Source organism: Eptesicus fuscus, chromosome 10 (genome assembly GCF_027574615.1).
Source record: "Eptesicus fuscus isolate TK198812 chromosome 10, DD_ASM_mEF_20220401, whole genome shotgun sequence".
In the NCBI taxonomy this organism is placed as follows: domain Eukaryota; kingdom Metazoa; phylum Chordata; class Mammalia; order Chiroptera; family Vespertilionidae; genus Eptesicus; species Eptesicus fuscus.
The window spans coordinates 16,251,474-16,392,754 of record NC_072482.1 but is presented as its reverse complement, the minus strand read 5'-3'; the positions used below and the strand labels follow the sequence as shown (position 1 = coordinate 16,392,754).

General features: G+C 42.8%; 1 protein-coding gene across 1 annotated transcript; it reads left to right on the top strand.

The window, feature by feature from the left end:
• The first annotated feature begins 59,973 nt into the window (after nucleotides 1-59,973).
• On the top strand, nucleotides 59,974-130,625 carry ADGRF5 (adhesion G protein-coupled receptor F5). Its single transcript, XM_054722436.1, has 21 exons — nucleotides 59,974-59,982; nucleotides 75,477-75,602; nucleotides 82,309-82,363; nucleotides 94,085-94,255; nucleotides 97,498-97,674; nucleotides 97,804-97,910; nucleotides 100,030-100,088; nucleotides 100,878-101,020; nucleotides 104,415-104,636; nucleotides 105,193-105,396; nucleotides 113,745-113,915; nucleotides 115,900-116,109; nucleotides 118,084-118,296; nucleotides 119,964-120,122; nucleotides 120,955-121,163; nucleotides 123,136-123,315; nucleotides 124,685-126,076; nucleotides 127,366-127,407; nucleotides 127,512-127,571; nucleotides 128,193-128,277; nucleotides 130,095-130,625. Exons 2-21 carry the CDS (start codon nucleotides 75,501-75,503, stop codon nucleotides 130,172-130,174), a joined length of 4,041 nt encoding a protein of 1,346 aa, XP_054578411.1. The 5' UTR covers nucleotides 59,974-59,982; nucleotides 75,477-75,500; the 3' UTR covers nucleotides 130,175-130,625.
• Nucleotides 130,626-141,281: the final 10,656 nt, after the last annotated feature.

Genomic DNA, 141,281 nt, shown 5'->3' with positions numbered 1-141,281 from the left:
GCGCTGGCGATATGTGATTTTGTTTCCCTGAAGTCAGCTGGGCGGGGAAGCCAGCCCCACCTGTCCTCTCTTTCACCTGATTGTGGAAAATATTATACAGCCCCCTCCTTTCTGTGAATTAAACAATAAATAAATAAGTTGCATTTATGGAATCACTCCTAGAATTTATGTTGACAATTTTTTGTACAGTAAAGTTTGCACCACACGATGTGCTCATGTCCTGCTTTCTTTTAAATTAATGACTCTCTAATGTATTCCCCTACCCCCCACCACTCTGCAGTATCAGCCTGACCTGGAACTTGTTAGAAATGCCAATTCTTGGACCCACCCCAGACCTCCTAAATCAGAAACTCAGGAATGAGGTTCAGGGTCACCTGTTTTTTTGTTTTGTTTGTTTTTTTTATCCTCACCTGAGGATATGTTTTTATTGATTTTAGATAGAGGAAGGGATTGAAAGAGAGAAACATCAGTGTGAGAAAGAAACAAAGCCCATATGCCATGACTGGGGATGGAACCCTCAACCTAGGTGTGTGCCCTGACTGGGAATTGAACAAACCCTCCAGATGATTCTAACACAGCAATTTTCAACTGGTGTGCCACAAGAATTTTTGAAATATGTGGTACCTGACTATTTAGTTAAGGGCATGGACCTCTTTTTCCTTAGATTGTCAAATTAAAAAAAAAAAAATGATGACAGCCAACACAACAATAGCCATCTGGTGTGAATTAAATCAAAATTATACCTTTTCTTTGGTGATATTGGCAAAAAGCATCTTACCTAATAATAGGCAAACATGTAAATTGACCGTACCTCTGCTATGCCATCAGCCAATCAGGAGTGATATTCAAATTAACCCAACAAAGATGGCGGTTAATTTGCATACACAGGCGCCAAGTGACAGGGGTGGGACCCAGGCATTCTGCCCCACCCCCGGTCTCTCAGGGCCTCTGGGCAGCATGGGAAGGCGGGGCCGGAGCGGAAAGGGGCTGGGCCGGAGTGGAAAGGCGGTGCTGGCAGCCAGAGAAAGGAAAGCCCATTCTAGCATGAATCTTCGTGCATCGGGCTTATAGTATATATATATATATATTTAAATATATTTTTATTGATTTCAGAGAGGGAGGGAGAGGGAGAGGGAGAGAGAGAGAAAGAGAAACATCAATAATGAGAGAGAATCATCGACTGGCTGCCTCCTATACACCCCCCACTGGGGATCAAGCCCGCAATCTGGGCATGTGTCTTGACCGGGAATCAAACCAGGACCTCCTGGTTCATAGGTCAACGTTCAACCACTGAGCCATGCCAGCTGGGCGCATAATATATTTTTTGGTGTCCGGCAGAATTTTAGTAATTAGGTTATGTGTACCATGAGATAAAAAAGTTTGAAAATCGCTGCTCTAATGCCTGCTCAAATTTGGGAACCACTGACTTAGAGAACTCAGAGAGGGAACTTTGAGACAGACTCCTAGCCTCCCCTTACACAGGAGGGCGAGGAGGGGTGGGAGTGAGGAGCTCCTGCAGTTTCATTTTCTGTTGCCAACACTTCGGTGAGCCTCAGGAATGAAGCAAGTCTATGTAATGGTGTGAACAGAGACGTGTTTAGAGCTGGATGGCAGTGCTCTGGGCGCTGTACTACAACTGTTAGGAAGGAAAGGGTTTGAGGCCTGGCTCCAACACTTACTAAGTGCATCAACTTGGTTACATTACCAAACCTTAGTCACTCCATCTGTCAGCGAAGTCATTGTTGGGAGAACATGAGAGAAGCCTGAACATTCCTAGCATACTGCCTGGTATTTGGGAAGCATCTAACAAATGGTGGCCAATAATAATATTCAGAATGTTAATAATGAAGCATGAAGTCTCTAGGACATTGTTACTGTTTCAAAGCAGTGAGCTTAGAGGAAAGATCCAGTCTTCAGGGATCATAAGCAAAGGTTCAAATCGCAGTTCTGCTACTGACACTTAGATGGGCTACCTGATCTCCCTCACTTGGTACAACGGGACAGCTGACAGTTACCTTGCAGGTTTCACTGGGAGGCTTCGGTGGAGAAGGAAGTAAAGCAGCCTGAATACTAGAGGCGTTGGATACTTTTTCTTTTCTCTTCCTCTTTTTCTGTGGGAAAATACACCCAAATGTTTAGGAGTATGAAGGTCAGCATGCCAGGGATTTACTCAAGCAAAACACATTGGAGCATTCTATCCAGATGGCTTAGAAAATACCCGTTAAAAGGCGAGGGGAAAGACTGTAGGGGGCTGTGAAAGAGGCAGGAACCCCTTTGTATATGGCTCTTTCTTGTTCATTATCCTATAGAAAATTCAATGACCCTTGACAAGTAGAAAGAAAATTAGCCCAGGCAAAGAAGTTTGTACGAGGAAGAATACTGAAGTCCGACTAACCAAAAGACATTTCTAATTATTTTTTCCTTATAAACATACCATAGAACTTAAAGTATATCCAGGTGCATTGCTGTAGCTTCTAAAAAGGGCATTTCCAACTATGCAGTGCTCCCAGGTTCCTAAACGCCAACCCTTTTCTGGCCCCTCTCTTCCTCTGCCCTTTGTTTTTTACTTGAAGGAAGACCAGCCACCAGCCACCAGCCTGAGATGTCCTTTTCCGGCCTCTCTTCCTTCCGCCCCGCCCGCCACCAGTGTGTGTACACGTTGCCTCATCCGGGCCCTGCAGCTGTTGGGAGGGGCTGTGGAGTACAGCAATATTCCTTTGATTGAGCGTTTAAATGAACCAAAGTTTATATGCAAGTATAGGCACAAGATGTATAGGAGGTGTGACTGTGAGGTGGTGAGATTGATTCTTTGTTTCCGCAAAAGGAATCTTAAGTTTTATTTTTTTATTCATTGAGGAAGTGTGGTACAGTGGCCAGGAGTATAGAATCTGGACTCCACATTTGCGTTATAGCCTTCCACTTAGCCTAATGTCCTCTGGCCCTCCAAGGCCTCGATTTCCTCAAAGGTAAAATTGAGACTGGTGGAACCTACCCTTGGGGTTGTTATGAAAATTAAATGCAATAGTGCATGGAGCAAACTTCCTAGAACATAGTATGTGCTCAATAAATATTAACTATTACTACTTTTCACATTTATTTTATTATAAATATAGAAGTATTTAAGAAAGAAAGAAAATAAAAATTATTTTCCTGTCCTAGCTGGTTTGGCTCAGTGGATAGAGAGTCGGACTTTGGACTAAAAGGTCCTGGGTTTGATTCTGGTCAAGGGCACATGCCCGTGTTGTGGACTCAATCCCAGTAGGGGGTGTGCAGGACACAGTTGGTCACTGATTCTCTCTCATCATTGATGTTTCTATCTCCCTCTCTCTTCCTCTCTGAAATCAATAAAAAATATTAATAAAAATAAAAATTCTTTTCCTTATTATATTTTTGCCTCCCTTGTTTTCCCCCCACCATCAAATAATCATCATTAAACATTAGAAATACATCTTTCAAGAGTTTATCCTTCCACATAAATGGGACCCACTTTATACAAGTACATATTCTGCCTTGTAAACTTATATTTGCTGTTTATTTCAAAAATTCACAAAAGAAATTTGGAAATTTTCTTTGAGACTGAACTGTGTATGAAATACAAAGGGAACAGATCTCAGAACTTTAGAGCATTTATACCTAATTTTCAAAATAAAATCTGCCGTATTCCATATGGTCACTTCGATTTATACACACACAAGAAGTGGGTCTGGATGGATTTTATTTTGTCAAAAACTTCACAACCCTCCCAAAGCTGCTGATAGTGTGATCATAGCCAATATGCAGAAGACTATGATGCTGGCCCTGAAGGTAACTGGAAGGGAAGTGTTAAGTCTGCACACACCATGCTCTTCCCCATGTCCCTGCCAGCTCAGAAGTGCTATAATGCCCCATATATCGTGTTAACTCTGGGGTTCTCCCCACAGTGCAGCCAATCACCCACCCTCATGTGCAAAGATACACAGCAGACACAATACGGGCAATGAGCAACTTTGTTCAGAATCTGGCATTATCTGCCCCTTGGTAGGGACCAGCAACTTCTATTGCTGAGAGGTGAAACTTCACCATTGAATTCCAGCTTTGCCTTTGCAAATGCCTCTTCCTGCTAAACAAAAATATAACATATGGTTCCTACACAGGCTCAGTTACCATAAAACTTTCCCAGGAGGAGGAATGGTCGCGAGGAGTCCGGGAGTTAGCATCCGTCCACATATATCACTCTAAGACACAGCCTTGGTTCCTGGTTGAGCACTGGCGTAGGTACAGGTACCTTTTCCTGGTGCCACACTGACTAAATGCTCATGCAGATCATCTCCACCTTGTTCAGAGTCCACTCAAAGCACATCTTACTGAAGATCAGTGCCTTTTAGGCTGAACAAGCCTGTACAGATCTCTGTGTCCCAGCTACCGTCTCAACACTAGATTCTTTACACAGAGAATGTCACTCAATCTTCTTTATAATTCCCCTCTCAGGTCTACTGAGATGGAAACAGAGGCCAAGTTCACCTAGAAAGTGACAAAAGTGAGTAAACCCAGGTATCTCTCACTCCAAAGCCCGTATTATTTCTGCTCCAAAAACTCCTCAAGACCCCAGAATGACTGAAGTGATGGTCAGGGAGTGGAAGTTATGATATCTATCACATTATTTTACTTTAATTTCTTCTTATCCCCCTGTAAATTTAGTCCTACCAGGAAATGTCATCACTTAGCCTCTAAAATACAGGTTATGGAGTTCATGATTGACAGGTCTTTTTTTTTTTAATATGTTTTTATTGATTTTTATATAGAGAGAGGGAGACAGAGAGGGAGAGATAGAAACATCAATATAATTCATTGATTGGCTGCCTCCTGTATGTCCCCCACTGGGGATCATGCCTGCAACCCAGGCATGTGCCCTGACCGGGAATCGAACTGGTGACCTCTTGATTTCTGGGAAGAGGTCTACTGCTGGGTCTACCTATGTCCTTTGCAGGTGGTGTAGCTATTTCAGGAGACAGAGGCTGTAATCTTTGCTTCCCCAGCCATAACTTCCACAATCTATGGACAATGAGAATGTCAGGAATGTCAAAGAGCCTCCCAGGAGACTTCCTAGGAGGGTCAGTGAGAACACTCTCAGGAAGCCCAGCTTCCAGGCTGAATTTCTTGAATGGGAAGATAACTGTTCTTTCTCCCACAGTGCAGAAGTCAAAAGTCACGTCACATGAAAAGCCCCTCAGAAATTCTCCATGTTCATTCTCAGCCCATCTTCAGGGGAACAGGGGGCAGGGAAGACCTGTCCAATAAACAAGCAAGAGAACAAACAAATAAGTAAACAAACAAACAAACAAACAACTTTATTGGACGTTAGAAAGCATGAAGGCATGAGGGACAAAAAAAAAAAGTAAAAAGGAAGAGAAAAAGAAATATGTTATATTTCTACTGCTACTGAAAGCATGTTGTGGAGAAATTACAAAGGGTTTTATATTCCTAGAAGGCAAACAAAGTGCAGACAGAAAAGGTTACTGTCTGAGGGACATTGACCTTCTTATTTTCCTGAAGGGCTTATGAGACCACGCAAGGAAAAAAGAGATGCCTACTGAGTTGGATCTCTTTAATTTATTCTATTTGTCTGAAGTAAAGGTCAAGGTGGAAGAGGTGGAAAGCATGAGAGGAAAGGGCCATTTTCAGACAAAAGTGACTTATCACAGTTACCCCCAATTTAAAGGATAAAGAATAAAATGTATTCTGCTTTCTATTTTCATAATATGAAATGACATCTTAACTCATTCCTTTTTTCTTAGTTGGAGCATGTTCTTTCTTTGTATGTAGTTGAAACTAAATCAGGGGAGTTGACTAGATTTGAAGCCATTATGCACAAGAAACTACTCTACCACACCTAGTCACTCTTCAGCCTGCACAGATGAGACAAGAAAAATAAATATCTGGCTTGTTTGTAAAGGGCTGAACACGGTGACCTTTAACCTTGGTAGTCAGGCAAACTTTGAAATGAGCAAGCACACTTCAGGCTTCTAGGCAGGGAACAGTTGGGCTTTGAAAGAACCTGACCCTCACACACTTCTGAGGCGAAGAGAGCATTCCTGGAGTTCTTTCACCTTTACTCGAATGGGGAAACGGACTTGTATTTATAGCAAACACCATTAAATTCAGCTCTGCACGTCTCTGAAATGGTTCTGCTGGGAAGTGTGTGAGCCTGGGTCTCACTCACTTGGAGCCTTTCCAAGATTCATTCATCCACTCAACAAAAGTCCAGGCACATTTTAGGTATTGGGGACACAGTGGTGAGCAGGAGGAACAAGCCAGATGAGGTTCCTGCCCATATGGAACCTATGTGTCTCTCACCCATCATGTGTGTGGTTACAAACCCATCACAAGTCTACAATTTTCAGCTTGCCTGGTCGGTTTCTTCTTCCTCTCTCCTAACCTCTGCTATCTTGCAAGGTGGAATTTTTACTTCTTTGGAGGACTTAGGTCCTGTCAATAAATAACTTGGTATTCATCGACTTTTATGCTCCAGTTCCAGTTCCAAAAAAAAAAAAAAAAAAAAAAAAGAAAGAAAGAAAAGAAACCACTCACCATGTTGTTTCACTCACCTTGAAAGCCCACCACACTCTTTTCCACCTTTGCAAATCTCCCTGGTTATTCAAGGTTCCATGGGCATCTTATGTCCTGCATTGAAGACATTCTTGCCTGCTCCTTCCCCCATCAACCCCCCTCTCCTCTGAACCTTGTGGTGCTTAAGTAGCCACCAAGATGTTACAGGAGGGTATTTACTGCCTACTTTTTCTATCATTTTCATCTCCATCTATCTTGTTTCACCTGCTAGATTATGCATTCCTTGCTAGTGAGGGCTGTACTTTAATCTTGGATGGTAGAGCTAGCTTATTGGCATTCAATTTGAATATGAATTGTGTACATTTGATACACATTTTCACATATTACTTTAAATGCTTTTAATCATTGAGATGTTCTGAGTCATATATATAAATACAAGGGGGGTGCCTTGTATTAAAAAAAAATTATATATATATATTTATTCAACACATTCTGAGTTCCTATTATGTCCAAAACAATGTGGTGCTGTGGTGGATAGGAAGGAAGTTGAAAACACAATATATGCCCTTGAGGTGTGCATGTTCTCCTAAATGAAACAAGAAAGGCCAAGAAATAATTCAACGATTTTGAAATTAAAAATAACACCATGCTGTAATTCTTGGCTTCAGTAAATATAAATTGCTCGTGTGTATGAATGTGTGTAAGTGCATCCAGGAGTGTGTGTGGTGTATATCACATTTGGTTTGTAAGAGGAAAGGTCGGCTTTGCAATATTTCAGAGAACTTTTATATTATGCTAAAATTGTCCACAGGGAGCCAGATGATTGAGAGAAAGCTAGAAAAGATTCAGTTGACCATCGGAAGTTGAAATGTAGAGAAGAAACCACCAGAAGATTAACCTGCATTTTCTCAACAATTACCGATTAATTTGTGAACTAGTTCTAATTCACCTGTTACTAACAGACATTTCCTCTTCGTGCAATTTGAAACACGGGCATGGCTCTGCTCCAAACAATTTTGCCTTCTCTGTTATTCATTTGTAAATCTGGTGTAAGAAAAAAGTAGCTGTGGATGTGATAGAGAAAATGTGGTTGGAGGAGATGAGGACAGGAAGGCCCATTCATTTAATATGACTGTATATCGACCTCAACACACCATGATCCAGAGCCACTTGCATCTCCCTGTTTTTCTTTTAAACAGACAAATAAGCACATCAATTAGCTTTTTGGTATTTCCCCATCTCAGTTCTTTCCATTGTTTGCCAAGCCTTTCAGGACAAGCCACAACAACATGCATTTCCTTCTTGGTGGTTGTTTGGTCTATGGATCTGTGTGCATGTGCTTGCGTGTGTACTGCCCGGCTGGCAGGTGGACAGATTTCCCCACGCCCTGGGTTTGAAAGGAGCAGAAAGTGAGCATGTTTTTTGACTTGGTAATAACAATGCTGACTAATGAAGTGCTTGAGAAAATACCAAAAGCTGCATTGAAAACAGCTGACGTAGATGTTATACATAGCAGCTGTGAGTGTCATTTGGGGGCAAAGTCAATTTTTATGGGTCCTAGGACCAAATAACATTGGGGGGTTTGAGGCAGATTCAGTGTGCGAGGGGATGGGAAGTGACATTTTTTTTCTTAAGCGAGATGTGCTGATTTTGTTCCTGTATTTCTATAGTCTTTTTCCTGATGCACGGTCTTTTCCACTTTGTGTGTATGTATGTACACCTGTATATAGAGGGTGTCCCAAAAATGTATGCACACACTTTGAATAATTATAAAGACAGTGTTTGTTAAAATACATTTCATTTTCAAAATTGAGTTATCAGCTATTAAAGTGTGTATACATTTTGGGGAGGAGCGCCTTGTATTTAAAAATATTTATAATTTATTCTTTCACTCTATCAATCCTTTATTTTGATGGAAAATAGCTCATGTTTTATTTTGTCCTTATTCATTTTGTTTATTTTGCTCTACAATAAATGACAAAGCCAGAAATGGTTCCAGGTAAATTACTGTAAAATCACTAAAGATTAAGTGTGGAAACCTTGGAATCATTTGAGGCGTTTCCTGTAGGTGTCTGTCCTGCTATTCTAATGTCTTGAATAGCAATGCAATGTGCCTTTATGTATGAGAGTTGAAAGGGGAGCAAGAGGTCAAATTCCAAAGTAAATAGAAGAAAAGATAATTGGATTCTGAGTCCATGAGGTGGCAGGTACCTGAGTCCCCAACCTAATACTACACCCCAGGATCTGTCTGTGACCTGGAAGGAGAGAGGGTCTGTGGTAAGTGCCCCACCTCTATGGCTCCAGCTAGAGTAGAACTCTCTATTGCTTTTCTGAGTTTCTAGATGGGAACATGCTGAAGCACTTGGGTTTTCATGGGGTTAGAGGACACCTTTACCATATATGGTAGCTTACCCTTTATATGTTTCTTTCTGTGACCAGATTCCCAGCACTTTGAGTATAAGACCATATGGCTCATTCATCTATATGGCCCCATTGCTAGCATTTCTAGCACAAATTATATCAGGTTTGTTCAATGAATGAAAGAATGGAAGAATAAATTTAATAGGCAGAGAAATCAGAGAATTCTTAGGGAGAAACTCTATTCTCTCAACAACTTACTTTCCAAGGTAAATTTTTCTTCTTTGATGTTAAACTTTATTACCCCAGGCCTGTTTGGGAATAAAGATGATAGGAAGGTAGGAGGAGCCTCTCTTATTCTGTAAGAAAACGCAGAACCTGAATGGGGAATAAAAAATGCATTTCATGGAAACTACATGTGGACAACTGAAAATAATCATTAAAGCAGAATAATGTAATTCTATTATTGGTTAGCTAAAAGACATCACACACACACACACAGGTAACACACACACAATGTAAAAGATATGCATAAGACTATGCTCTGCACAATTCTCCAGGGCATAAGTAAGTTTCAAAACAATTGTAATGAGCTGCATGCTCTTCCATCATGCTGTTGTAGTTTCAATCGGGGAGCTCTGTAGTAAAAAATTAATCTTACTCAAAGAAAGGTTTGGCTTCTGACTTTGGCTCCTGGGAGGTTTTTCTCTTGGCTTTTGGGATGTCATTTACTTTAGGATCTCATGCCACACTGGACAATTGAACAATGAGATTTATGACAGGGGCTGGGCCATGCAGCATCTACTCTACTTCCGGAGGGGTGATAACTAGGTAGGATGTGACAGTCACACAGGAGTCAACCATGTCTATGTGATTGAACCCCAATAACACTCTGAACACCCAAGAACTAGGTGGTCTTCTCAGGTTGACTGTACTCTGTGCGTATTGTCACATATCATTGCCAGAGGACCTCATGCTATCTGTGATTCTATTGGGCGAGGACAAATGGAAGCTCCACATTTGAAATTTTCTGGGCTCTGCCCTATGCACATCCTCCCTTGGCTGATTTTACCTGTGTTCTTTCACTTAATAAACTATAACTGAAAATATAATAGTTTTCAGTGAGTTCTGCAAGTCCTTCTAGTGAATTATCAAACCAAGGGGGACCTTGAGAATCCCCAAACTCTGCAGCTGGTGGTAGAAGTCAGGTTGGTTTCGTGAACTGTGCTCCTTAATTTCACAGGAGCGTTAATAAGTTCCCTTTATTCTAAGTTGTAAATGATTTTTTAAAAAGAAGGTGAAAGGATCAGCCAAAGAACATATATGCGTAACCCATAGACACAGACAACAGTGTGGTGATGGCCAGAGGGAAGCGGGGCAGGGGCTGGGTGGAGGGGAGCAAAGAGGAGAAATGGGAATACCTATAATAAAAATACAGCATGGAGGGACCTGGAGAGTATTATGCTAAGCGAAATATGGTAAGCCAGTCAGAGAAAGACAAGTATCACATAATCTTACTCATATGTGGAACCTAATGAACAAAATAAAGTGATGAACAAAATAGATCTAGAGACATAGAAGCATGGAACAGACTGTGGAATCTCAGAGGGAAGGCAGGGGTGGGTGGGTGGGTAAGGAGAGATTAACCAAAGAATTTATATGCACATACCCATAACCCATGGTCACAGACAATAGTGTGGTAAAGGCCTGGGGGGTGGGCGTGGAGGCAGGTGCAGGATGGATGGGATCAGTGGGGGAAAAGGGAGACATCTGTGATACTTGCAACAATAAAGATCAATCTATATATATATATATAAAAGCCTAAGCGACCATCGCAACTGAAACAACCAATCGGATGACTGAACAGGCTGCGTGGGGTGACCAGGCTGGCCGGGGGGTTAGTGAGAGGCAACCAAATGACCGAACAGCAGGCTGCGTGGGGCAACCAGGCCCGCAGGGGGGGCAGTTGGGGTGACCAGGCTGGCAGTCAGGGGCAGTGAGGGGCGACCAAACAACTGAGCAGCAGGCTGCATGGGGAGACCAGGCCCACAAGGGTGGCAGTTGGGAGCGACTAGACTGGAAGGGAGGGCAGTGAAGGGGTGACCAGGCTGGTGATGTGGGGGGCAGTTGGGGGCGACCATGCCAGTAGGGGATGCAGTAAGGGGCAATCAGGCTGGTGGGGGGGGCAGCTGGGGTCCACTACGCTGGCAGGGGGGGCAGTTGGGGGTGACCAGGCCAGCAGGGGAGCAGTTAGGGGTGATCAGGCAGGCAGGCAGGTGAGCAGTTAGGAGCCAGTGGTCCCAGATTATGAGAGGGATGTCCGACTGCCACAGGATCGGGCCTAAACTGGCAGTCGGACATCCCTCGAGGGGTCCCGGATTGGGGAAGGTGCAGGCTGGGTTGAGGGGAACCCCCGTGCACGAATTTCGTGCACCAGGCCTCTAGTTAAAAAATAAAACAATAAAGATAAAAATAACATTTTCTAAATAAAGAAAATGTTACATTCAGTGTTCATTATTTGTAATATGCATTAGAAAGATTAAATGTGTTAAAGCATGGCTCTTAGTATTAAATAAGGCAAAGTATTTCAATTTTTATAATGTAAATCATATAGTAATATGTAGTATACACATGTATATGTAACTTTGATCATTTCTTTTTATTAAATTAATAAAAGTAGGGCTAATGAGTTAAAAGGCCTGGACATCAGGCTTGAAGGATGTGCAGCCTTTGTGTGTATTGAATGAGATAAGGCAGTGGTCGGCAAACTGCGGCTCGCGAGCCACAAGCAGCTCACGAGCCGTGGTTTGCCGCTCTGTTGACTAATGAGTTTGCCGACCACTGAGATAAGGGAAGAGAGGGAAGAGCCTTAATGGGGGGCCACAGAGAAGAGACAAATGCCTGGAGACAGGGAGGCATACATTTTTCTGGAGGTCAGTGAGAATGATCTGTGCTAAACAGAGTGAAATCTTGGACAGGTGAGTATTTGAGGAAATGGATCATTTAGGTACATTTCATTACCAAAAGTGAAATCATCCAAGATACTTAAAGGCCTGCAAGGTAGGGGATAGTGAGACTCGCGGACCTTCTATAAAGCTAGATGTCATCGAACCTCAGTCCACAAAGGATACAAAGGAGCTGATACTTAAAAATGTAAGAATAAAGAAAGGGAAGACAGACCTAGATAAGCACAGAGTGAAAATCATTCAGATATTACGACATGGCAGGACTAGAACCGGTTCAGAGAGGGACCCCAGAGAGGAGCATATAAAGACCTGCCGTGAGCCAGAGATTCTCAAAGCATGGTCCAGCTATCAGAGTCCCGGAGTAGCCCAGGAGGGCAAAACCATTTTCAAAACAATATTAAAATATAATTTGCCCCTTTTACTCTTGTGTACAAGGCGGCGTTCCAAAGGCTGCATGGCGTGTGATAGAGCACAGATGGATACAGAAGCGACTATGAGGATGCAAGTCTCTTCTATTGTAGTAGATGATAAAGAGGTTTGCACCTTGAACAGGTGGCTCAGTTGATTGGAAGTCGTCCTGTACACCGAAAGGTTGTGGATTTGGTCCCGGGTCAGGGCACATGCCCAGGTTGTGGGTTGAATCTCCAATTGGGGTAAGTGTGGAAGGCAACTGATCTCTCTCTCTCTGTCTCTGTCTCTGTCTCTGTCTCTCCCTCCCTTCCTCTCTTTAAAATCAATAAAAACATAACCTCTGATGAGGATTAAAAAAAATAAAACAGGTTATATTGCAAAAACATAAAACAATGCCATCCTTGTAACTCTATTTTTGTTTTGGAAAGCATGATTATTTTTTACAAAAATGTTATTTTTATTAACACGTAATAGGTTTATTGTTGCCATTTAAAGTAAATTACTAAATGTAGTTTTTAAATTTTCTAACTTAATTCCTAATATGGCTAATATTTATAATGTTCACAGTATATTAACATAACATAAACACAAAGGGTAAAGAGATCCTGAGGCTAACAAGTGTGAGAAACACTAGTTTCAACAACAGAAATGTTTTGAGCAAAACTTACTAGGACAAAATGTATTTTATCTCATTGGATTATTTGGAGAGATAGACTCCCTCCCCCCACCCCACTGTTAGCATTATGGGGGAAAAAGCTCATTCAACTGAGTTTCTCAGAATAGTGACTTAGTAAATACTTCCCCACCTGACGAGACAGAGAATAAAAATGGCATTAGCAGACTGCACTATTCCTGGACATTGCAACCTTGAGAACCAGGAAGAGACAGCCGGAAGCACATTTGGAACCTTGGTCAAGTTGAAAGTGCTTCTAGTCTGTGCTCCTACGTAGCCAGGGGAGAAACACATCTTCTCAAGCATGTGCGACCCTTAACCAAGATCTTAGTCTCAAAGGAAGACCGTGTCTCCTCTGTCATTTTCATGATCATCTCTCTGTCACTTGAATGTATTTAAAAGGATTTGAGAAGTGATAGCTACATGAGGGCTGTGTGCGGAACACAACTGCCTTGTATAGGAAGGTGACATAACCTCGTGGTTCCCAGTTTCCATAAGAGCAACAGCATGATTCAAATACCAGTTCCATCACTAACTGTATGACTGACTTCAGGCAAGTATTTAATTTCTCTAAGTCTCAATTAAAAATGCACATATTCACTTCCATCTTGAAAAGTCATTATTAACTCGAAATAAGAACATGTACTAGTATCTGAAGTACTTATCACAGTGCTTGGTACACAATATATTGTAACCATTTTAATTGTAATAATATTAAAAGAATACATGGAGCATGATTTTTCAATTTTTGTTAAAAAATATGCTATTCCACCCTGCAGGAAACCTATTCCTAGTATGTTTCACAAAAACTAAGTATTATGTCTCTAAGTCTATTTAAAAAGTAAATAATAAGTATAATTACGATATTAAAAATATATAGAGCACTTACTATGTGCTAAAAACTGATTTAAGTACTTTACATATATTAACTCATTTAACCCTCACACTAGCTCCATAGAGAGGTATACAGTGTTAATCTCCATTTTATAGATGAGGAAACTGAGGCACAGAGAGGTTGAGAAACTTGCCCAATATATCACATGCAGAGGTGGGGTTCCCCTGATAGGCTCCTTCTTTATTTCTGTCTGTACAACTCAGTCCACAGTCTGGGTTTACATTCTTTCCAGGTGGAAAAAACTTTCTGAAGTCAAGGCCTGTGCCTTACACATATCTTACCTCTTACACAGTCGAAGGTGCAGTGGAAGGTTCTTGAATAATTGACCTTTTCTTGATGCTATGTTTATATTTTAGTTTAGGAGAAAGTTTTGATTTTTTAAAAAATATATGTTGTATTCCAAATAAATAATTATCTAGCCTAAGTTTGAAAATCTTTAAGTTCTCCCCCCTTTGTCCATGTATTTCCCATGACCTCACTCTGTTATGATTCTAGTTTATTCCATCTTTGAACATTGCTCACTATTATGATACACATTCCTCTCTTTTTCATTGATTTTTTTTTTCATGGTCTCATTTCTGGTTAACTTTGGCTTTTCTACATCAGTTGAGCTAGATCATCAGCAGCACCCAAACAACAGCTGACATTTCTTCAGAAATAAAAGCATCTGAATGCATCCTTCCAACAGAAAAGACAGTCCGTATGTTTTCGATTGCATGTGACTAGTCTTAGAATGAAGACCTAGTTCTCTTTGAGTGTTTGCTGCCCTATTTTTCAAATCTCTTCCAGAAAATCTCAATTACTGGCAGTGTCCTCATTCTTAGAGCAACTCCGCTTTTCCTAGTCCTTGAAAATTAGCTCGTGTAGGTCCTGCAACACTATCCTCCTCCCTAACAGTTAGGTGCCGGGATACTGGCTATGGAACACCAGAATAATCCAGTTTCATCGGAAGTGGCATGGCCTCCTATTGAAGCTTCGATTCAGGGCGCAGGGGCTATATTGCTGGGATTAAGGCTGCGTATGAAGGTTCCTTTGTGACTTTTTAACCAAACAGCAGAGGACCCAGTTTTTATAATGGGATTTTAAGACTTGACTTTTTGTCGTATTTTCTTCACCTTCTCTATAAATATATTTATGTTATGCTCAAAGCACTTGCTTGTCTGCTCTAATCAATCAATTTGAAATTAGGTAAATAAGAGGGTTGGTAATGGATGCCCTTGTCATTCTCAAATACCTGGCAAAGAAAGAAAATGTCTACTTTATCCCATGCCTCTGATTTTCCTTCCAATTGAGATCAGACCCAAATAACCTCACACTTTTCCCCTTCACAGTTCAATGACCAGCATAAGGGCTGCAGTCACCAGAAGGCCTGGCAGTCTTTTTTTTTTTTTTTTTTATCAGCATGTACATGTGAATAGAGTGAAAATAAAATATAGTCAAAATTAACCTTGAAAAATCCCTTCATAAGGTGTAGATAGCTATGTAAATGCCCATACTGACAGGTCAGACTGGAGACAGACATGGCATATGTCACTTAATGAGTCCAGTGATTTCTCAGGGTTGGAAGTGACCTACTTGGTATCAGATGACAAAGCTGACTTGCATTTAGGGACAATGCGATACGAGTAATGGGCATCCCAATCCTAAAAACATACCCAGTGTGGCAAGAGTCACTCTCAGGGTGAGTGCAGCATGGGCACTAAGCCCACCTGAGGAAATAACTGACTCAAATCTCCCTTCTCCAGACTCTAGCCTGAGTATTTGTGGAACTTGGAACAAAAACGCAGATAAAGGCTCATAGAGTCTACATATTTTGAAGTTATAAACCAAGAAAACAAACTGTTAAATAAAATGTATTTCATCTTTTTCTCCTTGACCAATAGACGTTCATAGTGGCCTAGAAGGGCAGTTTCAAATTATGAATTTTTCAGACTCCTGTAACTTTGTACCAGATTATGGCAGTGCTCAGGGAGTTCACCCTCCAGCTATACTTCTCCCAGGGCCAAAGGGACAAGCCCATTCAGAGCACATGCTCCCCTAGCAACTAACTCCTTGCCGAAGATCCCAATCTAGTTTTCTGAGACTGTGTAGGCTTCTTCCCCTTCCATGGGTATGTTGGGGACTCTGTAAAAATTTGAAAGAAAAGATATTTTTTCTTACATAGCATTCTTAGTTTGAAGGAAGGGGGTTTTCAAACAGTATGGTGTAAAATTTTAAATAAAAAAATGAAAAATGTAAATTCCACTGTCATTTATTATCTTGCATGATTTATACTTGACTCCATCATGCACAGTTCTGACATAATACAAAATATTTTTGTGGAATGGACTGTACCACTGGTGTGCACATCTCTAACCCCAAAGAATGACCCAAGGGTGGTTGTTTGTAAGCCTTATGGTTAGAGTTTAGATGTGCTGACCCTACCCAGAGGGATGTCCACACCCCTATGGATGAAACCCCTTGTGGTGCAGGAGGGGCCAGGAGTGGATACATCTCATGTGTGAAGTTGGGCAAGTCTCTTCCTGCTCATATCTAGATATGGTCATCTCTGACTTAGTAGGAGGCCTATTTTGATTGAGTAAGATGGCAGGCAGGATCCCCTCAACTGTTTAAATGATTTCTCCCTCTTTATTCTTTTGATGGTTGGTGTATAGCTGAATCAGTTTAACTTCAGCAGTTAAATGACCCATCTGGCTAGGCTGAGGGCACAGGAAGTGATGCAGGCGGAACATGAGGTATTGGGAGGGGTGGAGAGCTCACCTTATTTCCAGATTCTGTGCGAATGTCTTTCACCCTCCCCCTATGGAGGAAGCCTTTGGTAGTGAGTGGAAGCATCTGTGATTCTTTTCTGATCTTAAACACCAAACAGGATCCTCTTTTTATTTTTCCTGTGTGAGGAAATGTCCCCATCATTGATCTTCTCAGCCCCTCTAAACAACTAAATCACAGTCTTTAACTCCTTCCTCTTCTACATTATACTTTCTCCCAACAAGTCTACCAGCAAATCCTCTTTACCTCCTAAATATTTCTCACATCTGTCCCCTCCTCCTTACCCCCAGTTCAGAGAAGGATACTGGAGATTAGTGGTCTAAAGCCTGACATAGTTTAAGCTCAAGCTTCTCAAACTGAGGGCTAGTGATTACTAAGGTGGTCAAGAATTGAACAACAGTTCAAGGTTATACTGTTCTTGCTTTGTTCCATTGCTTTTTACAGGTGTGTTATACTGTTGTTTCTGCAAATATTTTGTATTATGTCAGAACTGTGCATGATGGAGTCAAGAATAAATCATGCAAGATAATAAATGACCGTGGATATTTACATTTTTCATTTTTTTATTTAAAATTTTACACCATACTGTTTGAAAACCCCCTTCCTTCAAACTAAGAATGCTATGTAAGAAAAAATACCTTTTCTTTCAAATTTTTACAGAGTCCCCAACATACCCATGAATTTTCTCTTTTATAACTTTCCTTTCTAAGACTGATATGTATGTGAAAAATCAATTTTTTGTTGGTCACAATTGTATTTCCTGATGGCTTGGGTAAATATTTGCCTTAATGTTTCAGAAGGATAGGAGCAAAGTGTTGAAATAAATGTATCATTTACCTTCAATGTGAATTGCCCTAGTAAATCTCAAAATGTTTGCTTTCTTGAGGCAGGGACTTCTCAGTTATGTCAGGTGATCCACACTTTATCAGGAGGTGTCTATACTTTTGGGGCAAATAAGAGGATTGGAGAAAATACCTACATTGGTGAAATAAGAATTGTATTATGAGGAATGAATTAATTATCTTCCATTAACAACATGTCACATTTATGGCATGACAAGAAGATTAGCTTTAGGGAAAAAGATACTTCCATTTTTCCCAGGCTCAAGCATTGTTCTTTCCTTTCTCCTTCCAGAGGACAGAATGTCCCGCAGCATGGAAACAAGCAGACCAGGTAGCCAAAATATCTTAGAACATTCTCATTTAAACAAACAGGAACAAACATGTTTAGAGAGAGTTTCTCCTGTTTGGTGCTGTGGTTCCTGTTAAGATTTTTCAAACAAAAGTTTTGAAAACAGATGTATTTCTCAATCTCCCACCCCTGAAAAGCAAGGCCATTCCTTTTCTACAGGCGTTTTTCACCCATGGAAACTGAAGGATCATTTCCTGAATCAGCAGATTGTTAGCCCTGAGTGTGTGTTCTTTAGGAGTCATTGTCTCTCCAAACTGGACAGTCTAATTGTCAGTGGCATCAGGTATGACTATATATATCAATCCGAGCTCTCTGAAGTAGACATGGAACTTCTCTGTACATCCAAAATGCTGGATTCTTGTCCAGTTTACATCCTCAGTGAGCTATGCATCTTAAAAACAGTCATTCCCATTTTCTGAGGTCCCCTGCCCTCATCTATGAAACAAGAAGGGTTGAGCTGGATTTAGTTCACCAAGTGTACTGTGCACATGCCTCTCCTCCTCCTCCTCCTCCTCCTCCTCCTCCTCCTCCTCCTCCTCCTCCTCCTCCTCCTCCTCCTCCTCCTCCTCTCTCCTTCTCCTTCTTCTTCTTCTTCTTCTATGTCCTTGGCAGATACAGCTAATCCATCACTGATCTCACTCTCTCTTACTATTGAATTTTTACCTCAGTATTTCTCTATTAAATGGTTTAGGCAGCTTTTACCAACTGAGTAATTGAGTAGTCTTGGAATGCTTAAGATGTAACCCACTTATCACTTCAAGGCTAGATATTAATTATCAAAGGGACTTAACAGTCTGGGATTCTTTATTATTATTATTATTGATTTTTATATTTTATTGAAAGAAAGAGACATTTGTTGTTTTACTTATTTATGCATTCAGTGGTTGATTATTGTATGTACCCTGACTGGAGATCGAACCTACAGTCTTGGTGTATTGGGACAATACTTTAACCAACTGAACCCCTACCAGGGCCTCCAGTCCAGGATTCTTTTTTTCATCATTGTTGTTGTTAATAGGATAAATCTTTGGAAAAAGTTCAGTGTATTCTATGGAGTTTTTAGTGTATTCCTTAAATTTAAGGAATTGTACACAACCGGTAGGCAATCAAAACTCTTATAACTACTTTATTACATTAGACTAAAAAGAGTTTGTCAACAGATCTAGAATTTGAGTCATTATATACAATGGAGAGATGTAAAGAAAGATTGCCTTTAATTCCGCAGAGGAAGTTCTATTAGAGTCATCTATTTCTGGGTATTCAAGACAAAGAAATACTTTTAATGAAAAATTCAATCTGATTAGATATCAAAGTTAACTCATTTAGAGAGGAGGCGTCCATATATCCTTGTTTAATATAGTTCAGCAAATTTCGGTGATACTGTCTATGTGTATGGTATCATGTTAGGGATACAGGGGAGATAAAGACCAGCGAGACCAAAACTTGGCCTACAAGAAGCACACCGTTTAGTAAGGAGAATGAGAGAAGTAATCCGACAACAACAAAGTAAGAAGAATATTCTTCCCAGAGAGGATTAGGAGATCCAAAGAGGAAGGTTTCTTCTGATTGGGAGGGTTGGGTGAAGCACCATGGAAGAGGAAGCAACTGAGCTTGACTTTAAAGAATGTGTAGGATGACCACAAATGAAAATCAGACTGAGACTTTGGAGAATGAATGTGGTACCAGTTGGTGGTTTGACTTGAGCAGGAGAGAGCCTAAGAAGATGGTGCTTACTTTGGAAGCCTATTTAAACGTCTAGGCATGACAGTGTTAATAGAGACTAAAAAGCAGAGAACACACAAGAGAGACATTGATGAACTAAGACTACCAGGAATTGGAAGCTGACATCCATCTTGAAGTGAAGGAGAATGAGTCAAAGAACTAAGTATGCAGCCCAAGAACTGGAGGAATGGCCCATGTTATTAGCAAAAGGGCTTCATGATCACATTTGAAATAGGCTGGAATTCCAGCATCGCAGGCAAAATCATTGCTGAAAAGGACCTCTCATCTTTGTAAATAAACAGCACTACCACTGCAAAAACATAACTTTTACCTTAGTCCTTGATAATTTCAATGGTATAATAAAATGGCTTTTGTCTTCCAAATATACTTATTTGCATATCCAAACCATGGGCTGGATTTTAATGCATCCAATTAGAAATGTCCTTTAAACTTTTATTTACAGCCAACTTTGCAGGACAGTTTCTGGGTATTTAAAAAACAAGCAAAACCTTTGCCTTCTAACCATCCAATTGGTTTTTATATCATAAGTTAAAAGAGCAAGTGTTTTGATACTTCTGGTGCATGTTTTACAATCCATTTTCAAGATCAGCTTTAGTCAATGAAGATATTTGTGACTGGAAACACTTAGGCTTTCAATAAAAGAGCATAAATGATGCACCAAAAAAACTAAATCATAAAGAGCAGTTATTAGAACTGGAAAAAAAAAAAGACGGAGTAAATGGAAAATAATTGATAGTATTTAATTACTGAAATAGAACACTAGGCATTGGGTGATATTATTAAAAGAACAATATTATGTCCAATAGTTATCTGAGCATAATGTTGTTGTTAGTGGCAATAACATAACAATATTTACAGAAAACAATGGAACATTTCTAGGTTAATAAGAAAGAATTTTAAAAGTTGATGCTAAAATGGCCAAACACAGATAAAAAATAATGAAACAAATGATTGCTCGCTATCTAGAATGGAAAAATTTAAAGGGGATTTTTAATCATGAGTAACAAAATAAAAATATTTAATACATAAAAATTTTAAGTATGCATATCTCAGGTCAACTGGATTATACTAGTGACAACAGTCTTGTAAGCATGCATTTATCATACAAATTATTGAAAACTACTAAATGAAGAAACAAGTAAAAATGTATAAATGTTTTGTTATTTTTAACAGCTTTTGCAAAGAGTATGAGATTTGACATTTATGAAAAGCTGAAGAACAACTTTCAGTTTTAGGCACTGATTTAAAATTTTGTTGATAATTGTGCTCAGGTAAAGGAAAAACAAGTGAACAAAAACAGTCAACATAGTTGAATTTGTTCCCAGGAGACAAAGTGTCAATTTGTGGATAACGATGGCATTCTCTGGAACAATTTAAAGATTATATATGTTATTGTCTGTATTTATCAAAAGATATAAAATTGAAGAAACCAGAATTGGCCATGTGACCATTCTGAGACATATCATAGCAATGGTGACTGAATGTTGTTTAGAGCAATAATATTTAACTTAGGCAAGATACCAGCTGTATAGGAAAATTAAGTGAAACCCCCAAAGAGCTTCAAATAAACAGCAAACTGTGATGTTCAGCAGAGAAATTAATTTTGAACATGAGCTGCCCACTTATTTTGTTATTTGAAATGCACATTGTTTATTTGGTATAAAAAGAAAAGATCAGAGTTTGACCATTTCACTTATTTTTTTTAATTTAATAAATCTTTATTGTTCAGATTATTACAATTGTTCCTCTCTTTCCCCCCGCCCCCCCATAGCTCCCCTACACCCGGTTCCCATCCCACCCTCTGCCCTTACCTCTCCCCAACTGTCCTCATCCATAGGTATACGATTTTTGTCCAGTCTTTTCCTGCACCCCCCACACCCCTTTCTCCCCGAGATTGTCAGTCCACTCTCTTTCTATACCCCTGATTCTATTATATTCACCAGTTTATTCTGTTCCTCAGATTTTTAATTCACTTGATTTTTAGATTCACTTGTTGATAGACATGTATTTGTTGTTCATAATTTTTATCTTTACCTTTTTCTTCTTCTTCCTCTTCTTAAAGAATACCTTTCAGCATTTCATATAATACTAGTTTGGTGGTGATGAACTCCTTTAGCTTTTTCTTATCTGTGAAGCTCTTTATCTGACCTTCAATTCTGAATGATAGCTTTTCTGGGTAGAGTAATCTTGGTTGTAGTTTCTTGCTATTCATCACTTTGAATATTTCTTGCCACTCCCATCTGGCCTGCATAGTTTCTGTTGAGAAATCAGATGACAATTGTATGGGTGCTTCCTTGTAGGTAATTAACTGTTTTTCTCTTGCTGCTTTTAATATTCTCTCTTTGTCTTTTGCTCTTGGCATTTTAATTATGATGTGTCTTGGTGTGGTCCTCTTTGGATTCCTTTTGTTTGGGGTTCTGTGTGCTTCCTGGACTTGTAAGTCTATTTCTTTCACCAGGTGGGGGAAGTTTTCAGTCATTATTTCTTCAAATAGGTTTTCAGTATCTTGCTCTTTCTCTTCTCTGGCACCCCCATAATTCGGGGGTGGTATACTTGAGGTTGGTACGCTTGAGGTTGTCCCAGAGGCTCCTCACACTATCTTCAAATTTTTGGATTCTTTTTTCTTTTTGTTTTTCTGGTTGAGTGTTTTTTGCATCTTTGTATTTCAAATCTTTGACTTGATTCTTGCAGTCCTCTAGTCTGCTGTTAGGTCTCTGTATAATATTTTTTATTTCAGACAGTATATATTTAATTTTTAGTTGGTCCTTTTTCATATCCTTGAGGGTCTCGCTAAATTTATCGGCCTTTTCTAGGAAATTCTTGAAAAACCTTATAACCGTGGGTTTGAACTCTATATCCAGTCGTGTGCTTTCCTCCATTTCTTTCATTTGTGATCTGTTTCTTTGTCTCCACATTTTCGCTGCTTCCCTGAGTTGGTAGAGTAGCTTTGTGTGGTAGGTGTTCTATAGGGCCCAGTGGCTCAGCCTCCCCCAGTTACCTGAGGTGGACACTTTTGGTGCACCCCTTTGTGGACTGTGTGCACAGCCTTGTTGTAGTTAAGTCTTGATTGTTGTTGGTATCACTGGGAGGAATTGTCCTCCAGGCCAATTGGCTGTGAGGATCAGCTGTGTCTATGCTGGGAGAACTTCTGTGCTGGAGACACTCTTATGAGACAAGACTTGCAAAATTGCAAAAGCCTCTGTGCTCAGCTTGGATGGGGCGGAGTCTCAGGGTGGAGCAGACAGCCTTGGCTTCCTGTCAGCCCTGCCCTATGAAGCCCCTGGGTCTCAGTGTCCCTCGGTAATCACTGTAAGCACCTCTGAGAGAAAGCTGCCCTTGAGTTTCGCCCTCTGCCAGACAGTCCAGTTTCTCCCCGAATGAGTCTGGGTTCCCAAAAACTCACCCAGAACTGGAGTTCAGCACAGTCAGGAACTTCTGTCTCCCTTTTGCTTTAGAAAGCCAGCCACGCACTCAGCTGCCTGTGCACTCAGCAGTCGCACGTGCCTCCTGACCTCTGCTTCCACAGCTCCCCTGAGTCTCAGTATGCTTTCTCTTTTCCTGACAGTCCAGTTTCTCCCCGAATGAATCTGGGTTCCCAGAAACTCACCCAGAACTGGAGTTCAGCGCAGTCAGGAGCTTCCATCTCCCTCCCGCTTTAGAAAGCCGGCCGCACGCTCAGCCGCCCGTGCACTCAGCTGCCAGTCCACGCTTGCGACTCCGTACCTTGGCCTTTTGTGTCTCCTCTGATTCTCAATGTGCTTTCCTCTTTCCTTCTAGTTGTAGAATTTCCACTCAGCCAGCTTTCCTGTGGTTCTGGATGGTGTCCGTTTTGTCTTTTAGTTGTAGTTTTGATATTGTTGTGCGAGGCAGCAGTTTAAGTGTTTATCTATGCCGCCATCTTGGTTTCTCAACCATTTCACTTATAAAGGAGTACAAAGGTTTTTAAAAATTTTAAAGAAAAAGTATTTTTATAAATCAAAAGAAACTGCAGGTACCTGTACAGCACAATTACATTCTAATAAAGTACAAATTAATTAGAACAAGGAAACAAAAATGTATGCATGAATATAAAGAAGATAAATTCCAAAAGATATTTCTGTAAGGATGATTTTCTGGTCATTATGAGTCACCGTATGTTCTCTATTAAAGAGCGATTTGAATAAATACAGGAACACAGTGCTATTTTCAGTTTTTTTTAAATACTATTTTTAGTTTGGAAAATTTAAAATAACAGATTTAAAAATATCATATGGCCTGACTGGAATGGTTCAGTGGTTGAGTGTCAGACCAGGCAGTCACGGTTGGGTTCCTGGTCAGGGCATATGTCCAGGTTGTGGGCTCAATCCCTAGTGTGGTGTGTGCAGGAGGCAGCTGATCAATGATTCTTTCTCATTATTGATGTTTCTATCTCTCTCTCCTTCTCACTTCCTCTCTGAAATCAATAAAAATATATTAAAAAAAACACCATATGGACCTAAATTTGCTTTAAGTGATAGTTAAAATCGTAATATAAGATAATTTATAAATAAGATTAAAATATCTTTTAGTATTTTCTATGATAAATCTAATTTATCAATTGTGATTGTATTATAATATTTGAACAAGATATGTAAATTCATGCTAATTTCTTATCTAAATATTTCTTTAAGATACTTATTGATAAATCTAGTTGACACTTCCACTACAGAGCAAAATGTCTTCTAATTCAAATCACTTTATAAAACTACCTAGAAAATCTAATGACTCAAGAAAGGGTGTCTAAATTGACATTACATCAACAGAATAAATTTGGATTATAACAACATAATTAGTAAGTTTGTTGAAATTAAGGCAAGAAAAATAAATTTTATGAAATAAACATAAAATTTATAAATTTCATATTTATTTATTTTATTAATCATCCCAACTTCACTGACTGGTCAAGAGAACACCCAGAAATGGGCAATAAAAATTACTTTAAGCCATTTTGTTTCATATGACAGATGAAATTTGTCATGATGGTAAAAGTAATGAAGAGAAATACTAGTATCAAGGAACAGTGAAGCCAAAGTTTTTGAGTAAAATTCCAAAGTGATTAGAATTATCTCCCCCAAATGTTCATATCCTCCCTCTATTTAAACCAGTGCCCCTCAAACATTGGACTTCAAAGTAAAAAATATTTTTTATCCAAAATTACTGATTTTTTGCGTAATATTATCACTAAGGTAACTATTTTTGTGTGCTTATTTTTCTTTGCATATGAAGAATTACATTGTTCCCAGAAGCGACCGGTTCATATAGTTAATCACTGTTTCTCTCATTCATTTATTCAGTATTTACTAGGAAAGCCAAAAAGTCACTTTATATTTTTATAGCCCAGCTAAGTGACCATGACAAAGGTACGTAACCACTCTGAGCTTCCATTTCCTATGAAAAATGGAAGTCCTCATACCCACCTTTCAGAGTTGTTATCAGTATGATAGAAGGAGACTTGACTAGGGATTGTGAACACACAATGCAATATACAGATGATGTATTATAGAATTGTACACCTGAAACCTATACAACTTTATTAATCAATGTTGCCCCAATAAATTCAATAAAAACTGTAAGAAAAGAATTGAATGAGATATCATTCAACCTATTGTATTGTATCTAGTACATAAGCACTCAATAAATGACAACCATTGTTGTTATTATTTTAGAAATTTTGTTTTTCTTAAAAATACTGCATTCCCAAATAAATGACTATGTTTTGGAATAGAGCCTTTCTGTGGTTTCTAAATCATCGGATCCACATTTCTATCCTATTTCTATCAGATATGGGGTTATGGGGAGGACAGTAGAGATAATAGGTCAACATTCTGAGTGTTTCTAAATTTAAGTAGTTATGAAGCTCAACATTCTGAGTGTTTCTAAATTTAAATAGTTATGAAATTATGGAGTGCTTGAACTGTGAGCTGCTTGGGTCTCTAGTACTGGGAACAAAGCCTAAGATACAGACTGGAACAGGACAGTCAATCCTTGCTGGTGTTGGCAGATTTTCTCCCTAAAGTAGCTGGGGGAGATTGGGAACAAAGCCTGTTAAATGAAGAGTCTTTGTGATTGTCAGAGAGGAAGAAAAAACATGATTTTGTAAATTCCAGTTGACCTGAAGAATTAATAGCTGGGAAAATGACTGTTTCTGTGAGAACAAATGACAGCTCATTGAGACAGAGAGAATGGTAGTCATCCCTTGGGAATGAGCAATGATAAACCAGAGGAAGTGGTTCAACTGAGCACTGCCCACGCCCTGGCCCAAAGGTTCAGTCCAGGGAGACCTCCTGGCAGCTTATTTTTCCTACATTTCTCATTGTAGAAAAAAGGAGTTGGGGGAGCATGCTTCACGTCATTTCCTAAGATGTCAATATTTACAGAATACATTTTGTAATCTAGGTCCAAGTAAAGAGGCAGTGCACTCTGGAAAGACAAGTACAGAGCTTTCAAGACCTTGCTGAATTCCCCTTCTGTGCACTTTTCTATCTCCCAGCTTTGGGTCATCGGCAACTATGGGAACAAGGTCTGCTAAGTTTTCCCAATCATTGATAGAAATCAGTCTTTCCTTCTCTTTATCCATCCTAAAAGTCCTTGTCTTCATGCTTTCTATCATTTTCTTATTAATGTATTTATTCAACAAGTATGCAGCACAGAGATACAAAGCTGAAATATAAAAGGTACAGTCAAGATGCTTAGGATGTAGTATACAAATAAAACATGCATATATCAGAAAGATAAGATATACACAGATGAGGAAGAAAAATAAAATATTGCTATTTAAACGGACAAAAGTACTGCAGCCTTTGAAGGGGATGGCATAAAGATGGATGATTATTTCAAAGATACCTCACTTGGGTCATTTTGGAGGTGAAAGCTGAAACCTCCTGGCTATTTGGATGAGCAGGTACAAAACCAGAAGAGAGATGAATTTCTCTGCAGCATGCAGTGAGAATTAAGAATTTACACCGCAACAAGAAGGTGGGACCCAGGAGAGAGGGAGGAGGGAGACATCAGGCTTTGGGAAGGACGCAGAGCCCAAGTATCTGATGTAGGTGGAGGCTTCAAGGGAACACTGGCTGGAAAAATTCCCTGGGGTGGTGGCAGAGGGACTTTAGGGCAATGATTTCAGTGATCAACATAAATTGTTTTCTGAGCTTTGATGCATTACCCTCTCCCTTTTCTCAGACCTCATAAAAACAACTATTCCACCCAACAAAATGATGCTAATATAGTTTGGGAAATTGAAGGATGTGGGGTTCAAAGGCAGAAACCAAGAGTAAGAACTTGGCAGAAGCCATTTGATGCTGGTTCAAGTGCAGCACCCAGTGAGGATGGCTCAGAAGATGACAACTCTTTCCCACCTCACCTTCTCTGGGATCCCAGAGGAATGAAGGATGGGAGGGTTGGGCTTTGATGAATTTCCCATAATATATGGGGTGCAAACCCCAGCCATTCCTTTTGCTTGGCTCCACCACATTAGACGTGGACATATAGAAAAGGCTAAAGTCATCCCATAGAATTGTGTGTTGGGATAATGCAACAGGTTAATATGTCAAGGGCTTGGCATGCAGTCAACACTCAATGAGTTTTTGGTATTATTTGTATTAGTGTCTGCTGAGCTATGAAATTATAAAGATAGATAATACATAAGACATGAAAGAGCTGCTGAAATGATACAGACAATATGTGTCCTAGGATTTTAGAACTCCAGAGAGATTCATTCTGGCATCATTTACCAGAGAAAAGTTTGGGTGGAGATAGACTCCATGCTGGACATGGGAACCCATTTGAGACTCTGGTAGGTGACTCCAGCCCAAAGCCCAGCTCTTTGCAAAAAGGAAAAAGACAAGGCTTGTTGGAAGGACAGAAGGAGACTCATTTGGATCTGGAGCCAGAGCTAAGAACAGAAGAGCAGAAGTTAAATTGGAAAGGTAGATGGAGTATAGACTGGGAGGGCTTTGAGCAACAATCTAAAGAGAGAGTAAGGCCTCCTGATAGGCAGTGTGTGCCTACAGTGCAGGTGTCAGGGAAGGATTTTTGAGAAGGGAGCATCACCATCATAGCAGTGCTTTAAGGAAATTAACCTGACAGCGAATTAACCTGGGTGATGAACAAGTACGGGAGGAATGGAGGGGTAACAGGGACAGGGGTGAATTAAGAAATGCTCACATTAAGTAAGACCACTATCATGTGCTATCTTGGAAAATGAAGGTGTCAGAAAAATTAAAAAAGCAGGAAAGAGGAGAGAGAGAGAGAGAGAGAGGAAGAGAGAGAGAGAGAGAGAGGAAGAAGGGAGGGAGAGTGGGAGGGAGGGAGAGAGAGAGGCATAAGTCCACCTCTAATGTGGTGGAGCCAAGCCGGTATGACTGACTCTCCTCTCCTGAGGCACTGGGCTCCCTCAGAGGCGCCCCACGTTTGTGGTAAGTACTGCATGTGTGTGGGAGGTGATCTCTGAGCATCTAACAGGTCATTGTCCTGTCTCTTGTCATGATCCTTTATACGTCTCACAATTCCTCCAAAAGCAGAAATCGTTCTTCTCGGGAAAGCATCCAAATCCCACATTGAACTGTTAGGTGTGTTACTTTGCTGCCTCCAAATGGAATTTGTTACAAATTTCATTTCAAAAGCAAAAACAACAACAACAAAAGACTTTTGTTTTCCTGCTTGTCTGGTTCTAAGAGCTATAGGGAACAGATTGGACTGTTGACCCGACCATTCCTTAAAGGTAAATCATTTTATGTACTCGATATTAAAAATATATGCTGCAAGCCACATCAGGTAACAATAGAAAAATATTGACATTAAAGAGAAACCAAACCACCCAAGTATGTTTGTAGGAGCAGACTGTGCTATTTTCAACAGTGCGATACGTGTGAGGTTAGTGTTAGTAGAACCCAGAGGGTTCTTCCTGACAAAGTGCCACTGTCCCAGTTGTTGAAGGGTTTGCTATTGCTGGTTGTTAGAAAGGTATTCCCAGTTGGCTGTATGTGCAGCTAGGATCCCCGAAAATGCTGTTTTAGAGAACTATTGAACACCTGAAATACCTGCCTTTTGCTTATCAAGCTCTTCTCCCTCCAAGGTACTAGTTTCAATGAGTTTGGGCCTCAGCACTTTTGCCCACCTGGTAACTCTGTGTTCAGTTACGGTTTTGCACACTTTGGGTTTTTTGCCTGTACTTCTGCCTAATTGAAACCTGTACCCTACACAGCAGAGGCAGTTTTGTCATTTGCTTTGATGATCATCATGCTTCATTCATTTCCTGTTTTTAGTCTATATACTCAGGGAATTTAGAACACTAAGCAAAATAGTGAAGAAAGCAGTCTGCTCCTACAAATTGCCACTACAATGTCCTATAGTCACTGTTTTCTCACCTGACTTCTGTTTAGAAATCATTTTCAAAAAGGTGAAATCATCACTCTCATCCAAATATCAATGAACAGGAGATGGATATTTTATTTAACTCACTCATTAATGAAGGGATGGTAAGATGTTAAAAACAAGTTCAAAGGGAAATGTCAAGAGTAGACATTTATATAAGCAATCAGGAATTCTGAATTGAATTTGTTAAAATGCAGGTTGTCCCAAATACAGGTTGTCCCAAAAATGTACACTTTGAATAATTATTAATTCCAATGGTTTAAATCTGAAAAGAAAGAAACATCAATTGAGCTATCAGCTGTAAAGTGTATATTCATTTTTTGGGGGGCCCTATATAGAGAGCCTAATATCATGTGGGGCCTGAAATGTCATGTTTGAAATAATCATTTCTACAGGGTGGAAATCAATGATGTATCCCCACCTGGGGGAAATTAATTTGTGTTTCTATGGATAAGAATTGTTTGCAATATTGCCTGTGTAATTGCTTCACTCTGTCGGCCAGAGTTTAAACTGTGATAAAACCATAACAACAATCTTGTTTTCCTGAGTCATATGATTCCCCTTGATCGAAAAGGGGATAACTGTAAGGAATGCTCCTGCTACTAACACTAACCTCACACGTATCGCACCCTCCTGGTCCTCGACCTAGAGATGTCCTGTTGAACCAGACACGGTCCTTGCCTTTTCAGTCTACAGCCCTGCAGGCGACAAGGGCAAGTGGACTGGTTTCCACTGCTTTGAGTTAATGAGTGTTGAGAGAGAGATAGCAGGGTTTGCTAAGGAGATACACCAAAGGGGCTCAGGAATCTGACAATTATTTTCTGGAGGATGTGAGATTTGAAGGACAAGGGGTTGAGGGAGAGCATGGTTCACAGAGCGATCCCCTGGAGTGAGAAAGGTGAGGAAGGAGGGAAGGAGCAGGGGTTGAGGAGAGAGCAGGTGGAGGTGGGCTGTGAAGTAACGTGGGAGAGGCAAGCCAGTGCCAGGTCCTGAGGGGCTGGAAGCCATGTTAAAGTGTTCAGCCTTTATGCTGATGTTACTGGAAGGTTTTAATCAGGCGAATCATGTCATGATGGTTGCAGTTGATAGCGATTGCTCTGACTGTGGAGAGGAGACTGAAATGGAGGTGAGTGGGAAATCAGCAAGGAGACTACTGATCCTTTAAGTCAGTGATACAGCTGTGGTCTTTGCCCACTCACACGCCCAAGCCAGCATTCCTCCCTTGCCCTGGCTCCAGCGGCACTGCTTCTCAGGCCTGACTGTCAGCCAGCAGAACACAATGCAACAGTCCAGGCCTCTTGATAACACAGCTGCTTAAAACCAACACATAGTTCTACCTTAAAACCAACACATAGTTCTACCTTTCTTCCCCTGCCAGGACTGGCTCCATGGATGCACAAATCAAACAGTTGCAAATAGTCCCATACTCAAGGCAGAAGGGGCCCCACTATTGGTTTCATGATCTGCTGTCACCATCTTGAAATCCTTAATTTTTGAATGGCCTCATATTTTTCATCTCACCCTGAGTCCCACTGATAACAGCAATCGATAGATGGTAGCCTTGACAGTAATTCTTTAAACCCTGGGGTAAAATGGCCTGAGGATTTTAGGAGCTGTTCCAAGATAAGACAGAATGTCATTAGCAGTTCCAAAGACAGAACCCAGCAGGTCTTGCTCCATGCTGCGAATAGACTCTTCTCAGACCTGTGACTGGCTCTCACTAGCACCTCTGGGGCAGGACTTCTGGACAGCAGCCAGGCAATGTTTCAATTCCAAGTAAGAAGATGAGGGTGTTCTTGACTTTTGCAGAGTTAAACACTTGGGGAAACTTCAGGAAGCAAACACTTGGTAAAAGGTGAAGCTAGCTGGCCCGTCAGCTCCCTGCCTGCTGCCCCGCTCATTCTCATTTTCATGGTTCTTAGCATGTTTATTCTCTTCTTTCCAGTGGCCAAAGGACAAGTTTGAATTTCTTATTTCCTCTAGGGAGCCTGGAGAGAGGCAACAGGCACCAAATACAGGAAGTCATGTGGAGAGGATCTCTTATTTATTACGGCTCCCATATTACTTCCCTTCCCCCAGCCTCCGCCCCCACCCCCAGCCACACTGAGTCTCCCAGCTCTTTCCTGCAGCAGAGAACAGAAGGCAGTCCACCTCTGCTCCCTCAGGTCTGTGGGCGCCCTGAGGATCTGGAGGCTGCCTCTGGGAATCCCACCCTGTGTGGCTGTGTGATTGAATGGGAGGCCCTTACATTGCATCTCACCAAGGAGGGCCTTAGGAAGATCTCTGGGACAGGGATCAGTTTCAGGAGCCTGAACACCACAGAGGAGAAAGGTAGGTCCCTGTGTTACTGTGTTTTGTCTTGCTGCCTGTGATTTGAGCTGTTCTGAAGTAGATGTGACTGTCCACCTGGCTTTTTGATTGGGCTGCATGCCTTCCACTTGACGTGGACTGATTTACAGGACTGTGAGCAAAAGGGTGAGAGGGGAGGTGGCATTTGAATTTGTACATCTTTGGATAAAGAATGCCAACCAGCATAGTACATAGAGCATGATGCTGATTATTATTCTTTTTGGAGGGCCAATCTCATTAGAAGTTGCTTTTTTTTTTTTTTGGCTTCTGCTGAAGGGAAAAAGGTTTACCACTTGCCCCCCCCCATTCCCCCCAATAATGTAGACCCCTCCATTTATTTATTTATTTATTTATTTATTTATTTATTTATTTTACTCTTTTCTGAGTTTTTCCTTTTGGTTAGAGGTATACTCGAGCTGACAGGATTTTCTAACAGGGATAGAAACAGGTGTTTCTAATGTCGGGGACCTATGGGTTGTGAATAAATGAACAAGAACTTTGCTCAGGATCCGGTGGACTTCCATGTTACTTTCCAGAATTTTCTGTGAAACAATTGCTCTTCCTGAAGTTTCCTGAAATCGAATGCAAGTAGTGACCACATATGTCAAAGGGTATCTGTGAAGAATGGCTTATTTACTCTGCTGTGATCATTCACTGCAGGGATGGTGCTCACCCCATAGTGGGCTGCTTTTTGGGGTCAGTGGGGTCACTCTTGGGGTTCAAGATAATGTGTCCACTGAGACCTGGAGCAAGGTCAAGACATTCAAATAACATTACCTATTCTCTGGAATTCCTTCTCTGCCTCTTATGGTTTTTTGTTTGTTTATTTGTTTGTTTAATTTTTGTCCTCATAGTCTTCCTCTTGGAGAAATATTTTATAGCAACTTCATAGAATATCAGCCAATTTACACTTACTTATTGAACATAGACTATTCTTCCTTAGCTTATTTAGTTCAGGTGTCCAAAATTTCTTGCCACTCATGGTTTTAACCTCAACACAGTCTCCCTCCATTCTGTCCTCCATGTCCTACCACAGGGTTCTTGAGAAAATGCAGTTCTGACAATGTCACTCTCCACAGTGAACTAGTTCCATCGTGTGCCTGCTGCCTAAAGGGCCCTCTGGAGTCAGCGGCATCAGCATCATTTGGGCTGTCAGAGGGGCAGGCTCTCCACCCCCTCCTCAGACTTCCCGAATCTGCATTTTAACCAGGTCCCTGCACATTAAACTTTGAGAAACCCCAACTTAAAGAAGGTAAAGAAGACCTTCAAGGTCTGCTCCTTATCATCGTGCCCAGCCTCGCCTCTCCCCACCTGAGCTTCCAGCTGTACTAAATACATTTCATCTCCTCAGGACATGAGAACTCTCTGCCCACCTATGTGTATGGGTGCTGTTCTCCCTGGCCAGGTCACTGCCAGTCATCTTCTCCACCCAACTATCCACTGCAGCCTGACTTCTTTCCCTCCTTCTCCCTCATCCAGTCCACCTCACGCTGAGTGTCCCTTGGTCTGTGGTTTGATGGCACTTTGTGAAATATGCTGCATAGCCCTTAGCACATTAAATGATGGTTGCTATGTTTATTTTTATCCTTGAGGAGTTACCAGTCTTTGATTTCTGAATCCATAGCACTTGAAACAATGCCAGGTGCACAGCTTTTGCTTAATCAATGTTTATTGAATTTGTGAGCACATGAATGAATTCGTTGTCTGAAGAACCCAAATTTATTACCAGATCAATAGTTTGAAGTTTTCTAAGGAGATTGCTCATCCCTCTAACATGTTCCTGCACTCTCCTTTATGAGACTTCGCTAGATTCACTTTTTTCACCAATTATTTTGAGTACCTACCTTGTACCATACCTTTTTAGAATTGATTTCTTTATGTCTCTGTGGATAGCCTCGCCCATTAGGTGTTTCTCTATCAGTGCCCCTCACTCTCCACCCCTCCAAGTCAGAGACTTACGTATTTTTTTAATTTTTAATTTTTATTTATTGATTGAGAGGGAGAGAGAGAAACACTGATTTGTTGTTGTTCCACTTATTTATGCATTCATTGGTCAATTCTTGTGTGTCCCTGACTATGGTCTTACACATTTTTAGCAAATACATGTATACTGAGCACCTTCCATGGAAACACCAGGCTCTGTGCTAGGGATACAATGGCAAGTGGCACAGATGTGAGTCCTGCCTCCATCCAAGTCTGCTTAGAGAGGACGTACATTTTCTCATCCTCTGTCCTGCTTCTCCCTAAAAAGCATTAAAGAAAACTCAAAGTCTGATCTCTAATACATGTTGGCACGTCCAAGTACATATATCAGGAGCTTGAAGTCTGATTTAGTAAAAAGCTTTGGGGCCCTGACTTAGTCCTGCACCTGTAACTCCCTTGCCATGGGAACGTGGGTGAGTCCACATCCATTCTCTGAACCTTGATTTTTCTCAAGTGGTAAGCAAGACAGGAGCAACAAGGAAGAGGAGCCTCGGCCTTCATGTGTGCACATAGAAGACAATATCCCAGGAGCCTCTGCACTCACCTTCTCTCATGCAGCTTGATTATTTGAAGGGCGTTGTTCTGTAGTTTTCTGAGTCAAACTGGCAAAGAGATCTTAAGGGAGTCATTTTACTACTATGCCCAGGTGCTCAGCCATAGACATTAACGTTGTCCATTGGTACCTTCTATGGAGCACAATGTGGCAGTGGCTCGTAGGGAGCAGTGGCCTACAGCTTCCTTTATTCCACTGGGCATTAGTTGTTGGGTGTAGAACTACTTTGAAAAGGGGCAGCTGAGGGCAGAGGCAGTGTCATCCTCAGGAAATCTCTGCTTTTGGAAAGCAGCCAGGAGAAAGGAAGGAAGTAACCCTACCAAGTGGTGTGGGCAAAATGTAGAAGCCTGTAGACATAGAGCCAGTCCCTGACCCTCATTGTGGCAGAGCTGCAAAGGACTCTCTTTCTGACTACTTGCAGGTGTTTTCTTTTTCCACCTAAAGGTGTGGCTTACCCAGATTTCACCTAGAATCAGATGTTGGACATAGTATCCTTTGTCCCCAAACTTTGCACTCCCGTAGAGTGCATGATCAGCTGGGGGAAAAACAAATATTTTATATTTATTCTGTAGACACAACCACGGGGCTCGGGCTAAAGCAAACTGTTTAGGCACTCCCCTGCAACCACTTCCCCCTCTTTGAGCCCTGTTGTCTTGTTCTCCTGCCACCTGAAGTTTCCATAACAAGGTGCCTCCTGGGCCTCCTAAATTCCTTGCTTCCTGTTGCGCATGCGTCCCTTGACCGCTATACCTCCTGCACACCCACCTTGTCTATAGTTGCCCTTCAGCAGCCAAAGTGGGTTTTTTTTCCTGGTCACTTCCTAACTATTCAAATTAACATTAATTTCTGGCTTTTATAAAAAAAAAGATAAGAACTAACAAGTGTTGGTGGAACCCTTGTGCACTGTTGGTGGAAATGTAAATTGGTGCAGCCACTTTGGAAAACAGTATGGAAGTTCCTCAAACAACTGAAAATAAAACTATCTTATGATCTATCAATTCTACTACTAGGTATTTATCCAAAGAAAAAGAAAACACTTCTTTGAAAAGATATATGCACCCCTATGTTCATTGCAGCTTTATTTGTAATAGCCAAGGTATGGAAGCACCTTACGTGTCCATCAATAGATGAGTGGATAAAGAAGATGTGGTACATATATACAGTGGGATATACTCAGCCATAAAAAGGAATGAAATCTTGCCATTTGTGACAACATGAATGGACCTTGAGGGAATTATGCTAAGTGAAGTAAATCAGAGATAGATAAATACCATGTGATTTTACTTATTTGTGGAATCTAAAACAAAAACAAAAAACCCTCACAAAACTCATAGATACAGAGAAAAGACAAGTGATTGCTAGAGGGGAGGGAGTTAGAGGGCCGGGCAAAATGGGTGAAGGGGTCAAGAGGTAGAAGCTTCCAATTATAAAACAAAGAAATTATGGGGATGTAATGTACAGCATAGTGTCTGTAGTCAATAATATTGTAATGCATAGTTGAAAGTTGCCAACGGTAAGTCCTAAAAGTTCTCAACACAAGGAAAAAAGAGTTTTGTAATTTTGTATAATAATGTATGGTAGCTAGGCTCATTGTGATGATCACGTCTCAGTGTATACCAATATCGAATCATTACCTTGTACCCTGGAACTAATATAATATTATATGTCATTTATACCTCAATAAAAATGAAAAAAAATCACACCCATTAATCTCTATTAGTAAATACAATTTGTAGCAATAAGAGGAACGTTAATATGCATAGGAGTATTCTAGGAACCACAGATCTCAGAATGTATCTGAGATCAACCTTGGCTATACCTGGTTCAACATTTCTTTTTTAATCAGAGACATATGGTGGGCTAGAAAGAGGTAGATCTGGTTTTGAATTCCCCATCTGCCACTTCTTTGAGTTAGTAATTGTATCTTGCCAAGTTTTAGTTTTGTTTCTGAAAATGCAGATAATATTTAGCTCACAAGATTATAGAGATTAATTAGCTAAAGTACTTAAAATGTTGCCTCAAGAAATACATCAGATCTTAAAAGAGGAGGCTGGCCAAGATGGTGAAAATGAGAAAAATTGTCATTTGCAGAATAGTTGAAGGAGCCAGGGGGCATTTGAAGTAAGAAGTTGGTCTTGTGGCACATGAAGGCTACCCTCAAATATTTAAAGATTGACCTTGTGGGAAAAGAGGTCAACAGAGGATTGATGAGTGGAAATTATAGGGTAACAGGTTTTAGCTCAATGCGCGGAAGGATTTGCCCACCATCAGAATTGTCTAAAACTAGTGGTTTGGTGAACGTCCTGTTCTGGGCGGTGAGCCAGCACCCTGCAAGCTCATGGCCGGGGTGTTCCCAAAGGGATGCCGCACTGGGTGGGGTCCGGGTGATGACCTGAAGGTCCTTCCCGCTCAAAGCCACCAAGAGTCTTGTGATGTCAGGCCCCCAATCCAAAACTACCAAATGAAGGTCTGAAAAAAAAAATCGTCAAGCTAGAGAGCGACGATAGCTGTCCTTTTGTTAACTAACTCTGCCTATCTGCTTGACCATTGAAAACTAGGGTCTTTCCAACAACAATAGAGTTAGGTTGGACTTCCAGGAAAAAGCAAAGAAGGAATGAGAACAATGAGGCAGCAAAAGTTCACTCAAAACCACTCTTCTTCTGTTACTCTTTAACTAGATTGTGGGTTACTTATTGTGCTGCAAACCCATTCTGATTTGATGGAAAACGGACACAATTTGGCCCATTTTCAGCCAAACGAGGGTCAGGCAAGTAACAGCAAGACTCAGAGCTATACCCCTGATATCTGTTCTATTTATAAAATGGAAACACACTATATGGATATGTATGCTTAGCCATTAAAAAATCTAATTTTAAGGAGTGCAACATAAATGGTTCTACCATCTTCTAAATTGTAGGGACTGTGAATAAGATATTTGCCTTTTGGAGAGAGAAGAGAGCTGGTTGGAGCTATCTGCCTGCTCTGAGTCAAGTTCATGGTCCACTGTTAACTTACCTTTCTTTTTCTCCTAAATGAGCCACGTTAATAACAGCCTCTCTGCCAGCTATTACCTGGAGACTTAGGGAAGGGAGAATTTTGTTACAGGGGGTCCCACACAGGTCACCCACTGCTCCGGGCCGGCCCAGGGTTCTTTGCTAATACTTTATCCTTCCTGCACTGGGAAGAACTGGCTGGTCTTGTGGTTTTGGATGCTCCCATCTTTCTGCAGTTGCTTGGACAGCATCCCAGCATGCCTTTGCTTTCTTGAACCTTGTTTTGAAATCCTCAGGCAAAAAAAGCAATCGCCCTTTCAAAGAAATGGGTATCAGCAAATGGTACATTTTGTCAAATCGAAAGGAAGCCATGATATATTTTATTCTTCACGTTTACCTAGGCTTGCTTTCTTAAAAACATTTTTTAAAAGTCCCTTTGAAATGTAATCCACTGTGCAGGGCAAAATCATAGGACCCCATGCAGACCAGCATGTTTATTTTTAGGCGCACATCAGCCTGCCCAGCATAGCAAAGCAACTGCCTCACGTCCAAACTCTGGCCCTGGGAATTTCCTCTAACAAGCCCGTGTTTCCGAGCATTGTTACAGTACAAAGGGCAGAGGGAGGACTGAGTGGAAGGCTCATGGTAACCCCGCCCAGAGCGAAATCTGCAACCTGTCATTGCCTCAGTCTACAGGGTCCTAGTCTGGGGTCACGATGGAGGTCACTCACCAGCTCTGGGCAGATGCAAATGAGTAGACATGTATGATTATTTCATCTAAAAATATCCCGAGACCAGTGATGGCATTTCAGAAATAAAGGCTCAGCTTTCTATTGACAGTTGAGGATCTAACCCTCACACGTGCTGCGAAGTGGACTCTGGTCTGGCCCAGAAACAGGAATTTGAAGATCCTGGGTTAGACTGCAATTAGTAAAGGGTGGTTAAGCATTTTATAGTAACAAAAGCACACATGTACATGCACACAACCCTGACACACACACCACACACGCACACCACATACACACACACACACTACACACCACACCACACCACACACCATATACCACACACCACACAATACATCACACACACCACACCATACACCACACACACCGCACACCACACACCACACCACAAACCACACACACACCACACAATACACCACACCACACACACACACACACACACACACACACACACACACACACACACCACACCACACCACACCACACACACACTGCACACATTCCACACACACACCACACCACACATGCACCCACATACACACACGAGCAGCTACCAGAAACATGAATCATCCAGATCTTTGCTATTAATGTTTCCTAGGCCAGTTTCTGATCCTTGATTTATTCATCTACAGAATGCTGCAATAATCCTCACATCCTAATAGTTTGGGCATAAATAAGGTATATTATTAACAATAAACTGACCCACACTAGATTTTTGCATTTTGGTTCTAAAATGCTTTGGAGTCCTTATGAGAAATTACTGTATAAATATTTACCAAGACTTCAGAGATTTTGTTGCTGTTGTTTGGGTTTGCTGTTTTTGTTCTTGTTCTGGTGAGTGGTTGTGTGTGTGTGTGTGTGTGTGTGTGTGTGTGTGTGTGTGTGTTTTGTTTCTTGCCATTACAGAAAAAGAAGCCTAATCTGTTATGTAATCAACACACTTTATTAGCTGGGTTTTCACATCTTTGCCAAGCCCTCCCACTCCTGGGGAAGGCCATGGCATTACTACTCAAGGTTGTAAAGTTCAAGGTTGTGTCTGGGAGTCACTGCAGAAGATGCTAAGGTGGGTCTCCGGTCTGCATGCAGGGTCCATATCCAACCTGGAAGGGATCTGCAGTCTACATTCCAGTGGCCCCATGTGAGCATGGGGCTCCCACACAATCAAAGACCCAAGAGGCAAGGGAAGCTGCAAGGACAGACGCCATACAAAGTGCGGAGGGAGGGGCAGAAAGCCCTGAGCTGGGGCGGGATTGTTGGGCTCTGCCAGCAGGTGGATGTCCAGGCCCCCTCCAGGTCCACAGAGGCAGGAAAATGTGCTCCAGCTCTTCGGTGAAAATGCGAGAACACTAGTAAAAATGCTTTTATGGATTGTTTTGTTTGCAAGTGTTTATCATCAGACACTCCTCCGGGGTTCACAGGGCAGGTTGCGAATGTCCGAAGTGGGGCCTGGGAATTTCCTTCCACAAAGGCTGTGCTTCCTCTCTTTGTTACTCCTTGGAGAGCAAGTGGAAGCATTGCTAGAGATCCTTAGTTAACCCTTTCTCCTGTCCAGTGCTCCTGTGTCCTCACATCACACAAAAATCATGTTTCTGGCCTTCTAAGAAGTAGAAAGATTTCGGACTTGGGTTGTGTGCATGCACCAGCAGGTTTGTGTGCATGTGTGCATGTGAGTGTGTGTATGAGTGTGTGTGTGAATGTGTGCCTGTGTGTATGAGTGTGTGTGAGAGTGTGTATGTGTGAGTGTGTGTGTGTGTGTGTGTGTGTGTGTGTGTGTGTGAGTGGAGAGGAAATAGGTAGTAAAGTGTTAAGTTCAATATCATAACATGCATTAAACTTCTGCATTATTTACTATAATATGCTTTCCTACTAAAAATGCTGATCAGTTTCAGTTCCCTGTCCCCAGGACAGGACACACCTAGAATGATAGTTGCTTCTCCCCATTGGCATCTGCTTTTACTGGCTAAGCAGGGACACGACCAGTTGAAGATCTTTCAGTCAATGAAGTTATTTACTGAGCATATGCTTCATGTGGTCTACTAGGCACTGAGAGAAAGCCTGAAAGAAACTTTAAGAACATGTGAAATATTTAAATGCACACACACTCATGCATTGTAAGTGAGAGTGCACAGAAGCCAGATAACTGTGTGTTCTAATCCCAGGAAGATCAGAAGAGGCACATGAGCCCTCACCTAGCCGGAGACTAATTATACCCAGAGACACTTCCATGGGGTCTCCAGTGTCCTTACATGTCCAAGCACTAGTGTGGCCAAGTGCATGCATACACATGGACACACACATGCACACATATGTACACATACTTCATCTCAGGAGGCAGCTTTGCCTTCTCAGAGGACACAGCTCTCTTGGCCTCTCACCACCATCTCCATAAAAGTATCTGCTTCAACACCCATCTCTCTCCTCCTTTCCGGTCTCCAAGGAAGAGACAGCCCTTTCCTGCATCCAGAGCTCAACTCCCTCCTCCTCCCACCCTCCCAATGGCCTCACTCCACTCCTCTCTGATTGACTCTTTCCCATTATCATTTCATTCTACTTAGGTCCTTCTCATCTCAAACAATACTTTACCTTCACTCAAAATCAAAATCACAATTCTAACACTTCCGATTTGAGTTTTCAATCCCTGTTTAAAATAAAAAAATAAAAATAAATGACAAACTTCACAGTGAATTTAAATTTCCCTTCAGGGAGAATTTCTGAATGTATCACCAATGACACTGTGTTTTCATGCACCCCAGTGGGGTTGACACGGCGGAGCAGAACTAATGTTTTGTCAAGGTCACCACCTCACGGTGGAGCTGGCATTGCATAAACTACCCACGCCTGCACCTGCAGCTCTTCTGAAGCCACAGAGGTAGATTTGCTAAGCTGTTTGAAGGAGACCCAGGGGGACCACAGGAGGATGAGCCTGAACACGGAGTCAGTACAAAATCCACAGCCTCCTGCCTCCCAGGAGTGTGCAGGGCAGGGCTGGGCCTTCGAGGGTAGGGCCAGAGGCTCACCGAACCCTGGGTGGTAACAGTGCGCTGCATCCTCTCTTGGGTGAAGAGGAGAAAATATATGAGCTGTTATTTATTTTGAAACATCTCATCCCTTTACAATGTCTTTTTTGGGTTTTTGTAATAATGTACGTAAAATATTAGTGCAAGAGAACAGTAAAATGACACTCACAATACTGGCGATACAGAGCATGGTTCATCCACGTGTGGTCTAGAGATCACCAGTGGACAACCTGGCTGGAGTGCTGGTCAAATTCAGATTGCCAGGCCCTACCTGCCCTATAAAATCAGAATGTGCACGTGTGAAGGTGGGGATGGGGCAGGGAAGGGAGCCGTACGTATACACTTTTCATCAGCACCTTAGATGTTTCTAAGTCACAATAGTTAGAAAACGTCGGCCAGTTTGTGTTTAGAAAAGTGTTTACACTGGTGGCTTAAGGGGCTCCTCCCTGCATTCCTCTGGGTAGGTTAATGATTTTGCCAGCTGGCTCCTCGCTGCAGGGACATCCTTCCTGCTGAATTTGTAACCCTCTCTGGGCCGCAAGTTTGGAAGAGAAACCTGCCCTGCTTTGTACCATCAGGTGTTGACCTTTTTGTTCGCTTATGTCTCGGCAGCCTATCTTATCTAGGCCATACAGCATAGTGGTAAGAGCTGTTTTTGGGGTTCAGAATCTGACTTAAATCTTCAGTTTGTTTGACCTCCAATCTAGAGAGTTTTCAGTCGAGGCTTGGCAGGTTGCTAAACCTTTCTAAGCTTCCCTCTCTAAAATAGGAACAGGTAACTAGTTCATAGAAGACTGTGAAAATTTAGTGACATTGTACATAAGCAATTTTTTAAAAAGCACTCGGCACAGACCCTGTGATAGATTTGTTTCTGGGCAAGAGGCAGCAATTAGTAACAACAACAGGATTATCATCACCACCAACAATGGTGACACTTGGTGAGTTTGGGAAGCGCATGGATGATTTGTTTTTACAGACCCTGAAACAATATTCTGTGTAAAAGAGGCCCCCAAACATTCATCCAGTAAGTGAATATGTTGTAATTTATTGGTAAAAATAGTATTTTAGAAAAGTAAATATGTAAGCAAACTGATGATGTAATTAGACATGTGACTGGAAATCAGACTCTTGATACAATTTGAATAATTTTGCACAAAAATAATCTGCTTTCCCACATGTTGTTTGCAACGTCTCCTAACTTTATCAGGCAATTCTGTCTACTGCTGGTATATTTAAATTCCATATCTGCTATAAACTACTAAGTCTGTTTTTCCCCCTCTTTTTACTTGAGCCACACCTTATTTCAATAATTTCATAAATGATAACTTTCAAGAGCATGTAGGTTTTATTTATCGTTACAAATTATCCTTCAAAAAATTTTGGAATTGGTTAATGCCTATTTCCTAATTGCTGATATAGTTTAATTCTGTTTCTAACTTCAGACACTAAACCAACAAACCATGTCTACACACACACACACACACACTTCTAATGGTTATAAATGTGGAATGTTGTTGTATTCTTAGAGAGCACTGTATCAAAGAAAGAAGAGAAAGGAGAAAGAAATATTGGCAGCCTAGAGAAGAAATATGGAAATTTGGAGAAAGAAGGGGGAGTGCCTTTCTAACTACCGAAGTATCTTAGGACCCTCGTTGATCCTTTTTGTTGCTAACAGGAAGGCTTTAATACGCATCAGGTCCTGCTCTAAGCATTTGAAACAACAATCCTGTGAGGTAATTGCACCCCTATCTCAATTTTATACAGGAGAACACTGAGGAAAGAGAGGTTAAGTAACTTCCACCAACATACATAGCTAGAAAATGGTAGAACTAAGGCTTGAACCCATGCAATCTGGTGTCATAGCCCATGCCCTTCACCTCGTAGTACTCTAATCATGTGCCATATTGAGAACTTATTTGTAACAAACATTGATTGAGTACCTGTACCTGATTTGGGACTAGGGTACAGGCCACAGAAGAGTAGACAGATGAGGTCCTGCTTTGGGGGTGTGGGTGGAGAGTGGGGGGAATCATAGGATAGCAGAAGGACTCACAAACAGACCATTATAAAACATTTCAGTAAGTGCTTTGACAGAGGAAAGTGAGGGGTGGAAGTGTACACACAACTAGGGTGAGTCAAAGGCAGCTTCTTGAGGGAAGTGACCTTGACTTGGACCCTGAAGGACAATGGAGTTAGACACATGACAATAAAGGAAGGAGACAGTTCCAGGCAGAGGCTGGAGAACACTGTGTTTGCAGGGCATGAGGGGGTTCAGAGCGGGAAGAGTAAAATGAGAAGCAAGTGGGAGAGAGAAGTGAAGTTGGATGTGTAGGCAGTTGCCATAATGATTTAAGGTTTTAGCTTGAAGATAGTTGTGCCATTTTGGAGACAGGACAGACTCCCCATGAAGGAACCCAGCAGCTCACCTATCTGCCAGTGTTTCTTTTAAATGTATGAGGAGCTTCTGATTCAACTGGTGGTTTTTCAATGTCAGAATCCTACATTAACATATAATCATACTATATAAACCCCAGTGGTTATTCAACTTTGTGCACATCATAATCTGCTCTGGAGAGCTGTTTAAACACTGATTACTAGGCCCAACCCCTCTAGTTCTAGATTCCAGAGGTCTGGGTGGGCTCAAGAATCTGAGTTTCTCTCAAGTTCCAGGTGGTGCTAGCACTGGTCCGCAGCCCTCTAGAGAGCAGAATCCCTGAGTGTGAAGCCAGGGACTTAGGCAAAATGATTTAGGTCAGTGGTCGGCAAACTCATCAGTCAGCAGAGCCAAATATCAACAGTACAACGATTGAAATTTCTTTTGAGAGCCAAATTTTTTAAACTTAAACTTCTTCTAACACGACTTCTTCAAAATAGACTCGCCCAGGCCGTGGTATTTTGTAGAAGAGCCACACTCAAGAGGCCAAAGAGCTGCATGTGGCTCGAGAGCCCCAGTTTGCCGACCACGGATTTAGGTGATTCCTGTGTGGGGGTGGGGTGGGGGGTTGATTAAATCTCTTACCTTCTTTGCAGTAATGCTCCTTTGATTTTTAAATATTTATGTAGTTTTAGAAAACCTAACCCAAATATTCCTGATAATCTGTTTCACTTTGGCCTGTAAGTTGTCAAAATGTGACTTGTAAGGTTCCTTGGAATTTTAAAATTCAGCCCTCTGACACTCTTGTTTTCGAAGCAGGAAGCCACTTGTTACCCAGAGCAAATACACTCAAGTCAAGGATTTGCCCTTCCGGAGGGCTTTCAAGTTGGGGCTTTTGAGCAGGTTTCTCTGCATTTTGGAGCAATTTGAATCCAAGCCTTTAGAGAATGGACTGTGAATTTGGAGATATGAGATTGGTGTCTCTGAGTGTGGCCAAGTAGAGAAGGCCAAACCGTAACCTAGGTTATTAATTCCTTTTGGATAGATGAAACAGGAAGAAGCTGGAAATCTAATGACACCTTGAACAAGGGCGGAGTCAAATGATGGATGGAAAGAAAAGTTCCTGGGTTCTTCATGTTTCCCTTTGCTTAAAAAAAACTACCATTTTTTTTTTTTTATGTCATGGTCACAAACTAAATTTCTCACACCAAAGACTCAGAAGAAAAAGGTTCATGTGAAAAACAGCAAGTGGCCAAATCAACAACATTCCTTAACCCGTGGCTGATGAGCCAAAAGGTGGCTTCAAGGAGCAGAAATAATTACAAATCCTAAAAAACCTAGTTCCTGTGTGGGGAACTTACACTCCTGTGTCTATAGCATCGAAATGCAAGTGCCATTCTGAATATCTAGAAGCATCTGGAAATCCTTATTCATCCAAAGTAGATTCAGTCCCATTGAGTGTCTGTTTCATATAGAAGAAATGGGCTGAATACATATACGCTTGAGGAATTTTCAATACCACACAATTGGTTGCCTTAGTTTACCAGTGAAATTAGTTAGGAGAGCCCCTCATTCCGTATCCTGGGGACAAAGTTCAACCTTTACTGAAAGTGACTTTTGAGTTTTGAAACAATGGGTTCAAAGGGAAGTTGCTAAAAATAATTGAAATTAACAGTGATTGTATCAAAGGGAAATAAGCAGAAAACTACTTTCATTGAACAATTGACTTTTATTAACTTGCTCTTTCCCCTCGTTTGGTTAATTTTCTCATAGGGATTTTAGTTGAAGTCCTGCATTGCACCAACTGGTTGTCTATTAATTTACTATGTGCCTCCACCAGTTCATGGGGCAGCCAGTGCCCTCCCATTTCCTGATGTTTTCCCCACCCCCACCTTTGAGGCCACTAAATTCCAACCTCAGCTCAGTCCTGCCCGCACTCAAGTCAGATACTTTGAACTTGATCACTCAACTGACCATTCCCACGCCTACAGATAGAAAAGAATCACGTAAAGGAAGAGTGATGAGTCCCTAAGGCTTTTGCTTTGACAGAATCAGAAAAAGGGGAAACAAAATGAAAAAATGAGGAGAATTCTGGGGAGAGGAGAAGGCCCTGAGAAGCTCTTTATAACAGCACATGGGTGGTAGTCTCTAGAACAATAGACTTCAGAGTTCAGTTTGCGCAAGCGTCCCTTAGAGAGTTTATAAATAAATGAAGATTCTGGAGCCCACCCTGAGACTCTGGTGAGAAAGTCACAGGCAGGACCTGAAAGTCCTGGTCAATGGACACCCCCAGGGCTTATAAGCACCCTGCCCATGAGAATCGCAGGTCTAGTCTCTCCTAGGGTGAGAAGAGAAGATGGGCTGCAGGGATTCAACCATGGCTTGGAGGGGAAGGGAAGGAAAAAATAGTGTTCCTCCACTCTATTCGAGTCCCTGACGGGATCTGAGAATTAGACTGATAGAATGAGGTTAACAGGAGAGAAGCATACACATTTGTTTAACATAAGCTTTACGTGATAAGAGTAGCCTTCATAAAGAAAGGAGGACCTGAAGAAAGTTAAACCTGACTGTTTTTATGTGAGGTTTGAAAAAGTGGACAGTCAAGGAAAGCTATGATAGCACAAAGCGCATGTGGTGAATGTAGTCAACTGGGGGAAAGTGCACAAGACCAGCCGTTCAGATTCTTCTTGGCATCTCTCTGTCATGGCAATAAGGATTCTCCTCTCCTCCGGGTGTAGGAAGGGCACCTCTCATCTGCTTCCAGGGAGAAGGGGGGACGGGTAGCAACCAGAGAGGCCTTCTGTTTCTGTCATTTTCTCTAACTCCTTCAGCCTAAATGTCCAATATGCTAAAGTGCCATATTTTGGGGTACCATGTCCAGAACGCTGTCAGAGAACAACTCACCTCCAGTGGCCTCATCTACCAGAACCTCACTTTCCTTATTGACAACAACTCCCAAAATTGCTCATTATCAGTGGTCTCCTAGGTGCTTGACAGAAAAACAACAAAAACCAGAAATCGACAAGCGTTCCTTGCCAGTCAACAGTGTTTGTCAAAGGTTAGAGGAACATGGGAGGGAAGCCATCATACTCAGCTCTGATTTTCTCCTTATGGGATGGGATGGCAGGTGGCAGAGTCTGAGGCTGGGAAAGAGAGTACGATGCTTTAGAAGGCACCCTGAGCATTGTCATTCTCCTGGCAAAGAATTTGCAGAGCAAGGATTGGACTTGTTCTGCAGGCTTTTGGTGGTTAAAGAGTACACATGCTTGCTAAACACACAAAATTCAACTGTCATTCATGTTTCTTCACCAACTACGTGTAATGGAAAATATTTCTGGTTGTCGATGACTGCTAATAAGATGAACATAGAAAGCACTCTGCCTGGGAGATTGAGATACACATTCGAGGCAGGAACCGTGATTGGCCTGCAATGCTCTGTTTAATGCAGATAAGAAAAATTGAGAACCCAGCGGAACACCCAAGAACATGAGATCTGAGCTAGTGAGGCTGGGAGGGGCCAGATAAGGGTCGGAAAGGGGATTTTCAGTAACATGAAAGAAAGAGGGATGTGATGCCACCTCACTAACATGTGCACTCCTGTAGCCCTGACTCTGCTTTATGTTGCTATATAGCATTTTTGCTCACCTGATATATAAGTTATTTGTTTATTGTCTATATTACTGTATCAGTTGAAGCCCTGACAGAAAAGAAAAGACTCTCTCAAAGGTTAACCAAAATGATGTAGGCAGCCAAGTCAACAGGAGATTGGCAGGACTGAGGAGCCTTTGATCGCCTTCCTTAGGGCAGAAAGAGACAAAAGGTTTGGGTGGGGTGTCAGAGGAGCCTGGCAAGATCTGTGGATGTAGGAGAGGGTGTTCCCCAGAATCTGTGGCTGAGGATGGAGGAACACAGCCACTGCCCAAACTGTAGCCCGGACCCCCTTTCCTCCGACCTTCAGTCTCCTGCTGGGCTTTCCCCCTGCCCTTTCTTCCTATTGCCCTCCCACATGACAAGGATGTGGGTTTGGGTCGCCTCCCAGGGCACAGAGCAAGGGCGGAGATGAATCTGGAGGCGAGACAGCACTCTCCCCCAACTAGAATGTAAACTTCTAGGGGACAGTGTTAGTTACTGCTTATCTCCAGGGTCCAGATGCATAGATTTTTCAACAAATATTTGGTGAAAAAAAATTAATGATGCATGACTAAATGAAGAGACATATTATTGTATCATGTCTCCTAACTGTAGGTAGGTGACATGATACAAACTCGCCCACTGACCCTATGATTGTATTTAGCTAAATTCACCTTCTCCTAAGGCTTTCCTGAGAAGGGCTTATTTTGAAGGGCAGGCACAACAGGCAGACCTGGATGAAAAGAATGAGGAGATACCTGGCATTTAATTACACATAGATTACACTAATAAGTTATCTAGACATTCACTCTACACATTTCTGATTCTGGCTCTGTGAGCAGCTGGACTGAATTAGCCATAGATGGACCCCAACACCCTCTATTCAGCAGCATGACCGCAGTGGTGAAGGTTAAGCCTCTGGTATCTACAGGTGCCGCTGTCACGGGAGGGCTCATCCCCAGCCAGCCCACCCCAGGAGGGACAGAAGGCCCAGACACCAGGCAGTCCCAGGTTCTATCCTCCCACGTTAGCTGCTCAGAGATGGAGTTTCCTGTCTGTGTAGTGAGGATGGCAGGGCTTCCTATTACGCACAGTTGTGAGGCTCGGTCAGTGTGAACACTTAGCAGTAGCCATCAGGACTGTTTCTTGTACTGGACGAGGTCGCTAATCTTGAGAGAGGTGTGGAAAGTGCTGTGGGGCTCTGCCTTCTGCAATTTGCTCCATGTTCTCGATTAGGGAGGGTCAGGAGGTAATAGCACAGCCAGTCCCCAAGCAGGGCTTCCTGCTTCCTTCCTTCAGGGTCAAGTGCAGGGGAGGCTGGTTTCCCTCTGACCCCCGCTCAGTACCACACACCACATAGTATTTTTCTTTCAGGTGGCCTGGTGGGCCTAGAACTACACACACACACACACACACAGAGAGCTATGCAGCTCTTCCTTCCTCCAGTCAAGGAGATGTTTCCAGAAGGAGCGGGAATGAGGGGCCGGTGGGGGACCTGGGAAGGAGAGGGCAAGATCCAGCTTCCCTTGGTGAAGATGGGAAATGCATTAGCGAGTCTTGGCATTCACGTGGCCGCCCTTCCCAAAGGGCGCACCTCCGCTCCAGCTTGCTAGTGGCAAGTCCTTCCCCCGCCTTTGGGTCTATAGTCCTGAAGGATGGCTCTGAGTTAAAAAGGATGGGCTGATGTAAAGAGAAATGGGTGACCCTCGAACGCAAAGGTCTCCGTGCCTGAGTGACAGCTTAGCAGACACTAGAATCGGTGGCTCTGAGGGTGTGATGTGGGGAGAAGTCCCGCCTGCGTGCAGGCAATAAGTGGTACTTGTCTGTAGAGAACTTAAAATCAATAATAAAATTAATTAAAGTTCTTTCTAAAAAATTATTATGCGGTAGACATCCCAAACAATGTCAGTGATAATATACTCTTCCTAAAAATAGTTTTGTTGATCTAAGTGCTAAACAATTATTGTCCTCACTGGTGAATTTCAGTAATACAACATAAGCTCATACTTAATATTTTTATTACTTATATTTTAATGGATATTGAACTCTACATAGAAGTTAAGTCAGAAAAAACTCAGTTGTATACTGGCTCTTGACACAGAGGACTCGGCTATGCGTGCTTGCTTCAGGAATAAGTTCCTAATGGCTTGCAAATATTTGGCCATGCTTTATGTGTGTCCAGGCCCTCGGTATGATGGCATGTCCTTGGTCTTGAACAGTAGATTAATAGTAAGCAATGTGGGCAGGTGGTTGTAAAGACAAAGAAACTGAACAGGAGTTGCTTCAATTCTGTCATTCTGTAGGACCACGCAGAGTTATTTGTGTTTAAAAGTTAAAACAGTGAAGGACAGTACAACCTGCAAAGTGTCATCTTTTTCTTGACAAATACACATTTTGGTTTACAATGAAATGTTTTACTGCATTTTAGTAATATTTCAAAGTGAAATGTTTTATTTTTTTCATTGTTTTAAACAAAGATTAATCAAGAAAATAAGGATTATTCATGAAAATAGTGTTTTCATCTAAAGGAGGAGGAAGTTAATAAAAGACATGGTCCAGGTGTCAAAAACACTAGATGCCTCCCTGGTCCAGAACTGCGTGTGCTGATTGCTGCTTTCTTTACCCCTCCGGTACTGCAATGCAGAGAAGTATAAGCGTGTGTGTGGTGTGTTGTTATAGGTATACACATGCATGTGTGTGTGTGTGTGTGTGTGTGTATTTGTAGGTTTAAGAGACCAGTTTTCTCTCTTTAAATCATTACACAATTTCTAGAAAATTCTATGATTTTAGACATAGAAGTATACTTATATATTGCTCTTGTTAGTTCATAGAAATAATCCCAGGGCACCTGATGTGTAAGGTGAACCTGGCACTTAGGAAGGGACCATTTCTAATTTAGACTAGTAAGTGATCCAAGGGTGAGAGGTCACCTACATGGGTGCCCATATTTAGATTCCAATAAAGGGTCCCAATCAGAGATTACATACTAAGATTGTGCACATATTACCATGTAAAACACAGGCCAGATTTCAGTGGCCCTAAATAAAATGGAAAATGGAAGGACATTTGAGGAATTCAGGAAGAGACTAAAAATATATGTGGTTTTCCTCTCAGTGTTTCAGGTCAGATGAGGCAAACTGGAGGGGTGTGGTCCTGGAATAATCCTGTATTGTTGATATGTAGCTGTGTTTTGTGTATTATGTCTCAGCTCTAAAAATAGTTTCGAGGTCCTGAGAGGCAAACTTTGAATTATAGAAGGCAATGTTGTCTAGAGAGGTCTTGAACTTGAAAAACTGGACCCCTCATTGTCCTGGGATAGGCCATCAGAGGGAGCTATGGCGGGCTGGGCAATTCCATGCACCAAGGCGAGAGTCTGCAGGATGCTGGGCCATATCCAAGGGCAGTAGCAGCCACTGTGAACATGTTTCCCGAATCTCTTACTCTATCTATTTCTGGAAAACTCAAAAAGTACAGAACCCAGGGCAACCAGCCTTAGGGTTTATCAACTTGGTCACCAGGCTGACTAGATGCTCAAACAGACTCTTAGCGTTGGCCATTACCACATGAAACAACAGACCAGTGAATAAAGAGGGCGCCAAAGCAATGGCTCAGGTTTGGGGAGATGGGAAATTCAATACATCTACAGGTAAGCTATCCAAAGTGAACAACGAATGCTTCTCCCCAATAATAAAGCAGGCAAGTTGTTTTGAATAGGAGCCAGTTTACCAAGTAACATGTATGGTATTCGGAAATTTTGTGCCCTTCCATTTTCTTTAAAAGTAACTTACTACAGGTGAAATAAAAAGTGGTGTTTGTGGTCTAGCAAGATCTTGCTAACTATCAAATATTTAATTTCCCCCAAGCTGTCATAAGCTCTGTTGTTTTTCAGCATTCCATATCTCCATGCTTTTAAAAGGCACATTCTTCCTTCTCCCCAAGGAGCTGAACTTCAGGAATTTTGATTAATTTTCACTTGTGCTTCACTTTCCATTCTCACCACCACTGCCCCCAACTTTATTGTTAGATTCTCATAGACCCAGGCGTCAGCCAGTCTTTTTCCGATTTTATTCTCAAGCAAACATTGTCACTGTCCTTGACATATTATGTATTCTTGAAAGGGCATTTAAAAAAGAATACATCATTCCGCTGAAGAACTTGGAGAAGTGTTAGTCCAGGGAAATATCTATTAGACTTGTAGCAGAAACTAAAGAGCAGAGACTCTGAAGGGACATGGAATGCATACTGTGGGGGATGACAATTTTTACCCCAGGGGTGGCCTTCTCTGGTTGACCAGAAGGTAATATTGACTTATTAGTATTACCTTCACATTGTAGGTCTTGCAAAATTTATTGAGCATCTATTATGTCCTGGGAATAGCTAGCACTACTTCAAAAATTACTTCCACTCTTTGGCTAAGATAGTGGAGTACCTCCCCATACATGTAGGGGACCTCCTGTAACTATTATTAACAAGAATGCAGGGAACATCAGTGTTCACAGTGTGTTAGCAATCAAAGCCATGCTGTGCTTTTGGAAGTAAGGATTCCCCTGATGGTGTATATAACTTAGCCAGCTGAAAAAGAAATGAGAGGTAAAGCAAAATCTCTCCTTGATTAATTTATTCATTAAAAAAGTATTCATTGAGCACCTACTATGTTCCTTTTCACAGTTACTTAGTATTTTAGTTCATATTTTCTTTTATAACCCCACCTTCAAATTAGTCATTTTAACTAATAATTTAAAAAGTAATAGTTAAAGAATAGTTTTTAAATGATCGGTTCTCATGTTTAATTTTCTTCTTTCTCAAATATGTCTTTAACCTAAGTTAATGTGTACCATATGAATAAAATTCAGGAGGTCCATGAAATTTAGAATTTTCTTTCATTAGAAACACAGGTAATAAACCACAGCAGTATTAGCGGTACCTATGATTTGTTACCAATAGAAATCACAAATATTTTTCTATCACATTTACTATGTTGCAGATCCTAAAAAAAAATCTAATTTATTCCCATCATCACTTAAAACTTGTGATAGTTTTTAAACCTGTCTCATTAAATATTTTAGTTGAATAGATTGATAAAATAGTAAATGCTCAATCACATCATGTTTTAATATTTCAGTAAGTATATTTCAATAGAGTGTAATCCTATGTATTTTATATTATGCATTTAAAAACACTATTCTGAGAAGGAGTCAATAGGATCTACCAGATGGCCAAAGGAATCCATGGCACAAAAGCTTTTTTTTTAGTAGTCCTTTCAGCCAGGACCAGTGAGGTACAAACCTTCTCAGTCTTCATATGCTAAAAATATCATTATTTTGCTCTCATTCATGAATGTTCTTTGAAGTATGGAACCAGATGAGTTCACCCTGGAATAAAGCAGGTCCAATGGACAGTGGGACCCTGGACCAAACCTGGGGCACATCAACATTTAGGGATCAGGTAGGGGAAGAAAGGCCACCAAGAGACTAAGAGGAGGGATGGGTGGGGAAGGAGGAACATCAGAAGAATGGGTGCCACAGAAGCCAGAAGAATATGAGGTTTTAGGGAGGAGGAAGTGGCTAACTCTGTCCAATGGTGCTGCAGGGTCAAGGAAGATGAAAACAGAAAATGTAACATTGACTGTGGTGACATGGAAGCATGGTGACCAGCAAAAGAACTGCTTTGTGCAATACTAGGGAAGGAAACCTGATTTGATTGACTCTGGAGCCAGAGAAGAGGGCTGAGGAAGTGGGGACAAATATATTCAGCTCTTTGTTCAAGACTTATGGGAGCAAGAAACTGTTGTAGTCAATGGGGAGAGAGAAAGGCATAAGTCCCAGAAAGGCATTTAAAGAGACATTCTAGAACATGATTGTGTGCGGATGGGACTGATCCAGTGCTGAGGAAGTAAGAGGAAACAAGACCCAGAGACAAGTGGAGGAAGAGGCAAACCATCAGGAGGAGCAGGGACATGTCATCCTCTCAAAGAAGGCAGAAAGGGCAGTGCAGGTGTAAGAGGGTTGGAAGTTCCTGTTTTCTCAATGCAGTATGAGGGAAGGCTGCTGCTAAGACTGAGAAAACGAAAATAATGGGGTTGTTGGCTATGTGATTGTAGCAATTCCATCAACAATTTGCAGGATGATTTTATTTTATTTTTTTTAGTTCTTTTTTTGTTGTTGTTAGCAGGATGACTTTAATGAATGAGCTGAATGCCCTCAAATAGAGTTAAGAAATGCTCTCTGCAATACCACCCCCTCTCTATTATTCCTCACCTTTTGTAACTTTACTGCCCTCCTGTTGTCTCTACTCTTTCACATATAAAAGCATCTCTTTGATGTCTTAAACTAATTCATGTTTATGTACAACTCATTGGAAATGGAAAATATGTCAACCTTCCAAATGTATTTGAGTCAGAGTAGAGTCGGTTCCTTAACTTACAGTAATTTGTTTCTAAAAGTGTAATTTCAGGAATGAGAGGTGGACATGCTTTCTTGTTGTTGCTGTTGCTTCTCAAATCCTGTCACAGGGTGACAGCCAATATTACTGATGTCACCTGATACCATATTTTTTAGACTACCATGGTGCCATTCACCACAATTTTAGTTCAACTGCATTCCAATATGTTAAAAAGAATTGTTTAACATTCTTCCATTTAGGTGCTGGAAAAAATTGGGTATCATTTCTGGCACTAATTAAGTTTTGAACCAAGCATCATTAAAAAAAAACAAAAAAACAAGCACAAGTTTAATATTGTCTCTTTCTCTACTGAGAAATCATTACTCCATCTTAGAGATTAGGTGTTGAGATAAACTCCCTAACTGTAACTGTGGAATTACCCCATTTTAGAGGTGAGAGGAAAAGTATCTTAACAGTATCCTGGGAGCACAGGGGGGCAGGGAGGCAGGCACCAGAGCATAATGTTAAGAGGACTTCCTGCCAGATTAGCCAGAAGGCCGCCTGGCAGCCCAAACAAAGACAGAAGATCTAAATTCTAATTCTAGCTCTGACACTAATGGTGGTGTGATCTTGGTTAAGCCTCTCAACTCCCCTCTAACATAAGGTAGCTGGAATGAATGAGTAGAGGCCTTCTTTAACTCTTTGATTCTGATATCTCCTGGCCTGGATGACTCTTCAGATCATATTTTCCCAGTGGTTTTGGTATCATAGTTGCTCACTAATTGACTTGATACATTCTGATGAAATTACCTCTATAATAAGAAGCAGAAATGGCAGCAAGAAGGGCGGGGAGACCTTTCTTTTGAAGTCAAAGGAAATGCTGGGGAGCTGAAAACAGTAGAGAACAATGAACTCTAACTGAGAGGTGGCTCTAAACTAGGATCTGCCAGATGCCTGCAGACCACACTCACTGTCAGAGGTACACAACATCTGCCAGTGCAGAGCACCTGCACCAGGATGAACAATTAGGAAGAGAGGTTGGAATAGGAGTGACTATTCAGAGTTCACGGACAGAAGAACACCTGTCCTTTAGAGGAAATGCAGCTTCATTCTAAATAGATTCCTTCCTCGACCAAGACAAGAAGGAATGCCCATGTCTTCAAATATCTTGCTTTTCTCCATAATACTGATGGAAGGGAGTGAGGAAGGAGAAATCATTGACACATTTTGCCAATTAATAACTCTGATATCAAATGCATCCCAGCTGCAGCCTGAGGATGACATATATCATGCTGTGGGCACGTCTGCTGCATGGATGGCATGTCACCTGTAAGAATTAAAGGTGGAACCTGGAGGCTGGGAATGGCTCTGTGCTTCACTCTTCTGGGCAAAGGCAGGGAAGGTAGTGCTGGGAATGGCGTCCAAACAAACAGAATTCCACTTGGAAGGCGCTTTGGGTTTCCACCAGAAGCTGGGACCATCACTGGAAGCATAGGAAGGTGAGTAGAATGGGGCTGTCAACGGTAACCAATGGGTTCAAAAGATGGAAGCTTTGGTATCTTTCATAGCAAAATAACCCCATTATCTTAAGTTATGTACACAAAGAAGGTGTAATAGCTCTGTCTACGGGTGGAATGAGTCCAGTAACAGCAAGTACAAATAAAACTTGAGAGGCTGCAGCTGAGCACAAGTACAACCAACTCCAATTAACAGAGACTCTGCCAAGGTATACACACAAAAGATAAGAACAAGACCATTTGTATACTATAAAACTGCCCAATTATTTTTTGGTTCCTTCCTTGCATAAGGACAGGTCAGTGCCAGAGGGCAATTTTGCTGGCCGCGAAATAGAAATACCAAACAAGAGCTGACCCTGGGCCACACTGAGTCAAAAGGGTTACCAACATCTTGTTGTGAATTAAAAAACAAACCAAGACTTAACATGCCAATACATGGAGGTCATGGTGCTTCGAAAGGTGAAGCGTTGTGTACTTTTGCATATACTTCTGCTATGTATGTGCTAATGCTGTGGCATTGGTAACTTTGCTTGTGTGTTACACTTCCAAATACTCTTCTTTAGTGAGCAAAACAGGCATCTCTGCCCTCAGAGAGCTTACGTTCTAGTTGGGGATGGAAGGTGGAGATAACCAATAAACAAAATAAATAAGTACATTATCATATGTTAGAGGTGGTATATAATATGGAAAAAATAATCAGGGAAATAGGAGTGGGAGGGCTGAAATGTGAAATATGGCAGTCAGCTAAGTCTTTACTAAGAAAATAATGATTGGGCAAAGATGGGAAGGGAATGGGGAGAGAGACACGAGGGTGTCTCGACTAAGATAATTCCAGAGAGAAGAGCAAAGTAGGAAGACTCTGAGCTGGAATTGTATCTGGCTCACAAGGAGGTCGGCATGCTGGAGCGATGTGAGTGAGGGGAAGAGAAGTAAAAGAGGAAATAAATGGTGGGAGGAGCAGGGATGCTGATGGGGTGGTGCAGGGCTTACAGGCTATTGAAAGGACTTTCACCTTGACTGTGTGAGATGGGAGTGCCCGAGGGTTGGGCATAGGTGATGGACATTATATAGCTTATGTTTTATGAGGACCATCTAACTGCACTCTTGCACTGAGACCAAGTAGAAGGAATAATACCCAATCAAGAGACAGTGGTGGCTTAAATGAGAATGATAGCAGTGGAAGAGGTAAGAGCTGCCTAAATATGCATGTATTTTGAAGGTAGAGTTGACATGACTTGATGGCAAATTAAACATAACGTGTGCAAGGGAAGACTCAAGATGACTCTTAGGGTTTTGGTCTGAGTTAATTGGAAGGATGAAGATAACATTTACTAAGATGGGAGAGACTATTGGGATAGTTAGTTTGGGAGGGAAAACTCAGAAGTTTAGTTTTGGACATGTTCACTGTGAGATCCTATCCAGCATCTAAGTGGGGATATTAAGTAGGCAGTTGGATATATGGGTCAGGAATTCAGGTGAAAAGTTCCTGATAAAGATACACATTTGGAGGCCATCAGCCCAAGGATTTAAACCAGCAATTTTCAACTGGTGTGCTGCAAGAACTTTTAAAACATGCAATACCTGACCTCTTTTCCTTTAGATTATCAAATAAGAAATATGACAACAGCCAACACAACAATAGCCATCTGGTGTGAATGAATCAAAATTATACCTATATTTTTTATCAGATTGGCAAAAAATGTAATATTTTATGGTGTATTGAAGAACTTCAGTAATTAGTTTATGTGTGCCATGAGATGAAAAAGGTTGAAATTCGCTGATTCAAATCCTGAAACTCGTGGAGATCACCTGGGAATAAGCATCAACAGAGAAGAGTTCCAATGACTGAGCCACAGCGCATTGTAATGCTGAGAGGGAACCAGCAATGGAGTGAGACGGATCAGTTTCACGTTGTCTGCTTTGGTTCATGAGCTGCGATATGCCAGCACTATGCTAAGAGCTGGGCAAACAATAAATGAGACTAGCCCCTGCCATCAAGGAGCTCACAGTCAATGCAGGAAAAGTCATCTGAATGCAGTGTGGTGACTGCAAAAGACACACCTGGTAGTGTGGGACCAGGGAGACGGAACTCTTGGCCCAGGCTGGGAGGGCTACGAGGGTCTTTGGAAGACATAACACCTGTAGCTTAAAGAGTCACCAAAAGTGAGCTGAGTGACGAAGGAGAAAGGGCAGAAGGGCGAAACAGCCTGGAACATGCTGAGAAATACACACTTACTTGGTGCCGACATCTCTACCTCTGAAAATAGCTCTGTCTCTAATGAGGTTAGGCCCTCAAGTGCTAAGAGACACTTCATACGAACACAAACATAGATAACACAGCCAGAAAGTTAGTTACTCTGCCTACACCGCTGCGTCAGTTGAAGTCTGGGGTCAACTTGCCACCAACTTCAGTACCTTAAAACGCAGGAGAAGGGCAGGGCTCCTGTCACAGACCACACATCTGCAGCTGCGACGGGGCAAAGTCTCCCCATCAGCAGTTAATTCTGGGTTGCAGCTGAGACCATATGGTGGTTCCATTCTTTATTTGTCTTTGTTTTCATTGTAAAGTGAGTGTGACAAGCACAGAGTGTTCCTAGCAACAAACGGACTGTGGGTGAGAGAGGAATTGCTCCTTGGGGAAGCGCCGGGTCAGCCACTTGGACGACGCCCCTTTCCATGTCAGAGAGCCAACTGCCACCGACAACCCAAAGCAAGCCGGGGGGAGGGGGGAGCGGAGGGGGGAGAAAGAGCAGTTGGAAAAGAAGTCCTTACCTGGAGCTCGCTCTGACAGCAGGTGTTTGCTAAGGCAAGAAGTGTGCAAGTCAAGTGCCCCCACATTGTGCACCTTTTTGTAAATATCAAGGTCTGCAGCCTCCCTTTCTCCAGCTCTAGGTGAACTCTGCCCCCAGACATTTACTTCCCAAACCTGTCAGCCTGCTGAGTTCTCTTTGTGTCCTTTCCCATCGTGTTCATGCCCAGTGTCCTCCTACGTTTTCTTCATTCTTCCCCAACACAGCTGCCATCTACATTTATACCAGCCCACTCAGCTTACTCTCAAAGGAGCCAAATCTCACGACAGAGACAATAGGATATATTTCGGAAGCATCTGGAAGGGGCTGATCAATCCACGCTGCACCTGAGGCAAAGCTAGCATAAAGCAAAGGCAAAGACAATACTCAAACCATATGCTACTATTATTACAACAGAATTTTCTTCTCTGCAAAAATAACAGTAGCTAACACATGTGCTCACTATGTGCCACGCACTGTTCTAAGCATTTTTATGTATATTTAATCTTGACAACAACCCTGAAGTAGGTAATATTATTTTACAGATAAGGAAACTGAGGCCCGGAAAGATTCAGTAATCTGAGTTTCCGAGGAGCTACTATTTGGCAGATCTGGAGTTTTGGGCTACTCTTAAGCTCTGGCTATTCTGGGTTTTTAAGACCCAAGTGCTTTTCCAGGACTTACACTTAATATTAAGGATTTTTAGTGTAAAAAAGAATCTGAAATATTTTAGTCCATTTCTATAGAACAAGTCAATGCTACACATATTTAGCATAAGAAGTTGATTTGGAATATTTTAGAATATGATTTAAGTCATTTGGCTCTGTATACATTTTGATTTTCTCCATTTTATTTAGGCCAAAGGTAGTATTTTATATGGAATCAAAAGATTTATTTTTTATAGTGATTCACCACTTTATTATAATGGATTTTAGCTACAAATAACAGAAAACCCAATTGAAACCGGAATAACAACAAGAACCTTTATTGTGCCACTAACAGTAAATGCAGAGGTAAATGTGATTCCACGATCAGCCACATATCCAAGCTTACCTCAACGCCCCCAAGGAGAATGAGGTCACCTTCCTTAGACCAATCTCTGTTCACCCCCTGAGCTCACCTACTAGTTATGCGTGAGTTTCCCAGCAAAGAGGGTCAGCTGTGGGTGGACAGTGCTCCATAGTCTCCCTCCCAGTGCTGCAGGGAGTAGGCTGGAGAATACAATTGAGAATCAGTGCCAAGAAATAAAGGAATGATATTTCGAAGGTTCATCCTCCTTTTCTCGAAATACTTAACTTTTGTCTCAAGCCTGAGTTCTTTGGTGGTGGCTGACAGCCAGAAGGGAAGACAGGCAAGGCGAGGGGGTGACAGACGGTGTACAGCAGGGAAGACTTATGAGCCTAGAGGACTGGATCCCAGGTCTCCAGATAGTAATGGACAGTTCTTGAGCTCCTCCTCTATCTCAGGCTCTCACTGGTGCTCAGCAGTATTATTACCCACTTGCGTACATAATAAAACTGAGTCTCAGTGAGGACTATGGCTTGACTCTCTACAGTCTGATTCCAGTGTCCTTGCTTTAACACTACAGTGGTTTCTCTACCTACAGTCTGGGAATTGCCCGCATCAGGCTCACCTGGAGCACTTACTTACAATGCAAATTCCCTGCTCCAGGTCAGGTCTCATTCAGCAAGCCACCTGTGCACAAGGCTCACGGGCAGGCAGCTGAGCAGCATTCCCCATGCTAAAGTTGAAGATGGGTGGGTGATCATCTATTACCCTGATTGGACCTTGGGCAAGTCCTTGTTTCCTCTTGGGCCTCATTTGTCTCACTTGTAAAATCAGGATGGGTAGGTCACTTCCAGATCAAAAACTGATTAGAATTCATCTTTAAACCCAACAACCTGACTACAGCCAGCCAACTGGCCCTTTTCCATGGATCTTCTTATCTTTCTATAGTGATGTTATCAAAATGATATTTGAAGTGTCAGAGTTTAAACTTTGATGCACACATTTTCGTAGAGCTTCCCTGGAAATCTGGAAGAACTAGCTGTCCCTTCTTGCAGCATATTGGAAGTTCCTGACCCTGAAGCCCTGGGAGGGGACTGAACTTCTTTAGGTCTTCTCATTCTCTAACTTTTAGGCACTGCTGGGAAAGGAAATCATCGATGATTTTCATTTTCTTTCTCCTCTGAAATCACAGTGAACATCTTTCCGAGGTTTAAACCAGGGCATCCTACACCCGTCATTAGCTCCAACCCATTTGGGTTTGCCTTGGTTTCAGTTTTCTGATTTTTTTCTTTGGAGAAAGGAAAACAAGAGCTAGGGGCATTGGCCAAACAAGTCCGGCCACTCAGTGGTGAGGTTTCCAGATAAGAAGGATCTGAAGGACTTCCCATGGGCGTGAGGGAAATCGCGCACGCCATCCGGGGAAGGGGACCAGGAAATCACTTCTTGTTTTTGAAACAGCAGCAGGCTCTGTGGAATGGCTCTGTGAGGCTCGGAGCACAGGGAAGGGAGGCAACGGCAGGAGGGACACCGAGCTTGGAGGCAGCTGCCTGAGCCTCGCAATGAGTCCTGTTCGGCTCTTTCTTCAGCCGTGAGGCCTTCGAGGAGGCCGAAGGGCAAATGGCCTCCTAGTGGAAACCGGGAAGCGTTGAGGCATCTGGTGCAGCAGGAGCGGGTCTGGGGACTTCAGTGCTGGACAGGTAACAGGCATTTCTCCTCCTGGGGTCTGTCTCTCTTTGCAGCAAGACCTCAGCGACATTCCTCTTAAGGCATCTTCCAGTTATGAATCTCTTTGCCTGATTTTCTCTTTTGTAGGTTATGTGCAGCTGTGGCATGTATGTTGGATATGTACAGCTATGGCATATATATTGGATATGTACAGCTGTGACATGTATGTTGGATATGTACAGCTATGGCATATATATTGAATATGTGCATCTGTGGCATATATGTTGGATATGTGCAGCTGTGGCATATATGTTGGATATGTACAGCTGTAGCATGTACGTTGGATATGTGCAGCTGTGGCATGTATGTTGGATATGTGCAGCTGTGGCATGTATGTTGGATATGTGCAGCTGTGGCATGTACGCTGGGTATGTGCAGCTGTGGCATGTATGTAGGTAATGCATAGCTGTGGCATGTATGTTGGGAGCGTAAAGCATGCGTAGTCAAGAGCATTGTGCAGCCTGTCGATTAGGTTGAGACTGCGCTTAGGGAGACTGAGTATCAGACAATTAGCTGGGATCTTTTCAGGATTTTCTCTATAATGGAATTCTCTTCCCTGTCACCTTTTTTTTTGGTTAATTAATTTTCCTGTCTCTGCACCAGAAAATACCATAAAGGCCAGGGCATTAATAAATCAGTACTGAGCGTTTCCATGGCTGGGCAGCCATGTTGTGGTTGTGCTGACCAAGGCGACAGCTGCAGCCGCGTGTAGCCAGAGCACGGACATTCTGTCAGCTCAGTCCGGACAAGGGTGATCTCTGAAATGTTAAGAGTAAGCGCTACCTCCCACCCACTGACTGCTGGGACAGGAGTTTGCAGGCAGTCCTGGGAAGGAAGTCAGGCAGAGTGCTTGATTAAGAGCGGGCAGACTTGCCCGGAGCATTTAAGAAGGGAGGAAAAGTTCTCTGATGTGTGGTTGCTTGAACCTTGTTTTCTTATACACTGTAGAAAGCCAGGCCACGCCACTACTGCAGCTCAGTTTTTCCTGACATGATAGTTTTGGTCATTTGTTTTGAATTATACACCTAATACATGAATATTTGTACTGTAACAGAATATCTCCAACCCCCCAATATGCATTGTTTCTTCCCTTCCCCCGAATTAGATCATCAATAGTTTGCTGTGTACCTTACTAGTTAAATGACTTAGTTTCTCCCTTCCTAACTCTTAGGACAAGCCAGGGCACACAGAACAGTAAATTTTCATTGTCAAATTCATGTATTGATCCTTAAAAACATCTTCCCACTGGAAACATAAAATAATACATGGGGAGTGTGAACTACTCCTTTAACACTTAAAAAAGTTTGAAAGAGTTTTACTCATTTTTACCATTATTATTTTTGTGTTGGCTTTGGCTTTAGCAATTAATGATATTAAAAACAACTTCCCATGGATTAAACTCTAGATTTGCAAACTTGAGGTTTAGGTTTTTCTCTTGACGACAACAAAGGCAGCCTTGTTCTGGCAATGAAAGGGGAAAAAAAGAAAAGAAAGGAAAATTAACTGGAGAACAGATAGACCCCTAGATTACATGGTTGGCTCAGGGAATATAGGTGAGTGTGGGAGAGACTCAATTTTTCATTTCATGGATAATACCTGTGTTTAACAGGGGTTTATGTTTATCTCTTTCAGCCTTCTGTAAAAAATAAATAAATAAATAAATAAATAAATAAATAAATAAATAAAGGTGGCCATTGATCCCTTTTCCCCCCTTACATTGTTATGAGACAAGTGAATAAGAAAAACAGTCACTGTTAACAAGCCCATGTGGCTCATGGAAAGTACAAATAAGCCATGTCAAATCCAAGAATAATTGCAAAATACTTACAGTTGCTATTGGGTATTTTCTTGTTTTTATCAATGTTTCTCCACTCCAAACTCGAGGGTCATTGGCCCTGCTGATTTTGGACAATTGGTGCTGCCTTCTTGACCATCCTGCCTTGGTGCTTCTCCCCATCCCTGGCTGATAGGATTAATCACTCCTCCTTACTGCATAGATCCAGCCCAGACCGAGACTTCCCCTTCCCTCACCACACCACAGGTGAAGCAGCTATCTTGTTCCCATTTTATGGAATAAAAAAAGATGTTCACAGGTTGTTTGCCCAGGAACATACAAGGAATATTTCTGGGGCCCTGAGATGAGAAGAAACCCAGCTGCCTGGCTTTGGTCTGTGGTATGAGAATAAAAGTCAGGTGGGACAGAGAATTAAAGTGATAGAATTCTGGCAGCTTTGTAGCAACACGGACTCCAGTTTTGCTGGGAATCTGTAACTAGATCAGCTATTGCCTGGTCCAGGTTTGAGCCAATTTTAACACCTGCTATCTAGTCGTATCTCTGCAGAAACCTAACCCCCACCCCACCTCACCCGCCAAAAAGAACAATGCCCCGACACCTCCCAGGAGCAACTGAATCAGAATCTCTGGGGAAAGGGCATGGGCATGGGAATGGAATTATTATGTATTTTACTCTCTGAAGCGATTCATTTACGCAGCTAGGGTTGAGAACCCCTGAGTCCTAACTGTAGGAGAGAAGATGGCTAACCTGGGCAGCAAAAGCAATCCCCGTTCCGTTCCTGTGCCTGAAAGTTGGGCCAGAAGTGCCCGCCGCTGAGAGCATCATGTAGAGCAGTGGTTCTCAACCTTTCTAATGCTGCGACCCTTTAATATAGTTCCTCATGTTGTGGTGACCCCCAACCATAAAATTATTTCCGTTGCTACTTCATAACTGTAATTTTGCTACTGTTAATGAATCATAATGTAAATATCTGTGGTTTCCGATGGTCTTAGGCTCTACAGCAGCAGTTCTCAACCTGTGGGTCGCTAGCAAGGTTGCCTAAGACCACAGCTGCCTGTGAGAGTGAGGAGTTTCCCTGCTCCCAGCCAGCGCCCTGTTTCGAGTTTAGATTGAAACAGCCCCCCTGACTTCACTGCAGATACTGTGGCTCCTGTGACTTGCAGATTTTACAAAATCAGATGAAATGTTCTAGGTAAACAGGATGTGCTCTCCCAGTGCCAAGTGACCGTGGGAGGTTATAGATTTTACTCAGTGTCGCTTTAACACGTTTTGTCCTGATTCCAAGAAAAAGGGGAAAAGAAATACTAATTATGCTTTGCTGATCTGCCACTTTCTCTATTGACCTAAATATGAATAGACAATAAATCAGGGCTGCTTTTGAATCATAAAATGTGGCCCTAGAACCTCTCCGCCCCGACATTCAACATTTCTTGATATAATTTAAGTTCATCGGTGTAATTGTTGCCTCCTCTATAAAGGCACTGGGAGGCCCCTCTCAGCTTCTCTGAGGTCTCCCCCCGTCCCCCGTGCCTGTGAGTTTGGGCACAGAATAGGTGCTGCAAGAAAGGCTTGTTGGTGAAAAGTATGTGTTGGCTATGGGTACATTGTGAACTCACGAGTTAGTTACCAGCTCAGCATTTCAGCCCATATTGTATGACTCTGGTTGTGATGGTTAAAATAGTTAGAATATTGCCTATTTCTTAAAGGTAATACAACAGTAAAAATTTTTAAATCACAGCATAGTGCAGGAATCTCCATAGGAGAGACTTGCTATAGAATTAAAAAGGCAAATAATCCTTTCCTTTAAGCTTATACTCTTAATGGGAGGAAAGGCTCAGGCATTGAAAAATTTAATAACAGGCAATAATTACTGAGTGTGCTCAGTGCTCTATAAAGATGAACTCATTTAGTTATTCCAATCATCCTATACCTCAGCTGCTATTCTAATCCCTGTTTTTTAGAGAAGGGGACACAATTCTAAGTAAGGTGCTCGAGACACACACAGCTAGCAAGTAGAAGAATCAGGGTTCCAGCTCAGACAGTCTGACTTGAGTCCATGCACTCATTACCATGCTGTGCTGGAAATCCACAACAGTTCTGTAGAAAGACCTGCATGGCAGGGGCAGAGGAGTATCTGAGGAGGGAAACGCAGTATATTCCGGAGAAAGATGTATCGCTGGGAAAGAAAAGAGGCAGCATGCTCTAAAGGTGAGGAGTTCAGACTTTGGCAGCAGACTCAGCTACTTACTGTGTGACCTGCGTATGTTCTTTCATTTACCCAAACCTCAGTTTCTTCACCTGAAAAGTGGGGATAATGTAGCTCTAACAATAAAGAGTTGGAAGAATTAAATGAGCTTAGTGCATGCACAGTGCTGAGCCTAATGCCTGACACAGAACAAGGGCTTGATAAATGATAGTAATTATTGTTACTATGTAAGGTAAAGCTCAAAAAGGAGGAATAGAGCAGTCCAGTTGCCAAGAGTAGTATAGAAGAAGCTGAGAGATAGCAATCTATTCAACCAATAGTTATTATTAATACTTATGGCATATTTTGCAAAGGAAGGTACAATATAAGCTTGTGAGCAGGTCAGCCTGCTCTGTATCCAAGTGCTATGGAGGAAAATGTGGCACATCTGGGTTTACATGAGGTTGTGGTGATCATGCTTGCCAGGTAAATTGGCTCAAATATTCTCTGGGCATTTGAGATTTAATGTAGTATAGTAGCAATCTATGAAAAATAGTGCTGTACACAAATTAATCAGCCTGTGCTATGATCGGTTATAGGGCAGAGAAGAAAGGAGGGAGGGGGCCCATTGAGGAGATTCCTGCAGTCATCCAGGTGTGAGATGACAATGTCCAAACCAGTGTTGTAGCCAAGGGAAAGCAAACATCAGCAGTGAGTCATGAACAGGACTTAGTGACTGGTTTGACTTAGTGCCCCCAGTCGTGCCCTCGATTCTTATGTCTCAGGACACCTGTGGGGATTGTGAGCCAGGAAACTGGGAAGGAAGTCAGCCATTGGTAAATCTGAGCAGAGGTGGGTTAGCAGACAACACTAGGAGAGAAGGAGGCGTGTTCAGTGTTAGATGAGTTGAATTTAGATTTAGTTGGAAATAGCACAGTTGGAGAGAAGCTCCTACTACTTAGCAAAGAGATCCGGGTGGAAATACAGTTTTGGGAATTGTCACATAAATTGTTAATTGAAACAGTGGTAGTGGACAAGGTTCCTAAGAGAAAGGGTGTCAGGAGAGATAAGCCACGGATCCAGGCGAGGTTTTGGCAGGTTCACAGTGAAGCACGGGTAGAATGAGGAGGACAGAATCACAGAAGGAGGAGGGAAAGGAGCAAAAAGTGGAGCGATGAGACTCAGGAGAGGAACAGGGGTCACCGGGAAGGAGGAGGCACTACGTGGTGTCAGAAACCAATAAGAAACCAAGGAGTAGGAGGACTAGTGAAGAATGCTATTGGGTTTGTCTTTATAAAATACTCTCATAATGAAGTGAAAACTAAAGTGAGAATGTCCAGATGAAGGAAATAATGGAATGGCCATGACTTCTCAGAGTACTTCTTTCATTTTGAGTAGTGCACATACATCATTCTTAAAGTCAAACAAAATCCCTAAGAGCAAAATGAAAATTTCAGAGACATGAAGTCAGTGGTCAAGGATACCAACTCCTGGTCTCGGGGCATGGAGCAGACGAGGGCTGTGAAAGGAAGAAACAGGGAGCTAAGATGGCCCTACTAATTATTAAACAGTTGGGATATTTTAAACCATGCAGTAACTCCTGCCCTGAGCCTGGAGGATTCCCTCCACACCTCCGTTTCAGCCACCGTGGACCCTCCCACAGACCTCTCCACTGTCTAGCCCCAGGCCTCTGCTCCTGCACAGAGACAGCTCTGATTGGTTCATTATGATTATTATGAAAATACTCCAGTATTATTTTGAATCTTTTGAACAAAGAACCACCAAACTGTCAGGCTTGGCCTCACACCCAAGCCCTCTGATGCTCTCTGCAGCACTGCAGCCAGCCACAGGCTCCCCACCGAGGCAACTGGAACGCACCCCAGCATTGTTTGGCCAGGGCTGAGGGAGACCCCTCCATGGTAAATGAAAAGTAGCAAGACACATGAGATAAGATCAGAGTAAGGAACTCAGTGTTTTCATAAAGATGGCAATCTCTGCTTAAAGGTTAAAATCTTCCAGAGATTTACAACAAGGACAGAAGGATAAAAGGTTATCAAGGCTGCACACATGTGTGGTGTGTTTTGGAAAACTTGACCCCATTGTGTACAAACAAATGTCCCTCTGTAATCTGATAGCACTGAGCGACCCAACACAATGCTGCTGCAGGACCTTATTTCAAGGCAAAGGAAAATGAAATAGAAAAAACATTTCAAGGCAGGTCTTTAATTGGTATTGTGTTTCGGGTTTGCGTTAAATAAATGTTTAGCTTATAGTTCTGCATGTGTGAGGGATGAATCATCTAATTAAATAAGGTCCGCAAAGATAAGTCTATTACCTCTGCGGTTGAAAATACAGAGCTATGAAGGCAAGCTCTTAAAGTTATACTTGAGGATTTTTCATCTGTACGTCTGCAATTCAGAAGGGTGGTATTGATGACAGTCTGTCCTTATTGCAACCCTATGCCTCATGGAGATGAGCAAAGAATAATAATCACCCTAAAATTTGCAATGAAAATCCTCTTGAAATTTGGTATTATCATCCATCATTGAGAGAAACTCTGCTTTAAATTATCATCTATTAGTAGAATGGTATATGTGCATATCTATTTGCAATCTCTCCACTAATCTCTATTTTGATTCAGAAATACCTGTTTAAAACATAGCCCCTTGAGTATACGTCTATACCCTTGAAATAGGGAAATATGCCCTTGGCTTGTTTCAAAGAATATAATAACTTGTCTAGTTAGCCAGCCACAGGCCAAGGTTTAGTAAGAGGCATGGCTTCTTTTGATATTGTCCTAGTATGCAATGCAGTTAGTTCTCTAAAAGGAAAGCCATGCGTATAACTGTGTGGCATCAAGGTTAAGCAGTTTATACCTGGGATGATCCTCACTCTTTGTCTCTTCCACCTGGCAACCAGATTTCTTGAGTTTTGTGTGCTCATCACCTTCAAATTCTCACCTCTTACACTCTGCAACTTTTCCCAATATAATGTCCTCCCCCGTCACGGTAATGAGATCCTTCTTACAAAGAACATAGTATCTCTCCAAAGCCAATGGGCAGTCTCAGTCCTCCCCTTAGCAGACCTCTCAGCTCTGTCGGACATAGTCGACCACACTCTGCTCCTTGAAAACTTGACCTTCCCTGGTTCCAGCCTTTCTTCTAGCCTTGTTTCCCTCCTGCCTCTCTGGTCTCTCATTCCCAAACATCCTGACGCAATCATCTTCCTTGAACAGACCTTTGATGGTTGAAATTCTGTGGGCCTTGGTTGTAGGTCTTCTTCTCTGCTCTCTCTACTGTCTTCCTAATCAATCTTACCCACTCCTGTGATTACAATTACAAGGCTTGGCTTCGGCTCACCTTACCGGTCCCATCTCATGCAATACTCTCCTTCCTTTAGGAGTCCCAGCCACTCTGACCTGCTTACAGGAACTTGATTGTGCCACGTGTTTTCCCACTGCAGAGCCTTTGCACATGATCTTCTTTCTGCCTAGAATCTTCTCCCTCCAACCGCCCCTTTTGTTTTTAGCTCACTCCAACTAATGTTTCAGATTTCAGCTCAATTAAAGACTTCCTCTGGGATACCTTCCACAAATTCCCAAGGCTGGGTCATATTCTTCTCTTAATAGGATTGTTAGACAGTTCAGCACAGAGGTTAAAATGATGGCCTCTGGAGTTAAACTTCCAAGGTTCAAATTCTGGCTTTGCCCCTTACCAGCTGTGCAATTTAGGGCAAGTTAACCACTCTGTGGCTCAGTTAATTTGACATAATACTATAAATTAGATATTATCCTAGAATCACTTCTAGGAATTGTTGTGAGGATTAAAAATTTTGCCCTAGCTAGTTTGGCTCAGTTGATAGAGCATCAGCCTTTGGACTAAAGGTTCCCACGTTCAATTCTGGTCAAGGGCTCATGCCCGGATTGTGGGCTCAGTCCCCAGTGGGGGCGTGTAGGAGGCAGCCGATCAATGATTCTCATCATTGATGTTTCTATCTCTCTCTCCCTCTCCCTTCCTCTCTGAAATCAATAATATATATACATATATATATATACACACATATATATATATTAAAATTTCACACAGTCAGTGCTCAGATCAGTGTCTAGTACATAGTGAATGCTAAGCAAATATTAGTATTATGATTATCTTTCTTGGTAGCACTTTCACAGTCATAATTAAACAATAAACTGAGTAATCTACAGTGTGGCTCTCTGGGCTTTAATAAAGCTCATCTACTTCATTAGACTCTAAGTTTCATGGGGACAGGGACCATTCTCTTGTTTTCTGCTGTTCTCCATGCACTTAGCAAAGCACCTTGGCACTTAGTAGAATTTTATAAATATTTGTCCAGTGAATACTTGGATGAGTGGATAAATAGACTTGCTTCATATAATACTTTACAACAGTAAATATAATGTGAGGAGGAAAGGTGAGAACCTAGATAAAGTGGGTGCTTAGAGGAAGTGGGTACTGTTTATAGCTGAGCAGATTATGGGATCTATTGCCTGGGCATTGAAGAGTGGATAGAATTTGAGTATGCAGTGATTATTCTGGGGCTAAGGAGCAGGTAAAAGTAGAGATTAACAAATCATGTAAATGGCAGAATTATTTTGTTTTTGCCAAACACTGAGAAATACTTTGACAATAATAATTACTACCCCCCATTGTGACCCAAATTAATTCTCAAGTATTAGTTTTTGTAATTTTACTTTGCATGAACACTTGAACATCTCTTGCACTATTTTAAATTATGGAAAAGCAGCCAGCTTCAGTAATTAAAATATGATAGATGCTTTTTAAATATACCAGCTCTGAAAAATAAAATTCAGGCCATAGAGGGCCTTGATATGAGTGAAAGTGATTGTCTTTATTCTGAAGGCAATGGGGAGCTAAATAGAAGGTAAAAGGAGATCTGGAAAATCAACCTTGTGCTCATGTAGACAATGGGGCAGAGAGGAAAGGAATGGAAGCCATTGCAATGGTGTGCATGGCAGGCAGTGAAGGCCTAGACCGTATAGTTAGAGGTAGGTTGTCAAAGGTGGTTGGATAAATATAATAGATAGTTATGATTAGGTTCAGAAGCCTAAGTGAGGTTACACTGGATTTGAAAAATTATAAGGAATTTTAGACTCTTTGAACAGTAATAGGGCCTTCAGAGGCCAACTCTTATACCCCAATTTTGAAATCACTGAGTGCAGTCAATTCCCTGGATTTGCAGACAACAAAACAGACTCAGAGAGGTAAAGTGACTTGCCCTAAGTCACACAGTTAATTAGTGGCAAAGTGGGGCTAGAACTCATGTCTCCAGTTGCCTGGTCTAGTATAGAGAAAGTTTTCCATTTATTCTTTTTGCTATCCCACCAGGAAGATCTCATAGCCCAAATGGTACCTTTCCACAGTAGCATACACTGCTTGCTTTTTAATTTTGCCACTACCACATATCAGCTATGTGGCCTTGTAGAGTTATTCTTCCTTCTAACCTTCCATTTCCATATCTGAAAAGCAGTGATGATTTAGTGGTACCATAGGATCGCTGAGAGGGTTAAATGACATAAGCCTTGGAGAGAGCTGAGCACCATGCCTGGAGCATAGTGAGCTCCCAGTAAATGATAGGGATCATCATCATCATCATTATCATCATCACTAACAATTACTATCCACAATCCTATTATAAATAGCTTGCCTGACTCTAGAATAATAGTATTGTCTAGAATTTTAAGAATCCTTGGTTGATCTCTTGAGTTCTGACTGAGTCAGCCCACAGTTGCATTTGAGACACAAAGATCTTGCTAGGCCTTAGTTTTCTTATCTGAAAAACTAAAGTGTGTGTGTCAGGGGGTTGGGAAGCTTGAACTAGAGATGAATTCTAACTTGTCTTCCAATTCTGATGGTATGTTTTTATGCTCTGACCAGACATACCAAGAATGAATTTTTCAATTTTCATAGAACATATCCAGAATAAACAATAAATGTTAAGCAACAGACCAGAGTAAGTGACCGTGGTCACTCCAAAGCTCCCAAACATCCCCCACCCCCCATGTTTAGCGTTTTTAAAAGATAAAAAATTAAAAGAGGTAATTTAAAAAATTTTTATATGAGTTTGCTAGACTGTGTGGCTTAAATATCAGAAATTAATTTTCACACCATTCTGGAGCTTAGAATTCTAAAATCAAGGTGTTGGCAGGGTTGATTTCTTCAGAGGCCTCCCTCCTTGGCTCGTAGATGGCCATCTTCCTCTGATGTGTTCACACGGTTCTTCCTCTGGGTTTATCTGTGTCTTAATCTCCTCTTATAAGGTCACTAGTCATATTGGATTAGGGTCCACCCTAATGACCTCATTTTAGTTAATTACCTCTTTAAAGACCCTGTCTCTAAAGAAGGTCACATTCTGGGGCATTGGGATTTAGGATTTCAACACATCAATTTTGGAAGGACACAACTCAGCCCATATCAAATTCCAACTATAACCAAGCCCTTTTGTGCTTCCTGGGCATGATCTCTAATCTTTATGACAATTATGCAGAATGGGTACTGTGACCCTCGTCATTCATGTCAGGAAACTCTCGTCATTCACGCCAGGAAACTGAGGCTCAGTGGGGTTAAATGTTTGGACCCGAGTTATTAAGTGGTGGAGCTGAAATCAGAACACAAGCCTGTTTGGCGTCAAAGCTGCTGTTCTTTCCACTACAGGAGGGAGGGAATCACCTGAGCCCGGGGCCATCAAATTCATTCTCTTTCCAAGTTAGAGCTGCAATTGCTCTGCTCAGGAGAACACTGTCCTCCTGAGGACCACGCTGAGCCCATGTCACAGCTGCTCAAGGGAACTTGCACAAGTGGCTCATGAGACAGCTAAACATCACCCTTTGGGCTGTTTTGTTCCCTTTGAAACAGAGCTGCTTCTGCTTACGCTGCTTCTTTTCTGTCTGAAATTCTTTCTTTCTCCATTAGACATTGAAGTCTTGCCCATCCTTCAGGGTCTGGCTAGTGACCCTGGTCACTCCAAAGCTCATCCAATGTCCCCCTGTCCTCAACTCCTGTCATGCTTATCACGTGCACATTACAAGTCACTTTGGCCAAAGGCCAACTTGGGGGCGCATCTGACTCTGCTACCTACTAGCTGTGTGGCCCGGGTAGGTTCTGTAACCTGTCTGGGCCTTTAATATTTTCTCATCTCTGGGTTAGGATTAAAATGCCTACCTCACAGAGTTAATTGGGAGAGATAAATAAATGAGTTGACATATTTATTAGCACTGTGCCTGATATATAGTAGGCATTTAGTAAAAGTGTATCTTTCAAGCTTGCTTCCTTTTAGTTTATATTTTTTTAACTGTATGTTTCATGTCTTCCCAACAAGATTGAGAGCTTCTCGGGGGCAAGTACCAGGAGTCATTTCAATTTGTGAATGCATAGCACAATTTTGGGCCAATAAAAAGTAGCCTGTATTCGTTGGTCCAGAAGTGCCCAACACATTTGATGCTATTTGAGATATAGAACACAAGCTCACAAAAGAGGATTTCAGGCAGAGAGCAGCATAAGCAGAGGCAGCTGTCTCCATTTCAAAGGGCACAAAGCAGCCCAAAGGGTGATGGTTACCAGTCCCATGAGCCATTGGTGGCTTCTGTTATATATCTCATATAGGCTACTGGATTGCATCCATTCATCCATTTATTCATTCATCCAGTGCTGATTGATTGCCTCTTAAACGCATCCCCCTGAAGATTCTGTTTCTACATAGTTTCTTTAGTAGAAGGAGGTTGGTGATGGGAAGGACCAGGGGTGTGCAGGGAAATGTGGAAAGAGCAATGGAATGTTGACGATGTGGATCTGGAGATCTCATGTATCAGAAGCAGGTGGGGTAGACACCGACTCTCAGCTCCCACCCCCCAGAAATTCTGATTTAATTGTTCTAGGATAATATTGAAACAACAAACAAAAGAAACTCCCTAGGTGTTGGTTCTGATGCACAGCCAGGGATAAAAACCACTGACGCAGATGCTACAAAAATGCTCCAGGAAACTTCCTTCCTGGGTGGTGGTACCTGGCAAGGCTAGAGGAGGGTCCATGTGCTGGGCTGGAGCTAGGAGCAGAGCCCTGGGCTGGAGGAAACAGGGGGCGGGGGGGGGGGTGGAGTGGGGGGAATGCACCGGGCAGAGGCTGATCAAACATGAGTTATCTTTCCCCTCTTACCTTCCTAGTTCCCAAGAGGAGAGTAACAAGACTTAACTCCCCAGGGAGAGGGGCCAAGGATTGCTGGAGAGCCCGGAAGGCAGAGCTGTGTAGAGCTTAGGAAGTAAATCATTACCAGGAAGAATCCCACTACTGCCCTATTCAGAAATAGCTTGGAGTCACAATTTGATGATGACCTCACAGATGTGATCATTTTGTGAACAGCCTTTGAACTTACAAAGTACACAAACCCATTTACTCCTCTTCCTACTCCAAGTCTGGGTAGGTCCAGGCTGATGAAGCGTTTCCAAAAGAGCAGTTGATCTTAAGCACTGGCGGTTTCAAAGCTTTGGGGGAATGGTTTCCTGGCGTGTTTCAGGCCCATTTCACAATGACAGCTGCTGCAGGAGAATGTCCTTAGAGACTGCTCCAAGGAACCAGACCCTCATCCTCCCAATGCCGGCTGCCGAGAATCCCGACGACTATTCCTGGCATCTGATGTCAGGGTGCTTGACTCCCCTCTCCCTAACTCCAGGGACAGGAAAATAGAGTCAGAGGAGGCCAGGAAGTTGGTCATCACCATAGGGTTAGATCATATTTCCCAGTTTTTTCTAAGACACAGCCGGCTCACATAGGTTAGTGAGTTTTAGTACAGAATGTTCAGGACTTATCATTTTAAAAGAGAAAGAAATTGGGAGTGATATCAGATCATTTTCTCTCTCTTGCTGTTCGTCTCTGTATCTCTTAGTGGTTATCTGTCCTTAACTCCAGGAATTTGGAGTAAAGAAGAACCTCTCGGGGATTTATGACTAAGGGAGCGCTACCAAAGACACATTGCCGTGAATGTGCGATAATGCTCTTCACTTTTCGCTGGATAAATTTGGATTTTTGCCTCCATTAGCCAAGTGAAAGATCTTCTACTGCCTTTCTCACAGACAAGAATAGCTTTGAGCTGGAGGGCTAGGTAAGACAAGTGCGTCTTCAGGTTTCCCCCCACATGTAGTAGCAACCTCAAAAGCTGACCTGATCTTCGGCCAGTATCACTGCTCTGATTGGTCAGGCCCATGACGTACTGGTTGTCACATATTTTGAAATTACCTCTCTCTCAAAGGGGTGGCATTCTCCTTGCAGGTGGCGAACCCCTCACCTGTGCTGTGTGACTGATGACTGCACACAGCGGTCATCACTCTTCTGCATCCAGGGAACCCCCTCCCCACAGTGGGTCCTCCCTACTTCTCTATTTCTATTGACCTGTGATTTTGTTGTCACCAAATGCTTCCTTTAAGTAAACAATGTTGATTTAGTCAAGAGCTGTCCTGGGGAAGGCTGGGGAAGATGGGGACAGTGGACAGTAGTGGATGGTGGCCTATGCAGAAGGACAAGATGTAGCCACTTAGGGACATTATAATTCTTGCTAACTCAACGAAAGGCCAACATTGGAGAATGGTGGAAAGATATGGAGTCAGCTTGGGTCCTTCTAATACCTGAGTCCCTCCATGGGTGTCGCAAATTAAGGGAGGTTCATTAACCATTCATTTATTAAGTCTCATCCCCTGATTAACTGCCTCAGTATGGAACCAGCCAACACTAAGTTGGGGCCTGAAAAAAATTAAGTTGCCTCCTACATACTCCATTCATCATGAGAACAGTTGCTATCACCACACTGAACCAGCCTGCCCACTATCTACAAAAGCCCACATTCTTTCAACAAAGGAGAAAAAACCTCAGGTAGAGAACTGAGCAATGAGTTGCTATGATTTCCCATCAGCAGACGCATCTGATCTCAAATATCTGTTCCTGTAACCCAAATTGCAAAGCATTTTCCAAAAACCATTGAATTGCAGAATTTTAAAAATGTATTTGATTGCCAGGTTTGCCAATTGGGTCAGTTTACCAAGGCCTTATACTTCCCGCTTTTCTACTGGGGAAAAGGAAAAGGAGGCAGCTGGCAGCTGGTGATTGAAACACAATTCTCTCCGGCATGTAAGTGTTGGCAGTCATTTCTGTGTTATCTTGGCCACGGCCGCCTGGCACTCTCTGCAGCGCCTGGGCCAAGGACTGCCCTTCCTGATGGTTGCCCTCTGGATTCCACCAGCAGTCAGGGTGAAAACCACAGCAGACTGCGGCCCTGGAGCTCTTCATGGCTTTTAGTTGCATTTGAGTCTCAGAAAAGTCTGTGAGAGAATTAGAGGAGGTGTAATTATCCCCCTATCACAGATGGGGCAACTGAGACTCAGATAACCGACTTATTCAAGGAAACACAGCTAGTTTATAGTAATCCTGGATCCTAATCCCTACCCATTCCTTAGTCCAGTGCTCTTTTCAGAACACATGGACATAGGAAAGTCAGTAAGGAAAAAATTTCCACAAGGCAGTTTCTCCTGGTCCCCAGACCCATGAGATTTGGGATTCTTCCATCTGATAGTCTACTTTTTAATTGCCATAGTAAGTAATCTGGTCATCTAAAAACTTTGTTTTCATCACCATCATTTAAAAAAGATAGCTATCAAAAATCAATACATAGGCATAGCCCATGGACAATAGTTTGGGGAAGGCCTGGGGAGGGGGCGGGAGTGAGGTGGAGGGGGGGTCAGTACTTTTAACACTAAAGATAAATTTAAAAATGATAATAAAATAAAATTATAAGGAAGAGAACAAATAATAAAATAAAAGCAATAGAAAATTTGCAAGGGGCAACAAAAATCAATACATAGGATGGGGCATATTATAATGTTAATATTCTACACTACTTACTATGAGACTATAAAATGCAACTTATAATTTTATGGTTTAAGTCTAGGATTTTCCATACTATGGGAAATTTAATAAAAAATTAAATTAAAAGAAAAAAATAAGGATAGACCAGAATTGAAAATATCAGTGTTGCACATAGCAAAGGTTAAGTATTAATCTCTAATCCTTTTGTTCATATATTATGTGTACTGGATCCCAAGGTTAAAATTATTTCGTACTAAATAGTCTTTCCCTTTTTCTTATTTTCCCTCTTTTTCCTCTTTCTCTTTTCTTGTTCCTTATCTCTCTCCTTCACCATGTATAAAAAAAAGTACCCCAAAGTCTGCCACCTTTGTCCTATTTACAGGTACCATTGCCCGTCCTCCCCAACCCGCATCCTGCCTCACATTTCCTCGCCCAAAGGTCTGGAGCAGAGGCTGTTCTCAAGAGTAGATACCTTAACATACCTCCTTTCTCTGCGGAAAAGGTCCTTTGTCGTGTGACCTTTGAGATAGGGTTTGCAGGTTCTCTCCATGTTTTATAAATAACTTGCTCTCTCTCTAAACCACCACATTTCCATTTCAGGCAAAGCAACTCAAACTTGAAGAAATGAAACATCCAGGGAGAACCACATTGTGCTTCGTGATCCTTGTGATTTATTCTTCCCAAGTCACAGCGACCTGGAATATAGAGTCTATTGTTCATCCTTTGGTGAGTAAATCCATGTCTGCTGTATTTTTCCTTGTCACATTTTTCTGAGATCCTGGGAATATCACAGACGGAAATGGCTTTAAAAAATTTTAGGGTCTGTGAGAAAGTGGGGGTAAACCTAAATGGACAGTAGTGTATCTACTCATGGGTGACAACTTGTCTTGCTGTGAAATCCCCCAGTCTTCTCTTTTTAACTAAACTGCCACCCCTAGGCCTGAAGCTGTACTCTGTGAAACTGACAACAGTGACTGTAAGGCAGATTTTGAGGATTGAAAAGAATGGGTGTTCTCCAAGGATTCATCTTAACTTGAGCATCAGATTATAGCACATTTCGAAAGGTGTTCATTGTGTGTGACCATCACAGACTGGGATAGCTGAAGGGGCAGAGATATCATCAAGCTTTTTGTTGACAAATTATCCAGGTAGTTTTGTCTTTGGAAAGTTAATGGGAGTTTTTCTTAACTAAAGGGGTGATAAGTGCTGTCTTATTATTATTATTTTTTTCTTTTGGACATTATTGGGTTATTCCTTCCTTAGCTTACTCCATGTACCAGAGATAGAGTATGTTAGGGGTAATGAATCTTAGGAGATTAATGTAATTCTGTCTGTGTTTCAGCTTCTTCCTCTATAAAACAATGATAATAATGGCACTGATTTCCTATGACTGCTGGGAGACTTAAATTAGTTGATATTTATAAGCTGCCTTAGAACGGTGCCTGGCACATATTGAATACTGTAGCACTGTTTGCTATTATTATTTCTTCTACTATAGTGTTTGTTTTCCCTGCTGATTTTTTAAGAAGATATTTTAGTGCTACTCTATTTAGTCTGTTATGGCTTCATTGGTTGATTTTAGCATTGGAGATATCTCTTTTTGCCATGCTTTTAATTCGTTGTCCATCCTGTCTTTGTATTGTGTTCGCCTGATCTTTGTCCTTTATTTTTTGTTTAGCTTTTAATATATCACTTTGCTTTAATAGTTCTTTTATAAACAACATGTGTTTAAGGCTTTTTTTTTTTCCATGTAAATCAAATCTGAGTAAACCTGACTTTGATTGTGTGTATAACTTATTCACGTTAATGCCATATTTAAAATGCTTGGTCCTACTTTCAGGATTTTGTTTTATGACTTTATGTATTTCCTATTTTCTGTTTTCATGTCTTTCATCATTTCACCTAGGTTTTCTCTATCTTTTTATTTTTTTATTTTTATGTCTCTCATGACTTGGGCGGTATACTTTGTGTGCAGAGTGTGACCCTGACGATTTTGTGCAGCAGTGTGCGCATATATGGTACAGAGGGAGATGCTTACAGTTCCTGTGGATTCACAGGGTCAGTGCAGAGCTCTAGTTACCCCAGGCCTGTGGGGAGAAAGCCAAAGCATGAGGGGATCACAGCAATGGGGTTAGCTTTACCTCTGCTCCAGGGTCCTAGTGCCCTCCCATTGTGCTAGGTTGGCCCTCATTGCAGAGGCCCTAACAAAGCCTCTCCATCTGCCTGGTGGCCCAGGCTGTTAGGGGATAATCCCCTCACCTCCAAGAGCTGCTAGTAGAATTTGAACTTGATCTTCCTGGAAGGTCCCCTCCCTCTAAAAGCACCCCCCCTACTTTCTCACTAGATCTGCATTCAAGATATAATATCTTCATACAGCCCAAAGGCCAAAGACCCCTATAGGAGAGGTACACTTGAGCCCTTCTTATCAGCTTACTTTGTTCTAAGCTGCTACCCAGCTTCCTTGGCTGGCCTTCTATCATGTTAAATGCATAGTGATGAGCTTTAAAAAACCCCACAATTATAGCTTTTGAAATAAAATTCACCATTTTGACAATTTTTAAGTGTGTAGTTCAGTACTGTTAAATATACTCACATGGTCATGCAACCAATCTGCAGAACTTTTTCATTTTGCAAAACTGAAAATCTATACCTTATAAATGGCAGCTCCCCATTGTCCCCTTCCCTCAGCACCTGGCAACCACTGTTCTACTTCCTGTCTCTATAATTTTGACTATTCTAAGCACTTCCTATAAGTGGAATTGCACAGTATTTGTCTTTTGATGACTGGCTTATTTCACCTAGCATAATGTCCTAAAAATGTATCTATGTGATAATATGCATCAGAATTTCCTTCCTTTCTTAAGACCGAATAATGATCCACTGACTTATATTTACTTTTTCTTTATTCCTGTATCCATCAATGGGTTGCTTTCACCTCTTGGTCATTGTGAATTAAGCTGCTATAAACATGGGTGTGCAAATAGGGGTGGTGGGCTTTTGAGGTGGATGATGTACTTTCTCAAACTTCAATGTGCACATGAATTCACCTGGGGACCTTCTTAAAAAGCAGATTTCAACTCAGGAAGGCTGGGGTGGGGCCCCGGATGTTGCATTTCTGACAAGTTGCACTTACCCCTGTCCCAGGGAGCACACTTTCAGCAGCAAGGCTGTCCACTCTCAACTGTGGCCTCAGCCCTGAGTCTGAAGCCCAGCTCTGACCCTCACTAGCTTTGGAAAGAGTCACTTTTCTTTATCTCCCTTAACCCGTTTCCCCTACATGATATGAGAATAAATAGTATCTCCTCATCAGTTGGTTGGGAGGATTAAATGTCGCACACATGTATGCCTTAGCACAGTGACAAACACAGAACAAGTACTTAAGATTTAGTAGTTATTTTTACTATTCTAGTACAAATAAACCTGTGTTAATTAATATGCTTGTGCGAGGAGACATTCCAACAGGATCCTTGTTGAGATAATTATTTAATACTAGTGCCTGGGTGCACGGATTCATGCACATTGAAAGGAAATTAATTAGAAGGTGGCCAGCGGGGAGGGACTGGGTGAGACGGGCCAGACACACACTGGAGCCAACCTCCCATGGTCCCTCCCTGACCAGCCACACCTGGGGTGCGCCACGGCTCAGCTCAAAGGTCGTCTGTGGAGTGAGCGGGGTCCCTCCGGCAGGTGGGGTCCCTCAGCCTGGCCTGGGGGGATAAGGCCAAAACTGGTTCTCTGACATCCCCCAAGGGGTCCCAGATTGTGAGAGGGCAGTTCTCGGGTGACACACCCCAGAATAGAGTTCCTTCCTCTCTGGTTCTGGGTGTGTCACCTGAGAACCGCAGCTGCCAAGTCACTGCAGTTCAGCAGCTTCTGCGTTGAGTGTCTGCTCCCTAGTGGTCAGTGAGCATCATAGCTACTGGTTGGATGGTCAGATGGTCGCTTAACCTTTTATATATATAGATTGAGGCAAAGATCTTAAATCTGGGATTCCAGGTCAAGTCAAAGAGGAGTGAGGGACAGGGCCTTGACATGGAGGAGTGAGATCTGGCGACAGCAGTGACCTTTGAGGACCCCTTATCATCAGGTTCCATGGGAATTTTCTTTCTACACATAAAATTCACCTCTTATTCCTGACTGACTATCTACACCCTCTTCAGGCACTGCCCCACCTCTGTGGTTGTTTGTAAAGTCATGTGGAACAGGTGGGGCGTTTCCTGGAATCGCTGACCTCGTGTCTGCTGGCTGAAGCTTGGCCGTCAGGAGATCCCCTCTGGAGGAGCTGGCCAGTGTCGCTCAGACACTTGTCTGGGTACTTCTAGGAGGGCAAGCCGAGGGAGGCCCGGCTGGAGGCTCTGTTATCTTGTCCGAAGTAAACATTCATCTCAGCAGTGGGAGCCCCTGGCAGGATCTATGTTCCCTCATGAGTCCTCGACACCCAAAGTTTAAGAAAAATGGCAAGTTCTGGAGTCTCAGAGGTCCTAGAACTGGGGTGATATGAGCACTCAAGAGGACAAAGCTGCCCCCATCCCCCATGAGCCCCAGGCCAGCTGGACACACGGACACACACCACAGCTAGAGACTTCACACGCGTCTGGTGTGCCCCAGCTCAGTGTCTTCCACAGCGTAAGAAGCCGAGGCTTAGAGTGAGCATGGCTTTTCCCACCAGGAAGAGCAGTGGTGGTGGGATTCAGTTCCAGGTGAGACTCCAGCATCTGCCTCATTGAAGCCCAGGTCCCGAGACCTGGCGGCCAGTCCTCTGCTCCTTCTCAAACCTGGGAGAGCGACCACTACCACGGGGGAGCTCCTGGGAGGTTTTATTGCTTTCAGTATATTTTCTCTCTGTTCCTCCCAATGATTGCAGGGCTCACAATAAAACGTAGGTTATTCTCACAAGAAGTTGTGAATCCTCATTGGACAATAGAGAGGCATGTTCCCTGAAAAGTCCCGACCATCACCACAGATTCAGGAACTAGTTCAGAAGCAGCGTTTCTCAAAGGGTGGCCTCACATGAGGGGATATGCGGTGAAAAAGGCAGGTTTCTTCACACACACACACACACACACACACACACACCGGACCGGCTAAATCAGATGGCAGAGAGGAGAGGCAAGTTACCCTTATGCTCACAAAGGTTTCAAATACTTTGCATGAGAGCATTGAAATGTATCTTCATCTTAGCAGACGACTGCCAGCACCAATCTTTAGCCCCACTGGGCAATGAGAAAATAACATCTCCACCGGGGACAGCTGACCAAAGGTCACTGCCAGTGGCCACCTTTTCCCGGGCTGAGTCTCCCAACCGCAGCCCATGAAGTGTGGACCGAGGAAGCTTCTGATGGCCCCCACGCCCCACGCCCCACGGCCAGGCCCCAGGGAGGAGGGAGGCTGGAATGCAGCGGAAGACCCTTCCCCTCCGCCTGGGCACAGGGCCAACACAGGCTCCAGGGGAAGCCGGCAGGAACCAGCCCTGGGTGTGGACGCTCCTCCTTCTTGGGTTGGTTCCTCATATTCAGTGAAGCTGACATAACCTCACGGCGAGCGAAGGAGCATCTGAGCTTCTAAACTTCCAGTCGTCACCCATCACTGCTCTAGTCACTCTTCAAGAACATTTATGAACTGTCAGGTATAGGTTCTCCCCAGTTCCCAAGGATGTTAACACTTGTCATCGGAAAGAAAGGGGGTGGGAAGAGGCAATAGAGAAAAAGTGCAAGGAAAAGACAAAGTGGGTCCCTGAGACAAACCCACAGTTTTCTGGAGAATCTCCTGATTAAATGATGCTTGTGTGGACAACTGCAGACTTGGAGCCAGGCTAGCTAGGTTCAAATCCTGACTCTGCTATTTAAGGGCTGTGTGACCTTTGCCAAGTTATTGACCTCTCTGTGCCTGTGTTTTCTCATCAGTGAAATGTGGGACATGGCAGTACCAGAGGCTGTTATGAGAATTAAATAAGTCAGCATACATCGAGTGCTTAATAGTGTCTGGCACGGGGTGTTGAACACATCTTAGGAATTATTACTTTTGTTACTGTTATGATGTGAGATAACTAGAAAATAACAGTAGACAACGCAGATAGCAGAACGAGCTCTGCCTTGGGTGAGGCTCTTAGGTGTGTAGCGTTCATGGGAGAGAACACACCTCTGTGGGCGGGGTTGTCTGGGGAGACCTTATAAAGGCAGGGCTTTTCTATTGGATTGGGAAGAACATCCACAGGGAAATCCACCTGCAGGCAGGGGTGAGCTAAGAGACCTGTTTCAGATCAAGGTGTGGTTACCAGCTGTGGAGCTGGCATTGATCCCAACAGGAAAGCCAATCAATGTCAGTTCTTAAACCAGAAGCCACATGATGACAGGAGATGAGCTTTACAGAGATGCAGCAAGAGGCCGTGTGCAGAAAGAGAAGTCCGTGGTCCATGGGAAAGGTGGCCCCAGAACAATGAGCCCTGTCTCAGAATAGCATTTACTATGTCACCAAAACTCGTTTCAGTGCTGTCGATTTATTAAGCATTTGACAATCTCCTGACGCAAGCTATTTTTATCCCTATATTATAGGTGAGTACTTTTATCCCTATATTATAGGTGAGGCACTGAGAGGTTAAGTAACTTGCCCAAGGTCACACAGCCATTTTGTGGCAGGGCTCAGATTTGAAGTCAATGTCTGCAGAGTCCTTGTTTTTAACTATTGTGCTTTGTCATGTAATTAACATTTATTAAGCGCTTACTATGTGCCACATTATAGTTCACTTAATTCTCATAACAATTCTATAAGGTCAGTACTATTATTATTCTTTTTTTCAGAAAAGAAAACTGAGGCTCAGGGAGGACAAATAAGTTCCTCAAAGTCACATAGCTAGTCAGTGGCACAGCTTTGTACCCAGGCAGTCTGACTCTGGAGCTCGCTCTTGAGGCCCTGCCACAGAAAGCAACCATCGGGAGAAAAAGGAGCCGGGAGGGAGAGAATAACTCCTAAGCATGGACGACCTAAATGGCCCTAATGCTGCAGGAATACTCCCCGTGGGGACAGGCGGAGTGCCAGGAAGAGGCCGTGAGACTTGTCGAAAAGGCCAAAGGAATGAGTCAGGGTTCTAGGCCTGGGCAATTAGCGCAAGTTGAGAACACCATGATTTATACTTCTTGACAGGACTCAAACTGCAGAACCCTGAGAAACTCAGACGCGGTGATGTCGTCCGCTCCTGGAGCTAGAGACTGGTCTATAGAAAGTGAATTCTCAGGTCACAGTACAGAGTCAGGTCCATGGCATTTTCCCCACCCCTGAGTTGCTGTTCACCCCGTTCTCACTCACTGGGTACAAGGTGCTAACCCCGAATCTGCAGCCCTAAACTCAGCCCTAACGCGTGGGGCATGGGAGCAGAACGCCGTAGAGGAAAGACGTCTCTACCACTAATTGACAATTTTCTAAAATGTTCTTTCAGAGTCTCCAGGAGCATGAACTAGCAGAGGAGGAGCCACTGAGGCAGAAACGAGCGGGTATGTGAACTCTTTCTTGTCAATCACTTCTAGTGAGTCAATTAAATGATATTGGCTCTAACTTTTCCAAACAGTGTGATCTACAATTCAGTCTCAATATCTAGAAGTAATTACAAAAAAATACAAAACACGCCATTCTCTACCAAATGGCATTAAAGGAATCTTAGCAACATTCCGATGCCCTTGCTCCTCCCACCGCCTGTGCCCATCTCCTCTGCTGCCCTCCGCCTCCAAAAGCCTCCTTCTCCACTCTCAACCCTGCAGCCTTTCCTTTTGCCGTTTTTTTTTGTGTTTTTTTAAACCTCTTTGATTCTCACTTATCACTTTATTTTCTGGATCCACTTACCCACTAGACTCAAGTCCTTCTCCTCTGTCTCCCACTCTAATTTTCCCACTAAATTTCAAAAGCTGGTCTGGAAAATAGAGGGCTCTGCCCCTTGCAGGGTTGAGGGCAGTGAGAGCTATAAACACCTACGTGTACATGATCCTTGGGGCCCGGTCCCACATGCAGGACCTGGGCGGGTGTCAGCGTACATCTACAGGCTGGTTTTTCCTCGAACCAGATTCTCCTACTTTTCTCATAGGAACCTTTCAAAAGCATCATCCTGATGATTTTCTTTCCCTGAATGAAATTCTTCATGGGCTCCCAATTGCCTTGAAGATAAAATCCAATTACCTGCTTGGTTCTTACTGGAGGGACCCTGCCTGCCTTTCCCACATGTTCTATTCCTGTTCCCTTTCACACAGCCAGTGCCCTGCCCACCACCCCCCTTTGCTTGTCCAAGGGACTCTGACTTAAGTCTCAATTCACAGGGGTTCCTGCCATGTAAGGTCTTGCATCGAATCCCAGACAGGGTGGGGCTGCTTTCTGGGTTCCCACTGCCCTTGATACATTCCCGTAGCACAACAGTGTCCCAATGCTTTGTCATTCTGCTTCCTGTTTGTCATCCCTAGTAGACATGAGCGCCCCTGAACTCTGAGAAACTCAGACACGGTGATGTCTTCCGCTCCGTCTCTGTATAGCTGCCCCTGTGTGAGTTCAGAGGATCCGTTCCTATTGTGGAGTCTGCTGGCCTGTGGCTACAGCAACTGTGTAGAAGGTGGAACTTCTTACCTATAGCATTGTGAGGGGATAATTCTCCAGATGTGCTGTGACTCGCTCTGCTCAGTCTCCTGGTCTGAAAGACTGGCTGGGCTGCCGAAGGGAGTAGGCTTGTCAGAGGTCAGGGTGGAGGTGTCTGTTAGAGCCCTCACAGCGCAGCAACCAGACCCCACTCTGTGAAACTAGGACTTGACCACATTTTATCAAGCTCTCAAAACCCTCATTGGAAGGTCATACCGCTGATAACTTTCTTTTCCTTCCCTTATTTTTCTTTTCTTTTCTTTTATCTTCTCTTTCTGCTTCTGTTTTAGCCTTGTTTCCTATCCCTATGGGATTCCCCACTCCCCTTTTCTGCCCTCCTTGCTTGAAGTGGTCTGCAGTGCAGAGGGCACTTTCTGTGCTTTAAAAAGAGTATCATTATGGCTCTAGCCCGTTAGGCTCAGTGGATAGAGCATGGGGTCCCAGGTTTTATTCTGGTCAAAGGCATGTACCTCGGTTGCAGGCTTGATCCCTGGCCCTGGTTCAGGCATGTGCAGGAGGCAACCAATCGATGTCTCTCTCTCATCAATGTTTCTCTCTCTGTCTCTCCCCCTCCCTTCCACTCTCTCTACAAGTCAATGGAAAAATATCCTCAGGTGAGGATTAACGAAAAAAATTAAAATAATAAAATAAAAAGAGCATCATTATGTCTGCCCCCTTTGACAGGCACAGGGCCACAGGTGCCCCATGCAGCACTTTGAAAGACTCTTCTTTTTAAAATCAAACTATTGGAGGGTGAGTTTTAGCTCCATGTTCCTGCCAGCTTCTTCTAGGTCTTGGCTGCCCGCTTCCCCAGGGGCAGTGGGGGACCCACAGCTGTAAAAGTAACATCTTCCTGCACTTCCTGTGGCTGTTTGTGACCCATGGCAACAGCACGAGAGGTTAGCCCTTGGGGAGGAAACCGCTTCCACATCTAAGGGTTTGACATTCCACAATTTTTCCAGACGTGCTTTCATTAAAAACTCTCATGATGATGATAAATCACCATGAAAACCTCTTTTCCTTTATTACATGTGGTCCTCTGTGCTCTCACGCCTCCAGAGTCCTTGGGGATTTGTTAATCACTCAACTCGCCATTTGCAGGAGATGGATTGGCCTCGGTACTTTTACTAAATTACTGAAATAAGAAATGGCCATGGAGCCCTGGCCAGTTTGACTCAGTGGATAGAGCATCAGCCCGCGGACTGAAGGGTCTCAGGTTCCATTCCTGGCCAAGGGCATGTATCTCGGTTGCAGGCTCCCATCGATGTTTCTCTCTGTCTCTCCCCCTCCTGCCACTCTCTCTAAAAATCAATGGGAAAAATATCCTAGGGTGAGGATTAACAGGAAGGAAGGAAGGAAGGAAGGAAGGAAGGAAGGAAGGAAGGAAGGAAGGAAGGGAAGAAGGAGAGGCACAATGCAACAGATACTTGAAACGTGAGTTGCAATTAAGTGTGTGACTATGAGAGGAAGCAATAGGAGGGTTACATGCGGCACATGCCACACGGAGGTGTCGGTTCTGCTTGGGTGTGAAGTTAGCGGGCTGAAAGCACTGCGCTCCGATTCTCAGAGAAGTATTCTCCTTCACGTATAATGCTCAGCACCCTTTCTGGAGCCTTAATGCCAGAAAGGCTGAAACAATGGCTCTGAGAGAAAGAAAATTCTCAAAAAGAATTTTCTTTTGAGACACTGGACCAAGTTTTTAGAGCTTGGGATAGAATTGTCTTTAAAGATGGGATCAATACTCATATTTATTATGAGAACACTGTGGACTTTTTCCTAAGTCATTTTGTTCAGTTATATAACTTCTTGAGCCCTTGATATATATTTATATCACACACACACACACATATATCACGACCCACAGGTTGAGAACCGTTGCTGTAGAGCTTAAGACCATCGAAAAACACAGATATTTACATTACGATTCATAACAGTAGCAAAATTACAGTTATGAAGTAGCAACAAAAATAATTTTATGGTTGGGGGTCACCACAAGATGAGGAACTGTATTAAAGGGTTGCGACATTAGAAAGGTTGAGAACCACTGTATTATAGAGTTTTGGAGGGGAATAAATAATATTGTGTACATATTATTTTTAAAAATGTTAATGGAGTTATCTGGGGGGTTATTTGTTTTTGTTTGTTTCAATACTTTTTTTGCTAAAAACAAAGTCAACTAATTTACTTATAAAAACAATACTGTATTAGAAAGAGCCTGAAATAGCCCTGGTTCAGAGAACTTCCCATGTAACCACTAGAGTCAGGATGGATGCCATCACACAGGAGTCAGCACTTTAGGAAAACTGTTTCAAGACTCTGCTGGGAAGAGAAGCCTGCACAGAAGCCCCAGAGGCCGGAGCAGGAATGAGTGCACATCTGCCTATAAACCAGAGAGAAATAAGAAAGGGAGGAAGCATCAGAATTATGTCCTGATGACACCAAGAAGTAGATTCTAGACTGAGAGGCTGGCAGAGAAGAGGGACTGATGGAAGCCATCTGAAGGAAAAGCCAGCCAGATGGTTTGGCTGCGTGAACTGGATGAGGAGGTGAGTGCCTGCCCAGGAGACCAGCGAGGAGGCTCAGCAGTGTAGCCCGTCATTGGCTCCGGCCCCTGGGGTGAGACAGGAAAGGAGCAAAGGGAGCCCTTGTGAATGGCATTTTGAGAAGTGGACAAAAGGACCTGGAGACAGATCTGCTGTGGGGGTGAAGGGAAGGGATGGGCCAGGTGACCTTCCAGGAGCACAAACCTGGGTGCCTGGGGGATGTGGAGGCCACAGGTAGAAATGGGAGTGGGAATGAAAATCTTATTTTGGAGGTTTGTCAACAAACTTGAAATTTAGTCTTAAGGGTAATCTTCATAGGGGGCTGAAAGTCAAAGCTACTGGTGAGAAGTCACACAAATATGTCCCCTATGTCCATTTAGGAAATTGTCCACACCGGGTTTCATTCCAAGTTTGACTGGGAATGTATCTTCAGCCCTGGGCTGAGGAGTCCTCATTGGTTTTAATTCAGCTTCGAAAGGAAAGATCGGTTGGAGACAACATTTCAGAAAAAGAGATCCAGGATGTCCTAACCCTGTGCGGGAGGTGCTTACCTTTGCACCTAGTCAGTGGGAGCGAGGCTCCTACCTCGCTGGGCTGCTGGCCGCCTGTGCCTTTCTGCAGCCCTGGCAGCCCGGGTGTGTGGACCCTTTTGATCTGGGTCCAGAAAAGGCTATACATTTTCCAGGTTGAGAAACAGATTTGAGGGTTTTCATGGCTTTAATCCTTCCTGTGATAATAGGTGGCATGCTGTGCTCGGAGCAGGCCCTGGTGGTGGCGGAGCAAGATGAGAAGGCTAGATGCTCTCAGCCTGGTGTTTGAGTTTTGTTTCAGAGTTGACCTTTAATACCTGGAGTGCTTTTTCTTTCATTCTCTGATTCGTGTTGTTTGTTTGTTTGTTTAACACTCTCCAAGGTGAGACTTAATTGAAATAGCAAGTTTTGCTTGAACTACCAGCAGACATTGGCAAAGAATGGAATCATTACTTTTTCTTTTTTAATTCTCACCCAAGGATATTTTACTGATTTTAGTTAGAGAGAGGGGAAGGGAGAGAGACAGAGAGAGGAGGGGGGAGAGAGAGAGAGAGGAAGAGGGAGAGAGAGAGAGAGAGAGAGAGAGAGAGAGAGAGAGAGAGAAGAAACATCGATGTGAAAGAGAAACATTGGTCAGTTGCCTCCCGAATGCACCCCCACTGTGTATCAAACCCAAAACCTAGGTATGCCCTGACTGGGAATTGAACCAGCAACCTTTTGGTACATGGGATGACACTCCAACCAACTGAGCCACACCACCAGGGCTCATTACATTTTTTATAATCAGTATTATTGTTTCTATCTGCTGTTTCGGAATGATTATGATATGCCAGACAGTTTGCTAGGGGTCTGCACTCAGTATTCAACTCCTTAACAACACCTCTGCAGAGAAAATATTACTCCTTTGCAGATGAGCAAAGTGTGGCTCACAGAGGTTAATGCCTGCCCAGGTAAGAAGGCATTCCACCCAGCTCTCTCTGGCTCAGAGTCCATGCTCAGAGTTAAGAGTCGTAGTTTTCAACCTATGTTTCTGGCCTGTAAGATTCCATCCCATGATTCTTGGAGCCGCTTTGTAGAGCAAGGAGCAGTGGGACCACTGTCTTCCCTGCACTCAGGAAAGAACTTTATATGGGGCTGACTTTTTTTTTTTTTTTTTTTTTACCCATGCCAGCCGTACACATTTATTATTATTCATGAATGGTCAAAAGACTTACAAGACCCATTATTATCAGTATAGCCATACATATGAAATATCACTTAGTGACATGGAGTGACTACAACAGCTTTATATATATTTAAAAATATAGACCCATACACACATTCTTTTTCAAGTGTTCACCATACACTTCTTCTACACAAGCAGGAGGCATGGAGCTGCAGGAGTTACAATATACATGACATGTGGAAATATCTCAAGGATAAAAACCACACTTAAGTTACAAAAATAAAGTTTCTTTCTCCAAACATTTTGATCTGGGCTCAAGCAAAGCAAATAATGAAAACCAATGATTTTCATAGATTAGAGGAATGAACAATGCATTTCATCCCCACCCGCTCAAAAAAAAAAAAAAAAAAGTCTACAGCAGATCTGTTTCATCCTTTGGAGATATGATGAGTCAGTAGAATGGATTCTTTTCCCCAGACTGCACAGCCCAGTGTTTTACGACACAGTGCTTCCCTCTCTCCTCCATCCACACCTGCCAGGTAAGCCAGAGCCAGGGGTTCTGGTGGTTGACCCCTATGAGACCAAACCTTTCTAAAATCTAAAGGGAGAACTTTGACTACGATGCTGCCAAATTCCTACCTATAGAATATGCCAAGAAAACAGAAAAAACAGCAGAAATATAGCCATTGCTTAATATTTACCTGCTACAGAACTATGGGGGAGAAACAAGAGAGCCAAACCCAGTGATAAAGATGCACTGTCCTTTTTGGTCAAAAGAAAGCCACACCCAACCTCAAGTCTCCTGGGTGAAGTTAGCAGCCTTCATTCTTTTGCAGGTAGGAGATTAATTTATGAATCTATTTTGGCTCTGACTTTTGAGAAGCCATAATTCCTATTAGAGTTGCCGGGCAAAAGTAGTATTGTTTGCTTTAACAGCTGTGATTAAGACAGAACTGCTTGTCTCAGTTTGTGGCCAACTTTCCAGAAAGGTCTCTTTAAGATAAGTACTGTGTGGTGGGCAGTGATTTATGGGGAAGGAGAGGGGAAATCCTGGCTGGTTTGTGCCTCCTGGGCCTACAGATAGGCCTCCATCTGTGACACGGGTGACACCTGGAATGTGCTACCTTCCACTGGGGCATCGGTGAGTCAGAAAAATTCAGACAAACAACACCAGGGCACAGGAGCCGAGAAAAAGAAAACACATTAAACTGTCTGGAATCAGATGGCCCAGGGGCAGCAGACGAGTGTGGAAGCCTCTTAACACACCCACAGAGAGGTGGGGCAACAGCCCTGTGTTTCTCCTGGTTCCTTGTAGCTGAGGCAGGACAGAAGAATCACTTTCCTGGAAGTCCTTAGGTTTGGGACAGGGGAGGAGGCAGAGATGGGTATTTCTATTCAAACTGTAGGCCTGTCTGAGGCTGTGAGCAGAATATGCCCTGTGTCCCCAGCACCAAGCACAGTGCCTGGGAGGTAACCACTCAAAATATAGTCAAGTTACTTATAAATCAACTAGAGGCCTGGTGCACGAATTCATGCACATTGAAAAGAAATTAATTTGAAGAAATATTTTAGAGGCCAGGGAGGGATTGTGGGAGGTTGGCTTCATAGTGTGTCTGGCCTGTCTCACCCAGTCCTGATCAGCCGGACCCCAGCAGCAAACTAACCTACTAGTATGAGTGTCTGCCCCCTGGTGTTCAGTGCATGTCATAGCAACTGGTCGAATGGTTGGATACTTAGCATATTAGACCTTTATATATATATATATATATATATATATATATATATATATAAAACAAGGAACAAACCAAGGGTCAGTGTCAAAATTCACAAATGCCAATGGCAGTGGGTCATTGTGTTTTTCCTCACCGTGGATGTCTAAGACATTTATTATGCTGACTCAAATGGAGCAGAGTTTTAGCTAATTCTTCCATTTATCATTAATAATTTTGCCTTTATTTTTATTTCAAAACATATTTTGGAAATTGCACACCGTGTTCCAAAGACACATTTAATAATAATACCTCATATTTTTATAGTCCTTTAGGATTTACAAAGTGGTCACTTTCATTATCTTCTCCTGTTTGAGTCATGGCAGGTTATAGTTAAAATAAAATGGACTTTGGAGTCAGAAAAATGTAGCTTCAAATCCCAGTTCTAAGATTTGCTTTCCATATGGCTTCAGTTTTGCCATCTGCAAAATGGGGATTTGCATACTGTTCTCATGGCCCTCGAACTTAGCAGGTAATGAATAAATGGCAGCTGCTGTTATTATTGTTACTTTCGTTATGGTCACCTGGGATCTATTCGGCATCCCTGAAGAAAGAGATGAGCAAATATCAGTTCTCTCAAAGCAAAAGAGGAAAAATAAGAGTAAGCAGATATGCTTGGAGACTGCACGATTGTTCCCCCATAGGAGCACCAGCAGACGGTGTTGAAAACAAAAATCCACGCTAAAGCCAAGAACAAACTTATGGGCTTGTATTGGTTCTCCAAGATCACCTCTCAGTTTCCTCATTTGGATTCGAATGTTAGATCCCAAACCTGCTTGATCACCAGAAGCACCTGTGGGAATTGGAAAAAAATACACATTTCTGGGCCTCCCCCATCAAGATTCTACTTTGGCTCACGTAGGCTAAAGTTCCAAAATATCTGTGTGTGTAGAATTCCCTAGGTGGGAGTAATCATCAGTCAAGTGTGGGCGACACTGGAATAGGGTATTTTTTTTTTTAGCCTATTTGGAAGAACTGACCATTTTTAAGGAGAAGATGTTTCCTTCTCTATTAGAGATCCCATAACTTACCAGTCTTTGATCAGGGAGAAGTGATGCGCAGGCCAAGGGTTACTCTGAAACTCCTTTAGAAGTTAGTGAACATAAAAGGTGGATAAGGGACAGAGGGCCTTAGAGGCTGGTGCTCTTATTAGTAGTTGCACAGATCCCATAGACTGGGACTCGCTAGAGGCACAGGAACTTTCCTCTTAGTATTTTAAGTTTTTGGCTCAGCTCCCTGGAAGATCTCAGCGGAAGAACTCACTGCCTTGGTTTCAGTGGGGAGTGATGACATCCATGAATCACCATGTGCTTTCCAGGCCCATGCTTGTTCTGCAATTAAGTGTGCAAAGAGCACTGAGTGGTGGGCTCACGGGTGCGAGGTAGACAGGGCCCTCAGGCAGACGTTAATATTATGCTGCGATCAGACCCTGGGATGCAACACAGCGGATGATGAAATGGGGGATATGGATTGTTATAGACCTCATTCATCTCAAAAGCAGCTCCCGTCCAGGAAATCCTGTTTACATTCATGGGAGGAGAGTCGACTGACCACAGCAAAGAGGATCCTGGAGCTAGGAATCCTCTGGAGGGTATAAATAGTACTGCATTACTTTTCAGGAAAAAGAATGTGCTCTAAGGCAGACCTGCCCTCCTTGCAAATATTCCAAGGGGAAACATACTGTGTCTAGAATTCAGAGCACATAAATTAAGGTAAGTAGTCCCCCAGACCACCACCCTGAAGCTTGTTTTCATCGCAAAACCATTTGAGAATCAGAAAAAAAGAAAACCAGGAAATTTGAGGCAACAGCCTCAACGAGAGAAACATAGTATCATGACAGACTGAGATTGGGTTTTAAAAGTCACCTGTTCTGCAGGAAATAATCTTTATAAGGAGAAAATGCACCTTAAAGTGCATTCTTTTTTGTTGTTTTAATCCTAACCTGAGGATATTTATTCCACTGCTTTTCAGAGAGAGTGAGTGGAAGGGAAGGAGGGAGGAGGAGAGAGAGAAACATCAATGTGAGAGAGACACATTGATTGGTTGCCTCTGGCACACACCCCAACTTGGGAACGGTGAGGAGTGAACCCACAACCCAGGTATGTGCCCTTGACTGGGAATCCAACCCAAGACCCTTTGTTATGTATGCCAATGTTCTAACCACTGAGCAAGGACAAAATGCATTCTTAATTTTAAGAAAAATCTGCATTTTTACAGTTTGTGTTAATTATATTAAGTTGAATGATGCCAAAAATGAAATAATTCTCAACAAGTTTGGTGAGTTAAACCAACATGCTAAGACAAACATAGTTTGCAACTGTAAGTAAACAAACATTTTCTACCATAAACATTTATCAACTGGAATTTCCCATAGTAAACTTACTCTAGTTTAGTGTTTCACGTAAATAATCCTTGGAACAATGAGAGCAAATCTTGCAATTTTATGGGAGACATTCTTTGTCCTTTTAGAAAATAGACATAGAATTTTTCATTGTATGGTAATATATGCATCATAGGTCCAGATTTTACTTAAATTTTAAGATAATTGTTTTGTAGGTATTTACTTATCTTTTTCTTACTTAATTGACAAAATAAAATAGGCCACAACTTGCCTTCTCAATGTATCTATAAAATTTTTTCTTGATTTTTGAAGGTGGTTCATTAGCTTCTAACCTAGTCCATGGCTTCTGCTCCAGTTATATATTTCAGCCAAGAATGAGCCAAGGATTCTGGCAATGACAGAGAGGTGGATCTGTGACTCAACTCAGAGTCACAGGTTAAACTTACTATGTGGTGACTCTAGGCTAGATGGAGTGAGTAAGGCTATGAGAAATGAAACAGTTCCTGCCCTTGAGGAGCTTACAGCTAGTGGGCCAGACATGATGTCATACAGGAAACTATATGACACCTATATATATACTAGAGGCCCGATGCATGAAAATTCATGCAAGAGTAGGCCTTCCTTCCCCTGACTGCTGGCACTGGCTGCCCTCTGGCACCTGGGACTCAGGTGGCTTTGCTCCAGCCCCAGCTATGTCTGGAAGGACATCTGGTCTAATTAGCATATTACCCTTTTATTATTATAGATATGATAGAGGCTTTGTGCATTGGGAGGGGGTGTCCTTCAGCCCGACCTGCACCCTCTCCAATCTGGGACCCCTTGGGAGATGTCCGACTGCTGGTTTAGGTCTTATCCTAAACCAGCAGTTGGACATCCCTCTCACAATCCAGGACTGCTGGCTCCTAACCGCTCACCTGCCTGCCTGCCTGATTGCCCCTAACCACTTCTGTCTGCCAGCCTAATTGCCCCCTAACCGCTCCCCTGCTGGCCTGGTTGACGCCTAATTGCTCCCCTGCCAGCCTGATCACCTCCAACTGCCCTCCCCTGCAAGCCTGGTTGCCCCGAACTGCCCTCCCCTGCAGGCCTGTTTGCCCCCAACTGCCCTCCCCTGCCATCCTGATCACCCACAACTGCTCTTCCCTGCCAGCCATCTTGTGGTGGCCATCTTGTGATGATGCCATGCATGACGCCACCTAGGCTTTTATTATATAAGATACACATACACTGTCTGCTCTGCCTGCAGTGGGCATGTATGTGTTGGGGGCCAGATGCATCTAGAATGATAGCCAGTCAGCCAGCCTGAAGACAATTTGGAAAAACAATGAAGAGCTGAAGATCACTTTCATTTTACTTTCCTCCTTGCCAACTTTGCTTTTGTGGAACACCTATCATATTCTGAAATACAGAGTAAAAACCGAGAGCCACGCCAGGCTAGGAGCAAAGGGAACTAACTAGATGACTTTCCCCAGAGGTCTCAAGTTTGCATAATCCATCTCTCAAAATACATGCATGTCAATTGAATGGTGTTTGAAACATTGAGTCATCCTGGTGAGTCAGGACATGTATTAGATTAGCATTTACTGTCTAGATTGTTGCCAAAGCCTGCATGCTAGGTCTCTCTGCTTCTATTCTTGTCCTATTACAGTCTATTCTCCACACGAAGGGCCTTGGCCTTGGACACGAAGAAGGGTGTGGGAATGGAGAGGAAGGACAAGCTTAGCCTTGTCCTGAGCTTAGGCTGTGAATCTCTTAAATGGCCAGAGACCACTGCTCTGAGACCCGACAGATCAGTTGCCTTCTTGGTTTACATAGTAAAGTTGTAGAGAGGATGCACCATGAGGGGGGCTTGGTGGTGGTCAGTATACAAATTCTTATTTTCCTCTAAAAAGTGTATTAGAAATTCTTTTGTTGTTGTTGTTGTTAATCCTTACCTAAGGATAATTTTCCATTGATTTTTAGAGAGAGTGGAAGGGAGAGGGAGAGGGAGAGACAGAGAAAGAGAAAGAGAAACACTGGCCACCTCCTGCATGCTGTGCCCTTGACAAGAACTGAACCCAGGACCCTTCAGTCCATGGGTCAACACTCTATCCACTGAGCCAAACAGGCCAGGGCTTTGCTAGAAATTCTTAAAGGCTGATGTGTCCAGCATCCACATGTTCCTGTCATCACCTTTAAGTGTTAAAATGTCTACGGTGTTCTCCCTCCACCACCCACAGTAAGTTCTCACAGCCTTCTTATGTTTCATTTCAGTTGCCACGAGTCATCCTACAGCTAAAGAGTACACTGTTGATATCGAGATCAGTTTTAAAAATGCCTCCTTCCTGGATCCTGTCAAAGCTTACCTGAACAGCCTCAGTTTCCCAATTCAAGGCAATGACACTGACCCCATTGCCAACATTCTGAGCATAGAGGTGACAACAGGTAAGTAAAAGACCCATTGCTTCAGAAGGGAGGATTGGGCATATCAAGAGAAAGGCTCTCTGGGCTCCTTCCCATTAGAGCAAATTATACTGAGTAGGCAAGTACAATGACCCAATGGGCTTGACCTGTGATTCTGTCATTTCATTGCCTTCCAGATGAAATCTCTGTTGGTAAACTCTGCAGCCAGTTTGCTTATTTAAATGGTAACCGCATGTTTACTTAGTGGTTTGTTTGTTGGTTGTCACAAAGTGGTCCCAAGATATGGCCATGAAAACTACAGGATCCTTTTACCCTGGGCAATCAGTGGATATGGAAAGTATGAGCTCAGGAGACTGATGAGTAGAAGTTCCCTTCTTTTTGGCATCATAGGTCAGGAACCAGGTACATGGTACATGCCCAGGTCAGAACTAAGACATTAAGCAGGACCTCCCAGACTATGGGGTTGGACTTTCTGGTCATTGACTCCCTTCCAAGGTCATGATAGCTCTCTTATGTCTCAGGGGATCATCACCTCTATGCCATAGCAGCTGTGAGGTGTGGTTGCTCTTTATGTTATACAAGGTGACTGCTTTGTAAATTGCAAAGCACTAAGATGTGGACTTTATTATTCTAAAATAGTAACAAGAATAAAAGTCTTATTTTTAAAGAACTTTTTGAATTCTAATATTTTAAATAGTCTATAACAGTGCCAATCTGCATATTGATTTTTAGCTCTTAATATATGCTGCTTGAACCTGAAAGAGCTGCCTTAAAGCTCCCTTTGGATTCCATTCCCCACCAAATTCTACATTAGCATTAATTTCCTTGAGTTACCATGAGGTTCTCTGATCCAATGCATTGTGAGTCATCCACAATGTTTCTCAAATGTATTTGTGAAAAGGACTCTTCCATAGAACATTTCACAAAACCAGTTACGTTGGAGCAAGATAGGAAACACCTTTCTATGTCTCCACTCAGCACAGATCTGCATCTAAAATTGTTTCCCCTACTTATGGGAAAAATTAATAATTTGATATATTTTTAGTCAATTTTGTTTTGCTTCTCAATTTTTTTTAAAAATGGAAACCTTTGGTATCTATTTTGGGTACTAGAAAGCTAATCTAGTAAACAAATGTACCAATAAGTATCAAATATAAGTCATTCATTTTTGTTGAACAGGTTGTGATTGTTCACACTTGAACTTTCATTGTGAGCTAATGTTATGTACACTCAATATAGACATATTAACACAATCTCCTTGGTTTGTCTCCCTTCCAAGGTCATGATAGCTCTCCTATGTCTCAGGGGATCATCACCTCTATGCCATAGCAGCTGTGAGATGTGGTTGCTCTTTATGTTATACAACAGTGGAGCCCCTGAAATCACACTGTTGGAGGAGGTGTGATTTCAGGGGCTCCACTGTTTATGCCATTTTAGAAACTTGTTAACCCAAGTTTACAAATTGGGTTAACAAATTTATAATTTGGATTAGCAAGTTACTCTTTTAAGATGCAAATGTGCTGGGAAAGCTTAATTTATCCTGCCAGCAAGACTGGTTATTCACTCCTTGAATGGGTGAAAACTTTCTGATAGTTAACTGAGAGAGCCTGTGGCTCAAGGACCTCAGGACCAGAGGGGAAAGCTGGGGAGAGTTGACCTCAGAAAGGAGTGCATGGGGTGGGTGAGCAATGAAGATTAGACTTATTGACCATGATACTAATATCTAAGCACCCCCAAATTTTCTCCATTCCCCTCTTCCCATGCCGCTCCCTGCCCATTCTTCCAACAGCTTACTTTATGATACTTTCAAGGAAGACATTTTTAATAATAGCAAACAAAACTAAGGGCCAGACAGTGTATGTAAAGCACCAAATAATACCTGTAATGTGGTAGGTGGTCTGGTGATGATAGCTTTTGTCATCCTCTTAAAGCAAGTTTGTATTTTACAAGGGAGTCAAAAGTTCTTCAAATACTACCCCCACATCCCTCTCAAAAGAAACAAAAACAAAAACAAAATAATGCTTTAGCAGTGGGATTTCAGGTCAGTAAAAGAGAGATTTTGACAAAGCGGGTCTTTTTCTCTCTCTTCAAATTCCCCCACCAATGATCCCCACCCTCACCAGAAGCCTGGACACCCTCTGATCCCTAAGCTTCTGCCCAGCTCCCACAGACTTCCAGAGCACGGGGCTGCATCAGCATCTAAGGACTCACTGGGACTCAGTTGTTCCTCCTACTTTAGGAATAATTATTTCATGGCTTTCTTTTGAAGAGTCACTCTGTTGAGCCTTTGCCCAGGTGCCCATCTGCAGAAAAAAAAGAAAAAAACAAAAACACACAAAAAAAACCCAGCTCCTGGTGATTTGACTTTGGTCCAGTTTTAGAAATAAATTCAGCACTCTGTTTTCAGAGCATGTTCAGTGTCCCCTTAGTATCAGACTCTGGGCTGCTCACATTTGACATGAAATGTAAAAGGCACAATTTTGGTTGTACTTTTCATTTGTTATCTATTGCTGTGTAACAAATTACCCCAAAACTTAGCATTCAAACAACAAACATGTCACAGTTTCTGAAGGCCAGAAATTTGGGAAAAGCTTAGCAGGCTCTGGCTCAGGGTCTCTCATGAGGTTGTCAAGCTGTCCGCCAGAGGAGCAGTCATCTGAAGGCTCAACTGGGGGTGGAAAATTCGCTTTCAAGCTCACTCATGTGATTCCCAGCAGGCCTCAGTTCCTCACTAGCTATTGGCTGGAGACCTCGATTCCTCACTCTGTGGTTTTGTGAAATGTCATGACATGTTCTCATGTGATGACAGCTGGCTTTCCCCAGAGCAAGTGATGCAAGAGAGAATGAGAGAGAGCCACCAAAGTGAAAGCCGGAGTGTCTTTATAACCTAATCTCAGAAGTAATACTTCTGTTATAATCTATTGGTCACACAGATCAACCCCAGTACAATATGAGAGGGACTACATAAGAGTGTGAATACCCAGAGGCAAGGATAGTCAGAGCCCATCTTGGAGGCTGGCTACTGTATGTCAGAGATCTCTCATATTATCATTGTAGGCATGCCCTGGTCTAGTTGGAGTAGTCATCTTTTAGATGCCCATGCCTAATAGCATGGTGATACATACAGGAGCCATGGGAATCTCATGCAGTACTCTTGAACTTCTCAGAAGGCCGATATGGAGTGGAGTTAGTCTATACTTGCAGTCTATAAATGCAAAAATGGTGACCACCTTCTCTCTCCTCACTGTTTTGGTTGACGATAGTCTGCAGACCTACTGGAAATGAAATCTGGTGCTCCTGTGAGACAGGCTACAGGTGGCCTCAGGAACAGTGCCTTCACAATCTCACATGTCAAGAGCATGACCACGCCCCTGCAGGGCATCGTTGCAATTGCCTTAAAGGACTGCCTCCCAATGGACCCTTTTGTCAGCTCCAGAGAGGTAAGTAACTGCTCATTAAATGTTCATTTGCTGAGTGGCTATTTGGTATCAGATCAAGCAAATGTTTCTGTGTCCTGTGTGTTCTTAAAGGCTAACATGAGATTTTTAAATATTGCCCCCTTTTTTCAGACATAACCCTGAGAATGTCAGTCAGACTCAATGTGGGCTTTCAAGAAGACCTCAGGAACACTTCCTCTGCCCTCTACAGGTCCTACAAGACTGACTTGGAAACAGCGGTAGGTTTTGGCCTCACGGGCCTCTGAACCAAACAAACTTTGGGCTGCACTAAATCGATTGCAGGGGTCCTCAAACTTTTTAATCAGGGGGCCAGTTCACTGTCCCTCAGACCGTTGGAGGGCCGGACTATAGTTTTAAAAAAACAATGAACAAATTCCTATGCACACTGCACATATCTTATTTTGAAGTAAAAAAAAACAAAACGGCAAAAACACCCGCATGTAGCCCGCAGGCCGTAGTTTGAGGACGCCTGATCTATTGCATTTACTATGGATAGTTTGCTTGGATCAGTCATAATTTATGAATGTGGATGTTAAAATTACTCCTGTACTTCTGGGATGATGAATTCAGAAGAGCTCGAATCAGTGTTCAGGGGATGATTGGACATCATCTTGACCTTTAGATGGGACTTCTTTCCAGGATAGAGTTGATTCAGATATGATTTGGTGACATAAACTCACTGAAACCTATTCAGAGACCCAAGAGCTTGATCTAGAAGCACTGGATGGTACATTTCTATTTGTCTTTACACAGCACATGGATAAAACTACTAACATCTTTTGAGCAGATCAGCCCAAGACTGGCAGGGGATGATTGGACATCATCTTGACCTTTAGATGGGACTTCTTTCCAGGATAGAGTTGGTTCAGATATGATTTGGAACAGAGGGTTCCAAATCACTCTATGCTAATAGTTCATAGGCATTCACTCTTAAGCCAGATTTAAATTTACTCCTGTGAAAATAGAGACTATTCCCTGAGTGTTAACTGTGTGCCAGACACTATTGTCAGTGCATTACACTGGATGACTTCATCTCAACTTAAATGCTTTACTTGAATTAACTTATTTGGAATAGACCATCCCAACTGATGTGGCACAAATTATTACAGGTAGCCTGAGATTATGACTTCCCTAACTCTCTGGGCAGCTGAGCTTCTACCTCAGGCCAGGAGCAGGCTGGGAGCAAACCTGAGTGTGCCACACAAATATTATCATTTTCCATAGGTGCCATGTTAGAGTGCTGATGCCAGAGAGCTCTTGGACATCTGATTTACATATCTGGCATGTAATAGTTCTACACAGCATGAGAGTCTTTCTCATACACACAACCACATGCAAAATCACATACGTTTGAGGAAGGAGAGTCACATACTAAACTCTGGATCCCACCCAGGCAGGTACCTGGTACAGAGTGCTTTGCACATTGCTTCTGTCCTGTCCATGTGACTTGAATCAAATTGAATTTCCTATAAGGTTGGTATTCAGAGGAATGAACTGGAGTAAAAACATCATCATAAACCACATTGGCTCAACCAGCGCTGCAATATGTTAAGTGAGGCATGAGGCAGTGTTGTGGCCTTAAGAGTGTATCTCCTAGATCTCCAACTGTAGGGAATGTAATTGACCATGGCCCTCAGCTGCTGCCTCTGATGGTCATGACAGTGCTTGTTGCTCACTGCTAATGAATAAGCTCGGCAGGTCTGCAACTTCCAGATACAGACCGATTTGAAGGCCTTCCCGAACCTTCCCAGGCTCAGTCTAGGATGGTTTCATCCAACCTTCATTCCCACTCTCTTCCACTTGGGGTCAAATGGCTCTCTCTGCCTTCCTGCTGCCTCTCCCTTATTCTTTTTTCTTGAATACATAGGTTTTTATTGATTTTAGAGAGAAGGTAGAGGAAAAGAGATAGAAACATCAATGATGAGAGAGAATAATTGATCAGCTGCCTCCTACACAACCCCTCCTAGGGATTGAGCCTGCAATCCGGGCATGTGCCCTGACCAGGAGTTCAACCATGACCTCCTGGCTCATGAGCCAATGCTCAACCAATGAGCCACACTGGCAAGGCTCCCCCATATTCTTTCCTAGTTGTTTTCCTGAGTACTAGTAAATGTTTCTACATTTAACCTGGTGTTTGCTTTTTAGAGAACATAGACGTTCAGAGGTAGATAATAGGAATGGCTTCTTCAGAGATCAGCTGATGCCAGAGCTAACAACATACACAGGAGGAGATTTCACTGAGGGTGGAAAGGAATATGTGCTTTTTACCCTGTTTCTAATCTTTGACATCTCTCTCATTGGACCTTGCTACATGACACTGTCTGCTTTATTTTTCAGTTCTGGAAAGGTTACAGTATTTTACCTGGCTTCAAATTGGTGACTGTGACAGGGTTCAGGTAAGAGTGCTGTAATTGGGTCATTTCTATCTAATGGCACAGACCAACACATCAGTGAAGGAGGAAAAGCCCATTAGAAGGGCATCATCTGGGACACTCAACAGGGGCAGAATGCTGGGGCTGAAAGTGGCCGAAATACTGAGAACTGTAGCTCACTCCTTACAGAGGCACCTACTTAGAAGGAAGGTGAAAAAAGACTCGTGTTCATTCTATGCACACAAGAATTTTACAAAGATATGGGGTAAGTTTGTAGTTTTGGGAGTTCAGAAATATAAAAGTGAAATAATGTCACACAATAATGCATTTATTCAAGAAAAGTTGGCCAGCCAGGACCACAGGTGCAGGCTGCTGCAATGTGGGTGGTGCCCCCTAGAGTTGGGCACCCTGGCTGACCTGAGAGGGCTTGCACAGTTTTTCGAACAGTTGGTTGCCAATGTTAAGAATGTGTACAGAGACAGTGAGGATTTTGGCTTCACTTGACATTAAGCTTCTCTGGTAACCCAGGGCCAGCATGGCTGTCGGACAACTCTCTGCATTGTGGCTGCCACCCTATGGCCAGCTTATGTGTTTCGTTCACTCACCCCTGCCTGGCTATTTTGTTATTTATGTTACCTGTCTGCATACAGTGGAGTGTCCACACCCCGCCTCAGGCTTTCAACTAGAGCTTGAAAACACATTGAGTTCAGTGAACCCTTCCTGCCATTTTGTTTTCTCATACAAATAAACCATAAGGATCTAGACTCTTCCAGGTCAGTTACTGCCTAACTGAACTGCGTGGTCTCCGTCCAGGCCCGGAAGTGTGGTTGTGGCATATGAAATCAGAACTACAACGCCATCCCCTGGATTAATGCACAGAGCGAATGAGCTGGTCACACAGAACCTCAACCAGACCTACAAAATGGACTACACTTCTTTCCAAGCAGTGACTAGTAGTAAGTAGACATTGCTACATTTTTTTTTTCCTGTGCAATGATTCCATTTAGATATGACAAGGGTGTTTATTGTTATGCTGAAATCTATGAAATTACATTGTGATGTCCCTGTAGAGAGAGTCTCCGGTCCTCAGCATAGAGGTCTATGTGCCATCTCCCTGCCTTAGGCTGGTGCAGAGCCTCTCAACAAGTCTAATTCACTGTAGCTGGGGGAGAGGTTGCCAGGGGAGGGATTCTGCAAGGGGGCCGCAGCGCCATCTGGGTTTATGGATTTTAAAAGTTACTGTAACAGGTCCAAGATATCCAAAAAAATACAACCAACATTTGGTGCAGGTTGAGATATTCATGAATTCAGTGCCCTGGTATTAAATAGGGGCCACTGTTATTTTAGAGCAATAGTTCTCAAAGTGTGGCCCCAGACCAGCAGCATCAGCACTGCAGGGAAACTTGTTAGAAATGCAAATTCTTGGGCCACCCCAGACCAAGCAGGGCCAATCTGTTTCAACAAGCCCTCCAGGCGATTTGATGCCCAGGAAAGTTTGAGAAGCCCTGCTTTGGATCACATCCAAAAGAGTGAGAGTCCTGGGATTTTAGATGTTCTCCTACATTTTACAAATGGGTTACAGTGCTGGGCTCTGTTGTGTTAGGAGGTGGGTGGATCTATATTGTTGTCCAAGGGCTGGCAGGGGGAGCTGGCTGAGCAGAGATTTGGCAGGCTGGAGTTTGGCTGGTAGACGTCCTGGATAACACAGGTGCATGGTTCCCAGGTAAAGGTAGTTCCTCTTCGGCGTGGTCCACTGTGGGGGAGGACAGTGCAGAGAGGGCAAGGGCACAATTGAGAGGAAGGGCGCCCTTCTCAGCGGCTAGGCTGTCCTCACAGCAGGTTTGTGCTCTTTCTCTTTACATTCTCTGCTGGTATTGTTAACAGCGGATCTTTTAAAAAATAAAATAATGAAAGAGAGATACACAATGGTAAGAAAGTGCTGCAACATAAGCAAGATAAAATAGCAAAATAAAAATTCAGGACAAATAAGGGAAAATTTCAGAACAAACTGATGAAACCTGGAAAGCTAAAAAGAAAAAAAAAAAGGAGAATAAGTGGCCTAAAAGTGTGGACTCACACAGAAGCAATTTTAATTAAAATAAATTTTATTGAGTTTTTACAGAGAGGAAGAGAGAGGGATAGAGAGCCAGAAACATCGATGAGAGAGAAACATCGATCAGCCACCTCCTGCATACTCCCCACTGGGGATGTGCCCGCAACCAAGGTACATGCCCTTGACCGGAATCGAACCCAGGACCTCCCAGTCCGCAGGCCGACGCTCTATCCACTGAGCCAAACCGGTTTTGGCCAGAAGCAATTTTAGCAATGCCACATCTTCACCCCTAATATCACCCCTGAAAATTTATTTTTATTTATTGTTCTGAGGGCATAGGAGAGGAGTAGTTTCTTGCATAGGCATTCTTCAATTATTATTTTTTTTTCCCCCAAAATTTCAGTTGTGCTGAGAATAATCAGACATTTAAATGAATAAGATGCAGCAGGCTTACTGATCAGTGGCTGTCAGTCCAGAAATAATGGTGCTTTAGTACCCATGGCTTATTCTTCCAAAGAGCAATGAAGTCATTGGGAATGGTACTCAACTCCCCTTTCTGCAGAGGATCTACATCCATCCCTGTTTTCCTTCAAAGACCAGAATGTGAGTCTGTGATGTACTCAGCCTTAGACCACGAAACATGAACTTATGTTTTGTGCCATTCCATGGGGTGCACAGACATCACCGTGCTCTCCATAGTATTGGTGGTGTTTACCCAGAATACAAATATCAAAAAATTCAAGTGACTGCGTGCTTTTAAAAAATTGTATTTGAGGGACAGGGGAGAGGAAAAGAACAAGAAAGAAAAATGCTGAGTGAATGAGTTGGTATCAGGAACCTATTTTTAAATCTGTCTTTATGAAACACAAAAAGTTCCTGGCAATCTTTAGAACAGTGCCATTGGTTTTGTCACATATAAACCCTCTGGTGACCCTCAATTAATCAGCAGGGTCCTTTAACTAGATATCCCTTTCTTTAATCACTGCCAATAAATTTATGATCAGTTCTATACAACCATATGATCCTGGCGGTTTTACTAGTCATAGTAATTAGCAACAATAGTAATGAAAAGAGGGCGCTATTATTGTATCTTTTCTATGGAAAGCCCGGTGTGTTCCACGTATTTCATCTTCACATATTCCCTGAGGCAAATATTACTATCTTCATTTTACAGATGAGGAAATGGAGGCTTAGAGAGGGCAAATAATTTGCTCCGGGACATGTAGTAAGGAACACAAGAGTGTGTGACTTCAAAGCCAGTCCACTGTGTTAACTATTCATAGGTGGCCTTGATTCCTAATGGTTGAATGTGCTTTTTAAAAATCTTAAACCTAAATAGGAACCTAAAAAAAAGAGGTAAGAAATATTTAGATACCTTGACATTTTGATCAGAAGCTCAGACCACCCGAAATGAATTGTATGGAGTTTGAGTTCCATGTTTACAGTGTGAAGTCTGGTCTGAGCAGGAAGCCCACACACAAGAGGCTCAGAGTGCCTCCTTACCCAGCTCCTCCCATCCCTCCCACATGGACCGCAGGAAGGACATGCACAAGACACAGCTTAGAGGGAGAACTGCCTGTTGTGTAAAATCAGGACCACCTTAGAAGGACACCCAAAAATAACAAATTGTGTGTTTCTATCCAGGGGATTACTTCATGCAATGGTTCTCCAGAGTTTTACTGTGAAAACAATAACAATAGCTACTGTTCCCCTAAGTCACCTCCCAAGGGAGCTTGTAATTTTCTGCTAGACTATTTGAAATATTAAAAATATACTTGAGCCCTAACCGGTTTTGCTCAGTGGATAGAGCGTTGGCCTGCAGACTGAAGGGTCCCAGGTTCGATTCCGGTCAAGGGCATGTACCATGGTTGCGGGCACATCCCCAGTAGGGAGTGTGCAGGAGGCAGCTGATTGATGTTTCTCTCTCATTGATGTTTCTAACTCTCTATCCCTCTCCCTTCCTCTCTGTAAAAAATCAATAAAATAAATATATTATAAATATATATATATATACTTGGGATCCCCATTACTGCCACTGGGGAGTCTTAAGTGTGCAAAGACCCCACACTGGAAGTCGTGTCCCTCATATACAAAACTGGCGGGCTCTCACTCGTTGGGCCTCAGGTAACAGCTGCCCAGGGATGGAGAGAGGAGGACGTGTTGCCTCAGTCTAGAGAGCACCATAAATTAGATGCTGTGGCAACCTCCTGAGACCCTGTGGAGTGGCGTCTGGTGAGTAGTAGTAGTTGCCTTTATTTGCTTTGGAACCCTACTAATTCTTTTCTTTGGATTTCCAGATGAAACCAGGTTCTCTGTCACACCAGAAATCATCTTTGAAGGTGATACGGTAACTCTGGTGTGTGAAACCGACGTTCCGTCCTCCAACGTGTCCTGGCACCACGTGGGGAGGCTCTCCGACATCCAGAATGGCAGCCGGTTCTGGGTGTACACCACCGTGCTCAACAACCTGACCTCTGTGTCGCGCCTCACCGTGTTCAACATCACTCTGGGGGACGCGGGTGGGTGTCTGCCCAATAACTCACTGGTGGGAGGGAAGGGATGAAGGGCTCAGAGAGAACAGACCTTATAACGTGTAGAGAACATTTCATCTTCAAAAAGGAGTCACCAGACTCGACTTTTCCAAATTGAAAATCAATCCCATGGCATTTCAAGCCAAGCAAGTTAGTCTTGGGAGACAAATACAGTTTTCCACATTTACTGAATCCACATCACATCTTTGTGGATTCTGATTTTGCCAGAGTTCAGTAGAATGCCAGAATTATCCAGTCTTCTAGTTCTCCAAGGCTTTCCAGGTTTTTCTTCCCACCTCTGTCACCCCCACACTTTTTACTTACCAGTAAGTAACAAGTGTGAGATTGCCTCGTGGCATCAAAAGAACCTTCATTGGCCTTCGCACTCCCTGTACATTTCTTCAGGGCTGTTAGACCAAGTCTCAGATGCATTTGAAAATGATGTTTCTCAAAGCACTGTCATGACACATGTCACAAGGCTGTCATTCTAAGTATCAATAGTAATCAACTCATAGTAACGAATGCTTCCGTGTATTCCATGCAGGTGAATATATTTGCAAACTGACCATAGATATTTTTGAATATGAGTCCAGAAAAAAGATTAATGTGACCCCCATCCGAATTTTGGCAAATGAAGACATGAAGGTGACGTGTGACAACAGTCCTGTGTCTCTGAACTGCTGCAGTGAGATCAATGTGAACTGGAGTCAAGTGAAATGGAAGCAGGAGGGGGAGATAACCATTCCAGGTAAGAATGTCGGCTGCCCTTTCGTGGCCAAGGAAATATGGGGGATGCCGCGGGTGGGAGAGGAAATGTCCAATGGCTCTTTCTTTCTAGACTTCAGACTGTGAAAAAGTACTAGGTTTGATGCCAGCTCCCGCTTAGCCATTCTAGAACAAAATTCCAAAAATATATGCCTATATGTGTCATGCTTGGATCGTCAAGATCCTGGCGGAGAAGATCCAAGAGGGAGTGACATGATGACTTAGGTCCATGGAGGCTGCTGCCTACGGAAAAGCTTGTCCCCACCTTCCTAACCTTTCCATCTTCAGCAAAGAGGGAAGGGTGAGGTCAGCACCTTTGCTTCGGAGTCTGACCTGGAACTTCTCATTTCCATGTCTCTTCTCTTCTCACTTCTCTGCCTTTGTATCCACAGTTTCTCCCATGTTATCTAATTCTGTGTCTCTGGTTTGTTTGTTTGTTTGTTTGTTTGTTATCTCCCTGTGTAGACCTATTTACCTCTCAATTGTTTCATGTCCATTTCTGATCTGTTTGCTTTCATTTTAAATCTGAGATCTAACTGAAGTCCCCACCCCCCAGTTTACACTGGTGAATGACAATGCTACTACTAATAAATTAAAATAGCAATACTAACTCTGTTTGCCATAACAGTTTGTGATAAATCAATTAAAAAAAAAAACTTATTACTTTTAATCACATTTTAAACTTGACCACAAGTTGGAAGCTGGAGGTTTTTTCCATCCAGTTTTCAAAAAGAAATTGGGGTCCAAATTAAATGACTTAGTCACAGTTGTCACAATAGGAGAAGGCAAACGATTGAGACTCACTTCTAGCCTCGTGTCACAAGACCGGTGTTTATCTGGGCCAAACTCTCTCCCCAAGCCTGATGGGCCAGCGCTGGGGCTCGCTGACCTGGCAGTTTGCACAGAGGCAGAGACTGCCTTCTGCCTAAAGCCCTCATATAACAATACCCAACCCTCCCCTTTAGAAATGACAGTACTAAGTGTCCATGCTTACCCTAAAAAAGTCATTCCAGTAAAGTGTGGCTTCACCCGTGAAATACATTTGTGATGGTGGAGACTTTATTTTACAAAGCCTTTGCTATCCGACTGTATTAAATTATGAGCTATAAAATAATGATCGATTGGCACGCACCTCTTCCTGAGCACACCTCTTTTGTAGAGCCCGTCTCAGCTGGTGTTTGTATTTGACTTTAAAGCCCCAGAAGAATGGGAAAGGCCTCTGGTAAGTGCTGAAATGTTGACACTGGTACGTGTAGTCACTTCCTTGATTGTTAAGGAAGAGGAGGTGTGGGCATCCTGAAGGAACTGCCAGCTGGGAGAAAGACCTTGCAAAGTTCCTGGGAAAGCGCATAAGCTTTCCAGGGTGAGAGGTGAAAAGCGTCGCCCTCTGGCAGACGAGCCAGGAAGTCTGCGGTGCAGATGCTCAGAGACCTCTCCGTGGCCACCACTTCAGACAGTCCCCATGCCCAGTGTGGGCTCAGCCCGCCTAAGAACAATGGGTTTCCTGTCACAGGGCTGGCCGCCTGGGGAGCTGCAGAAATCAGTTCTCTGATGAGTTTAGCCTCTGCTCTGGGCACCCTGCCCTTCCTCCCCCACCCCTCTCTGTAGCAATTTTGCTCCAAGTTCTACAGGTGATTTCAGAAGCCATTTTTCCAGGCCAGTAAGAAACAATCTAGCGGACTAATTCACTCCAAACATTTGGAACTGAATGTGTTACCTTGTCTCAGTAACACGTAGTGTTATTTTCAAAACACTCTGGCAAGGGATAAGACAGAAAGAAGTAATCAGCAAAGGTAGGATTTCTAGCTTTAAGGGGAGAGGGTCTGTTGAATAGGGAGGGATTTCTGCAGTTTTTCAAATCAACAGACACCAACTATGATATTAATAATAATGGTAGCAGAAGTAATACAGTAGCCCCCCTTGTCCATGGGTATACGTTCTAAGACCCCCCATGGATGCCTGAAACTATGGATAGTACCAAACCCTAGATGTACAGTTTTTCCTTGACATACATATTTATAATAAAGTTTGATTTATAAATTAGGCACAGTAAGAGATTAGCAATAATAACTAATAATAGAATAATTATAATATATGGTAATAAAAATTATATAAATATGGTCTCTCTCTAAATATCTAATTGTACCGTTACATACAGCATGCATAAGATTTCATCATGCTACTGAGAATGACGTACAATAAAAATTTATGAATTGTTTATTTCTGGAATTTTCCAAAATATTTCTTAATATTTTCAGGCCATGGTTGACTGCGGGTAATTGAAATAGCAGAAAGCAAACTGCAGTTAAAGAGGGACTACTGTATATTAATGCTGCTACTAGTAGCAGTAATAGCAGAGGTAAAAATAGTTATTATTATTAGCGCAGCTTCTCATTTTTCTATACCCAACACTAGCTTTGACTGTGTAGGAATGTATTGACAAGTTGGGGGAATTGAAGGGCAGCAGAGTTGATAGTGTTACCATAGGTCTTCTTAGGTGGCATGATGGTAAAAAAATAATGAAGTCTAATTCCCTTTTACCCACAAGCTAGAATGGTTCCCAAATGAGTTCATAAACTTTTTCTTGGCCCTGCCTACCCTATTTCCTGGCTCGTCTCATGCAGATTACTCATAAAGCAATTGAATCTTTACTAGAGGGTGTCAGCCCCTTCTTGGCTGGCTGGCAGACATGTGACAGCTGGGAGCACAGAGTGACTGGGGAGGGAGGGACAGCCTCAGATTCCACCATTCCCTTCTTTGTCTCCTCTTCCCAATTGCCCCCCTTAGGTTTTTAAGCTTCTGTTATTGTGCATGCTTGTGCGCTGTATGAAATGTTAGTTTTGCAGCCAAATAGCATGAGGAAGAGATAAAGAAGTGAGACCACCCTTTCCCCTTGTTGAATAGAAATCAGTCTTGTGGTGTTCATGTCACTTTATGTAGCCTCCATGTTTGTGTGTATTTTTCAGTTTTTTTTTCTTATGATTTATTTCTAGTTTCATACCATTATGGTCAGAGAAGATGCTTGATATGATTTCAATTTCTTATATTTATTGAGACTTGTTTTGTGTCCTAACATGTGATCTATCCTAGAAAATGTTCCATGTGCACTTGAAAAAAATCTATATTCTGCTGCTTTGGGATAGAATCTCGGCAGATATCAATTAAATTCATCTGATCTAGTGAGTCATTTAAGGCCACCATTTTCTGGTTGGTCTTCTGTCTGGAAGATCTATCCACTGATTTCACTGGAGTGTTAAAATCTCCTACTATGAGTGTATTACTATCAATCTCTTCCTTTGTGTCCATCAAGATTTGCTTTACATATTTAGGTCCTCTATGTTGGGTGCATAAATGTTTACAAAGGTTATATCCTCTTGTTGGATTGCCCCCTTTGTCATTATGTAGTGTCCTTCATTGCCTCTTACTATAGCCTTTGTTTTAAAGTATATTTTGTGAGATATAAGTATTGCTACTGTAGCTTTTATTTCCTTTCCATTAGCATGAAATATCTTTTTCCATCCCTTTATTTTTAGTCTGTGTGTATCTTTTGTCCTGAGGTGGGTCTCTCTGGACAGAATATACATGGGTCTTGTTTTCTTATCCATTCAGCTACACTTTATAAAGTGCCACTAGGAGCCTGCCTGCCTCAGGGACTGAGGCGAGACCAAAGTAGAGAAGCAACTGGAAGTACTGAAGCATTCTCCATGCTGGCTGCAAGAAAGGGTCACCCTTTTTGTTTTGTTTTTTAAAGACCAGGTGTCAGGGTTTCACTCTAGAGTAACTAAATTGGAATTGGGTTTGGGCTCCAGGCAGTGGCATAAGTTCTTAAATGCCACTGGAGATTTTATTGGGCGAAGGGGAGCAAGAGCCGTGGATTTAGTCTAATCCCTCATTTACACAGGAGGACAAGTCTCCATGACAGTGGCAAAAAGCTCCCTCCTCACCCACAGCTCTTTCTCTTTCCCTTCATGTCTCTCTCTGTTCCCTGTGATGCCACAAACAAATCCGATTTTAAATAGTGACTCCTCTACTTGAAGGAATGCCCACCAAATTGGATTTTTTTTAAAAGAAAAAGAAAGAACTTGTGCCAAGTCTTCAGTCCTGGAATAATTAGCCCACACCCTGTGCTTTTCAGTAGGACAGTGTCTAGTCTCAGGAAGCAGTGATCCCATTTCAGCCACATGCCCTTGTCCTGATGCAGGGCAAGTTGGGGCACTTTGTGGACTCCCAGGCCTTCATCCATTAAATAGTAGTAATGGTACCTAATTTACAAGAGAGGAGAAACACTGAGATGATCAATGTAAAATATTTAAAATAGACCTGAATGCACTGAGTCTGCCACAGTAACTATTTTCTGATCATGACGATAGCTTTAAAAACCAGCCCGTCACTTTTCCTCAGTGTGGTTGGTGGGAATTTTCATCGGATATGATCTAATCTTGAGCAGCGGATTTGTAATTGCGTACCATCTCTTCTCCAGAAAGCACAGTACCAGCTCATCAGCTGCACTCAGTACCCTCCAGGCAGGACCCCGAGGTGCACAGCCCCAGGGTGTTGTATGAAATACAATGGGAACGCTGCCAGTTCAGAGTTCCCACCTTTGTTTTCTGAGTTTGCCATCTCTCCCTCTGGAGCCTTATCTCCACTCTTTCCCTGCAGGGTTCAGCCTCACAGAACTACTGTTTTTTCCTGAGCGAGACCAGCAAGCTGCTGCTTCTGTGCTTAGGCTTCCACCTGTAATGTCTGATTTAACTATAGAAGTTTTTTCTTGAAGCAAAATCTGTGTGTTTGTCTAATTTGGGGTCTCCTTACCTCAGCACTAGTGACATTTTGGGCCAAATCATTCTCAGCTGAGAGTATCTGTCCTGGACATTGCAGGGTGGTTAAATACTCACTAGATGCCAGGAGAACCCCCCAGTTGTGACAGCCAAAAATGTCCCCTAATATTGTCAAGTGTCCCCCCAAAAGGCAAAATCACCCCTGGTTGAGACCAAATGTCTAATGCATAAAGCAGACCTGAATGGAGCTGCTTGAGTTAGAGAAAGGGTTGGCAGGGGAGGATGCTAGAGCCCACAATGCTTATTATCCCCAACCCAGCCCCAATTCCTAAAGCAGGTTCACAGAACACCTCGTTCTTCCAAGGAGTACCGACTCATACACACCCCCACACACCCTCACCGCACACACCAGAACACCACAGCCACCATTTCCATCTATGTCTTTCAAGCCTAGAGCAAATCTTCCCGATCCTCGGAAATCTTCCAAATAAAACTTCCCTCCTTTAATCTCCAGACTGTAATTACTTCTCTCTTATGAAACCTATCTACTGGATATTATAATTATTTCTGTACGTATCTTTATATGCTCCATTGTTCATAGCTCATTTTCTTGCACATTAGTTTGGTGAGAAAGCTGGGCTTGAAGGATGAGTAAGAGTCAACAGGAGGAGGGAAGGATAATATTACAGGTGTGAACACATAGGGTATGAAGCTACAGGCATGTTGAAGGACTTGACCTAGTTTTTAAGAAAGTGATGTAGAATCAGATAAAGAGTGCAGAGGCAGATTAAAAGCATATGTGAATAAATACATATACCACACTAAGGATATTTTAGTTTGTAAGATTTAAAGGTAAAATGAGAGAAATCAGATGATAGGGGCTGAACTTTAGAAAAATAAAATTTAAAAACTAAAAATAAATTTTGAGGTAGTGTAGCCAATAGATTGAAGGACCAAATAACCAAAAATAAAATTACACTTACAACAGCATGCAATTGGCAGATAACTGATAATGGGGCCCAGGTTAGTGACCATGAGTTGGAGTGGATAAGACAGTTATGAGATGATTTAGAAGTATAACCTAAAACTTTTTACAACTGGTTGGAAGTAGAATGTGAGGAAATGCAAGTAATTAAAAATAACCTTAAGATTTTTAATTTTGTGAACTGCCATTGGCAAAGAAAAGACACATGAGAAGATATACAGGCTTTGTCTGGGGAGGAGAAATATGAGTTCCAGTTGGACACGTTGAATTGGAGATACCTCAAATATCAAATTGACACTTGGGAATTCGCTTCTAGAGGTTCCAACAGGAGTGTTTCTCTCTCTTTTAAAATATTTTTAAATTTATTTTTTAGAGAGAGGGGAAGGGAGGAGGAGAGAAAAACATCAATGTGAGAGCAGAACACCAACTGGCTGCCTCCTGCACACCCCCTACTGGGGATCAGGTCGACAATCCAGATATGTACCCTGGCTTGGAATCAGACTAGCAACCCTTCAGTGCACAGGAAGACACCCAACCAACTGAGCCACACCGGCCAGGGCAAGAGTGTTTCTCTTAGAGCTAGAGTGGAGAGTCATCCAAATACAGGATATAATAGGAGCCAAGGTGTGGATGACATTCCCCGGTGAAACAGTAGAGATAAAGATAAGAAAGGGTCAATATCAGAGTGCTTGGGCAAGGCCAATATCCTTGGAAACACCAAGATTTACAAAGGGAACAAAGGCAAGGAGCCTGGGAAGGAAACCCAGAAGGAGGGATGAAGAGAGAAGAGAAGCAGGAGAGACTGTGGAATTGGGTAGCCACGTCACAGAGAAGGTGGTCAGCAGGATGGGTAGCATGAGACGAAGCCACTGTATCTGGGGAAAAGGAAATCACAGGGGGCCTTAAAGGAGCACTTGAAGTGGAGAATAAGGGAAAGAAGGTAAATCATAGTGGTTTGATAAAAAGTAGGAGTTGAATGCTAACGGTGGCAATGCAGAAGCCTTGTGGGTATGAAGAGAGGATGAAAATGCAGTGATGGCTAGAGAAGCTTCCAGATTAGGAAAGTTATTTTAGAAAGGGAAGACAAGAGCTGGTGCTTAGCATGAAAGAGCCCAAGGAAAGATTAAAGACATAAGGGAGAGGAGAGTTAAAGGATGGCATAGGGCCTGGGGGAATTGGAAGACATTGATTTGCAAACAACAAGTGGAGGGGTGAGCCATAGAGATTAAGTAGGGACACTTGTGCCTATGAGCTAGGTGGTAATTTAGTCAAGTGGGTGAAGATGGAGATCAATTTCATGTTTTGAACAACCATTTGGGAAACAGGAGAGAAAAGCTAGTTACATATCAATCAAAGTATTTCAAATACCGCTGATTATCCAGCCAGGGCTGAACAAGATGCATTTATGCTGGAGCTAATCAGAAGGTTTATTCTTTTTCTTTAATTTTTGGAAGGTTGACAGTGTTTGAAGGATGCTTTAGGAGTTCATGACAATAGGCGATGTTAGAAGCGGGAGAGGGTGGAGTAGAAAACATTCACCAGGAGGGTTATAGAGCCATAGGCAAGAAGTAAAGAGGGCTTGGAGGGCATGGCATCTGGGAATGAAAATCAAGGTATTGAAGAGGATCTATTTTGAAGGGGAAACAGCTGCTAAGCTGAGAAAGCATGAAGTTAAAGCTTCCAATAAAGCATCTAGACTAATAATATGGAAAAAAGTATGAAAACGTTTCTCAAATGAGATGAATATCAACTGTGCTAGTCTTGTGTCTTTCTCCTTTCAATAATAATAGTAACAGTCTAAGTAACCTGATTTTTTTCTTTCCAGTGTAAATCATGTCCAAAGACCTTGCTTATCTTTCTTTATTTTTCACATTCCAACGACAGTCACTAATGGGGCAGGCCCCATTCAGGCACCAGTCTAAGTGTTGTTGTTTTTTTAATTCAAATACTTTATTGTTTAAAGTATTACATGAGTCTCCTTCTTCCCCCGTTGACCTCTCCTTGGCCGCTCCCACCCCCCAGCACATGCCCTCACCTCCCTACTGTCTGTGTCTATTGGTTATGCTCATATGCATGCATACAAGTCCTTTGGTTGATCTCTTACCCCCTCACCCGCCCCCTCCCAGTCTCCCCTCATAGGTTGGATAGTCTGTTTGAAGCTTCTATGTCTCTGGTTCTATTTTTGTTCATCAGTTTATGTTGTTCATTATATTCCACAAATGAGTGAGATCAAGTGTTTTTTTATATTAACTCATTGTACCTAACTACAATCCTGGGCTGTGGTTATTATTATTTCTCCTTATTTTACATTTGGAGAACCTGAGGCACAGAGCAGTGTAGTGACTTTCTCAACAATGCCCTGCCAGTCATTGCTTGAGGTTGGGATCTGTAGCCAGGCAACCTGGTTCCCAAGTCTGCAGGCCTAACCACTACACATTCCTGTCACCTCTCCACTCAAAGAGAAAAAAACCTAACTTAATAATTCTTTTTCACTGACTCGGCCTCCCTGCTACTGACTCAGAGAGTCAGCCAACTGTGACAGCAAAAGAACTGCTTGTGTCATTGCAGGGAACTCTGAAGCAGACTCAGGTTCCAGCTGCAGCAGGTACACCCTCAAGGCCGACGGGAGTCAGTGTCCCAGTGGGTCCGCCGGAAGGACAGTCATCTACACGTGTGAGTTCATCAGCTTCCACGGAGCCCGAGGCAGTAAGAGCATAGAAGTGACATTCACGTCTGTGGGTAAGGACTCTTACTAGCATTTTCACCTCCAATCCAGGGCTGCCAATCAACTGGGAATATCCATGGGCCATAAAGCAGGGCCTTCCCTGGTGGTGGGAGTGTGGTTGGGGTGAGTCACAGAATGGGGAACAGGAGAGGATTTCCCTCTGTGTCATTTCAGTTCACATGAAATCTTTAGCATAGGGAAGGGTAGGGTGGGCAGCTGGCTGCAGAGAGGGAACAGCCTGCCTTGTGCCGGTGCAGAAAGTGGACCAGGAACTAGTTTCACACTTAGATTAGTCCTATTTAATCTTGAGTTTACAATGAGTCTAATGCCTCTAGCTCCCCACTTTCCCTTCCATAGTTTCATTCTCCCTCTCTTGAATTCTCCCTCCCTCCCCTGGCTCATTCCCCACCGCCCTTCCCTCCCCTGTCACCTAATCTAGGATGCATGCTTCAAAAAGCTTAACAACCTGGTATTTTGAGGTTATTTTACAGTTGTAACAAGTACTTTTTAATATTTCAATTAACTCAGCTTATTTAGGCCCCTTCAAAATAGAATTCCTTCTCCTCATATCATAACTTCAGCCCTATCTGCACAAAGAGGACAGACAAACTTGCTTTTCCACCCATCTTAGAAAAACGAACTATGTAGCTAAGTCATGAACAAGTTGGAGAAATGACTTATATATAAATGGACTTGTTACTCTTGTTCACATTTCCTATTATGGTGACCTGGCATTTTTACAAAGAGCAAGGTTAGGTTTATCTGAAAACATTATTGCCATAGGTTCATGGGTTTTTTGAGCAATGTGCAGTTGTCTGTCGTGAGCGCAGTTGTACATGGCACGTCTTCACACTGGGACCTGTGTCCTTAGGTGAGCTTTGGTTGTTTTAGGGACATGTTTAGCCTCCGCTGAAAACCACTGGCCTGGTATTTGGACCTCATCTGAGAATCAAGAGAATGGGATTCACAGGTCCAGGGGCCTTTGCCTTTTCTCTCTCGAAGAAGCCACTCCACCTCAGAAAGCTATCCCGAGGTCACTGCGGCCAGTGAGGCCCCGCCAGGGACACTTGAATCCCAGCTTCTAAAGGGGACTATGGAGACCCCTGATTTTTCTGATGGTGACTGAGGATAAGATTATACACTGATTGGAAGAGCAGGCAACCTCCGTGAGCTCCAGGCACGAATTGTTCACCTAAAAAAGACAGAAATGAATGGCATTTTGAAATGTCAGCTGTGTAAAATATATGCTCCAAGAGCCAGAGGCAAAACTACTGGGACATTCATAGAAGTTTTTATATTTGTAAAGGTCTTGTTAACATTCTCGGTGAATAACTCCTCATGAACCTATGAGGACACTCGCAGAAAGAGGAGCAAATGTAGAGACTTATGGTTAGGGTGCCTATATGGCCCCGTTCGCCCAAGACGGTCCAGTGATCCCTTGAGCTACTTAAAATGTAGCTTCAGAAATCACTCCTGCTTAGTGTGTAGACTCAGTGCTAGATCTAGGAGTTAAGTGCTGGGGATGCAAAGACACAGAAGAGAGTCCTGTTCTTGCGGGGCTCGCATTTTTATGGAAGAGAAATATAGAAAGAAAGAAATTAAAATACAATGTGGTGTAACTGAGACACTTGGTGTCCCTTGAGGTGTCGTGGAAGAGGTTGGAGGGGAGCTTGGGTTAAGTTAAGTGAACATCGCTAAGTTTGCAACCTTTTGCCCTGCTGATCATCAGGAGATAAATCCAGCCACAAAGGGGAAGTGCACGAGCACCTAAGGCATGTGATGGAAATGAGTACAGTTCAGAGCACCACCGGGATCAGCCTAGAAACAAATAAAGCCCAGGAGCAGCAAGGTACCAATCCCGCGTTGACACAGTAGTCAGGACGGTCCACGCTTCCTGTCTCTATCTTAAATTTCACTCATGTGTTGATGGCACCAGAAAGACTAAACATTGTGCTTGTTGTCGGTTTTCTTTTGTCTGTTTTGTTTGCATTCTTTCAGCCAACTTAACAATAACCCCGGACCCAATTTCTGTTTCTGAGGGACAAAACTTTTCTATAAAGTGCATCAGTGATGTGAGTAACTATGATGAGGTGTATTGGAAAACTTCTGCTGGAATTAAAATATACCAAAGGTTTTACACCGCAAGGAAGTATCCTGATAGAGCGGAGTCGGTGCTGACTGTGAGGAGCTCGACAAGGGAGTGGAACGGTGAGTGAAAAGCCAGTACTACTCTGCTGCCCGGAGCCCTGGAAAACATGCTACAGTAGTTCCTATCCACATTTCATGCAACAGCCCTTCTGGGGAAGATGTCATTATACCCATTTTACAGATGTAGAAACTGAGGCTCGGAAAGGATAATAAATACACCTAAGCCCCTATACCTTAAGTTGTTAAGCTAGGACTGGAACTTGTCTCTCTCATTCTAGAGCCTGTGCTCTTGCCATGAAGTTAAGAGGATTTTTATTAAAAGTACTTTTATCAAACTCTTGGTAGTGCTTCACCCAATTTCGGCATCAAAAATCTAGGTAAAGGATTAATAGGCCTGGATCCAAAGGAAGGAACATTTTTATTTCCTCTGTTTCTCTGTACATTATTCATGTTGGGAAGATACACAAATGTTTGGGGGGAAAAAGAGAATTTGATTGAACTACTGTAATAAAAGCTGACACTTATTGAGCCCTTACTATGTGATAGACACTGTCCTAAGTGTTAAAGTGTGTTAATTCATTTAAAACAATAAACTGAGAGGGTAATGCTATTATTATCCCCATTTTGCAGATGGAAAAGCTGAGGCTCAGTGAAGTTAACTAAGTTGTCTAAGATTATGCATCTCATAAATGGCAGTGCCAGGGTGAAACTCTGGCTAGTGGCTAATTCTGAACCACTTCACTCTGACGTCTTTCACTAATTGTAAGGTTAATCAGCCTGGATTCTGTGAGTTCCCAGTCTTCTTCATTTTTCCCTATGAAGACCAGGAAACATTGTAGAAATAATTAGTTATTGTTTGGCTGTAGTAAAACATCAGGAAATGAGAGTATTTCTCTCCTATAGTGAACTCACACCTAGTTCTGTCCAAATTGTTCTTTCCTTCTACAGGGCAATAGCTTAGGAGGAGCCATAGCTTTCCCAGTTACAGTCATTTATTAAACATTCTCATATTCAAGTGCTAAAAAAACCTAGTCTCACCTAATTCAACTACACTTGCATTTAAATGGAATTTAAATTTCCCTTCCCTCCCAACAGAATTGAAAAGAGTTTCTTCTTGGTTTTTGTTCTGCCTGATTTCCCTCCAGCTAGTTGCTTTTCTGGCTTCTCTAGAGTTGGGACAAAGAGAAGAAATGTAAAATAATAAAATAAAATAAATAAAATAAAATAAAATAAATAAAATAAAATAAAATAAAAAGGGTCTTACTAAATTGTAGGTACTCTTTTTATCTTCCTGTACTGTCCCCATGATAGGTGCTCAAATGGTGGCTCATCCCCTGATGAGCCCTAATACTCAGTGGGAAAAGGTTCTTTCAAGAAACTCAACCCAAGTACTGTCCACAGTCCACTCTGCCACACCAAAAACTGGGCATGCAGGCTACTCCTGCTGCTGCCTCCCCTTTTACTCCAGCAAGGTCAGCCAGCATCTTACTTTTAGACTTTTCTAGGTAAGAGTGAGATATCAGACATTTAATTACAGAGTACAGAGGCTGAGCTCTCTTGAGAAATCTCTCTCTCCTTCTCCCTCTCCCTCTCTCTTCGTGGTGCCATGGGGTCCTGAAAATTGAGGAGCCTACTCAGAGATGGAAAGAGGGGGCATCACAATATCACAGTGTTCCATCTGGGTAACAACTCTCTTTAAAGAACTTGCACACACCAAATTTCCCATTCATTCTCTGGTTCATGAAAGAGCCTTGGAGTAGGTATTGGGAACCTGTTTTGAAACCCGATTCCCCCTAATAGAGTGTATGACTTTGGATAAGCCACTTAATTATATTTGAAAGTAAGTGAATATTTAGGTGGCCCTCGGTTAGTCCTTCAAATACATAGAGTGCTCAGGAGAGGAGTCTATCAAGCATTTTCTTACCCACTGTCCGGGAAGGCTTGACAGGACAACTAAGCCTCTTCTTAGTCTCAGCGAACCCCTTTTGGGAGTGATGACTTAATTCCATCTCATTCTTGCTTCCTTCCATCCAGGAACCTATCAGTGCATGTTTAAATATAAGAATTCATACAGTTTTGCCACCAAAGATGTCACTGTTCACCCGCTGCCTCAAGAGCCGAACATCATGGTCGACCCTTTGGAAGCTTCAATCCCATGCACAGGTTCCCATCCCTTCACATGCTGCGTGGAGGAGGATGAAGACTACAAAGTCACTTTCCAAGTGGACACCCTGTCCTTTCCTGCTGGTAAGATGTCAGCTGCTGAGTTGTTAGGACATAGTATTTCCTATGTGGGGAGTCCAAAAGTTTACTCTTAAAGTAGACATGGGGATTGCTTCAGAGACAGAATATAACAGAGTGAATTCCAAAAGCCATTATTACCTTCTATTTTGCTTTATTATTCTTGACTTGTGGCAAAATCTCGAGAGCCTGTGAGGGTGGAGAGTCTGTTTTTGGAGGGAGCCATTGAAGACAGTATTAAGGTACCTTCACAGGTCTTACACTTCCTCAACATAGCTGACCAGACATTCTGATAGGCCCTCCCTCCAAGCTATGAATCAACATACCATAAAAGTACCACAAATCCCCTTAAATGCACAGCTTAGCAAGCAAGAAAGGAAGAGATAACCAAGCGCCGTAGAGAAAAACTAGAGATAATGTTTTAGCTAAAGTTGGGCTTCCTCGTGAGCATCTGCCAATATAAGAAACCCAGAAACTTGGCTTTTAAGGCTCTGAAGGACATGGAAGGAAAGGTCTTCCTCCCTATGCAGTAGCTAAGGCACCCCTATCCCACCAGCACAATGCCAGGACCCTCAAAAGGTGACATGCACATTTAAAAAAATAGACAAAAAAAGCAAAATTCACCTGCCAGAGTTAGCCTCGTCTCTAGGTGAGCAAAAACTTTCCCTGAGAATTATAACTGCCTTGCCCTCATTCAGGTTTGGGGTTTGAATTTATACTACCTATGTGGTCCAGGAACTCCAAACTGAAGAGGTGAAATGGTCCATTGGTAGCACCCTATGGCACTTGGTAAAAAAAAGAAATTCAAATCCTCTCTGGTAGAATGTACCATCACTCAAGATCCCTCAGGATTCCTACAAATGAAGGTCAACCAAATATGAACTCACCACCACCCCCCAATGTCAAAACACAGACACCATCATGAGCAATTTACATTTATTCTTTCAAGAATTATTCTTGAAGACCTACTCAATGCAAAACATCAAGTAGGCCATGAAAAGGAGAAAAAAGCAGTTAGGGCACATGTAGTAATATGTAGATGAGCTCATGTCATAAAAGACAATGCATATAACATTAAATATCCAAATGAACAATACAGATCAAAAGAACACTGGAAGTTCAGAAAAGTAGGGGCCAAGAGAGTCTGGAAAGTTTAGAGCAGGTTGCATGGTATCCATCTGGAATCAATCTGGACATTGAAACATTCAGACATTTCAACATTCTGTGTTTCACATGCATACATCCAGTGCTCTCTCAATGCGCCAAACACTGCGCTAGATCCTGGGAGGGACATGAAAAGAAAAATAAGACCAGGTACATTCTCTTCAAGACCTCATGGTCTAGTGGAGGAGACAGATCCATAAAAAGGCAACTCTCAACCAACATGGTGAGAGCAAGACAGGATAAAGGTTCAGGACTCAATGGGATTTACAAAGGGCATTCTGTTTGTCCCAAACTGTATGGGCACAGAATGGTGAGGTTTTGCTACCATGCATGCAAATGTGGGCTTGCTTACTTGTAGGCTGGAGGCATTAAAAAAAAAACATTAAAAATCAATATGGCACATTCCTGGGGAAATGTTGCACAAGTGTATCCAGAGATGGTCATTTTAACAAAATGTGTGCTTCGGAGACTCATGTTGTGACTTAATTCTTTCAATCATTCTGCCTTAGCAAAAGAAGTTCATGGAAAGCAAGTGTGCTACAAATTCAATTTCATGGCAAAATCAATAGTTTCCTGGTGTCCAAAACATGTCAACGTGTTCTGTCACTTCACCAATGCCGCTAATAATTCAGTCCGGAGTCGGTCTATGAAGCTGAATCTGGTGCCTGGTGAGAGCATTTTCAATTATTTTAAAGTGTTGTACTCATGGGCAGGAATTTACCTATTTATTCACGCCCTCATTCATCCATTCAATAATATATGTTGAGCACCTTCCTATGGCATGCCTTAGGCTAAGCATGGGGGATTTGAAAAGAAATAAGCCATGTTTCCTAGCTCCATGCTTGGGGAGAGACAGATGTGGTCAAGAACGTAAGTGCTAAAGTAGACTTTGTGGGTGGCCAGAAGAGGCTGCCTGGTGATAGATGGGAAGGAAGTGATCAAGAAAGTCTTGCAGATGAAGTCATATTTCAGCTGAGTCTGGGAGGCTACACACTGCCCAGGGTAGATACGTGCCTGAATTCCAGCCGGAGAGGTTCTCATTTACTTGGGCTGTAGTGAGCCTGGACGTTGATATTTTCTGAGCTCTCCAGGTGATTCTAAGATGCCAGAGTTGAGAATCCCTTGGGTGAAGGCGTTATATCCCTAAGGTGCCTAGAAACCTGAATATCTCTTATTAGGATGAGCCCCTATTAAGCTCTCATTATTTTCCATGGTTTAGATGTTACAGGCAGCAGAGAGAAGTTTCCTGGGGACTGGAGGTGGGAAATAAATTCTGTTAGGAAAAGCAAGGGCAGATTAAAGTCAGATGTGTATAGAAAGCACTAAGAGGCTTTGGAAAGCCAGGGACAATATAAAGACATTGGCTACCTCCAAAAAAGTCACTGAAAGTAAAGGGAAAAATTAATTCAAACATCAAAATTCTACCTGGGCCAGACCCCATTTCCACTTTCTTTTCTCCTCCTTTCAGTTGTCTGTTTTATCTCCCTGTTTCCAACGCAGGAGAGAACATCGCATGTCGAGATCCCATAATAGGTGTGGGGGAGCCTGGGAAAGTGATCCCGAAGCTCTGCCGGTTCTCGAACCTGTCCAGTAGCCCTGCGAGTCCTGTTGGAGGGATCATGACCTACAAATGTGTGGGCTCCCAATGGGAGGTGAAGAAAAGCGACTGCATTTCTGCCCCAATAAACAGTCTGCTCCAGTTGGCCAAGGTGATCCTCAAACCTTTGACTCAGCTCTTAGTGGGGTCATCTGTCTAGCTTATCATGTCTCAGCACTAAGGAAAATGGGCTTTGGGCTGGTTTGTGTTGCTCTCAAAACTACTTGTATTTGTTTCTTTCCAAAAAAAAAAAAAAAGAAAGAAAATAAGAAGTACAAACCAAGAAATGCTTAAAAATTGTTTTAAATACAAATATCAAGGTAACAAAATATGTGTTTTACCTTAAAATCAGCCATATACCTTTACCTTGTCTTCTCGGTACCTTCTGTTCATTGCCTGCAAGGGATAGGTAGTATTATCCTCACTACCTGCTTTCCTTGGAATAATTTTTATATTAAGCAGATAGCCCTGATATTTTAAGAAAGAGGAGCAACATAAACAAGTAAGATTGACCATTCACAAAAAAAAAAAAAAAAGTTGGGCTTTATGCTTTTACAGCTCTGAGATGTCCTCAATCCTTAGAGGTAACCAGTAGTTACAAGAAAAAGGGACTAGCCTGCCTCTCTTACCTAGAATAAAGGTTACTGTCACGTGGTAAGGGAAAATTCCTTTCTTTCCATCAAAATAGATTAACACCACCTCATACTTAAGTCATTGAAAGTTAGAGACTCCCAAAATTCCATGAGTTACAATAAATAAATACTGATGAGGCAACTAATGGGGTTATAGCAGTTGGTGACATCTTCGGACAGCTGGTTCCAAATCCTCTCACCCTTGGAGGAAGAATTGAGGAAAAGAGGTGATATTGACTTATGTTTTATCTAATTTTATCTGTTTCTCCTCTTGTCTTATACCAAATTCATTAAGAATACCTACTATGTATAAAACATTCTTATAGATGCTATCAGGGTGAAGAGGCAGAATCTGAGTTGATAGATAATATGACATTAAACATATATTAATTTTGGTTAGGAGAATCAGGAAGTGCTGCTTGAAAAACTTGGCATCTGAGTTGGACCATGATGGACAAAGCATTGGAGATATAAATTATCCTAATTGAGAAAGTATAATTTGAACTCAACATTGGGCCATGGTACCAATTCTAGATACCTAGATACATTGTCAATGGAAAAGAGGCATGCTGGCCTATCATGTTCCATTGATTTATCCATTCAACATATACTGTTGAAAACCTACTGTGTGCCAAGTTAGATACCTATACTATGTTAGATATTATGGGATATCAGAAGAACAAAAAGAAATATAACATATTTTTCACATTGTTAAGGAGCTTATAATTTAATTGGAGACATTGAAATTAGAATACAAGATGATTTTCATAGAGATATCACAAATGTGAAGTATACTAACTAAGTAAGATGAATACTTATGCAGTCAAAGGAATAAATTTCCATGTTGGAACACTCATTGAAGTTCTTCATAGAGAAGATCTAACCTGAGTTAATTCTTTAATTTTAAATATGAGTTAGATAGAAAACACAAGTGTGATGATTACAGATAGGGTGATGATATCAGTTATCATAGAGACAAGGACACTTTTAGAAAATAAAAGAGGGTCTGTTAATAATTACATGGTGACAGAAGACATATGCCAGAACTGTTGCAGGAGAATTGGGACAGTCACCCAACAGAGGAAATGATTATAAAAAGGAGAGAGTGGCCAATGTGCTTCCATACGGACCATCTAAGTATCCGTTTTATTCAACTTTAATCTAGTTTCTAACAATCACACCTACGTTTCCTTTTTTTTTTTTTCAATCAGTCATCAGGTTGACATATGTTTTTCTGTTCTCCTATGTGTGAGGTCTTATGTAATATTCCATTCTGAAGGGCACACACAGTTTAAGAGAAAAGTACGTTATTTTATGAGATATACTCATGGGAATGGATAAAAAAGGAAATTATGGATAGGAGAGATTTTGTCATGGACAGATCAGCACGATTTGATGACCAAACTGATTGACAAGTGTTTTGTTGGTTTGTGTTGGCTTTTGTGTTGCCAGGCTTTGAGCAAGAGCCCCTCTCAGGACAAGAAGCTGCCTACATACCTGAAGGACCTTTCTGTCAGCACAGACAAGGTGGCACATGAAGTCAGTTCATCTCCGGGGAACCTGGGAGCCATTGTTAACATCCTTGATTTGCTCTCAACAGTTCCAATCCAAGTGAATTCAGAAATGATGATGGTGAGTTTGTTTAAACCTTGCAGGAGTTTGGGGGTATTGTCTTTTCACCCCTCAGGACTTGTGGTCAAGAAAGATAACACCTCCCCATTATAGCTTCTTCTCTGTCATTTCCAGATCAGTGTCCTAGTTATGAGAGTCACATAACATGCTCTGCTACCTATGGCTTTTAGGATATAAGGGGATGTTTCCTATATTCATTTTGGGACCTTAAGAAGATTTCTTTAGTGAATCTCTGCTTTAATATCTTCATTAAAATAGAATTAATTGTTATCTTCTTTCTAGGAAAAGTAGGAATTAAAGGTTTTCAGCATAGGATGCTCAAAGGTCTAGCACTAAACATGAACTTGGAAGCAGTCAGGGTTCTGGGAGGAAAGAGAATTCACCCACAAGAATGCTAATGAAGAGACTTGAATGAAAGGCTGTTTTAAGACATAAGGCCAGAATTAAAGAAAAGGGGGGGGTGCGGTTTGAGGTATTCAGGGACCAGAAACATTTAGGAGCCTTTACTACACTCTGGGACTAAAGGAGGAAGAGGAAACAGTGTACCCACAGCTGAGTGAGAGCTGCTTCCCTGGAGGAGGGCTCACTCAGCAAGAGCTATAGTGTCGGAGGGACATAGCTATTGCCAAAGATGTGCTTAGATGGTGTGGATGGGGGAGTGGGTAGTAGAAAAATCTATTTCAACTTTTTTCTTCTCCCACCATCCCGTCCCCTGCCAGTGCTTCCCACTGGCCAAACCCAACCAGGGACCAACTGGCAAGCAGTTTGGGTAATAAGAGTCTAAAGAGATTATATAGATTTCCTAGGGCTGCTATTCCAAATTGCCACAAACTGGGTGGCTTACAATGACAGAAAGATAGAGAAACTATATTGAGAGAAGGCACACATGGAAATGACAAGCCCAAGTTTATGAGAGAATCAAAATGTTTAGCAAAAACAGAAAGATGCTTTTGACAACAACAGCATTGCTCGTTTGATGCTCAGCATTTGAGAGGGTCTTTTGTGACTACCTTGTGGGTGAAATACCAGCCACCAAAAAGCCTTTACAAGCTTGAGGTTAAAGATAAAATAAAATAATTAATGAAGATCTCTGCTAGCCTACTAAATTGGCCTTAGTGGGTGGTTGAGGGTGGTTCTCACTATCACTATTGCTGAATGCTTAAGTCTCAGTCTTGGAGACCAACCCATCCTCTGCTAACTCCCTGCCATAAGAAGGTGGGTCCCAGGTCCTCACAGCCTATGATGCCTCATTTTCCTCTTCTCATTTCCTCTTACCTGTACCCACCCCATCAGTTTTCAAAGAGATGTTTTTTCTCTTGTATAATTGAAAGAATTTGTTTGATTTGATCCCATGCTGTGTCAATTACAGAATGTTCTCCTTACGCTCAATGTCATCCTTGACAAGCCCATCCTGAGTACGTGGAAGGTGTTACAACAGCAACAGACCAATCACAGCTCACAGCTACTAGATTCTGTGGAAAGATTTTCCCGAGCATTACGGTCAAAAGATAGCACCATTTTGTCCATCTCCCACACCAACGTGCAGATGAGGGGCATGGTAATAAAATCTGGCTCTCCAAAACCCTACGAACAGAGGTTTGTTTTCTCAGACTCCGACCTTTGGGGCAATGTGGCTATTGACGAGTGCCACGTGGAGAACTTGCAGCCAGACACATCTATTGTCACCGTGGCTTTCCCAACTCTCAAAACCATCCTCGCCCAGGATACTCAGGGCAAGAATTTTGCAGACAGCTTAGTGATGACAACCACTGTCAGCCACACAATAACCGCTCCATTCAGGATTTCAATGACTTTTAAGAACAACAACTCCTTAGGTGGGAAACCACAATGTGTCTTCTGGAACTTCAGCCTCGCCAACTATACAGGAGGGTGGGATAGCAGTGGGTGCTATATGAAAGTCGATGGGGACAGTGTCGTCTGCAGCTGTGACCACCTAACGTCATTCTCCATCCTCATGTCCCCTGACTCCCCAGACCCTGATTCTCTCCTGAAAATACTGCTGGATATCATTTCCTACATTGGGTTGTGCTTTTCCATCCTGAGCTTAGCAGCCTGTCTAGTTGTGGAAGCTGTGGTATGGAAGTCCGTGACCAAGAATCGGACTTCCTATATGCGTCACATCTGCATAGTGAACATTGCAGCCTCCCTTCTGGTTGCTGACATCTGGTTCATTGTGGCCTCCACCATCCGGGACCATCACTACGTACTCAATGAGACAGCCTGTGTGGCTGCCACCTTCTTCATCCACTTCTTCTACCTCAGCGTCTTTTTCTGGATGCTGACTCTGGGCCTCATGCTCTTCTACCGCCTGGTTTTCATCCTGCATGATTCAAGCAAATCCATTCAGAAGGCTATTGCCTTTTCTCTCGGCTATGGATGCCCTCTTATCATCTCAGTCATCACAGTGGGTGCCACTCAGCCTAGGGAAGTCTACACGAGGAAGAATGCCTGTTGGCTCAACTGGGAGGACACCAAGGCTCTGCTGGCCTTCGTCATCCCAGCACTGATCATCGTGGTGGTGAACATGACCATCACCGTTGTGGTCATCACCAAGATCCTGAGACCTTCCATTGGAGACAAGCCCAACAAGCAGGAGAAGAACAGCCTGTTTCAGATCACCAAGAGCATTGGAGTCCTCACGCCACTCTTGGGGCTCACCTGGGGTTTTGGCCTCGCCACTGTGTTCCAGGGAAGCAATGCTGTGTTCCATATTGTGTTTACCCTCCTCAATGCCTTCCAGGTAAGTTCTGAAGTGCCAGTCTCGCAGGAAGTATCTAGGCAGGTGGGACAAGTTAATGACAGAAACACAAACAGGAGTGGGAATGGGGAAGGATTTTAGTTCAGAGAAAGACCTAGCCCTAAAGAGCAGTAATCACAAGAACTCAACGAGGTAGAAAGGACACGTTCCTCTGTTCCCAGGGAACCTCATACCTCTTATCACCTGCGTCATAATTGAGTTGCACATGTGATTCTCTTCTAAATGCCCTGGTAGTACAAGTAGGAGGAGAGTCCCTTCCCTACACTGGATTTTGCTATTTACCCAACATTATCTTGATGCCATCTATTATCTCCTAAACGAAAAAAATACTCTATTAAACCAAGTAATTGCTGCAGTTAATTGCCACAAGCATTAAATTAGATCGCTCTTTGAGAGGTCAGGGACAGCATCTGTCTTATCTATCATTGTATCCCTAGTGCCTAAAAATGACCTTGGCCCAAAGTATGTGCTCTAAATAACCATTTGACAAATGAAATGAATGCTATGCACCACATAGAATGTTCTCTGGAAGCACTTGCTGAGGAACGACAGAATGAATGTCTATGTAAGGTGGGCATTCTATTGTATTATACTAAAATGGAAAAAGATGCCCTCTTTGCTCTCCTGCAGTGCATAACTGGTGGTGGTGAACATGACCATCACGATGGGTTAGAAAAGCTTCAGTCGAGGTATAGATAACAAGCCTTTAGAGCACAAGGAAGGGAATGCTTAATTCTGATCTCACAAGTGGGTGGGTAGGAAACACAGGCCCCATGAGCTGGTGAGGAGGTAGGAGATCTGGAGAGGAAGTTGAGACAACACCCCTGGATGCTTATACCGAGACTATGCAAATTCTATTTTCTGCTACTGGGCCCAAGGCTCCAAATTATAGAGCTCATGTCTGATGACATTTATAATATGCCCTGACTAGAAGGAACTGATTATTCCACCCCATGGCCCATCATAACTATGTGAGGGCTACTGTAGGCATAAGAGGTATGTCTAATAGCATAACCATCAGGACCTCCACTTCACAATTGAGGGGAAGTAAGGAAATAGAAAATACCCTGATAACATAAAAGCATTTAAAGTCCCTGGTGTGGACCTACTGCATGTCTTTTAACATCATCTGCTGGGCTCACTCCATAAGCACAGGTGTGGGCAGAGGTAGTACAAATTCAATGCCAGGTTAGTAATACTTTCTACTTTGTGGAACAATAGAATATAATTGAAATGCACTTCTTCCCAATTCGTGTTTTTTTTTTTCCCAGGGATTATTCATTCTGCTCTTTGGGTGCCTCTGGGACCAGAAGGTAAGAACATGACAATTTCATGCTCCTGGAAAAGTCCGAGGTGCTCGTGGCAAGTAGAATTTATGATGGCTTTTTGTTGTTGTTGTTGTTGTGAAACAATGCAGGTACAGGAAGCTTTGCTGAAAAAGTATTCTCTGTCAAGATGGTCTTCACAGCACTCAAAGGTAACTCTTTCCTTTGTAGAGACTTTTGAAAAACCCTCTCCACAACTAGTTTTAGCATAGATGATTCCAATGTTTTTGCTTCTCTCCTGATTCAACCTATTACACACGCTATGGAACTATCATTAAGATACTGTCCTCACATCTTTAAACAGGGGACAAATAGCACAGATAATGTCAACTGGAGGTTAAAATAAAATTTCGATTTTCAATGAGAAATAAACAAGGAGTTTCTGATGAGACTCAGGGCAGTAGAAAACACAATTTGAGAAATAACAATAAATAGAATTTTCTGTAATTCGTTTTGGAAAATAACAATTGCACTCAAATATATTTCCCTGTTTACACATGTCAGAAGATACTAAACTCTATAACAATAAAAAACATTTGAAAGTTATTTTCCTAATACCAGTGATGATATTCCAGTGTTTCATGGTGCTCCTGCTTGACTGGTTTTAAGGAGAAATGCATGCTTATCCCTGCTCTCACCTTGAAGTGGGATGAGAGATATTCAGCTAGTGACCACTAGAGGGCAGCAAGTGAATCCTACTGGAGATAAAGGAGGGCCTTGGTCTAACACATTTGCACGTAATTGTCTTTTTTTTTTCTTTTTCTCGTTTCTAGTCAACATCCCTAGGTTCGTCAACACCTGTATTTTCTATGAGTTCTCCAATATCAAGAAGATTCAACAATTTGTTTGGTAAAACAGGTATGTAGTGACCTCTTGATGCTCCATGGGTTGATCCAAACAAATTGCCCTGATGGGGAGACTCAAACCCCTGCTTTCCCAGTCCCCACTTCATGACATTTACTATACAATGGCCTCCTTGGGGGCAGAGGTTCAATACAGGAACTTGCTTAGGTTTTCCCAAACCACCAGGAGGCTGGTACAGAGGGTAACTTCCTTCAGTGGAACAACTAATGACTTATGAGGAATACGATTTGGAGAATCTAGAAAAGTCTGCAGACAGCTGTCTGTCAAAAGGGTATCAATCCTAATGGAGACTGTAAACTGCCCGCCTTGTCAAACACAGACCACTCTTCTATTCCTGTGAAATGCGACTAGGTGGGTCATATTTCTGGGCTGTGGTGCAGCAGAGAATATGTTCAGAAAAGCATATTATAGAAGCCCATGCTCCGGGTTCCTTTTCCCTTTTCCTTTTTCTTTTGAAAAGTGCATGTTTTACACATTGACATTTATGAAATTACACATACATGTAAGAAGGATCCCCAAGTCAGCTATGCTATCAGAAACATGCACAGGTAAGTGTCCACCTTGGAAGCACACAATAAATAATATTAACGGCTTTGGGCAATGAGTCTCAGCTGTTTGGCAAGTTGAAACTCTGTGCCATGCCACTACAGTCTCCATGAAAATAAGCAGCACAATTCCTTCCAGCTTCTTGAAACCAACCAGGTCTCACAAACGTGGTATTTCGGGTTTCAGTTTGAGGCGTTACACGAAACTGGAGGGCATTCGCTTTTGATTTTGAAGGTCACGAATTGGACCTGCTGAGAAGGGCTGAGACCCTCAGGGTGTGTTAGCACTGTTGCACTTGACCATCACTGTTGCCAGAATGTGTTTGCCCTTTGCTTTAAAGTGAAACTAGTGAAAAGTCTATGAAATGATTCCACATAACATGGAAGGCCAAGAAAAGCTGTCCGTTGTTTCTGAATCACACAGACAAAAGCTGGACTTGGAGCTGTTTCCGAGGTCCCAGGGCCTGGGATTCCCCATCATTGCCACTTGGTAGCCTCTTGGGACAGAAACGCAGCTCCTGATGACCTCGTTGAGGGGTCCATAATCACTGTGACTTTGGTTTATGTTGCCAGCAGCCCCACAGGGGCCCCCAAGCAGTGATGGAAACCTTGTTAGCAGTGGCAGTTCACCAATCTGATGGTAGGGTGGCCACTGTGTCCCTTCCCTTGCTCGACACATGTCCCCTACTCTCCCTGTGCTTAGTCCCGGCTTCCTGCTGACACAGCCTGTGTGGTGGCTCCGGGCGCCCTCCCTGCTGCACTCGCTCTCAGCACTTCTGGTAGCATCCCCTGACTTCTCCTCTTTCCTGGTCTTGCTTTTTCTTCCCCTGCAGTTTTCTCTTTTGTTTCCATCTCTCCCTTTCCCCCATCACCTTCAACTCAGCTTCCAGACCCTTCCCAAGAGCTTCCCCAAGTCACCCCAATCCAAGGGGACCAGGAGGTTCCCTCCTATGGATGTCCCATGCATGTGGTGGCATGTAGAGGGCTGCCCATGTGGAGACGGCTCTGTCCTTTGTAGAAATCTGGCTGCTGGTGTGATGGGAAGTAGTTAGTGCTTGTCTTGTCTGCTGCCACGCACGCTTGAGAATGACAGTTTTGTCTGTTCTCGGGCACTTGAGGAGGGCGGCATGGGTTTGATTCTGGCACGGCGAGCTTACCTGGCTCTTGGACTAGAGCTCCCCCTCGGGCCTTAGAAGAGGTCCCCCTCTCCCACCACGTGATCACCCAGGCTGGTCTTTTGGGCTAAGCTGCTGTTCTGTGTTTCAGGAACCTACAATGTTTCCACCCCGGAAACAACCAGCTCATCCTTGGAAAACACATCCAGTGCTTATTCGTTGCTCAACTAAGAACAGGAGAATCCAACCCATGTGACTCTCGGGGAACAGTGGCTGTGCTCTGAAAAAGAGATCCTTTCCAAGCCCTGGGTAACACATCCCTCCACAGGCTTCTGGGAGCTGATGCCGAAGAGACTTTTTCAGTAGGGAAGAGCCTTTCTTGTGTAAAGACGGACGAAAAGTAATTAATTGTTCCATTTATTTTGCTGCCCCACCCCCACCCTTTGTGTGATACCAAATGTGTATAGTATTTAAGTGAAACTCAACTTTCCCAAAGCCCAACTATCTGTCTATATTGTAAAATAGAATTTGAAAGAGACATTCTCACTTTTCACATGTTGGCCACAAAGATAAGCTTTCATTAAAATAATAAGTAAAAATGCTAGTACCTAGGAAATACTTCAGTGAATTTAAGGAAGGAAGGAAGGAAGGAAGGAAGGAAGGAAGGAAGGAAGGAAGGAAGGAAGGAAGGAAGAAAGAAGGGAGGGAGGAGGAGAGAGGAAGGGAGGGAAAATAAAAACAACATTAAGAACCACATTTTAAGATTTCCATGTTCATGATCTAACACAATTACTAGACAATACAACATTGAGAATTAAAAAGTGGCTCAAAAATGCAAACTGAAAGAAAGCCATGGGGAAAGTTTAATACCTTCCTGGTATTTTCTTAGCAAAGAGAGAGGGGAAAAAGAAGTGGGAGCAAAAAATAGAGAGAAAATTACATCATCAGGATGCTTTCAAGTGGATAATAATATTGACCAGAAATTGCATGGAAGGAGACATGATCCTACACATCTACTTTTTTTTTTTTTTTTCATTTAAGGTTTGAGCTAAGTGGAATGAGTATGCTAAGAAAGTGTAATAGCCATCCTTTATCTGATCCAAGCAAGTCCAACTGCTGATTACATTTTATAGTTTATAGTTTTTTAATAGCTTATCAGAAAAGCCTTATGTTTTGGTTTGTTCCACATTTTGAAAGCAAAAATAAAAAAGCGTATTTTTTATCCATTAATTGCCAAATGTGATATATTGCACTGAAAACAGATCCCAATTGTCATATATTATATGTAACAGCTTCCAGGTACTTCTCTGTGCATTATAGACTAGATTTTAATAATCTGCAGCACTGTATATTACTGTTATTGTTACTGTGGATCTAGTGGGCTTTGGTGTATTGTGCAGCTCTCTGTGTATTAACGCTCTCAGTCTTTAAGTCTCCAGACCATTATACATGTAGAGTTTTGTACAGTGTAACTTGTGTTCATTCCAACCACTTGGAAATCTTCCGGAAAGTTCTACAGCTGGCTAGTCCAAGCTCTCACTGACACTTCCCCTTGATGAACAGATGGTGGAGGTTTTCCTAAGAATTTGATTATTTGTGATTTGTGTGTGTGCGTGCCTTTCATACAAATACAAATATTTATTAAATTTGCATCCATATTAAAGTCAACCATGTGCTGCAGCTACAGCAACCATATATCCCAACCAAAGTCATAATGAGACAATAAAATGTGGGACTCCCTGGGAAATGGGGCCCAGGGGCTCCTCATTCGGACCAAGGACCTGCCCACCAGGAAGATAGGACAGAAAGGGCTGAGATGCAACAACCATTAGTTTACCAAGGTTCAAAAGAGTTTTCTTTTAATATTTTAACTCATTAAAAATCTCTTCCTTTTAATTCTAAAGTTTACCCTGGCTTTCGTTTCTTCATGGGGAGTGGGGGGGGGGGGCAGGTGGAACAGATAGAAATATTAACAATGTTTAAAGTAAATGAACTCTTTATTTCTACATATTCACGAATGGCCTAGAGATGAGTCCCACGTTTGTTGAGTGTTGTCACTTCATTATTCCAACGGAATAGTTCATTATTTAAAGCCCCTAAGGGAAATGACCATCAATCAGGCTACACCATTCTCCAGGGCACAATCAACTGTGGGCAGGGCTCAGCACTGACAAGTTGGAGGATCCGCTAAAGTAGAATTAGACATTAGGGAAAGATTGGCTTTGGCTGATCGGGTCCTGGGGTTTTATCAGGGAGAACAGAGGCAGAGGTACACACAGTGTTAGCAAGGCCATTTGACACGACCAGCCAAGGAAAGCAGAGAGCTGGGGAGGAGGCTGTGGTTCTCATGTTCAAAAACACAATGGGACCAGAAACACTGAGTTCCAGCCACTTCTGCAGGCTCCTTTGGGAATCATTGAGTTCGATGTTGTGAAAGGAACCTCTGTAATGGCAGGGACCTTTGGCAGCGATCCATAGAATGTGCATATGGCCATCTGCCCACATTCGTTAACTAAGGCACGTTCCCTTACCACACACACACACACACACACACACACACACACACACACACACACCTGAGGCGTGCATGTGCCTCCCACCTCGTGAGCCACAGCACTGGATGCAAATTCCAGAAAAGCTATGTAAACAAAAAGTTGGAGAAATAAGTTTTGGTTTTCTCTCCCACCTGCAAGATACATAGTTCAAGCCCTGCTCTTGGCCAAGAGTATCCTAAACTGAGCAGTAGAATTCAAAACTGTAAAGGAGCGCACCCATGAATCTGTAACTGTATGAAAGTGAGCAATTAATATAAACTACAGAAATATTCTCTGGGAAGATTGCAAGTCCAGTGCGACACATCATATCTCTTTTTATCTTTTCTATGAAATGTATTGGGGTGACATTGGTTAACAAAATTATTCAGGTTTCAGGTGCACAATTCCACAACACATCATCTGTACACTGTATTTATTGTGTGTTCACCACCCCGAGTCAAGTCTCCGTCCATCACCATGTATCTTCCCATACCCTCCTTCACCTCCCCCATCCCCATCACGTCACCTCTTGAATGAGTCACATGTTCACCATCCTTTTCCCTGTTTCTTATTGTTTGTGTGGACAAAGAAGGGAATGAAGCATTCATGGATTGTTCAGAAGTAGGTTGCTCTGGCCAGAAATGAAGTAAAACAAAGGAAATCACAACCTTTTGTGTTTGTGTAAAGAACTTCAGAGGGGCTTGTGTTGGAAGGCTAAAGAAAAAGCTATGAAGAGAAGAGAAAGATTATAGCAACCAGTACGTGCAGATGCAGGGGCAGAGTTACTCTGAGGGGAGTAGAACAGGAAGTCACAACCATTTGAGAAGAGGAAATCGGGGTGGTCGTGGAAATGCCATGTGGGTGGAATGTGTTTCATGTGTGGCATGTGATGGTAATGTCACACGGCTTCAGCATCCCGAAGGGACAGTCAATGACTCAGGCCAACAGGAACCGGATTCCCCGAGTGTGCAGAATCGAGGAGGGGCTTATGGTGGATAGTTCTCTCTTATGTATTTTCTTTTAAGTCAATGAAAATATTGTCTCATCATTTCAAAGATGTTAGCTTTGAAATGAGGTGCTATAGGTTTCGAAAATTAGAATTTAGGATTTAAAATCCTGTCTTAGTATGCCAGCACACAGTTCTGTTTTCCTTTCATGCTTATAACAATAAAATATTTTACAAGAGCTGGTAAAATACAGAAGTTGTCTGCTCTTTTGCAATCTGTTACTGTTGCTGTTGCTGTTTCAGGCGTCGTCCTCCATGTCAACCACAATTTAACTCCATTATCCGCACAGTGATCCCTTCCATTTCCCAGGCTTGGGAGGGAGAGGAGGGGGCGGTGCCTGAAGCTCAACCACTGAGCTCAGTTGACAGACAGCTGATGCCTTTTCTCACACCATCCACACCCCCGCTCAGCATGTGGATCCCAGAAGCTTACAGAGGGTTTAAACAGGGGTCCTTGAAGTAACGCTTTTTAGGACCTAACTTTGTGGGAAACAAACAAACAAATGTTTGTTGTAACTTTTGTGTGTGGTCTGGCTGGAACCCTCACGGACAGCTGAAACAGAACCCTGGGAGTTGTTGGCCATAGATATTTCCACATATCTCCAGTATTCATTTTCTATTGCTGTGTAGCATATTACCACAAACTTACAGGCTTACAACAACACTCATTTGTCATTGCACAGTGTCTGTGGGTCAGAAGCCTGGGCATGGCTTAACTGGGTCTTCTGCTCAGGGTCTTACCTGGGGGTCCACCTCCAAGCTCACTGCTTTTGGGCAGAATTCCATTCCTTGTGGTTGTAGGACTGAGGCCCTCAGCTTGCCCTCAGCACGCCCTCAGCTCCTACAGGTGTCCTGCTGTCTCCTGCCAGGGGCCCCTCTCCACAGTAAGACAGTTTGCTTCTTTAAAGCCTGTAGGAGAGTTTCTGATTTAACTCTCTCTGATCTCTAGATTCTTCTTTAAAGGGCTCACCTGATTAGGTCAGGATCATCCAGGATAATCTCCCTTGTGATTAATTCTAGTCAGGTGATTAGGGACCTTAATTACCATCTGCAAAATCCCTTCATCTTTGCCATGTAATATAATTTACCCCGGGGAGTGATATCATATACACAGGTCCTGCCCACAGTCAAGGGGAGAAGGTTACGCAGGATATTTCATCACATTGCTTAAATAAACCAACAAATCGAAGGACCCACACTGCTCTGCAGAATCTGTGAGAGGCGTTGGCTGTGACCTGTAAACATTTATTTATCCATGAAGGTCATCACACCCACAAGGGTCTCTCTTGCAGCATCAGTAAGGAAGCTCTCATGCTGCAAATATTCTGTCTGCTGAATATGCAAATGTGAAGGATGTCACCTTTCCCAAAGAGGTGGCTTGGAAAAGCTTGATTTAACCAGATGAGAAGAGGCACACCCACTCAGGAGCTGACAGCCTTCCTCAGCAGGCCGTGTGTCTGGGGGGCCAGGTTGAGCGAGCCCAGGAGCTAATGTGCCCTTGACAGTTAGGCCAGCAGATCAGAGACCGACCCACACAGGTGCCAGCTAGGCTCTGAGCTTTTATACACCTGACCTCCCAGTCCTTAGAAATAAAGTCAAAATGCCCCTCTCCCACTGGGCACTACTCACCCTTCAGACCTTCCCAGGAAATGCTGCCACCTGCAGCCTGCATTGCATGCCCACAACTGGCCATCAATCTCTCATGGGGTTAACCCTTGGCCATCATATATTTGCATGGGTCAGGGCACCTTGTCTAGAGTTCCCTGCTCATTTGAACAGATTTTTTTTTTCTTTGTAAGATGATGTTACATCATTTACAAGGAAGATGTGCATTTTTGTATTTGGAAGACAACCCCCACCCCCCAGCTTTATGACATTTATACTTTACTAATATAGACAGGGAGAGAAGCATGCTTCCTATAAACACTTTATAGGAGAGTGAATGCAGCTTGCTTTGAACTACTCAGGAAGGCCTTGAGAACTGCACTGTCTAATGGAACTAGAATGTGAGTCACGTGCATTTTAATTTTCAGTAGCCACATTTTTTAAAAGTAGGTAAAATCAATTTCAATAATGCATTTTATTTAACCCAATATATCCAAATCATTATTCCAAGATGCAATTAATACACTGATTCATGAGAGAATGTACTTTTTTTTTTGGTACTAGATCCAGAGTGTGCTTTACACTTACGGCACACCTCAGCCTTGTTTCCATTGCTTAATAGCCACACGATCCAGAAGCTACTGCACTGGACAACCAGCTTCAGAATACAAACCAGGAACAAAGGCTTTCTGCTACTCACAACCGCTGCCTTCCGCACACAGCCAGCAGGGAGGGGAAATACTGTGAGAACAGGCCTGCACCACATCACCCGGAGCTGGGCTATGCACAGCACTGTGCATAGAAACCCGGCCCCTCCGAGCCCGCCTGAGAGCCACACTGACAGAAATGCTCCTCAGGGATTGTTGACACGCATAGGGCCTTGGCCCCAGAAAAATCACAGTTTCACATCTTCCCCAGGAAGGAGGAACCGCCTGGGGATCCCCACAGGCCTTCTGTCCTGGAGGACGAGCTGGCTGTGTCATTCGTGTGTCAAGGCACAAAGAGCAGGGCTCCTGCACCAGGCGGATGCCTTTACTCGCTCCTGGGACCCTTCCCTAAACTCCCGTGGCCCTTGGTTTGCTCATCTGAAAAACAAGGAGCATTCTCATCACCCCTCAAAGCTGTTGTCAGGCTCAAAAAGCAGAGTTTGTACAAAGATGTTTTGTAAACTATCAAGTGTTGTGCAAATAACAGATTATTTCCACATATCTGTGAAAGCAGACAGAGGCTGACCCCAGAGGAGCCATGGGGCAGGGACATTAAGCCCCCTTGTCTGTAATGAGATTCCAGGGCAGTTTAAGGCCAGTGCCTCGGGGTCTTCAGAAGGGCACTGGATCCAAAGGGCACTGGATCTGGCACTCAGGAGGGAGTGAGGGGGTGCTGGAGAAATTGCTGACTTTGAAGATTTCCTTCAAGCTAATTCTGTATGTGATGAGCTGACTTTTCTTACAAGGCCTCAAAGCACACATGTAAATAGGCAGAGTTTTAATAATGTTCCCTAAAGACTTGCCTTCACACTGACCTTTTATGCTTCCCTCTTCCTTGCCTCAGAATGCTGAGTCACCGGTCATGACTCAGCTTCTAGCTACCCCACCCAGAGGGCACATATCAGATCCCTGTCGCCCAACAGTATAGTCTGAGGCCCAGGCCTGTCCCCACCCCAGGTGCCTTCAGCACCCCTCTGATCGGTGTGTGTGTGTGGGGGGGGCCTGTAACTACATCAGTGCCCTTCAAGCTCAGGCCTGGAGACCAGATGGCCCCAGAAGATGAAAGCGTGGGGAAGCAGGAAAGCCTCACAATGGTGATTAGTGAGTTCCGAGGGGATGTCTGCTCTGAGTAATGCCTCTCCAGCACCAAATGGGTCCGCATGCAGACTTCCAGGTGCCCCTTTCTTCCAGTGGTACCAGCAGCAGCGTCATTCAAATCCCACTCTGCCCTCAGAGACTCTGATCAAATTATCCCTCATCCCTGCAGATGCCAGGAGACTGGAATTGGCCCCGTGGACTGGGCTAGTGATCTCGTCACCCTCCTCTGCACCCATTGGTGGTACTGAAGGCGTGGTGCAACCTGAAGCACCCAAGACTTCCTATCGCCCAATCTCAGAGGCTAGGGTTCCCCCCACCCCAATCTTTCCTCTTCCATGCATGGACAGCTATCCAAGTTTATCCTCAAGCACATCCTAGAGAGGAAACAATCCCCATAAGCCTTTTACTCTTAGTGAATATGGTGCCGACAGAGAAAGAAGGAAAGATGGGCTCCATGCCGGAGCCCACCCCATGCCAGAGCCCTGGTATTTATCTCCAAATACCCCTTTCCTGTGTGGGCTGGACATGGCTTCCTAGAATAGAGATACAGTCCTCGTGGGTACTTTAAAACTGATTTTCTAGACTCTTTCATGTCCCTTTTACCCATAAACTTTGAGATGAAGAGCTCAAAGGTCACGAGTATTCCCACTGCACAAATGGCCATGGGTAGGGGATACGTGAGACCTTTCGCACCCCAGGGTTCTTATTCTTTAATACAGAGCCAAGTCGCAAACGAAGTATGCTGGTGACTATTCAAATCTAAACAGACAAACCCAGGAGCTCAGGAAAAAGGCTTTTTCTCAGCATGAAAAGCAACAGGAACTGATTGGGGAGGTCATGGGAAGACTGCAATTGCAGCCCATGTCCTACAGTCAACAACACAATCCCAGAATGACTTGGGGCCTTTTTTGTAACCAGTTTTGATTGGTACCATCCTCTGTCCTCCACTCTGCCAAACAGTCCCCACCCCCAGTAGTGGTAGAAAGATGTGTTTGGTTTTGATTAACCGAGGAAAATTGTACATTCATTTACTGCTCTTCTGGAACTGGGAGCGTTTCCCACGCCCAGAGGAGCTCTCTCACAGCTGTCCTAGTCGGACTGGCCCTAACCAGCTGGGCTAACGAGTGACAGCTGGCCTCCAGCCCTGATTCTCAACATCCACAGGCTTTTCCTGAGGCTTGATCGCCACCTGGTGGTCATTAAGAGAGGCACCTCCTCTGGGTCCTCCTGGGTAGAACCTCAAAGGCATACAACTTCAGGCCTGTGGGCAACATGCCCCATGGGAAACGTGCAGAGAAGTAATTTTGGGCCTGTGAACAGAGTGAAGGTGGAATCAAGGCCTGTGAGATGACAGAAACAAGGAATGAAAGAATCTCTTTTGCTTCCGACCTCTTATCCCTTTTACATTATGGTCCTTGCAGGAGGAAAGGAAGTCAGAAAGGGAGGCTAGAGGTATGGGGTGGGCAAGCATGCCAGTCACACAGTTTTGGTGAACAAGATGGCTCTCCAGCCACATGTTCATTTCTGAAATATACCAGCCAGGATAGCTCCCTCCTTCTGTCTCTTTCCTCCCCCCCTGACTGAGTCTTTTTTATGGAACCAAAGGCACAGCTTAAAACAGCTGCAGAAATCACCTGATCCCTTTCCAGGTGGTTTGAGGGAGCAAAATGGGTGCCTTCCATGTTTCATGGGGACTTCTGCACTTATTCCATCAGTGCAACTTCAAAAGGCGGAAGTAGGATGGTCTGGTTCCTTTTCTAATTCACCCATAGAAAACTACGGCTGGGCTGGGTTTTCTTTTGCAATCCATGTTGAATCCACAGCTGTCCCAGGGCTATCTGACACACCAGCCCCCAGCTGAGGCCAGCTGGTAAGTCTGGCCTTGGGACATGCATGCCTGCCAAAGTGTGATCCAAGAAGCCCAGGAGAAGCAAACAGTACCAACTGCTGAGAGGGCCGCCCTTGGGGCAGAGGGACAAGCTGACCTGATCTGGGGTAATGAGACAGGCAACTTGTGACTGGGAGAATATCATGTGCCTCTGGGTATTTGCTCCTAACCTCTCAAAATCTCTCTCACACATTTTCCCTTATGTTGGACATTCCTCTAACAGAGGACAAAATCTCAAGTTGAAATGGGGCTAAATGTACAGAAACTTCTGGGATAGGTACATGGCAAATGAAATGCAATTTATCCACCAATGATAACTATTTAACTATGTTCACTACCATTTATAGTGCTGTCCTCAGCTCTTCATGCATATAATCTCATTTAAGCCTTACAGCAACCCTGGGTTGAGTAAATTTGTTTTTTCTCTTTATTTAAAGGTGAATAAATTAAGCACAGAGAGATGAATAACTTGCCAAGGTCACACAGCTTAAGAGTGTTAGAGCCACATGTTGAATGCATAAACTAGGTGGCTGATGTGAGATCTGCTTTCAATAAGGCAACACAGCAGGAGTCCTTTCATGCTCCATCAGTGATGACAAGAGGAAGTGAGTTGACACCACAGTTTACCCAGAACACTGGTCATCATGTGTTCATGATGGAGAAGCTTGGAGCAGCTTGATGTCCATGCCATTTTCATCTTTAGTCTTCATCCAAATGAGCTTCCATGAGGCCCCAGTGGCTGGTGGTGTTATGTTTGTTCTTGCCAGAGATCTACTGAGCATTCTCAGACTGTTGGATGTCATTTAGCCACAAAGGAGGAAAATACGATTTCCCAGAAAGGCAGTGTTTCAAAGGCTGTGTTTAAACACAAGTGGAGAATTGAGACATTTGTCCTAATAAACTTGGCTGCATTGTGATTTTCCTTGTAATGCAGACTGAAGCAGTAGCTGATTGGCTACTTGAATTGTCTGGAGTTTCTGCTTCACCTTGTGGGCACATGGGCCTGTCTTTAGTACTGATTGACAGCCAGTTAGTGAGTATGCTGTACAGAGCATGGGATCTGGAGCCAACACCTTGTGCTTTCCAATTGTCACTCACCACTTCTTGTTTTGTGATCTTGGATGAAGTAACTCTCTTGTGACTCAATTTCCATAATGTAAAAGGGGATGAAAATGATACAGGTTGCTGTGAAGAGTTGTCCTTATAAAAGGTCCCAGTAATTATTGAAGGAAGTTATCCTTTTTTATATTCTATCACAGATCCCAGGTTTAAACACAGTCACTACTCAAAATCACAATACATACACCCTCCACATTCTTGCATATAATTCATGGTTAGGTGTCTTTGAAAGGAACCCTGAAGATACATGACATCCTAAATCATCATTTTAACAAGGCTTGTGTTTAACTCATGCCCATTATGAAGCCAGAAGTCATTTAACAAATGAGTGAGCCTGGGTAACTTCCATCCGAATTGTCTCCATCTCAATTCGGCTTTGGCATTCTTATGGAACACAAATATTTCTTAAAGGAATCTCATTATTTCCCCTGCCAATGAGCCAACTAGGTGCTACAGCAGCAGAGTCGGCTGCTATGGGAAACAGAACCACAGCTCAAACTAGTTTAAGCAAGGATGGACATTTATTAGCTCATGTACCTAGAAAAGATACTAGATTGGCACACCTTTGGGTACAGCTGGATGCAGGAGTTCATTGTTCTCCCTCTCCCTTTTGAGGCTCTGCCTCCCTCTCTGAGTTTATTTCATTCCATGACAGATCTTTGAGGGAAGAAGTCTATGAGGTCTTTTAGATTAAGATCTAAAAGGAAGAACAGCTGTTTTCTTCCCCATCTGCCCGTGTATCATGGCAGTGCAAGGCATCGTGACTGATTGAGTCTGAGTCGCGTGCTGACCCTGCGGAAACCATTATATCAGAGAGGAGTATGTTTTCTGTGAGCTACAAAGATGCAAAATAACAGAGGCTTAAACTGCAAGTTCATTACTTTAGCACATAAGTGTATGGATAAGCAGTCCAAGACTGGTATGGTAGACTTGGCTCCACAGAGTTCGCAGGGACCCAGACATTTATTTTTGTTCTGCTTTTCCCAGGGTCACCTCTCAGCCCCACAAGGCAGTTTCCACTCTGACCATCCTGTCCCCTTATCAGCCATTAGAACAGAAGAAGGAACTAAAGGTGTATGCACCAAGGCTTCTTAAAGAAAGCTTTCAGAAGCTGTCATTCAACATTTCTGCTCCCATTCTATTGGCCAGAACTTGGTCACACAGCCCCACCTACCTGCCAGGGAAGGGGAGAGTGTAAACCATATTCTGGGTAACCATTTGACCTGCTGGGATTTGGAGATTCTATTGTGAAGAGTGGGTAGAGAGAGAATGGATATTGGTGACCATTTTTGCCTGGGGCTGATAATTTGAATGTCTTACCTGCCTCTCATTCTCTCCTATCTTCCTCATAATCCCACTTTCCTACTCTCTTTTATTCTCT

What these genes read in the sequence shown, in the direction of transcription:
- ADGRF5 (XM_054722436.1), top strand. Translation starts at nt 75,501, where the DNA reads ATGAAACATCCAGGGAGAACCACATTGTGCTTCGTGATCCTTGTGATT. An exon ending in GAAGCTGAATCTGGTGCCTG is followed by an intron (nt 120,123 to 120,954) that starts GTGAGAGCATTT and finishes TTTCCAACGCAG; the next exon opens with GAGAGAACATCGCATGTCGA. An exon ending in GGTGCCTCTGGGACCAGAAG is followed by an intron (nt 127,408 to 127,511) that starts GTAAGAACATGA and finishes GAAACAATGCAG; the next exon opens with GTACAGGAAGCTTTGCTGAA.